Genomic DNA, 144179 nt, shown 5'->3' with positions numbered 1-144179 from the left:
TTAATTATTAGTAGCTCACAAAGTTACTTTAATTTTAACCAACTTAATAGTCTGGTGGAGAAAAAAGCAAAACAAACAAACCAACATGAAGAACAAGCATCCTGAGTGCCCACGTGAGGTAACTCAGACCCCAAAATACAAATACGGTATGGTATGTGTTCTCTAATGCATGCATGGATGTTAGCACTTAAAGATTGATAAACATGCCACATTTCATATAACCACAAGGTTAGGTATAAAGTACCAGTGGGGAAGAAAGGGTCATCCAAGGGATATGTGTGTGTGTATATGTGTGTGTGTGTGTGTGTGTGTGTGTGTGTGTAACATCTAAACACCCATCAAATAATGGGGGACATTTTCACTGCTAATATATATATATGATGTGTTAGTCAAAGGAGCCCCATGAAAACCCCCAAAGAACAGGGGATATTGCCTAGGCTATTTAATGCTCTCCATAACTCCATAACCAACAGTAAGGTCCTATTCCTGTAGACAACTCATTGAACATGGAGACGTCAGGCTGATACCTAAGTACAATATTTAATCCTATTGACTAGTGTTCATGATTGTGAAAGATTCTCTGCATGCTACCAGAGGAGAAAGGAAACTATCAACCCAGCTATATAAATTCTATGATCTATAAAAGTGACCTGCCTACATGATACACTGTTGGAGTAATGGTAGAAATTTTGTGAGAATAACCAACCACTTTCTAATTGGATTTAAGACTCACTTCATAAAATGGAATGTATGCTTGAGACTCCTTAGGTGACCAAGAAACTAAGAGGAGATCGGGCATTGGCCTAGTAAAAAGTCAACTACAATTCATCTACTAAAGGAAGAGATCAATAAAATAACTCCTGAAGACATTTTTTATCCCTTCAACCATCATCAAACGATCTTTCTCTTGAAGTAGATGGGAACTAATATAAAGACTTACAACAGGACACTGTTTAGAGAGTGAAACACTTTGACATACAGTCCTAAATGAGAAGTTTCCATAAAACCCCTTCCCTCAGGGCTCAGGAAGCTATACAGACAGGGAGGTAGAAATACTGTAAAAGCTAAAGGGGATAGATGACAGCAGGAAAACAGTGTCCTTCCGAAGATGAAAGACTGACACGCATATAAGTTCATAGACAAAATGGAAATCTGTATAGTACCTGGACAGTTTCAAGACAGATGGGGTCCCAGGGCTGAACGGAAGAAGGGACATGAACTCTGGTGCCTAACTAAGAAGCTATCTGCCATTAACACCAGCCAGCAAAGGAAAAGTCTGTTTACTTCAATGCCATCTCACCAGAAATACACACACCACATTTACCTGTAGGCATAGAGGAGTACCTGCCTACATAGAGCAGTAGATGGCTAACATAAAACAAATCCAATGGTGTTTGTGTTGAGTTAATAGTTAATGTTGTCGCTGTTGTTGTCTCATATTGATTGATTTGATTGATCTCATGGCTTTTTGCTTGTTTTTTGTTTGTTTGTTTGTTTTGTTTTATATGACAGCTTCTGTTTTTGTGTTGAAGTAGCTTTGTGTGTGTTTGTGTGTGAATATGTGTTTCTCTGTGTTCCTTTTACTTTTACATATTTAAAAATGTTTTGTTCATTTGTTTGCAAGTTGGATGGGTAAGAATGTAAGAAAATCTTGTAAGACAAGTTAGAGAGGAAAATCTCTGATCAGAATACACAGAACGTGTTCAACAAAAAAATGAAAGAGAAGAAACAGTATAGAATTTTCTAGTTCCATTCATTTGCCTAAGAATTTTATGAAGTCATTGATTTTTCCTTAATTAAATTTTAATATCTTGGATATTATATGTATTTACATTTCAAATGTTTTCCCTTTTTCCCACCATACCTCCTCTCTCTCCCCCTGCTTCTATGTAGATGCTCCCATTACCAACCACCCACTCCAAACTCAATGCCCCGACATTACCCTACATTGGGATATGTGAGCTTTCACGGGACCAAGGGTTTTTCCTCCTATTGATGCTAGACCATGTCATCCTCTGCTATATATGTGGCTGAAGTCATGGGTCCCTCCATGTGTACTCATTGGTTGGTGGTTTAGTCCCTGGGAGCTCTGGTGGGGTTTGATTGGTTGATATTGTTGTTCTTCCTATGGTGTTGCAAATTCTTCAGCTCCTTCACTCTTTAACTGCTCCACTGGGTTCCCTTTCTGCAGTTCAATGGTTAGCTTTAACCATCCTCATATGTATCAATAGGGCCCTAGCAAAGCCTCTCAGGAGACATCCATATCAGGCTCCTGTCAGCAAGCATTTCTTGCCATCAGCAATAGTGACTAGATTAGGTGACTGCATGTGAGATGGATCAACAGGTGGGGCAGTCTCTGGATGACCTATTCTTCAGTCCCTGTTCCACTCTTTGTTCCTACACTTCCTCTTGTGACTATTTTATTCTCCCTTCTATGAAGGAATGAAGCATCAACATTTTGGTCTTACTTCCTGGGCTTCATATGATTTCTGAATTTTTTTCTTAGGTATTCCAAGGTTTTGGAATAATAACCAATTATCAGTGCATACAGACAATATGTATTCTTATGAAACTGGGTTACCTCACTCATGATGATATTTTCTAGTTCCTGTCATTTGCCTAAGAATTTCATGTAGTCATTGTTTTTAATAACTGAGTAGTACTCCATCATGGAAGATATACCACATTTTTGTATCCATTCCTCTGTTGAAGGTCATCTGTGTTCTTTCCAGCATCTGGCTATTAAAAATAAGTTGCTATGGACAAAATGGAGCATGAGTCCTTGTTATATGTTGGAGCATATTTGGATGTATTCTAAAGACTGGTACAGCTGGGTCCTCAGGTACTATTATTTTCTAAGGAACCACCAGACTGTTTCGCAGAATGGTTATACCAGCGTGCAATCCCGCCAGCAATGGAGGAGTGTTCCTCTTTCTCCACATCCACACCAGCATCTGCTGTCAACTGAGATTTTGACCTTAGTCATTCTGATTGGTGTGAGGCATATCTCAGGGTTGTTTTAATTTGCATTTCCCTGATGACTAAGGATATTGAACATTTCTTTAGGTGCTTCACAGCCATTTGGAATTCCTCAATTGAGACTTCTTTGTTTAGCTCTATACCATATCGTTAATAGAATTATTTGATTCTCTGAGGTCTAACTTCTTGAGTTCTTTGTATATATTAGATATTAGCCCTCCATTGAATGTAGGGTTGGTAAAGACATTTTCCCAATCTGTTGGTTGCTGTTTTGTCCTATTGATAGTGTCTTTTGCCTTACAGAAACTTTGCAATTTTATAAGGTCCCATTTGTCAATTCTTGATCGTATAATATAAGCCATTGGTGTTCTGTTGAGGAAAATTTCCCCTGTGCCTGTGTGTTCCAGGCTCTTCCCTACTTTCTGTTCTATTAGTTTCAGTGTATCTGGTTTTATGTGAGGTTTTGGATACACTTGGACTTGAGCTTTGTACAAGGATATAAGAATGAGTCAATTTGCATTCTTCAACATTGCTGAACTCCAGTTCAACCAGTAGCATTTGTTGAAAATGATGTCTCTTTTCCATTGGATAGTTTTTATTCCCTTGTCAAAGATAAGTGACCATAGATTTGTGGGTTCAATTCTGCATCTTCAATTCTTTTCCATTCATATACCTACCTGTTTTTGTACCAATACCATGCAGTTTTTCTCAAGATTGCTCTGTAATACAGCTTGAAGTCAGGGATGGTGTTCCCCAAAAAATTCTTTTATTATTGAGAATAGTTTATGCTATCCTGGGTTTTTTTGCTTTTCCAAATGAATTTGCAGATTGCTCTTTCTAATTCTATGAAGAAATCATTTGCAATTTTGGTGAGCATTGCATTGAATCTGTAGATTGCTTTCAGCAATGTTACCAATTTTACTAAATTAATCCTTTCTTTCCATGAGCATGGAAGTTCTTTCCATTTTCTGGCATTGTCAATTTGTTTTTTGAAAGACTTGAAGTTCTGTTTTTTATTGGACTTTTTTATTTACATTTCAAATGTTTTCCCCCCATCGTCTGCTAGCTACATATGCATCAGAAGCCATGGTTCTGTCCATGTATACTCTTTGGTTGGTGGTTTAGTTCCTGGGACCTAGGTTGGTTGGTATTGTTCTTATGGGGTTGCAAACCCCTTCAGCTCCTTCAGTCCTTTCTCTAAGTCCTCCAATGGGGACCCAGTTCTCAGTTCAATGGTTGGCTGTTAGCATTCGCTTCTGTATTTGTCATGATTTGGCAGAGTCTCTCAAGAGACAGCTATATCAGGCTCCTGTCAGCATGCACTCCTGGCATCAGCAATATTGTCTGGGTTTGGTGGTTGTATGTATATGGGCTGGTTCCCCAGGTGGGGCAATCCCTGGATGGCTATTTCTTCAGTCTCTGCTCCAAACTTTGTCTGTGTACTTCCTCCTATTAATATTTTTGTTCCCCCTTCTAAGAAGGACTGAAGCATCCTCACTTTGGTTATCCTTCTTCCTGAGTTTCATGTGGTTTGTGAATTGTATCTTGGATATTCCAAGCTTTTGCTTAATATCCATTAATCAGTAAGTACATCCCATGTCTTGTGTTTTTCTTTGTTTGTGGGTTTTGGTTTTTTGTGATTGTATAACCTCACTCAGGATAATATTTTTAGTTCTATCCATTGGCCTATGAATTTCATGGTGTCATTGTTTTTAATATCTGAGTAGTACTCGATTGTGTAAATGTACCGCAATTTCTGTATTTCTCTGTTGAAGGACATCTGGGTTCTTTCCAAAGAAAGAATATCTTCTGGCTATTTTAAATAAGGCTGCTACAAGCACAGTGGGACATGTGTCCTTATTATATGTTGGAACATCTTTTGGTTAAATGCCCAGGAGTGGTACAGCTGGGTCCTCAGGTAGTATAATAGCCAATTTTCTGAAGAACTGCCAGACTGATTGATTTATAGAGTTGTTGTACCAGTTTGCAATCCCATATCCTTGCCAGCATCTCTTGTCCCCTGAGTTTTGATCTTAGCCATTCTGACTGATGTGAGATGGAATCTCAGAGTTGTTTTGATTTGCATTTCCCTGATGAATAAGGAAGTTAAACATTTCTTTAGATGCTTCTCAGACAATCGGATTTACTCAGTTAATTTTTTGTTTAACTCCGTACCCCATTTTTAATAGGGTTATTTGATTCTCTTGGATCTAACTTCTTGAGTTCTTAGTTTATATTGGAGATTAGCATTCTATTGGACAGACAAATGGTAAAGATCTTTTCCCAATCTGTTCATTGCCATTTTTTCCTAATGACAATGTCCATTGCCTAACAGAAGCTTGGAAATTTTATGAAGTCCCATTTTTTGACTCGATCTTAGAGCATAAGACATTTGTGTTCTGTTCACGAATTTTCCCCAGTGCACATATATTCAAGGATCTTCCCCATATTTCTTCTATTAATTTGAGTGTATGGTTTTAGGTGGAGGTCGTTGATCCACTTGGACTTGAGGTTTGTACAGGCAATAAGAATGGATCGATTTATATTCTTCTACATGCTGACCACCAATTGAACTAGCACCATTTGTTGAAAATGCTATCTTTTTTCCACTGGATGGTTTTAGCTCCTTTGTCAAAGATCAAGTGACCATAGGTGTATGAGTTCATTTCTGGGTCTTCAATTCTATTCCATTAATCTACCTACTTGTGTCTGTACAATGCCATACAGTTTTTATCACTATTGCAGGTCAGGAATCATGTTTCCACCAGAAGTTCTTTTATTGCTGAGGATAGTGTTTGCTATCCTGGGAATTTTGTTGTTCCAAATTAATTTGCAAATTGCTCTTTCTAACTATATGAGCTGGAATTTTGATGGGGATTGCATTGAATATGTAGATTGCTTTTGGTAAGATGGACATTTTTACAATATTAATCCTGCCAATCCATGAGCATGGGAGATCTTTCTGAGATCTTCAACTTCTTTCTTCAGAGACTTGAATGTCTTGTCCTATAGATTTTTCACTTGATTGGTTAGAGTTAAATTGAAGTGTTTTATATTACTTGTGACTATTGTGACATTTCTTTCTCAATCTGTTTATTCTTTGAGTAGAGGAAGGCTACTGAGTTGTTTGAGTTACTTTACATCCAGCCACATTGCTGAAGTTGTTTATCAGGTTTCAGAGTTCTCTGGTAGAATTTTTTTGGTCACTTATATATACTATCATATCGTCTACAAATAGTGATATTTTGAGTTCTTCCTTTTCAATTTGTATCTCTTTGTTCTCCTTTAGTTGTTTGATTGTTCAGGCAAGGATTTTTGAGTACTATATTGAATAGGTAGGAAGAAAGCAGACTTCCTTTTCTAGTCCCTGATTTTAGTGGGATTGTTTCAAGTTTCTTTCCATTTAGTTTGATGTTGGCTACTGGTTTGCTGTACATTGCTTTTACTATATTTAGCTATGGGCCTTGAGTTCCTGATTTTTCCAAAACTTTTACCATGAAGTAAAAGGGTGTTGAATATTCTCAAATGCTTTCCCAGCGTCTAATGAGATAAACGTGTTTTTTTTTCTTTGAGTTTTTTATTTAGTGGATTATGTTGATGGATTTTCAGAGATTGAACCATCCTTGCATTTCTGGGATGAAACCTACTTGATCGTGATGGATGATTGTTTTGATGTGTTCTTGGATTCAGTTTGTGAGAATTTTGTTGAGTATATTTTTGATATTCACAAGAGAAATTGTTCTGAAGTAATCTTTCGTTGTTGGGTCTTCTTGTGGTTTGGGTTGTTTTCTTTCTGTTTCCATTTTGTAGAATAATTTGGTATTAAGTTTTCTATGAAGGTCTGATAGAATTCTGAACTAAACCTATCTGCTCCTTTTGCTTTTTTTTTTTTTCTTTTTTGGTTGGTTGGTACTTTGAAAGTTGGCCCTGAAAAATTGTCCATTTCATCCATATTTTCTAGTTTTGTTAGTATATGTTTTTACTGTAGTAGGATTTGATATTTTTTAATTTCCCTTTCAATCTCTGCTGTTATGTTTCCCTTTTCATTTCTGATTTTGTTAGTTTGGATAATGTCTCTATGCCCTCTGATTATTCCGGCTAAGGGTTTATCTATCTTGTTGATTTTCTCAAATAACAGGTTCCTGGTTTTGTTGATTCTTTGAATACTTCTTTTTGTTTCTACTTGGTTGATTACAGTTCTGAATTTGATTATTTCCTGCCATCTACTCCTCTGGATGAATTTACTTCTTTTTGTTCTAGAACTTTCAGGTGTGCAGTGAAGCTGCTAATTTATGCTCTCTCTAGTTTCTTTTTGAAGGCACTCAGAGCTATGTGTTTTCCTCTTAGTACAGATTTCATTGTATCACATGAGTTTGGGTATGTTGTGCCTTCATTTTCATCAAATTCTAAAACGTCTTTAATTTCTTTATTTCTTCCTTGGCCAAGTTATCATTGAGTAGAGCATTGTTCATCTTTCATACATATGTGGGCTTTCTGTTGTCTTAGTCCACGGTGGTCTGACAGTATGCATGGGATTATTTCAGTCTTCTTGTATATGTTGAGGCCTATTTTGTGACCAATTATATGGTCAATATTCGAGAAGGTACCATGAAGTGCTGAGAAGAAGGTATATTCTTTTGTTTTAGGATAAAATGTTTTATAGATGTCTGTTACATCCATTTGTTTCATAAGTCCTGTTAGTTTCTCTGTGCCTATGTTTAGTTTCTGTTTCCATGATCTGTCCATAATTGAGAGTGCTGTGTTGAAGTCTACTATTATTGTGTGTGGTGCAATATATGCTTTGAGCTGTAGTAAAGTTTCTATTATGAATGCGTGTGGCCTTGCAATTGGAGCTTAAAGTTCAGAATTGAGAGTTCATCTTAGTAGATTTCTTCTTTTATGAGTGTAAAGTGTCCTCCTTATATTTTTGATAGCTTTTGGTTGAAAGCAATTTTATTTAATATCAGAATGGCTACTCCAGCCTGGGACCATTTTCTTGGTAACATTTTTCCCAGGTTGTCATGCTTAGCTAGTGTCCGTCTTTGTCACTGAGGTGTGTTTCCTATATCCAACCATATTCTGTGTCCTGTTTATGTATCTAGTCTGTTAGGGTATACCTTTTTATTGGGGTATTGAGTCTATTGATGTTGAGAGATATTGAGAAATAGTGATTGCTTCCTGGTTGGTTTTTTTTTGTTGTTGTTGTTGTTGTTGGAGGTGGAAGTATGTTTGTGTGGCTATCTCCTTTTGGGTTTGTTGGAGGAAGATTACTTTCTTGCTTTCTCTAGGGTGTAGTTTCTTTCCTTCTGTTGGAGTTTTCCACATACTATCCTTTGTAGGGCTGGATTTGTGGAAGGTATGGTGTAAATTTGGCTTTCTCATGGAATATCTTGGTTTCTCCATCTATGTTTATTGAGAGTTTTGCTGGATATAGTAACCTGAACTGACATTTGTGTTCTCTTAGAGTATGTATGACATCTGTCCAGGATCTTCTAGATTTCTTAGTTTCTGTTGAGAAATCTGGTGCAATTCTGTTAAGACTGTCTTTATTTTACTTGACCTTTTCCCCTTACTGCTTTTAATATTCTTTCTTTATTTTGTGTATTTGGAGTTTTGACTATTATGCAACAGGAGGAATTTCTTTTCTGGTCCAATATGTTTGGATTTCTGTAGGCTTCTTGTCTGTTCATGGGCATCTCTATCTTTTGGTTAGGAAGTTTTCTTCTAGAATTTTGTGAAAATATTTACTGGCATTTTAAGTCAGAATATTCTTTTTCTTCTATACCTACTATCTTTAGATTTCATCTTCTCCTTATGTCCTGGATTTCCTGGATGTTTTATGGTAGGAACTTCTTTACTTTTTGCATCATCTTTAACTATTCTGTCAATGTTTTCTATGGTATCTTCTGCTCCTGAGATCCTGTCTTTAATCTCTTGTATTCTGTTGATAATGTTTGTGTTTACGACTCCTGATCTTTTTCCTAGTTTTTCTATCTCCAGGGCTATCTCCTGTTATGATTTCTTTATTGTTTCTACTTCCATTTTTAGATTCATGATGGTTTTGTTCAAATCCTTCACCTTTTTGTTGTTTTCCTGTAATTCTTCAAGGGATTTTTGTATTTCCTCTTTAAGGGCTTCTACTTTTTTACCTGTGTCCTCCTGTATTTCTTTAAGGGAGTTATTTATGTCTTTCTTAAAGTCTTTCATCGTCATGGGATGTTATTTTAAATCCCAATCTTGCTTTTCCAGTTTGTTGGAATATCCAGTACTTGCTTTGTTGAGAGATTTGGGTTCTAATTGTACCAAGTTGTCTTGGTTTTTCTTGCTTAGGTTCTTGAACTTGCTTCTTGCCATCTGGTAACCTCTGGTGATGTTAGTTGGTCTTGCTGTCTCTTTCTGTCCCTCCTGTGACCCTGTGAGCCTGTGGTCCTGTGATCTTTGCAGTAAGAGCACTTTTGACAGACCAGCTCTCTGCAGGCAAGTTTTGGGTCTGAAAGCTGTGGGACAGCCCAGCCTGGGCAGAGATGGAGGGAGACTAAAAGGGTCCAGTCCCAGCCTGCACTTTGGCTCCCAACCTAGTACACTCTCGGCAGGTCTCTCTTTGGACTATCAGTAGAGAAAAAGTGGGGTCGTACCTGTGGACTTTGGCCTTAGGAAGAGAATGCTTCTGACAGATCATGTCTCATGTTATAGATGGGTCCTCAGGTATCACTATGTCCAATTTCCTGAGGAACTGCCAGAGTGATTTCCAGAGTGGTTGTATAAGCTTGCAATTCCACCATAAATCAAAGAGTTTCCCTATTTCTCCACATCCTTGTCAGCATCTGCTGTCACCTGAATTTTGATCTTAGCTATTCTGACTGGTGTGAGGTGAAATCTCAGGGTTGTTTTGATTTGTATTTCCCTAATGACTAAGGATGTTGGACGTTTCTTTAGATGCTTCGCAGACATTCGATATTCCTCAGTTGAGAACTCTTTGTTTAGCTCTGTACCCAATTGTTAATAGTATTCTTTGGTTTTCTGGAATCTAAGTTTTTGCATTTTTTGTGTATATTAGATAATAGACCTCTATCAGATGTAGCATTGGTAAAAGTCTTTCCTCAATTTGATGGTTGCCGTTTTGTCCTATTGACAGTTTCATTTTTCTTACAGAAGCTTGGTAATTTTATGAGGACCCATTTTTGTATTGTGGATCTTAGATCATAAGCCATTGGTGGTCTATTCAGGAAATTTTCCCTGTGCCTATGTGTTGGAGGCTCTTCCCACTTTCTCTTTTATTAGTTTCGGTGAATCTGGATTTATGTGGGTGTCCTTCATTCACTTGGACTTGAGCTTTATAGAAGGAGATAAAATTGAAGTAGAAAATATCATCCTGAGTGGGGTAATCCAGTCACAAAACAACACACATGGTATGTACTCACTGATAAGTGGATATTAACCTAAAACCTCAGAATACCCAAGATACCATTCACAGATCATATGAAGCTCAAAATGAAGGAAGACCAGAGTATGAATGCTTTCAGACAAACAGCGGAGCAGAGACTGAAGGAGAGGACATACAGAGACTGCCTCACCTGGGGATCCATCCTATATGCAGCCACCAAACCCAGTCACTATTGCCAATACCAAGAAGTACTTGCTGATGTGAACCTGATATGGATGTCTCCTGAGAGGCTCTGCTGGAGCCTTACTGATACAGATGAGGATGCTTGCAGCTAACCATCAGACTGAGCATGGGGGGCCCAATGGAGGTGTTAGAGAAAGGACTAAAGGAACTGAAGGAATTTGCAACCCCATAGGAAGAACAACAATATCAACTAACTGGATCCACCCCTAGAGCTCCCAAGGGCTAAACCACCAACCAAAGAGTACATACAGAAAAACCCATGGCACCAGCTTCATATGTAGCAGAGGATAGTATCATCTGTAATCAATAGGAGGAGAAGTGCTTGGTCCTGTGAAGGTTCATCCCCCACTTTAGAGGAATGCCAGGGTGTTGAGGTGGGAGTGGGTATTTGGGAAGGGAAGCATAGTCATAAAAGCAAGAGGAGGGGAGATGGGAAAGGGGAGAAAAAGAAAGGGAATAACATTTGAAATGTGAATACATAAAATATCCAATTAAAAAGAAACATAGCATTTATTTCATGTTTACATATGATTATTAACACTTTTCATATGTATGCTTATTGCATATATACAGTCTTGAATAAGCCAACAAATCATATATTATTTTTTACTTAGTATTTGAGATTGTAGAATACAAGTCACTTAGCAAACAATAGGTTTCTAAATATTTCCATGGATATATAATATTTCAAAGAATTAAATTATTATTTTTACTTTCTTAGATGTGTCCTTTGAAATGTGGAATATTTAAATTCTGACAAAATTTATTTATAAATCTCATTTTGTAAATTGTTCTTTGTTAACATAAAGTAGAAATACTTCTTGATTTAAGCAAAAAAGATGTTGTATTGTTTTCTTCTAACATTAGCATGTCATGACCCTTGTTTACATCTATGATCCAATTCCAGTAGGTTTTAGGTGTGGCATGAAGTTTTTATGTGTGACATGAAGACATGACCTCCCCTCCTTTTCTTATTCTGACCTTTCCTTGGTTTCTTTTTCTTCTTTCTTGAATATTTATTTATTCATTGTTAAGAACTTCATACAATGACCATATTGACTCCCTTCCCACAATCCTCTCAGATCTATTTCCTTCTCATCCTACCTTTGATATTGCTTCTTTTTTGTTCTCTTTAATAGATCAGGTCCAATTTGTATTGGCCTTATCCTCTTGGATGTGGAGGATAGTTAGCCCAAAGGAACTACATTCTTAAAGAATGCTGACCCTCCCTGACTCAGTATGTAGTAATTGCATATAGCTTGTTATCTAGGGATAGACAGTCATTCATATCTCTTCTCCATACTAGGCTTTTGTCTAGTTCAAGTTTGCACTGGTCTTTTGTAAACTGTCCCACTGACAGGAATTTACATCTTCATTAGTCCTGCTATGTCCAGAAAAACATTATTATGTTTTGTCTCCTAACACAACTGGCCTTTGTTCCCTCTTCTGCAATGACCCTGATGAGCTTGGGAGAAGAGAGTATTATACAGATGTATCAAAGTGATTGGAGCATTCCACACTCTTTCACTGTCTGCACATCATCCAGTTGTTGACCTGTTTAGTATTCACCACATGCTGTAAAATAACGCTTCTCTGATGAGGCCTGTCAGGTGGACTAATCTAAGGAATCAAGTTAAGTCACTGGGAATCAGTGTAAAAATATGTCCATTCCAAAATGGCACCAGATAGGTATATCAACTTGAGAAGGGGCTAAGTATCCAATAATAATATTTTTAAAAAAAATAGTTGGTTATTTTCATGACATTTGTGCCACTCTTGCAGCAGTAGGCATGTTTGCTAGGCTGGTTATTGTTATAGATTAGAGGCTTCACAGCTAGGTAGGATTGATAATTATTTTTCTGTTCCATTAGGATACACATCAACTTCTAGCATAAACTTAATAACAAAGGATGAAGCTTCCAGGTGAGTACGATTTTGATTTGTTCATTTGCTGTGACTTAGGAAATGGTGTCCTCGGCAGCACAATCTTACTGTTAAATTCTTGAATGTAATCAAGAGCATATAAAATGGTCTACTATATGTATGGGTCTATGGGAACTCACTAGCCACCAACTCCAAAACAGATAACCCATTCCTGACACAGGGCTTTTAATGAATTGTGCTATGGTGTCTATTAGCATTATCATTAGCCTATGGCACTGTTATTGCAACATACAGTAATCTCACTTAAACTCTTTTTATATATTTTCACATATATAATTTTACAAGCTATTAGAATGATAGGTTTTTATATGACTTTTTCAAAAATGTCTGTAATATTACTTATACAGACAGTTACCTCTTCTGTCACACTCATATTCCCAGAAAGTTCTCAAAACATGACTCACAAATGGCTAAGAAAAAACTTTTTAAAAGTATTAAATATCACTATCTTTCAACTAGATGCAAATTAAAACTACTTTGATATTTTCTCTTACTGCAATCTAAATGGTTAAGATTTTAAAAAAATGATAGCAAATGCTACCATCAATTTGAGGAAAAAGGAATACTTATTCACTGCTGGTAGGAGTGCAAACTAGGGCAACCATTATGGAAATCAGCATGTCTGCCCTACTTTGAACTCCCACCAGAAATATAAGTATAGCTAGATATTGCGGCAGAGCTCTTTCCAGTTATCCCATTTTTGGGGTATATGTGCAAAGGGCTGTTCTACTAGAGATCGATATGATTACTAATTTTCATTGCTTCTCTGTTCACACTGCCCAGGAACCACAAATGCAGTCGATGTTCATCGAGTGGTGGATGGACAAACAAAATGGGCTACAGTTACATAATGGAATAGTATTTGTGTATTAAGAGGAATTAAACTGGGGCTGGAGAGATGGATCAGCAGTTAAGAGCAGTGTCTTCTGCTCTTTCAGAGGTACTGTGTTTAGTTCCCTGTAACTACATGGTGGCTTACAACAACCTCTGACAAAGTCTGCTACCATCTTCTGGCATGCAGGTGTATATGCAGATAGAGCATGCATGTACAAATAAACAAAAGGTAAATGAATATGTGAGAAAAATATTCTAGCTTAAAAAGAACTAAAGAATAATTAACTTATGCAATTCACATATAGGTAAACAGAACTGGAAACAATATTTAATGAAATAATCTGGACCCAGAAAGTCAAATGTCATACATTTTCTAATGTCTGTACTTTAGCATTGAATTTCAAGATATTTGATTCCATTTAGAATACCCACACAGGTCAGGTAAAAAAAACAAAGAACCTTGAAGGAGAGAGAGACTGTCAATGGAGTGGTGGAACACAGTGCTTTAAAGTCTAAAGGGACTGATGAGACAGGAAAGATTTTCTTCTTAATATCTGAGCCATATATTAATCAATCCAATTCTTCTAACATCTATTGCAATAGATATTGTAATTTTTAAAAAAATCAACAATATGCATGTTTTTATTTCAGTAATGTTTAACATGTCTCATGCTTACTTTAGCCAGTAAGATATTCTCTTGAGAACTGGAAAGTTTTATAGAATTTTGAAATCAGGTGGAATTATTAGTTTAATTACAGATATTGAAGAAACAAAAATACTCTAACTAATCCATTTCCTCATTGTGGTGTATATCTTTGCAGGATGGATACTGTTTTTGAAGACATATTTTTTGTTTTCTTATGCATCTCTTCTTTATGCTTTTAAACTTTGGGTTATGACAAAGGTTACTTTGTAATAACTCTGCCCTTTTAAATTTGCAATGAATTTTTGTCAACTTTAGAAGCACGCTGAGTCTGGAAGTGATGTGCCCTAGTACCTATGCAATATTCATTCTGTGCATTACACACAATGCCATCATGTCTAGGGAAGACTTCCCCAGTGGAAACTCTGTGAATTCAAATTCTTCTTATGACTTTTTTGAACACTCTCCCAACCTTGCAATTCTTTCCCTGGCCTGGAGCATATTTCTCATGCATATTTACATGTGCACACATACAAGGTTCCAAAGAATGATGCTCATATTGCCAGAGTACTTTCTGCCTTTGTCATTCAGAGTGCTGTTCTATACAGATGGCTTTCTAATGCCCATTGTTTTACACATGTACCCCTTTCCTTTGCTAGTTAAGGATAGGGAAACATTTTATTGTACAACATCATTAACATCTGTATCATGCATCATCTCTATTATCTCTACTAAGACAATTAAGTACATCGAAAGATAAATTCTTTAAAAGTACAGTTTTGTACATATTCTCTTATTCGACTCATTCTATCACCCCATGAATAAAGAGGTAAGGAGGAAGTTATTACCTCTAAGAGGCATTGAGTTCCATTATATTGTTACTATACTCCAGACTTCATGATTCTAAGCAAGACTTCATTGACAGTCATGTATTCTGATTATAGATTAGTTGGTTAAATCTGTTTGTTAATAAAGATTTTTCAATTAGAAACATTAAATACAATGCTTCAGAATGATAATTATAATTACCCAGTATAATTCACAATGTTTTCATGTATATTATTTGATTTAAATGTCACAACAATCACACTAATCAAAAGACAGAGGATCTTGATTTCTTTTACACATTGAGTATAGAATAAAAATCTACAGAGTATGAGAAAATTCTCCCAGCAAATATCAGCATAACACAAAGAAAAGAACTGCATAGGTTTCTCACTTCACATTTTGATCTCTTTCTACTTGCTTGAATTTTGTATGATGATTTTTGTGGTTAAGTCTACTGAATAAAAAGTTGAAGCTTAATGTCACCAAATTGTCGGTCACAGGAGGTTGAATAAGCACATACACACATACACACACATGCACCCCCTCATATATATATATATATATATGACAGTTGGCTCCTATAACACATCCTTGTTTTCTATTTCCATACAACAAATTCTCTTAGTTTCTCTGGTTACTTGTGTTTATGAAATTTAAACAAAATTTCATGCTACTTTAGTTTATGTGTTTTCAAAATAAGTGTGACGCCCTCTGGTTTATTTTGTTTAAAGATGAGCTTCTTCTTGGGGCTGGGGAGATAGCTAGGTGGCTAAAAGCACTGGGAAAAGCATCCGGAGGACTCAGACTCATTTTCAAGCACTCCTAAGATCATCTCATCTTTGACTCAACTCTGACGCTTTTCCTGACCACCACTGGTACTGACACATGAAGCACAGGCATCTGGAGAGGCAAAATCACAATCCATAAAATTATATCTGGTAAATAAATACCACAAGTTTATTAGAAAGAACTTCATATGTTTTCATGATATGGGGTTGATTAGTGATTAATGACAACAGGCATACAGTAGCAACAGGATCTTTCTTTGGTGTCACAGGCAGGCTGAATCGTTCCCCGCATAGAAAATAACCATTCAGTTGCTTCCATACACACTAGCTGCTATTTGGAAGGTTTCAATTTGTTCACAACGGTGTATGTTCTGCATACAATATGGCTTTGTAAATAACAGAATTCTGTTAACTCCTTAAATATCGCACAGTATATATTGTAAAAATAATAATTTGAAAACTTATACTTTAAATTCTTTGAATATACAATTAAAAGTTTTTAACATGGGATCTCTTCTAGGACATTTTAACCCCTCAACTTGTCAAAGATAAATAATAAATATAACAACAAAGCATTATGTTTTTTCAGTAATATAAACACAAATTTTATGTAATTTCTGGAATAGCACAACAGAGTTAGACAAACATTATAAGTCATATTCTGTGAGGATATTGCTGGTTGGCTAGAAACTCATGCACAGATTATCTCTATACCCTTGTGAATGTGAACTCAATGAGTCTACTACATGTGTGTCTCAAATGTTCTTGAAGCAAACTTTGTTAGCTCAGTTCACTTAGAGAAAAGTCAACGTAAAACTGAGGATGCTTATAAACACCAAAGAATCACTATATCTCTGCTTCCATTTTCCATCTCTTTCTCATGCCTTCATAGTTTCACTTGCTGTAATTCTCTTGTTGTTCAGTGTCTCTGACACTGTGCTATTTATTGTAATTGAATATGATTTTGTAAACAATGTCTCAGATTTTCTCATGCCATTATATTAATGAGCCAAAACCATATTAGAAGAATATATGCCAATGTATGTAAAAACGATTGTTCATATATGTCTGCATTACTCTCTCAGAGAGATCATTCAGGTCATTTCTTAACAATCTTGTATCTAGGGTTTAGAAGAAAACTAAACTATAAATTTCAAAAGAATTACCATGTCACTCAGTTGTCACCAAAATATAGAGTATTCAATGTGATATCATGAAAATATAGCAGTTGATTTAAATCATTTTATCTATGTTTAATATGTACTGATTATTAAAAATTAGATTACTAGTAAGACAGTTTTCTGACACAATAACTTTGACTACAGAATATAATTTTCTAGTATGATATGTATTCCAACTACATGGACATGTTATCTACATTAATTTGAATTTAAACTTCTAAAATGGTATAATTTCTATCAAGAGTGTTTTATTTCTGGGTATTTAAGATAGAAACGTATTATTGCCTTCTAGATACTTTAGCATTTGCAATTGTCCTCTTGCACAAGTAAAACTTATGATCTAGCAAGCTTATTTCATGCATATCTATTTATTAGAGTTCACAGAACAAACCCAAATGCTCTCCTATCAAATTTCTCAGCTAGATTGGGAGAACACTTTAATATCCTCCAAGTGCAATTACCACGTCATAATTATGACATGCCAAATGAAGTAAGACCTAGATGGAAGTAGGTTTACAGAAACTCAAATTTCTCAATGGTATACAAGTACAAAGACACTGCTGCGAGAGAAATTAAAGTTCAATCACATGTCTTCTGCTTTGGGCAGATTTATGAAAACGTGACTTTTCTCAATAGTTACTAATATTATATCTTGTATTTGTTAGACCATGAAATTTATCATGGGATTTTCAAATTCTCCATCAAGACATGAGGTCTAACAGTTGATTTTTCAATATTCTTTGAACTAAGTGATATTACCTGCCTTGTTTTCGCTAAAGAAATATGAAAGAACTTGTATGTCTACCTCTCCCCAGATAAGAATCTGGGTTTCTGTGGAACCACTTTACATTTCAATGAGTTGATCAAAATCTCTGTGGAGATTAAACCCTTTGCCATTCACACCTTGGAAGAACTATGATAAAAAATATCACCAATTAATTGGTTACATTAAAGTGTTTGATAATGTTATTAAATGAATAGTGTAATTGAGAGAACTACTGAGAATTTAAGATCGGAGCTTGTTGTTCAATAGCATTTTTTTAGTCTATTAGATTATACACCATACACTAGCATCTACCTATTGAGTACCTATACCAGAAAAAGAAAATAAATGTAGAATTATATCATATTTCAAGTATGTAATTAAATTAAAATGTTAAATGGACATCCTTACTTAGTAGATTAATCTTTGTACTTTCAAAACACTCACAGTCCTCCTCCTCCTCCTCCTCCTCTCTTTCTCCCCCAATATGGTGGGTCCCTCCCTGCTTTTCTCTCTCTCTCTGTCTCTGTCTCTCTCTCTCTCTCTGTCTCTCTCTCTCTCTTTCTCTCTCTCTCTCTCTCTGTCTCTCTCTCTGTCTGTCTGTCTCTCTCTCTCTCTCTCTCTCTGTCTCTCTCTCTCTCTCTCTCTCTCTCTCTCTCTGTGTGTGTGTGTGTGTGTGTGTGTGTGTGTGTGTGTGTTATGTGTCTGTGTGTTCCCACTAGGGGAATTAGGGAGAAACATGTGCTTTCCTGCTCTATGTCTTTTCAATTACTTTTCCTGGGACTTGGTCTCGTTCACAGATAGGAAGCTTTCATTTCTGGTTAGAGTGTTCTGGCATCTGCCAGTCTCTACTGTTATTGCTGGGTTATACATATTGATGGTCACTCCTGTCTCTTTGCTTGTTCTTTATAAATAGATGGGGACTTGAACTTGAGTCATGCTTGCACAAGCACCTTAATCAGTGAGTTATCTCTTCAGCCCTTAACATCATTCTTAAATTTTCAAAAATAAGTTGAGTTTTTCTTCCTCTTATTTCATTGTCTATGAGCGTCTGTTTCTTTCATAGATATTTAATTTTTAAATACTAAATGTTGGAAATACTTCATGCCTCTGACAGATATTATTTAATTTAATTTAAATGAAGAATCATATTTTAAAACAAGTTAGCAATTCCATAAATGTGTAAACAAACAGAAAGATTATAAAGTAGCATTCAAGTATTTCTCTGTGATGACTAGGAACACATGAAATATTCACTTACCTACTATGCTACTTTTACCTATTATAATAATACCCTGGGATCTCCTCCACAATATGTCATAGCCCACATCCAGCTAACCAAATCAAGTTAGATGTCAGCGTTGCAAGGCCCTAACCCAGCGCTTCTTTACTACGTAAGAATGTAGGCCATTTTTGGACTCTGAAAATAGTAATGCTCCATTACTTGAAAATTAAATACAAATTTCAGTGCATCATGGCCAATTTTATAAGAAAATTAGTCACTCTGCAATAGATTAGACTTCTTGAACATAAAATTAGATAGATTAAAAGAGTAGTAAGAAGTCTATTGTGAAAGCATAATAAATTCTGAGTATATCATCTTCAGAATATATAGTTTAATATATATTAAACTATACTTTTTGATTTGTGTGAAGAAAAAATAAAATATTTTACATGACTGAGTGAAGACATGATTGCCTCCTCTTTGCTAATGAAATGCAAAGGACTGAGTATTTATACCTCTCCAAATCTACACTATGAGCATTATTGCTGAAGTGGTGATTGTAGCTGGTATGGTTTTAAGTTATGACTAGATCTATTTGTCAGGGCCTCATGAATAAGACAGATCCTTTCTCAAAGAGCAATAGACATTAGTTCATCTCTTCAGCATATTCCGATCCAGCAAGAAGTAGGAGACTCATAAGAATCTGATTCTCTTGGTATTTTAATCTTAGATTTTGCAGTGTCCAGAGGAACAAAATTCAATACTTTGTAAGACATTCAATTCTTTGATAGACCAAGGGAATATTGGCAATAAATTCTAATAATCACCAGCAAATGGGATTCAAATGGAACATTTGTCTGGTCCCCTTATTGTCTCATATGTACATCAGAAGGGTACAAAGCCCATTATAATGATTAGAAATGGCAGTCCACGAAGTTTCTTTTGCTCATTTAGGAGGAAAATAATGTTATTTATTTTTGAGTTGCTTTAAGTAATTTTTCTCCATACATAGTCTTTTATAAACAAGTCTTTCTTCTATACCCTTACAGCTAAAACTGGAGCAAGGACGTTTTATGGTATATTCTTATTATTTGCCAGGTAATCAGTGATTTACTTTGTAGCAGCATTAAGCAATTGCAGAAGTATATTGCTAAAATTAGTTTGAAAATCCCAAGAATGCTTTAATAATTTATGTCAAGAAAAACAATACAAGCCCGAATCTGTAAGCATTTTTACATGTACTATACTTAACTCTAAAGAGATTGTTACTTTTAATGAAATGCAAAGAAATCATGATATAGAATATAGTTATAAAACTCTGAGAACTCAAAGTCTTATTTGTAAATCAAGAGTTGAATTTGATTATTATATCTTTGCCAAATATCTTAGATTTGGTAAAAAGCCCTATCTTATTTTAATTTCCTTTAATGTGATTTCTAATAATTTAAACAGTGTAACATCATACATAATACATGTCAGTGCACTGTGCCAATATAGGACGCGCTATAGCTATACTCCTCTGTTATATTTAAGATGTATGAACTCAATACATCCTGTTACCCAAAGCAGCCAGGAAGACATTTGTGAAGAAAGTTAACTCAGTACTCCATCTCCAAATTAACTGTTTTTTCTTAGCTTTTGAGACTATTTCTAAACCCTGATTAGGTTATTTTTAATATATCCACCTAAGGTGCAAATTCCCATTAATTAAAAGAGACATAAGAGTTTTATAATAACCAATGCATTAAATGAAATACTGAAAAAAAAAACAAGTAGTTAGCTATGACAGAGAAAAGGACTTAGATAAAGGAATATTAGTATACATCTTCATCCACTCTGAAGTAGAACAATGAGAAATACGTAACAGTGATACTAATTGAAGGCAGCATGCAGCTTAACAGTTTCTTGTGCTTTTGGGAAAGAACCTCAAAGTATACTAAAAATTTTCATGCTATTTGAAACTCGAAGATGCTTTCAGGAGGTGATCCTTCTCTTCCATTATTTAAGAAGCATTTGAGGAATTTGAAAGCTCTGGAGAAAGAAAATATAGGCTGGCAGGAAGAAATTCCATCGTGTTGGGTCTCTGAAAGAGCGGAGGACTGAACACTTGTAAACACGGTACCTTGAGCAATAGTTGCCTTATGGCTTGTAGTTTGAGGCCAAGAATAGCATGATAAACTTAGAATGTGTTTATCTCTTGGCAGCTTCATTTTACTTGCAAGCTGGAAGGGACAAAGACCAACAATTTTCCACCTACAAAGTGCATCTAAGCTGGCAGGAAGCTCAGCGAGTAAGTCAACTTGAGGCTTCATATCACAGCCATTCTCAAAGCCAGATGGACAGCTTTAGAACAGGAGTGATTCAGCCAATATCTCAAGGCATTTCTGGTTGTAATGTCCTGGATTGGGATGTGGGGGTGGGAGGAAGCTTTAGTTTGAAGTCTTCACATACGTCTAGTGCTATTTTAAGAGACAGGCAGTATGTGTGCAAATTTTTATAATTCCTGGTTTCTTAGTAGTTGAAAACAGGTATGAAGGTTTTAGCATTTTGGAAAATCTATATTTTCTTCATATATATGTATATATATATATATATATATATGGATTTTTGCATACTGTTTATTGTTTGGCATTTCTATACAACATCTTTTATAATAGTAAAAGCATTGTGTCTGGTTTATTCACTGACATAATATTGGCTATTTAATGATGAAAGGCCAAGGTAGACTTCTGAGCTTTATTTTAAAAGTGCTTAATTTAGGAACAAGATTAATTATATGAGGTGTAGTTGAGAAAAGAAGAGCTTGGATGCTGTAATTTTTAAGACTGAGCAACGAAATTCTTGTTACAAGGTTTGAGACATCTGCCGATGTTGGGTTATTTGTGCTTTAGGGGTGTTATGTTTCGAATTAAAGAGATATTTTCAGTTCATAAAACAAAATTCTTATTTTAACCCACTGGATACATTTTTTTCTCCTTTAATACAATTCTCTTCTGCAGAGAAGGCAAAACTAATTACTCAGGGTTATTCTAAAATAATGATTTTCAGAAAGTCCAGGTAAACTTTTTGGTGTAAGAATAGTCAATTTTATGCATTCAGAGTGGTTCTGATTTGACAATATATTTAAAACGAATAAGTTATATTGCCATAAAAAAGGAGGAAAAGATTCTATCCCTCTCAATAAGATTGTCAAACAGAAAATATAAAATATTTTTGAAATGAAAATTAAAATTGACTGATGTTTATGTAACTCAAAGGCTTTCTTTATAGTGTGTGTAATGTGGATCAAACCAAAGGCCACTTCACACTTTCAAAAACAACCTTAAACTTTAAAAGTTTTAATAAGGTTATTTGGGAAAAGAAAAAATGCTATCTCTATATCAATACCCACTAGAAATAGATTTTAATACCCAAGCAATATTAATACAACTAAGATCATCACATTCGAATTTGTTTGTCTTGCTACATACCCATAATAGTTAGTTATTTTCTCAAGAAAAAAAGAAGCATATTTCCTGTGTATTTGACCCTACCTGAAGTTATGGTATAAGTCCTCACATATATGGATAACAATGTTTTTAACTTGAAGCCCTGCATCTTTAATTGATTTTAAGGGTTCATTCTAATAAAGGCCTCTGCTACTGCCATTTTCTTGTATGTGTTCCTGAGAACTCTGGTGGCTGTTTTATCTTCCTCTGTTTGGATAACACCAGTATATAAAGGGGCTTTTAAAACTCTAAGCTGGGTTAATAATGGATCATATGATGGAATATATGAAAATTTGCCACTCTTTATCTATGAATCAAAATTGACATAGAGCTTCCTTTCCTACTAAAGGTCTATCAGTTCTATCTAAAAGTAAAGAGTAAAATTTGACGTTCTTATCATCAAATCCTTACTCTTTAGTATGAGTGTTTAATGCCTTACGATCTTATACAGTCGCTGTCATCAGAACTGAATTTTTTTTTTAAAGTCATTTGTGCCGGGTTAGATTTTCAAGGTTCTCTTTGCCTGATATTATGCTTATTTTTTATCAGATTACTGGAAAAGCTACAGCTTCAGTATAAATCATAGTACAACTTCCAACAAATGAGTCAGAACACAGGAGAAAACATGGCAACTAAAATATTAAAATATTTTTCAGCAAAAACAAGGACAAAATTGCCAGAAGTGGAAGAGGAGAGTCAATAGTCAGCAATTCCCTTCCATTCAATGTTTTGAGGGCCAGAAAACTATTCAAAGAAGGGAGGAATGCTACAATGTTGATGAGTGCAGTGGGTTTGGCCTAAAGCTGCGTGTATTCTAATGTTAATTTGGGTAGTTTCAGGGAACCCTGGTTGATTCTGATTCATAAATAAAGATGCAGGCAGCCAATAACTGGGCAGAGCAGACAGAGGCAGGACCTTAGGATTCCCAGGTTGCCCTGCCACCTTGGAGGAAGAAGAAAGAGATCCATTGTGCTGGGAAAGTATGGAGGACAGGAGAAAGGACGTGCCTAAGAACCAAGCAGGACAGAGGCATGGCACAGCCATCCTGTGAAGGAGCCGGGGATAGCTCAGCCCAGAGCGCATGCCGGTTGGGCAGGCCTCCGGGTACAGGGCAACTAAAAGAGAGTATAGAGTTTAGTAGTAATAATTTGGGATTATTAGCAGGAGGTAGATTAACCAAGTGGGGATTGGGCAGTGGTCCAACTATTGAGCTGTTTAAGGAATATCAAAATATAAACACCGTGTGTGTGTGTGTGTGTGTGTGTGTGTGTGTGTGTGTGTGTGTGTGTGTGTGTGTGTCTTTCATTCAGGAACTACAACCACTGAGGCAGGTAGTAAACCTGACTACAGGATTTATTTATATTTTAATTCAACAAGTGATGATTTCTCTTAAACAGTTCTTGGAAAAACACATTTAAAGAGATCTAGGGAAACATTTAAAATCAAGCACAGAAAAAAATGGGAGGCTGGAATAGGATTCAGTGACTTCATCCCTAGAAAGGAGATGCGTCATCGTGTGTTGTCATGTTCACTGTCCACAGAGAAGGAGCAGAAATCTGTGCATGTTCACAGAGCATGTTCTGCTAGCCAGGGGAAAATCACAAGAAGCACAATGAGAAGATATATTATGGAGGCAACACTGCCAAAAACCATTCAAAGCTCTGGAAAATAGTAAGTTTGCTTTTTTACCTGGTGTTTTATGATGAGCTGCTTTTGTCTTTATTCTCTGGTATAAATATAGAAACTTTAAAACTCTGAAATAACGAAAGGTGACCTCAATCCTTGAGACCAATGAAGAGCTCCCAACAGTAACCTTTACCTCATGACAGCAGAGCCCAGTCCCATGAGGCTAAGTAAGGTGGCTGGAATGTAGTCCACTGCCGCCCAGTTCCGGCAGCTGGCAAACACTTTCCAATTAAAAACGTACTCTTCAACACATATCACTAAGTCCTTTGCAGAGTATTTTAGCCTGCACTACATTTGCAGAGAGACTGAGGACATTACTCTGACACAGAGCTTTGGTTTCACTAAGAACAGGTGGTCTCTATTTGAGTATGATAAGAAACTGAACCCACTGATGTAGAGTGTCACTTGGTTTAGACCAGGGCACTGAAAAAGTCCTGATGGTGAAAACGCTTCTCCCTGGCTGTATTTTATGCTCAGAAATTATCTCTGTCCTCAAGAGTATTTAAGATGCTTAAATAAAAAACAAAGAAGCACAGGAGGCAAATCTCAAACTCTCTGCTTGGGCCTGTTTTGTTTGTTTGTATGTTTATTTCTTAGGTTGACCATTTTAACTCAATTTCATATTGTTCCTGTTTTGCATTATTGACTCCTCTACCCACACCTGTTTTAGTATTTTATTTTATAAGATTTTCATAGAGTACCAAATATGAAAAGCAACACAGAATTTCATATAGAAAACACCAAAAATTTAAAATTATTGTAATTTAATACTTATTATATTTAATACAATATTTTGTGGACTTAAAACACATTTGGCCAGAAGCAGAAATTCTAGTCACTACAGACAAATACATTGAATGTTAAATTCTTGAAGGCAAATTTTATTTGTTTATCTTGAAAAAATTACAATAGTTAACAGTGAATAATGGATATTTTCATTTTTCTATTATTTCTATAAAATTATAATGTATCATTTTTCTTTTTCTTCCTTTTTATTAAATATTTTATGTATTTATATTTCAGTGTTTTCCCCTTTCCCGGTTCTCCCCTCTACCATCCACATTCCTCCTGTTTCTATGAAGATGCTTCCCCAACCACCGATCAATTCTCACCTCACCTGGCATTCCCCTATACTGGGGAACCAAGCGTTCACAGGACCAAGGGTTCCTCCCGCTGTTGATGCTGGACGATGCCATCCTCAGCAAAGTACACAGCTGGAGCCATGGGTCCCTCCAGTGTACTTTTCAGTTGGTGCTTTATTCCCTGGGAGCTCTAGGGTTGGTTGGTATTGTTGTTCTTCCAATGAGCTGCAAACCCCTTCAGCTCCTTCATGATTTTCTCTAACTCCTCGATTGGGGTCCCCAAGCTCAGTCTGATTAGCTGCAAGCATCCTTACAAATCATTAAAGCTCTGGCAGAGCCTCTCAGGAGACATCCATATCAGGCTGCTGTCAGCATGTACTACTTGGCATCCACAAGTGTCTCGGTTTGTCGTCTGTATATGGGATGGAGCCTCAGGTGGGGCAGTTTGTGGATGGCCATTACTCTCTCCTCCACATTTCGCCTCCAGTTTCTTCCTGTGAATATATTGTTCCCCCTTCTTTGGTCTTCCTTCTTGAGCTTCATGTAGTCGAAAAAATGTATCTAGGGTATTCCGAGCTTTGGGGTTAATACCCACTTATCAGTGAGTACATGCCACATGTGTTCTTTTGTGACTGGATTACCTTACACAGGATGGTATTTTCTAGTTCCATCCCGTTGCCTAAGAATGTCATAAAGTCATTGTTTTTAATAGCTGAGTAGTACTCCATTGTAGAAATGTACCACATTTTCTGTATCCATCCCTCTGTTGTAGGATATCTGGGTTCTTTCCAGCTTCTGGTTATTATAAATGAGGCTCTTATGAACATAGTGGAGCATGTGTCTTGTTATATGTTGGAGCATTTTTTGGGTATATGCCCAAGAGTTTTATAGCTGTTTCCTCAGGTAGCACTATGTCCAATTTTCTGACAAACCATCAGAATTGTTTTGATTTGCGTATCCCTGATCACTAATAAAGTTAAACATTTCATTATGTCCTTCATGCCATTCGATATTCCTCTGTTGAGAATTCTTTGTTTAGCTCTATACCACATTATTTTTAATAGGGTTATTTGGTTCTCTGGAGTCTAGCTTCTTGAATTCTTTGTACATGTTAAATATTAGCCCTCTATCAGGTATAGGATTGATAAAGATCTTTGCCCAATCTGTTGGTTTCTGTTTTGTCCTATTGACAGCTTCCTTTGCTTACAGAAGCCTTTGCAATTTTATCAGATCCCATTTGTCGATTCTTGATCTTAGAGCATAAACCACTGATGTACTCTTCAGGAAATTCCCCGGCACCTCTGTGTTCACACCTCTTCCCTGCTTACTCTTCTATTAGTTTCAGTGTATCTGGTTTTCTGTGGAAGTTATTGATCCACTTGGACTTAAGCTTTGTAAAAGGAGATAAGAATAGGTCAATTTGCATTCTTCGAACTGCTGACCTCCAGTTCAACCAGAACCATTTGTTGAAAATGCTGTCTTTTTTTCACTGTGTGGTTTTAGCTCATTTGCCAAAGATCAAGTGACCATGGGTGTATGGGTTCATTTCTGGGTCTTCAGTTCTATTCCATTGATTTACCTGCCTGTCTGTACCAATCCCATACGTTTTTTTTCTTTTCTTTTCAGTTTCTATCACTATTGCTCTGTAATGCAGCTTGAGGTCAGGGATGGTGATTCCCCCAGAAATTCTTCTATAGTTGAGATCACTTTTACTATCATGGGTGTTTTGTTATTCCAAATTAATTTGCAAATTGCCATTTCTAACTCTATAAGAATTTAGTTGGAATTTTGATGGGGATTGCATAGAATCTGTAGATTGGTTTCAGCAAGAGGGCCATTGTAACTATATCAATCCTGCTAATCCATGAGCATGGGAGATCTTTCTATCTTCTGGGATCTTTGATTTCTTTCTTCAAATATTTGATGTTCTTGTCCTACAGATCTTTCTCTTGCTTGGTTATAGTCACAACAAGGTATTTTATACTATTTGTGACTATAGTGAACGGTGCCATTTCCTTAATTTCTTTCTCAGACTGTTGATCCTTTGTGTAGAGGAAGGCTACTGATTTGTTTGAGTTAATTTTATACCCAGCCACTTTGCTGAAGTGTTTAACAGGCTTAGGTGTTCTCTGGTGGAATTTTTGGGGTCACTTAAGTACACTATTGTATCAGCCACAAATAGTGATATTTTTGTCTTCTTCCTTTCCAATTTGTATCCCTTTGACCTCTATTGTCTGGTTGCTCTGATTAGGACTTTAAATACTATATTGAATAGGTAGGGAGAGTGTGGGCAGCCTTCTCTAGTCCCTGATGATAGTGGGATTGCTTCAAGTTTCTCTCCATTTAGTTTGATGTTACCTACTGGTTTGCTGTATATTGCTTTTACTATGGTTAGGTATGGACCTAGAATTCCTGAACTTTCTAAGATTTTTACCATGAAGGATTGTTGAAGTTTGACAAATGCTTTCTCAACATCTAACAAGATGATCAGGTGGGTTTGTTTTTTGTTTTGTTTTTTTTTTTTTTTGAGTTTGTTTATAAAGTGGATTATGTTAATATATTTCCATATTGAACCGTTCCTGCATCCCTGGCATGATGCCTACTTGACCAGAATAGATGATCATTTTGATGTGTTCTTAGATTTGATTTGCAATAATTCTATTGAATATTTCTTCATCAATATTCTTAAGGGAAATTGTTCTGAAGTTCTCTTTCTTTCTTGGGTATTGTGTGGGTTAGGTATTAGCATATTTGTAACCTCATAGAATGCATTGGGTAGGGTTCCTTCTGTATCTATTTTGTATAACAGTTTGAAGACTATTGGTATTAAGTCTTCTTTGAAGGTCTGAAACAATTCTTCACTAAATGCATCTGATCCTAACCATTTTTGGTTGGGAGATGTTATTTATTTATTTATTTATTTATTTATTTATTTATTTATTTAACTTCATTCCCAGAAAACCCACAAAAATTCACTCTATGTAATTCCTATGTAAATATAGAATAAGATACACTTAAAAATTATCTCTTTATTTCATCTATACATATAACCATTTTATTTTTTAAATATATTTTTATATTGAATATTTTTTATTCACATTTCAAACATTATTCCCTTTCCTGGTTTCCTCTCAATAAGCCCTCTATCTCAATCTCCCTCCCCCTTCTTCTGTAAGTGTGTTCCCTTCCCAACCACTCCATTCCTGCCTCCCTGCCCTGACATTCCCCTACACTGGGGACTTTTAATGACAGCTACTTTTTCTTTACAGTTTATGGAAATGTTTGGATGGTTTATCTGATCAGGATTTAACTTTGGTACCTAATATCTATCTAGAAAATTGTCCGTTTCATCCAGATATTCCAGTTTTGTTGAATTTTTTTTTGTAATAGGATCTGATAATTTTTGAAATTCCTCCATTTCTGTTGTTATATCTCTCATTTCTTTACTGATTTTGTTAATTTGGATACTGTCTCTATGCCATCCTGTTAGTCTGATTATAGATCTATCAATCTTGTTGATATTTTTTTCAAATAACCAGATCTTGGTTTTGTTGATTATTTATATAGTTCTTTGTGTTTCTACTTGATTGATTTTAGCTCTGAGTTTGATTATTTCCTGTTTGATTATTTCTACTCTTCTTGGGTGTATTTGCTTCTTTTTATTCTAGAACTTTCAGGTGTGTTATCAAGTAGTTGATGTATGCTCTCTCCAGTTTCTTTTTGGAGGCACTCAGAGCTATGAGTTCTCTTCTTAGCGCTGCTTTCATTTTGTCCCATAAGTTTGGGTGCCTTCATTTTCACTAAATTCTAAAAAGTCTTTAATTTCTTTCTTTATTTCTTTCTTGACCAGGTTATCATTGAGTAGAGTGTTGTTCAGCTTCCATATGTATGTGGGATTTCTGTTTTACTTATTGTTATTGAAGACCAGCCTTAGTCCATGGTGGTCTAATAGTATGCATGGGATTGTTTCAATCATCTTGTATCTGCTGAGGCCTGTTTTGTGACCAATTATATGGTCAATTTTGGAGAAGGTACCATGAGGTGCTGAGAAGAAAGTATATTCTTTTGTTTTAGAATGAAATGTTCTATAGGTATTGGTTAAATCCATTTGTTTCATTACTTCTGTTAGTTTCACCATGTCTCTGTTTTGTTTCTGTTTCCATTATCTGTCCACTGATGAGAGAGGGGTGTTAAGTCTCCCACTATTATTGCATGGGGTGCAATGTATGATGTGAGATTTAGTCAAGCTTCTTTTATGAATGTAGGGGCCCTTGCATTTGAAGCATAGATGTTAAGAATTGAGAGTTCATCTTGGTACATTTTGTCTTTGATGAGTATGAAGTGTCCATCCTTATCTTTTTTGATAGCTTTGGGTTGAAAGTCAATTTTACGTGATATTGGAAAGGCTACTACAGCTTGCTTCTTGGGACCATTTTCTTGGAAAATTGTTTTCCAGCCTTTTACTCTGAGGTAGTATCTATCTTTGTCATTGAGGTGCATTTTCTGTAAGCAACAAAATGCTACATCCTATTTAAGTATCTAGTCCATTAGTCTATGTCTTTTTATTGGGGAAATGAGTCCATTGATGTTAAGAGATATTAAGGAATAGTGATTGATAGTTCCTATTTTTTGTGTTGTTAGAAGTATGTTTGTGTGGCTATCTTCTTTTGGGTTTGTTGAATGAAGATTTTTTCTTGCTTTTTATAGTGTGTAGTTTCCCTTCTTGTAGAGTTTTCCATCTATTATCCTTTGTAGAGCTGGATTTTTGGAAGTTATTGTGTAAATTTGGTTTTTTTATGGAATATCTTGGTTTCTCCATATATGGTAATTGAGAGTTTTGCTGAGAATATATAGTAGCATAGGCTGACATTCGTGTTCTCTTAGAGTACATATGACATTTGCCCAGGATCTTCTAGCTTTCATATTTTCTGTTTAGAAGACTGGTGTAATTCTAATAGGTCTGTCTTTATATTTACTTTACCTTTTTCCCTTACAGCATTTAATATTCTTTTTTTGTTTTGAGCATTTGGTGTTTTGAATATTTTTTGATGGGGGAAATTTCTTTTTTGGTCCAATCTATTTGAGTCTGTAGGCTAAGAAGCCTATATGTTTATGAGCATCTCTTTTTTTAGGTTAGGGAAGTTTTCTTCTATAATTTTGTTGAAGACATTTACTGAACCTTTAAGTTGGGAATCTTCACTTTCTTCTGTACCTATTATCCTTAAGTTTGGTCTTCTCATTTTGCCCTGGATTTCCTGGATGTTTGGGGTTAGAACCTTTTTACTTTTTGCATTTGTTTTGATGGTTGTGTAAATATTTTCTATAATATCTTCTGCCCCTGTATCTTCTATCTCTTGTATTCTGTTGGTGATGCTTGCATCTATGACTCTTGATCACTTTCCTAGTTTTTTTATCCAGGGTTGCCTCTCCCTGTGTTTTATTTATTGTTTGTATTTCCATTTTTAGATCCTGCATGGTTTTCTTCAATTTCTTCACCTGTCTGTGTTTTTCTATAATTCTGCAAGGGTATTTTGTGTTTCCTCTTTAATGGCCTCTTCTTGTTTACTTGTGTTGTCCTGTATTTCTTTAAGGAAGATATTCGTGTTCTTCTTAAAGTCCTCTATTATTATCACGAGATGTGATTATGAATTCAAATCTTGCTTTTCCGACATGTTGGGGTATCCAGGACTTGCTAGGCTGGGAGAACTGGCTTCTGATGATGCCAAGTAGCCTTGGTTTCTGTTCTCAGGTTCTTGTGTTTGCCTCTTGCCATCTGGTTATCTCTGGTGTTGTTTGGTATTGCTGTATCTGACTGGAGATTATCCCTTCTCTGTGCCTATGAGCCTGTGATATTAGGAATGCTTCCACTCGTAGGAGACCACCTTTCTCCAGGCTGGATTTGGGTATGGTGGTCTGTGGGACAGCTTTACCTATGGACACAGAGGGAGACTGGAAGTCACCATTTCTTTAAAACTTCATTTCAAATATTTAATTTTCTGTATTACAATGGAAAAATATACCCCCAAATACATGTATATAAGAAAATCAATTTAGTAACTAGTTCATTTTATTCATAAATTATAAATTACCTCTTAAAATTAGTTTATTCTTATATCCAAATATATTTGTTAACTTTCTATTGATTCTTTGTGAGTAGCACATCATGCACCCCAAACTCACTCATCTCCCAGTCCTTTCATATCTGCCCTTCACCTTTGTAAGCCTCCTAAAGAAAACAAAAAACAAAACAAAAAATAGACAAAACCAAAGATAAAATCATCTTGCTGTGGAGGCTGTAGTCTGTCACAGTATGTCCCACAATATTTACATTTTGTCCACATTTTTACTTGCAGATGTTTATTGTAAGTCATTGGTCTGGTTTGGGGATCTGGTTTCTGCTCTACTATCAATACTAGATTCTCATCTAGACGCCTCTTGAATATCCTATTGTTACCCTGTGTCACCGAGACTGTGCAGCTTTACAATTTCAGGACAGGACCTTTCTCATGCAGGTCTTAGTTGAGGTAGATGATGGTGTTGGCCAACTCAATTACTTGAGTCTTGCCTGGGTGGTTGCTAAATTGGTCATCACACCAGCTCTCAAACACCCATGAACATAGAACAACCTCTCTAGCACTTTCTTAGCTAACTCACTCAGTGCGAGTAAGGGGTAGGGACAGTTCTCTAGCTCAGACGACCTTGGAACCAGATTTCCTTCCTGCCTTAGGTAGAGATCTTCCTTGCCCATGTCATCACACAGTAGAAAAGTGCCAGGGCCACCTGTTCGCTCACGTTTATGCCCTGAAGACCAGCTCTACTGTAGTGCACCAACAAGGTGTGGGTTCTACTCTCCTGAATGCTGAAGCCTGTGAGGGACAGGACCAGCTCTCCTACTCTTATGACCCAGAAACAGCTCTTCTGACTGCTGCAGGTGGCAAGGCTTTGGGAGATCCATCTCCCATGAGTCCATATCACCTCACAGATGAGTGTCCAGGCCAGCTCTCTCAGAAGCATGGCTTCAGGTCTATCCTACCTGCACTCCTACCATCACAGGCCTACTTACTGTGCTGCCCAGGCAAGGATCAGGGCTTACTCTGTAGTGCTACAGTGGGTCAGAGTGGGGCAAGCTATCCAGAGTACAATAGCCAGTGAGAAGTGTGGCCAGCTCTATACAGTGTTTGGAACTACATGGTCCCAGGTAGGACTCTAGGTCTTCACTGGTAAAGTGAGCTATGGATATCAACATAGACCCTACTGTAGCACAGCCAAGGACCCAGATTCGAAGTTCATTGTGATCTCAAATGGTAGAGCAGGCTACTCCCTCCACATTGGCATCTCTAGTTTGACCTTACTTCATGATATTCAAACTGTTTCAATTCTCTTTCTGTATCTCTCCACCACTTAATTGCATATTATAGTGGTTCCCACTGTGGGTAGGCCACAATGCCAGCAGGCCTCTGGGCTTTTTCTACTTGCCTGACCTGTGAGGCATGGTGGTGGGCAAGCACGAAAGCATATTTTTTAAGTCTATAAGAGTATTTGGAACCTTTCAGATTTTGCATCTCTGCTTTCATATTTTCTTTCCATGATATCATTTCTCTCCTGTATTTTCATTCTTATTGATCTCATTCTACATGCCTCACAGCTCCCTCTAGTTTTTTCTTAAGTACGATGAACAGACATGCTCACCAGCACAGTGCTGGGTTTACAACTGCAGTACATAAAATAATTTGTTCTGTATATCTGAGTTAATGTCTTCTGTTTTACAGTCCTTCTAAAATAATTTAATGTTTAACATGTTCCTTCTTCCTGTTTTAAGCCATCCATTTGAAACTACTCTATGATTCATGTATGATAACATATGAAATCATGTATGATAACAAATGCAAACTCTTCACTTTATATTCCATGTGCTCCCATTTACATTAACAAATAATTAAGATGGGACAGAGTAAAGTCACCAAAATTATTTTGAGAAATAATACTGATCAAATAACTTTTTGCAGGAAACTAATGATTAATACATTTTACATGTAGTAAAAGTTGGCATGAGGTTGTTGGAAAAGGGGTATGGTCAGAATTTATACCTATTTTTCATTGTGAAATAATCTTTCATAAGAGTGTCTAGTTATTGATAACAAGAAGAATTGCAATAAAAATGAGAGACTACACAGTACTCTCTTTGTATCTCTAAAGAGGTCGATCACTGCTCTATCACTATTAACAGCTCTGGGGTAGGTATGGAGTAAGTATTCAATCTGAGAAATCCTGTGCACCACACGGTGAATCCTTAATGCATGTATACAGTTATCTTATTTAAACCTAAAATACCTTTGAAGTTAGATACTGAACCGTTATATAGAAGATGATGTTTAAAGTCCTGGGGCTTGTACACAGTAATAACTATATCTAGTTTGTACATAGTAATAACTATATCTAGTTTGTGTTGAAGGAACAGGAGAATGAATGCTGGGTTACAAAACTCCTGGACACTATCTCTAAATATCATTCAAAAATAATCTTGCAGAACTTGAAATGATATAAGATAGATATTAGATCACATGGTATGAGGAATAGTTGATGTATGAGCTTTAATACGGAGCAAATTTTCAGAGAAATTTAAGTCATGGAGCTTTATGGGAGAAAAGGGAATTATTCCTGGAAGGTTGATCTTTTGGTACTTGGAAAGTAGAGAAGCAGAATATTTCTTCATGACTATGAGGCTAATTAAAAGACTTTAAGCACTTTCCACATTAGTGAGTATAGTTAGGCCATTAAAATATATAATTACTTAAATGATGTTATAATATTAATGCCTATTATTACTATATGCTATTATGTTTAGAGAAGAAAAAATTTATTGCTCTGCAACATAGATATTTTTCAGCCTGAATCAGGTACATACTTAAAGTAGTTAAAAATTATGAAATCAAAGTAGCTTCCCAAAGATCTGTCAGCATAGTTTGACGGGTTATACCTCTTCATTTATGTAGGCATGGAATTGGCTGAATATTTTTAAGCTATTCCAGATGTGAAGAGGTTCAGTTGATAGTAAGTGTTGTGAAAAATACTTTCCCATGTGATTCCCATGTTTTCATACTCATACAGCACGTAATATGTTTGTAGATGCATGCTCATGAAAGTGTTAGAAACATGGTTGATTTCCTTCATATTTAGCTTACCCAGTGACAAAGGGAAGGTGTGCATTACTTTTCATTTATAATCACACTAAGGAAGGAGAGAAAAGAGACAGATGAACAGAGAACGGGAGAGAGAGCAAGAACGGAGGAAGGGAGAGAAAGAGAGAAAAAGAGAGCAGAAATCAGCTAGACCATCAAAATAAAAAACACCAAAGCCTTAAATATGGATAATAATTCTTACAATTTATTTTTACAATGATTCAATAATTAGAACTAGTGCAGTGCCTCATGTGATATGTGCAAAATGTAAAAATATTTGCCAATATTCTCAAAATACTTTTCACAAAAATTATGACTGCAATAAATTGGTTTTTTTATGCAGTTAAGGGATACATACATTGATATTCAAAACTTCTGCCAACACTGCATTGTATGGCACTTTACACCAACCATTTTATGTTGTTTAAATTTACACTTTTATACTACTTTTTGCTTCTTTGCTTTTTTTATTGGATTTTTTTGTATTTCATATGTTATGTGATTTCCCAGTTTCCCTTCTATAAACCACCTATCCCATCCCTGCGCCCCCTTTTTTATGAGGGTGTTCCCCTCCCATCCACCTATCCTTTACCACCTCCCAGCCCTGACATTCCCTTATATTGAGGGATCAAGACTTGACAGGACCAAGAGATTCTCCTCCCATTGGTGCCCAACAAGGCCATCCTGTGCTACATATGCAGCTGGAGCCATGGGTCTGTCCGTGTGTACTCTTTGGGTAGTGGTTTAGTCCCTGGGAGCTCTGGTTGGATGGTATTGTTGATCTTATGGGGTTGCAAACCCCTTCAGCTCCTTCAATCTTTTCTCTAACTCCTGCAACAGGGGCCTCGTTCTCAGTTCAGTGTTCGGCTGCAAGCATCCAACTCTGTATTTGTCGTGCTCTGGCAGAGCCTCTCAGGAGATAGCTATATCTGGCTCCTGTCAGCATGCACTTCCTGGCTTCAGAAATTTTGTCTAAGTTTTGTGACTGTATCTGTATGTGCTAGATCCCCAGGTAGGGCAGTTTCTGAATAGCATTTCATTCAGTCTCTGCTCCAAATTTTGTCTCCATATTTCTTCCTATAAATATTTTTGTCTCACCTTCTAAGAAAGACTACAGAATCTGCATTTTGGTGAGCATTCTTGAGCTTCATGTCGTCTGTGGATTTTATCATTTGGTACTTGGAGCTTTTGGCTGATACCCACTTATCAATGAGAGCATATCATGTGTGTTTTTGGGGGATTTGTGTGTGTGTGTGTGTGTGTGTGTGTGTGTGTGTGTGTGTGTGTGTAGAGAGAGAGAGAGAGAGAGAGAGAGAGAGAGAGAGAGAGAGAGATTGGGTTACGTCACTCAGGATGATGTTTTCTAGTTCCATCCATTTGCCAGTGAAATTCATGAAGTCGTTGTTTTTGATAGCTGAGTAGTACTTTATTTTGCAAATGTAGCATATTTTCTGTATTCATTCCTCTGTTGAAAGATGTCTGGGTTCTTTCCACCTTCCAGCTATTATAGATAAGACTGCTATGAACAAAGTGGAGTATATGTCCCTGTTATATGTTGGAGCAACTTTTGGGTGCATGCCCATGAGTGGTATAGCTGTGTTGTCAGGTAGTACTACACCAAATTTTCTGAACAACCTCCAGATTGATTTCCAAAGTGGGCAGTCAGTCCCTGATTTTAATGGGATCGCTTCAAGTTTCTCTCTACTTAGTTTGATGTTGGCTACTGTTTGTTGTAAATTGCTTTTACTATGTTAAGTATAGGCCTTGAATTCCCGATCTTTCTAAGACTTTTACGTGAAGGGATGTTGAATTTTTTCAAATGCTTTCTAAGCATCTAATGAGATGATCACATGTTTTTTTCTTTGAGTTTGTTTATATAGTGGATTATGTTGATAGATTTTTGTATATTGAACACACCCTGAATCCCTGGGATGAAGCCTACTTGATCATGATAGATGATTGTTTTGATGTGTTCTTGGATTTGGTTCGCGAGAATTTTGTGGAATATTTTTGTGTCAATGTGCATAAGGGAAATTGGTCTGAAGTTTTCTTACTTTGTTGGGTATTTGTGTGGTTTAGGTATAAGCATAGCTGTTGCTTCATAGAAGAAATTGGGTAGTGTTCCTTCTGTTTCTGAGGAACCACCAGACTTATTTCCAGAGTGCTTGTACCAACTTGCAATCCCACCAACAATGGAGAAGTATTCTTCTTTCTCTACAACCTGCCAGCATCTGCTGTTACCTGAGTTTTTAATCTTAGTCATTCTGACTGGTGTGAAGTGGAATCTCAGGGTTGTTTGGATTTGTATTTCCCTAATGACTAAAGATGTTGAACATTTCTTTAAGTGGTTCATGGCCAATTCTATATTCCTCAGTTGAGAATTCTTTTTTAGCTCTATAACCCCCTTTTTAATAGGGTTGTTTTATTGTCTGGAGTCTAACTTCTTGAGTTCTTTGTATATATTGGATAGTAACTTTCTATCGATGTAAGATTGATAAAGATTATTTCCCAATCTATTGGTTTCCTTTTTGTCCTATTGGTAGTGTCTTTTCCTTCACAGAAGGTTTGCAATTTTATGAACTCCCATTTGTCTATTGTTGATCTTAGAGCATAAGCCATTGGTGTTCTTTTCAGGAAATGCCTTCCTCTACTTAAAGGATAAACATGCTGAGAAAGAAATTAGGAAAACAACATCCTTCACAATAGTCACAAATAATATAAAATACCTTGGTGTAACTCTAACCAAGCAAGTGAAAGAACCAAGCAAGTATGGCAGGAACTTCAAGTCTCTGAACAAAGAAATCAAAGGAGATTTCAGAAGATTGAAAGATATCCCATGCTCATGGATTGGTGAGATAAATAAAAGTAAAAATGGCAATCTTGCCAAAAGCAATCTACAAATTTAATGCAATCCCCCCATGGAGGAGGTCTTTCCACCTTATGAGATCTTCTTTGATTTCTTTCTTCAGAGACTTAAAGTTCTTTTCCTACAGATCTTACACTTGCTTGGTTAGAGTCAAACCAATGTATTTTATATTATTTGTGACTATTGTGAAGAGTATCATTTCCCTAGTTGCTTTCTCAGCCTGTTTATCCTTTGAGTAGAGGAAGACTACTGATTTGTTTGAGTTAATTTTATATCCAGCCACTTTGCTGAAGTTGTTTATAAGCTGTAGGAGTTCTCTTGGAATTTTTGGGGTCACTTGAGTATACTATCATATTATCTGCAAACAATGATATGTTGAATTTTTCTTTTCCCATTTGTATCCCTTTAGTTGCTTTTTGTTGTCTAATTGCTCTAGCTAGGACTTCAAGTACTACACTGAATAGATAGAAAAAGAGTGGGAAGCCTTGTCTAGTCCCTGATTTTAGTGGGATTGATTTAGTTTCTCTCCATTTAGCTTGATGTTGGCTACTGGTTTGTGGTATATTGCTTTACTACGTTAAAAGAACACACATGATATGCACTCACTGATAAGCAGATGCTAACCCAAAAGCACAGAATACCCAAGATACAATTCACAAACCACATGAAGCTCAAGAAGAAGGAAGACGAAAGTGTAGATTCTTCAGACCTTCTTAGAAAAGAGAACAAAAATACTCACAGGAGGAAATACTGAGACAAAGTGTAGAATAGAGACAGAAAGGCCATCCAGAGAGTCCCCCACATGGGGATCCAGCCCATATATAGCCACCAAACCCAGTCAATATTGCAGATGTCAAGATGAGCATGCTGACAGGAGCCTGATATGGATACCTCCTAAGAGGTTCTGCCAGAACATGACAAATACACAGACAGATGCTCACATCCAACCATTAAACTGAGAACGGGGTCCCCAATAGAAAAATTAGAGAAATGATCGAAAGAGCTGAAGGGGTTTGCCACCCCATAAGAAGAATACCAACCAGACACCCCAGAGCTCCCAGTGACTAAACCACCATCCCAAGAGAACACAGGGAGGGACCTATGGCTCCATCCACATATGTAGCAGAGGATTGCCTTGTTGGGCATCAATGAGAAGAGAGGCTCTTGGTTTTGTGAATGCTTGATGCTCCAGTGAAGAGGAATGTCACAGATGAGTGGGAGGGAGTGGGTGAATGGGTGAGGGAGCACCCTCATTGAAGCACAGTTGTGTGGGATAGAGGCTTGTAGGGGAATCCGGAAAATGAGAAAACATTTAAAATGTAAATAAAAATGCCATTAAAATGCAAAAAGTTAACTATTATAACATGCACAACACAAAATAGTAAATATATTGACAGTATATACTAATTTGAATAGAAAAATAATATGTTTATATATGATATTTTATTACAAGACATAAATAAACTAAGCAAAAAACTACCAAAACCAAGAGTGTAAGTTTTCAAGATAGAAAGTAAAGTTTTATGGATCACAAACAAATTAAACTGCCATACCTGATTGACTAGAACAAACTTGTTTGTGTACTTTTTCTATATTCATCCACTTTTACAATAAAAGTAATATTCATTATTTGATTTACAATAAAGTTCTCACATACATGTCCAATCTTACCAAACAAACATGAAATAACCCACTTAAATATATATGTATGCGTGTATGTTTGTGTGTCTCTGTGTGAAGAATATAATTTTCGTTATGTAGGTATAAAATTTCAATTTTTTAAGCCACTACTATGAATTTGGTAAATAGTATGAAATTCTTCAGTCTTAAGAACTATAGTTCCAGGACTCAAACTAGGCTTTACTCCTATCCCTAACATCTTCCTTCTTTTGCGGGTGGAGAAAATGTTGTAGTGCACCTGGGAAGGCAGGTATGCAATAGATTTTAAAGGCTTGATTAACACCTGCTTAAATATTTTCTTCCAATCTTTAATTAAACAGTTAAGGTAGGACTTCATTTTCTAGATATACAATCACACTGATTCTGAATAATTCTCTACAGCTGCTAATTTCCCTTTCCAAAGAGAGTTACGCACCAGTTTTTACTTTCTAAAATAGAAAGCTGCAGGAGACAGATCTTCACTTTCTGAGAGAATGGGCACCTCGTCATCCTACCTTTTCATTTTTTTTAAGTAATAGCACAGATATATTTTATTTCATGTTTTTATTATTAAACAGATGGGCAGAAAAAGGCAACATCAATCAGTGGAAGGGAATTCAACACAAAATCTACTGGGAATCTTTTCATCTAAATTAAACTGGAGAGAAAAAGCTACAATTTTAGTTAGAAAGGCAATTGAAGTCAGGTGTGTTGTGCTGGTTCCAGAATAGTTGAAAATTGTGTCTAAATCCTTTTAATTGTGAGAACAAACCTTGTTTATCAAGGTCAGGGGAGAGAGAGTTAATTTTCTGAATGGAGCTGTGCATTTTCCCAATCCAATCTGTTAATAGCACCAAATAAAAGGACAGTAGCCCATGAGATAATTGCACCCAGAGGAATGGAAAAAAGAATATGAATTTGTCTATTAGAAAATAATTCGGGAATGACAGGAAAAAGTAGGTATGGAGACTGGGGAAAGCACCAATAGTATCTGATACCTTTTTCTATTCGGTCTAGGGATGCGTGGAAGTGAAAACATCAGGGAATCCTCAGTTTGAGTAAAGAGAAATCTAAAATGCAGAATTGTGAATTGAGCTCAGCTCATAGCAAATGACCGACACAACTGATGCAAACTATTTAGGCTTGAATCTGAGATATTCTTCCACTCCCAAAAAGCAAATAATGAAATGTTTTTCTACAAGACAGAAGATGTCTTTGGCCAGCATCTGATTTTGTAAGTCAATTCAAACCATTGTCTTACTTCTTCTTTTTTATGCAATGTTCCAAGCATTAGGTGTAGGGATTGTATTGAAAATAAATTGACTAAAACTGGGAAACCCAAGATCTGTTCTCTGAATTTTGACTACCCACCTGCAACAGAAAAAGATTCTTTGATGAGAAGAGAAAGATTTATATGCAGATATAAGGATACTGTTTTAGAATTCAGGTAGGAATGATACTGGATTAAGAAAATGGCAGTAGTAGATTCTCCTCTAGGGTCAAAAAACTCATGAATAGTTACATAGGTTTCCAGTTCCAGGCATGTATTTCCTCATATCCATCATCTTGAACTTCAATTATACAATTGTTTGTTACCCTTCAAAATATAAATGCCACCATTTTACTCCAAAGAATATCATGTCATGTTGATTGTTGCTACGGTTCACAGTTTTTACAGATGAGTAGGACTCTTGATTGCCTTTTTTCCTAGACAACTTATGTAGCAATTTTAGGTACTTTGAAAGGTAGTCTTCAGAAAAGACTTTCAGATCAAAATCATATCAATCCCCCAAGTTCTGTGTCCAAACTGTGTGATACCTTCAACAATAGGGTCTATATTCAAGGGCAATCAAGGGCAAAAACAATAGTCTCCATTGTTTGGGAAGTCTCTAGGGAGAGTGCTCATGTTGGCATGGGGTTTTCATGGAGTCTCTGAAGAGGAGCATTAATAGTCTATGGGACATACATCCAAACTATAAATAAGTAAATAATTGTATAAATGTATGCATAGATATATTTTCATGTATTTTATATGTACTTTGCACATTTAAGCATCTGCCTCTCCCAGTTAATAGTCAATTATCATCCTTTAAAATGCCCACTTTAAGGAAAAATGGTCTCTCTCTCTCTCTCTCTCTCTCTCTCTCTCTCTCTGTCTCTCTATGTGTGTGTCACACACACACACACACACGCACACTATTGTACTTACATATACAGAGAATAAGTTTCTTTTGTTTTTTAATTCTTTGAGATTATAACTACAACTTCTCCTTTTCCTCTCCTTCCTTCAAGCCCTCCTACATATTCCTCACCATTCTCTTTCAAATTCATGGACGTTTTTTCAAACTATAGGAAACAGTAAAGGTGGGAACATTGATAAATGTATATATATATATTTTCATGCAATAACAATTTGTGAAAATACAGTGGATAATTTTAACATTTCTTTTAATTATGATAATTGTATTTTAATTTTTTCTTCATTTTAGGAAAATTGACCAAAGATTTTAAAACAAAACTTAACTATATTAATAAAATGATGAAAAACCCTCATTTTAATGATTAATTATACTTTAGAATGTCATTCAAATCCTAAAATCAGTACTGTTAGTAAACTAAGCAGCAAATTATCACAAAAGTAAATTTTAAATATTAAGGAGATATTTGCATTTTAAGTTTATAATGCCTGAGTTACTATTTCTACAATATTTTGAACAACACTTGTTTCGTGTAGATACTATCATATTCTTGGTCTTCTTATTTCAATAATTATAAAACTTGTTATAACCTTATGGCCAATTGCTTTGCTATTTGGATACTGTGATTCACTCTTTAACATAGGAAAGTGAAGACATGAGAGCGGGAGGAATACAAGGATGGAAGGTGAGTCCACCTATGGCATAAATACATGGTAATTCCATGGCTCTTTTAAAGCTAATGGATATGACCAAGAGACAAATGATTGGCAATAGGCTAATTACTTCTATGATTTCAAATTAGAGCTTTCAAATTAATTCACACATTTGTTCTCTTTAGGCCATGATAGGTTTCTGAGATACCTTTTAGGCATCTTCCACATTTCCCCAGTCCAAAATACTGAGCTTCTCTTTGGTAGTACTACTCTACAGAAAATCTACATCCTCTTTGACATCAGCTGTAAATGCTTTCCTCATCCAGCCACACTTCAAGTTTTTCAAAACATTACATGATAAATTTCACTCATAATTCTCATAGAGAACTTTACTGAAAGCAAATAATAATTCCTGCAACCACAAGCTAACTGTTGTCAAACTTTCAAATCTTTCCCTCCAGCTTATTCAGTTTTCTCTAAATTCAACATTCTATACTCTCAGGGTATGGACAAAATGTAGGAAAATTCTTTGCCAGATGATGACACAAAGAGCCGACTTCTGGGACTCTTCACATTTTTTCTTTTTATTAGATATTTGTTCTGTTTACATTTCAAATATTATCCCCTTTCCCAGTTTCCCCCCTAGAAATCTGCTATTTCATTCTTCACTCCCCATGCTTCTGTGAGGGTGCTCCTCCACCCACCCACCTAATACTTCCCACCTCCTTTCCCTAACATCGCACTACACTGAGGCATTCAGGCTTGACAGGACCAAGGGCTCTCCTCCCATGATGCTTGACAAGACCACACTCTGCTATACATGCAGCTGGAGCTGTAAGTCCATCTCTGTGTACTCTATGGATGAACCTACACATAAACCAGATACACTGAAACTAATAGAAGAGAAAGTGGGGAAGAACCTTTAAATGTTTGAGCACAGACGAATTTTTCCTGAACAGAACACCAGTGGCTTATGCTCTAAGATCAAGAATCAACAAATGGGACCTCATAAAACTACAAAGCTTCTTATTGTTGTAAGGCAAAAGACACTGTCATTAGGACAAAATGGCAACCAATACATTGAGAAAAGATATTTACCAATCCTACCTTCGATAGATGACTAATATCTGCTATATACAAACAACTCAAGAAGTTAGAGTTCAGATCAAAGAATCCTATTTAAAAATGAAGTACAGAGCTAAACAAAGAATTCTCAACAAAGAATATTGAATGGCCATGAATCACCTAAAGAAATCTTCAATATCCTTAGTCATAGGGGAAATGCAAATAAAAACAACCATTAGATTCTACCACACACCAATCAGGATGACTTAGATAAAAAAAAAAACTCCAGTGAGAGAAGATGCTAGCAAAGATGGGGAGAAAGGGGAATGCTTCTTCATTGTTGGTAGGATTGTAAACTGGTACAACCACTTTAGAAATCACTCTGGTGGTTCCTCAGAAAAGAGGACATAGTGCTACCTGGGAACATAGCTATACCACTCCTGGGCATATACCAAAAAGATGCTCCAACAAGAATGTTATAACAAGGACACACACTCCACTATGTCCATAGCAGCCATATTTATAATAGCCAGAAGATGGAAAGAACCCAGACATCTTTCAACAGAGAAGTAGAATCTGAAAATGTGGTACATCTACACAATGGCATACTATTCAGCTATTAAAAACAATGGCTTCATGAAATTCTTAGGCTAATGGATGGAAGTAGAAAATATCAACCTGAGTGAAGTAACACAATCACAAAAGTACACATATGGTATGCACTCACTGATAAGTGGATATTAGCCCAAAGCTCAGCTTACCCAAGATACTATTCACAGACCACATGAAGCTCAAGAAGGATGACCAAAGTGTGGATGCTTCAGTACTTCTTAGAAGGGGGATATATTTATTAACAGGAGGAGATATGGCTATAAAGTGTGGAAGAGACCGAAGGAAAGGCCATCCAGAGACTGCCCCACCAGGGGATCCACCACATATACAGCCACCAAACCCAGATAATATTGCAGATGCCAAGACGTGTATATTGACAGAACCCTGATATGGATATCTCCTGAGAGGTTCTGCCAAAACATGACAAATACAGAGGCAGATGCTCACAGCCAACCATTGAACTGAGAACAGGGTCCCCAATGGAAGAATTAGAGAAGTGATTAAAAGAGGGGTTTGCAACCCCATAAGAAGAACCACAATATCCACCAACCAGAACCCCCAGACTTCCAGGGATTCTTCACACTTTTTTTCTTTCGTGCAGATTTTATTTTTTCTTCCATTTTTATTAAATTGGGTATTTCTTGTTTACATTTCAAATGTTATTCCCTTTCCTGGTTTCCTATTCATCAACCCCCTAACCCCTACCCTTCCCCTTATATATAGGTGGTTCCCCTCCCCATCTACCCCCATTACCGCCTCCCCAGCAATCCTTTATACTGGGGGTCCAACTTTGGCAGAACCAAGGGCTTCCCCTTCCTCTGGTGCCCCAACAAGGCTATTCACTGCTACATATGCAGTTGGAGCCCAGGGTCAGTCCATGTATAGTCTTTGGGTAGTGGTTTAGTCCCTGGAAGCTCTGGTTGGTGGGCATTGTTGTTCTTATGTGGTCACAAGCCCCTTCAGCTCCTTCAGTGCTTCTGTAAGGCAAAGGACACATTTCTGATGAAATCTTATAGAGACAGTATTTACTGCCTTCATTCCTATCAGAATTTTGTTATCTATGCTCTCATCTAATCACCCAAGACAATCTGTTCACAATCACAAGCTTTTTGTAATCCAGTTCTCTAAACTCTTCCAAATTCCTCCTGAAAACCAGATTCCAAGGTTCTGAAACACATGGGCAGTGTGTATAAGTCCCAGTAAAAATCGCTGCTTGTGAGACCAATCATATTGGCTTATCATGGCTTCTCTCTCTAGAAATATACCTCAGAAAGTCAACTAATGAAGAGAATGTTTATTGTGGCTTAAAGTTTCCAAGGGTTCTGTCTAGTCAACTGTCTCCATTGTTTTAAGACTCTTGAGAGATAAAATTACAACTTGTATATGATGGCGGAAGTCTGTCCTTCATTTTGACAGGAAGCAGAGATGAGAATTGTGAATAAGAGTATCTGGAGACTCGTTATTTCACCATGACTCTATTATTTCTTCACTATTCAATACTAGGCATGTCATCTGTTTGCTAGTTGCCTCATTTTTCTTGTAAAATTATATAAGAATAATCTTAAATACCTCATGTGATGGTGAAAGAAACATGCACATATATTTAAGGTATCTATGCTAACTAGTTTTCTGTCAACATGGCAAATGCTTGAATAATGTTAGAAGAGATAACCTCGGTGAAGAAATATCTTCACCGGACATTACTGTAGGGAGCCTATGGTGCATTTTCTTAATTGATAATGTGGGAGGCGTCATCTATTATGAGTGGTGCAACACAAGACTGGAGAGTCCTTGGGATATTGAAGAAATCAGACTTAGTAAGACATGAAGAAAAGCCAGTAAGTGACATTTTTACCAGTGTATCAGCCTCTAACTCCATGGCCTCTGTATCACCTTTTACCTCTATGGCCTCTGCATCAGCCCCTAACTCCAGGTTCCTTTCATGCATGTGCTGTTGCCCTGACTTCACTCAGTGATGGAGTTTTGCCTAGAAGTGTAGGCGAGCAAACTGTTTCCACAACTTTCTTTGAGCAATTGTGTTTTATCACAGCAATAGTAACCTTAATTAAAATACATTCCAATATATTACTTGGCACACATTCTCTTTGTAAGTGTATAATATAGATAATAGTTAATTTACAACAATGCACAGTATGATTTCTTTCAATAGTATTACTAGTATGCATCTCATTTTTTGTTCCTTGTTTAGATATAAAATTTGATTTAAAAGCTACAGGTTTATTTCAAATTCCTATTTCTATGATTTTATAATGTTCATCATTTTAACTGTGACAGTTGAATTCTTATATGATAGCATGAAGTTGTATTATAATATGTAGCTTATAATAAAATTCTCCCAAGGAATAATGATTTATTCAATTCTAGTGCCATAAATACTTGCATGAATCCAGATCTAAAAATTCATTGAAATAATATCATAGTATTTTCAAACTGCCTATGAAAATTCTTATACTATGCTGATTTAAATCCATTCAAGTGGATTATAGAAGACTTTATAGACTTATCAAATCTTTCATCAAAAATCCTTTCTAAAATAAACTCTCATTCCAGTATAAAAACTATTGCCACAAAATTTAATTAATTTCAAATCACATAAAAGTAATTTAATTCAACGTGACATACTAGTAAATGTTATCAATTACTATGATCATAGCAGTCATTTGAAAATATTATAAAATACTTATGTATTTCTTACTCTGTAAGAAACGTGGCTAATGGTGATATAATCCTGGATCTCTCAAGTGGATGGAGAACTATCTAGTGGCTGTTCATTCATATTGGTCTCAGTGTTACTCTCCAACAGTCTATGGGCCATAACTCGAGGAAGTCTTATATTTTAGTAAATGATGAGTATGAATAACTAAAATATTAAATTAAATAGGTAACTGGTGAATGGAAGAAAACTATTGATCCAAAGGAATGTGATCCCTACATGAAGTGTGTGTATACATATAATAGATATTATTTATGTTTCACTGCGACTGCATGGTGATAGGTGCTTCATCTTAGTATTGTAAACAATAAGCACCTACTTATTGCCATGGCTTCCCTCTCTTCTCAGTACTAACCCCAGCACAGACAAAATACTCTACAATGAAACATGCCTTTCACACTTCACAACTGATAATACCTACAAATCATTATAACCTTGAATTTTTTCAATTCTTTGTAAAAATGCTACTCTAAAAGACCCATCATTTTTCTTTCTCCTAAAATATGACAATGGGAAATATATTTTTAATTTTAGTAAGCTGCAGGAAGCATCATTTACTTTTGGTCACTGATAAAATATTGAAACTCAGTTCCTATTATTTTAACAGAAGAATAATGATCTTTTTAGTGTATAAGAACACATAAATTGTGCTGTATTCTACACAGTGAAGCCTGATCATGTATTTATTCTGTGTATGTGGTATGAATTTGAAATCAGAATTAATAATCAAATTCCCATGGCACACTCTCTCAACACTGTGAAGTTACTCCTATAAAGGAAATCAGAACTGCCAAAGTCCAAACAGAATGGAAGATAGATTCCAAGAACTGTACCAGTTTCTTTCCTTTTTCATTAATTTTTTTTGAATTTTGAGTTAATATATTTACAAAAATTCTTCCCCTACCTTCCAAGGACATCAATAGACATGGTAACATGGGTAGGCAGAAGCCTAGAAGGCATCAGTCCTATACGAAGAACTATAAGCCACTAAGGAAGGCTGAGAATGTCAGTCAATATCATTTTAATCACTTTATGTCAAATAATTAGTGTACTATAAGTGTTCTTCTTGATAGATCAAGAATTCTATGCATTATATAAAAGAATTTAAGATATGTTTGTGTCACTTGACAACTATGCCTGAATGAATGTGAACTCATAGCCAAAAATGACAATCCATTTAGATCATTTATGAGGAGAACACTTAAACTTGTCTAGCTCTTTGTGTAGAGAATGCAATAACTAGGAAAGGTTATTTTAAACTGAAATAAGAAAATACTCAAATTCTACAACAGAGTGAGTTTTACTCAGTTCTTATTGGTATTAATTTAAGTTGCACTCCTTCTCTAGACTAAATACATGTTTTAAAGGTAAAATAGACATATTTCAGGTTGGAAGATGTTTCTCTGGATAAAGGTGTTTGCTCCCAAGCCTGATGAGCCCGGTTCAATCTCGGGACCCCACATCACAGAAGGAGAAAATCTACTCTTACAATCTGTCCTCTGACATAAACCAAGTACCCCACCAATGCCACACCCACACAAAGACATGCACATTCACCCACAAACACACACTCAACACACAATCACACACACACAGCCATGCCCCTAACCCCATATATACATACTGATATATATACCACATACATACCCCCAAACATACAATAGATAAACAAAAAATAAATCTTAAAATGCAAAATGAAATACATATTTTAAAGCTAAATATACATATATTTTAGCACATTCCTTGCTGAAATGTGTTTAATAACACTTTCACTATAAAATTTTAATTCTTACAGTGCCTTTATTGGGTTCATATAATAGGTAAATTCAGTACTAATTCCTCTCTTGGTAAATTAACAGGTATTAAAGTTAGAAGAATTCACTGTAACACAGAATAAACTGTAACATAGGATATGCTATAACAAATGAAAATGCTGATCATATCTTTTGGTCTCTTCTTTTGACTCATTACAAGACAAAAAAAAATTGTCATGTTTTCAGGCATATAACACCTTCCTTATCGGCCCCTTTTCCTCTCCTTCCACATGAGATTTTACTGAATTTAACATTTTGACTGACAGAATTTCTTGCCAGGGCCTATATAGATCATGAGAGAAAAAAGTAAAGAGAACACTGAGACTCTCTGTTTTATTCAATGAGTAAGTACTATGCCCATGCCTTTTTCATACAATTTTCAAAATTGTATTATAAAAGAACACTGTATTATTGCATATTAATGTGAAGACATTTTTAGCTAGCCTGTAAGTTCTAATCATATATACATATGGTCACACACACACACACACACACACACACACACACACACACACGCACACACACACTCACAGTAGGGACACATGCTCCACTCTGTGCCTATTAACTGCCGAGCAATTTCTAGCAGAGTCCTCCTCACCAGGAAAGGCCTACAGGGAACTTGCCTTTCCTGGATTTAATCACAATTAAAGAAACTAAGACAAGAGGGAGAGAGACCCACATTGCATTTAGATTTCAGAAAGAAGAGAGTAAAAAAAATATGAAAATAGGATAATTTTATAATTCAAAGTTAATCTTTGCTTCACTTCATTGCTTGGGTTGATATATTCAAACTGAATATACATTTTAAAAAAGATATGTTGCAGGATTGTCTGTTTTAGATTAGCTGTAACCTAGCATGTTAGAAGCAAAGCACATGGTGGGAGAAGACAGACAATGGCATTGTTACCATTTCTCTTTTTGAATATTCATTAAATTATTTATTTACATTCCAAAAATTGGCCCCTTCCCAGTCCCCAGCCCCTGAAGTCTTCACACCCTGCCTCCCATCTCCTCTGAGAGGCTGGCTGCTCCCCCACTCACTCACTGCCCCTCCCCCTCCCCCCTACCAGCGTCCCTCTTCCCTGGGGCATCAGGTTTCCAAGGATTAAGTCATCCTCTTCCACTGAGGCCATACAAAGGCAGTCCTCAGCTGCACATATGCCCTGGCCATCAAAACACCCATGCATCCTCCTTGATTTTTGGCTTAGTATCTGGGAGCTCTGAGGGGTCTGGGTAGGTGACACTGTTGTTCTTCCCATGAGGTTTCAATCCCCTTCAGCTCCTTCAGACCTTCTTCTATCTCTGCTATATTGGTCTCGAAACTCAATCCAATGGTTGGCTGTAAGTATTTGCATTTGTCTCAATCAGTTGCTGGTAGAGCCTCTCTGATGACGGCCACGCCAGACTCCTGTCTTCATGGACAATTTTGCCTTAGTAATAGTGTCAGGGTTTGGTGTGTATGTATGGCATCACTCTCAAGTACGTCAGTCACTGAGTGGCATTTTTTCAGTTTCTGCTCCATTTTTGTCCCTGCACTTCCTTTAGACATGAACATTTCTGGATTAAAAATTTTGAAGGTGGGTGGATGGCCTCCTGCCTCAACTGAGGACCATGACTGTCTACTGAATTTGTTCTCTTAGGGTCCCATCTCTAAACTATTTGGCATTTGGGCTAAAGCCATCCCCATTGAGTCCTGAGAGCCTCTCGCTAGCAGTCTCTGGCACTATCTAGAGATTCCCTCTGCCCTCTAACCACCACTACTGCATACTTCAATTCATTTTCCTGTCCATCTGGGCGTCCCTCCTGTCTGTCCCTATACCTGATCCTGGCCCTCCTAGTCTCCTTCCCGCTCTCACATCTAGTTTCTCCCCTTTGTCATCCCCCCATGATTATTTTGTTCCCCTTCTATGTAGCTTTCAGGCATTCCCACTTGAGCCTTCTTGTTAAGCCTTCTGTGGTCTGTGAGTTGTATCATGTGTGTTCTGATGTATTGACTTATATCCACTTGTCAGTGAATACACCATGCCTGCTCTTATGTTAATTAAGTTTTACTTTGAGACAGGTTCGTATTACATGTGTAGCCTAGGCTGGCATGGAACTTACTAGCCTCAATTCCTGATCCTTATTTTTCACCCTCCAGAGTATTGAAACAATAGATATACATTAACATGCCCAAGTGTGCTTATTAAAAAGAAATCTATATTACTATGAGCTGGCAAAGAAAACTAGTCACATAACAACATTAGCATACTCACTAAAACAAGCATTTGCAAAGCCCCAACGTCTACACATATCAATGAAGACATTGGCAAACCCAGTCTGACATCATGGAGCTTCACTTCAGATGTTAAACCTTCGGTAACAATTACATTTTTTATGCTTGTATCCACCACAAAAATACACCTAATTCTTATATTCTGACCAAACAGTCACTCAAGGACTCACATTGTCTTTTCAGATGCTTTCTCAACCGAACCTTTTCATCACCTGCACTGCTGCTCTAACTGCTGTAATTCCTTTAGGCAGACAGCCAGGTATTCGATGTATAACATATAATAGGGAAGGATGTCTCATTGGTAGTACTATCTTCAGGCTTCATCTGAAAGCACAGTCCATTACTTCTGATAACTAGAAAGAAAAAGTCACATAAGGAAGATGCTGAAATGAAAACTAGGAAGCTATGTGTATGTCTTTATTACTATAAAGAAAAAGGAGAACAGCTTTAAGTGAATATATGAATGCACACATTGGGAATATAATTTTAGTAATATAATTAGCAGGTCAAAGTATGCATTGGAGATGCAAATATCCTGCTGTTTGCCCTAACCATTAACACTGATGCAGAATTTACCACATTCTCTATTCACCACACATAATGTTAATTTTATATGTCAAGCTGACTAACTAAGGGATACCCTGATAACTGGTCAAATTATAACTTTATGTTTGTCTATGAAATGCTTGTGGAAGAGTCCAATGTTTGAATCAGTATGATGATATAAGAATAAATACCTTTACCCTTGTGGGGTGGACACCATACTTTGGCTCTAATAGAACCAAAGATGCATGGACTCTGGATTCTGACAGTCACGTTGCTTGGATGTTTGTATACTTTGATGCTGAATATCAAACATCTGATCTTCTGGTCTTAAGGAGCACACATTGACCAATTTCCAAAACAGAGCCTATCTTTTCTCTATCTTCTATCATGCACCATCTATTATCTTCTGACTTCTGTTGTCTAGTATATTAAAAGTTTTTTCTCAAGTTCATGTATTTTTCTTTAATTATTAGTGGTGTGTGTGTGTGTGTGTGTGTGTGTGTGTGTGTGCGCATGTACACATGTGTATGTGTTAAGGATAATTCTCATGTCATTCAGAAATTTCTCTCAATATTTTTAATAGTTTGGGTTTAGTCTTATTTTTTTGTCAGTTTTACCTATAAGTCAACTTATTACCAATCCAATTGTGTGTGTCTCAATTCAGGTTACTGAAATTAAATAACTTTCCAATTTATCATGATACACATACACACACACACACACACACACACACACACACACTCACACACACACCACTACTAGTTAAAGTAAAAGTTATAAACTTAAGAGGAAATCTCAGCATAGGCTAGACCAAAGAAGCTAATCCAATATATGACTAGCTTTGTCTTAAAAATTGGTCTATTTGTATATGTATACAACCAGTTTGTTTAAGTTGAAATTTTGTAGATGCTAAGAAAATAATCATTCCTCAAGGTCAGTTTTTCCTCATTTGCATCAAAGAGAATTCCATCAATGTCTCATGTTGCCTGTAGAAGCTTATCTGTCCTGGCACCAAAGAGAAAGGCCCAGGAACTTCAACAGGTGAAGAAATAAACATTGAGCTTAGGAAGCTAATACAGCCAAAAATACATAGTACACATGCCTGCATCGTGTTCCAAATGAAAGAAATATTTCTATCTGTTGCCACAGCAACATCCTTATCCTTCAAAGGAGAGTTCTTAATATTAATTATTCAAGGAAATTCAGAGGACTGAAGTAGCTGAAGAGGACTGCAACTCCATAGGTAGAACAAAATTACCAACTAACCCGGACCCCTGAGAGCTCCCAGAGACCAAACCAAGAGCATATATGGGCCGGTCTTTGGCCCCCAGAAAGTAGCAGAGGACTGCCATATCTGGCCTCAGTGGAAGAGGGTGCTCTTAAACTTGTAGAAATGTGATGCCCTGGGGAAGGGGCATGCTGGTGGGAGTAAGGTAGGGGTGAGTGGGAGCACTGTCCCAGAAGCTAAGGATGGGGAAGAACTCAGCAAGGGAAACCAGGAAGAGTGACATTTGGGATGTGAATAAATAAAATAATTTAATAAAAATGTTATTCAAGGAAATAGAAATTTTCATGTGCCTTATGTTTAAGGTATAAACCTCATGTGAGGCATAGTTTTGTTTCTCTTATAAATAATATCACTTTTCTATCATGCTCTACTGGGATTATTCTAAGTACTACATATTTAACCACCCTATATCTGATTATTAATAACCTAATTGATTTAACTTATATTCTAAATTCATCTAATTAAATTATTATTTTTCTTTTCTGAGTAATTTTCTTAGTGCCTAGAATTTCTTCCTGTTTTGAAAAATATTTTTTGCACTATATTCTCTATCTTTTGAGTCTTCCTAATTCTTTTCTCTTATTCATTTTCCCACTTGTTTCCATGTTATGAAAAAGTTTTTACATTTTGCTTCTGTTATTGTTATGCTTACTTGCAAAATCTCTGCGGTTCATATTGTCTAATTACATAGTTGCTATAAATAAAATTTGCACTACCAAAATTTAACTGCTTAAAACTTGTCATGCAGAGTTTTGGTGACACATACTGTAAGGGTAAAGGAAGGTGAAGCAGGAGAATGTGGAATTTAAGGACAGTGTGGTCTATAACTATGCCTAGCCTGATGGCTCAGCAGTTAAATGTGCTTGCCACGCCTGACAACTGAAACTATCACCAGCACCCACAGAGTAAGGAGAAAAGGGATCTCCTCAAGTTGTTTCTGACCTCCAATTTACCATCTTTGGATACCCACATGTACAAACCAACACTTGTGTGCCTGCACACACAGAATAAAGGTGAAACAAGCCTTTAAACTTGCCATGCAAAACTATTACTAATTTGTTTTTAAACATTATTGACTATCAGGGGTAAAGGAACACAAACATATTTCTACCTACTCAAAGTGAATTTTGAGTTGATTTTCAATGACCTTTACATCTCTTTGATGATCAACATTCTATCCTTTTCCCATGGAAAAAATTAAAACTTTAATTCCAGTTCTATTCCCCTAAACTTCTTGTGTCATTAAGTATATTTCTGTATTTTCACCATTGTAAAATATATAGATCTCATTCAATGAATAACATATTAGAGAAATTTTGTAGGCAACATTAATACATAATTTACAAAGTAAAAAATTAATAATAATAGAAAAACAAATGAAAGCTCCGAATGGCATCAAGATTCCAAGTAATTCTCAGTGGCAGAAAGAGTGACACTGTTGATGTTGCTGTGGTTGGAGAATGGGCTCTGTGATTGGACTCAGGCCATCAACTTATAATTACTAGTTTTAGGAGCCTTGACAAATGACATTTTTTTGTAGGTAACATCATCTACAAATTAGTGGCATCAAATTTCTTAGAAGGCAGTAGTTTAAAAGGAACTGAGTCCATAAACCACATAGCCTAGTACAGCATGAATGCAGGTGCAATTAAATATAAGACATCAAAATTTTTAAAAAAAGCATTATTTTACCTAATGTTTGTAAACTGGTCAGAGACTGCTATTAAATGCTGATGTTATGCCTCAGTGACAATCTCAACTGACCATCCATCACATCTACTTCCTGTCTTGTTTGTAATTAATTTCAATACACCAGAACTTTTAGCAATTCCACAAACTTTTAATATCATTCCATTGAACATAAATAGAACATATCTGTTCACATATTTCTGTTATAAATAATAGAGTTTGTTTCAATACTCCAGGACTTTTTTCTTTAATATAAAGCATGTTGTTTCAATATTGTAAAAAATAAAGAATTATAACAGAAGTAAGAGCATTGATATTAAATTTATGGCCCTCGTCTTTTATCTATATTTTTCTTATATTCAATGTGTGTGGGTTCAATGGTTGGTTTATTATATGAATTGGAAAATGTCTGGCATAATATAATCTGCAATACATATAGGTACTCTAAATGATAAACATTTGCATGAGTAACAAAAATGGCAGAACTGTGCTGAGTCAAAGTGACTGTATGAAACTATGTTAGGTTTCATCAAAATTTCAAAAATGCTAGAATAGATACTATATATATAATCTAAAACTGATGAATCACACTAAGGACATAATTTAATCTAAACTAGGTGTACACAATACAACTTAAATTAAATGGATAGAATTTATTACATAAATGAAGAACTGGATATGATCAAGATGAACTGTCTTCTTGTAAACCTTTTTCAAAGACTAAATGAAAATAAAATTTAAAATGTGTTCTGGAGGAAAAACTTACTGTCAGAGGAAGGTAGAATATAAGGCATTTGTTAAAGCAGTGAAATAGTTTTTTGTGCTTAATGTGGACACATGGGATTATACATTTGTAAAAGTAACAAATAAAAAACATAAACTTTACAATATAAGTGATAAGAACAAAACACATTAGGAGCAGAATATCCCAGAAGAAAGACAGTTATAAGAGAATCAAGTTGTATTACAAATGTATGACCTCTTCTTACTAAACAGCTTAGGAGTAACTGAGAAAAAATGAAATTTACAGAATTAACACAGAGGACCCATGAAAAGTTGCTCTGGTTTCTACTTGTTCCAACTTCTGATATCAGTTCACAGTTCTGATGTTGTTTTCTGTGTGTATTGAGATTGAGAGACTACACTAATGGAAGGGAGCTGATGGTGGGATGGTGGGAGCTGAGTTTCTCCCTGTAGAAATTGAGAAAAGAACAAGACATGACAGCTAAATCAATCCACACATAAATACATGCATAGGTTGTAGAGAGATGCATGGTTCTTGGCTTAGAGTTAGATGTAGAAATGATGAAGCTGGGACTTGTTGCAATCCCATTGTATAAAGAAGTTGTAACTGACAAATGATAAATTGATGGAGTTGAGATAGAATAGAAGAATTCACTGAAAGATTTCCCAATGGACAGGCCTAAGACAGGACTAATGAGTAAAACAAGTAACTAATGTGGTATTGAATTTTCATATGAGGTTAGAGAAAATGTTTGTGAACCCATACTGGGAGAGGCACATGCTCAATGACAAGGCATTTTTACAAGCTCAACTTTCTCCTTTATATTCAAATATTTTTTGCACATAAATTGTCTTAAATGAAAAAAATTATAAGAAATATCTTAAATTAAAACATGGATCTCTATTCCTTAATAATGGACTATGTATAATAAAAGAACAACCTTATGAGAACTTTAAAAATGTGTGACCAAGACCAACACAAATGACAGATCATGTTTAGACAGCATGAGTTTCGTTGTCAGTTTTACTGAGAAGGGAGAGAATATGATATCCAGTTACGCAATTGAATATTAATTTAAGCATTACCTATTAGATATTGAGGAATGATGACAGTTGCCAGTCAGTTGACTTTATTTAAAGGGGATGAACCTCAGGGATGGAATTTGGTGTCTCCAAATAAACAGAAAGCCTTGAGATGATGCACAGTATAAATTTTATCGAAAGGCAGCATCAATTCCTTGCAGACTATCTGGACTGTGATCTATGAATTTGAGATACACCAGACTCCACAACAGTAAGGCCATTTCTTAAAAATAAATCTCATTATATAGAGTAAAATCATGTATTTTTTTTAATTTATTTTCAGTCTCGACTACATCTGCTCCATTGTATTTGTGAGCTAGAAATTGAAATGCATAAACATTGACTATCTTATTATATTTAAGTTATGCTTTCAAATGTATCTTAGGCATATGCTAATAAAGTAGCTATTAAAATTTAATGATGCAGCATTTGAAATGTCTCAGTAAGTAAAGACATTTGCTGTCAAGTCTGTCGATCTGTGTTTGCTTCCTGGAACTCGCATAGTAAAAGGATAGACTGACTCGCACAAGTTGTCCAGTGACTTCTACCCAAGCACTGTGGTACATATGCATGCTACTCAAACACAAACACAGAACATATTAAGATATGTAACCTAAGAATGTACATAATTGGGACACTTCCGGTGTTTGGCCAGACTCCCGGACCAGCGGAGGATCCCTGCCTTCAGCAGCTCTCTGCTCCCAGGCCCCCTGGAGGGGAGTTCTTGCCGCCTGGTCGGGCGGGCTCTCCTGAGGCAGCAGAGCGGAGGAGACCACCAACGCTGCCCACCTCTGCCCACATCCCGGGCCCAGGAGGAAACTGTATACGCCCTCTGGGTACCCAGAGAGGGGCCCAGGAGCAGCAGATCCACTGCGCCTGAGACACCGCACCTGAAGGGACCGACGGATAAACAGTTCTCTGCACCCAAATCCCGTGGGAGGGAGAGCTAAACCTTCAGAGAGGCGGACACGCCTGGGAAACCAGAAGAGACTGCACGCTGCACACAGTACTGACCCCAGAGGAAAACAAAAGCTATCTGGAACCCTGGTGCACGGAACCTCCCGGAAGGGGCGGCGCAGATCTTCCTGGCTGCTGAGGCCGAGGAGAGCTCATAGGCAACACCCCGCGAGCAAACTTGAGCCTGGGGACCACAGGTAAGACAAACTTTTCTGCTACAAACGACTTGCCTGGTGAACTCAAGACACAGGCTCACAGGAACAGCTGAAGACCTGTAGAGAAGAAAAACTACACGCCCGAAAACAGAACACTCTGTCCCCATAACTGGCTGAAAGAAAACAGGAAAACAGGTCTACAGCACTCCTGACACACAGGCTTATAAGACAGTCTAGCCACTGTCAGAAATAGCAGAACAAAGTAACACTCGAGATAATCTGATGGCGAGAGGCAAGCGCAGGAACCCAAGCAACAGAAACCAAGACTACATGGCATCATCGGAGCCCAATTCTCCCACCAAAGCAAACACAGAATATCCAAACACACCAGAAAAGCAAGATCTAGTCTCAAAATCATATTTGATCATGATGTTGGAGGACTTCAAGAAAGACATGAAGAACTCCCTTAGAAAACAAGTAGAAGCCTACAGAGAGGAATCACAAAAATCCCTAAAAGAATTCCAGGAAAACATAAATAAACAAGTAGAAGCCCATAGAGAGGAGTCACAAAAATCCCTGAAAGAATTCCAGGAAAACACAATCAAACAGTTGAAGGAATTAAAAATGGAAATAGAAGCAATCAAGAAAGAACACATGGAAACAACCCTGGATATAGAAAACCAAAAGAAGAGACAAGGAGCTGTAGATACAAGCATCACCAACAGAATACAAGAGATGGAAGAGAGAATCTCAGGAGCAGAAGATTCCATAGAAATCATTGACTCAACTGTCAAAGATAATGTAAAGCGGAAAAAGCTACTGGTCCAAAACATACAGGAAATGCAGGACTCAATGAGAAGATCAAACCTAAGGATAATAGGTATAGAAGAGAGTGAAGACTCCCAGCTCAAAGGACCAGTAAATATCTTCAACAAAATCATAGAAGAAAACTTCCCTAACCTAAAAAAGAGATACCCATAGGCATACAAGAAGCCTACAGAACTCCAAATAGATTGGACCAGAAAAGAAACACCTCCCCGTACATAATAGTCAAAACACCAAACGACAAAATAAAGAAAGAATATTAAAAGCAGTAAGGAAAAAGGTCAAGTAACATATAAAGGCAGACCTATCAGAATCACACCAGACTTTTCGCCAGAAACTATGAAGGCCAGAAGATCCTGGACTGATGTCATACAGACCCTAAGAGAACACAAATGCCAGACCAGGTTACTGTATCCTGCAAAACTCTCAATCAACATAGATGGAGAAACCAAGATATTCCATGACAAAACCAAATTTACACAATATCTTTCTACAAATCCAGCACTACAAAGGATAATAAATGGAAAAGCCCAACATAAGGAGGCAAGCTATACCCAAGAAGAAGCAAGAAACTAATCGTCTTGGCAACAAAACAAAGAGAAGAAAAGCACACGAACATAACCTCACATCCAAATATGAATACAACAGGAAGCAATAATCACTATTCCTTAATATCTCTCAACATCAATGGCCTCAACTCCCCAATAAAAAGACATAGATTAACAAACTGGATACGCAACGAGGACCCTGCATTCTGCTGCCTACAGGAAACACACCTCAGTGACAAAGACAGACACTACCTCAGAGTGAAAGGCTGGGAAACAACTTTCCAAGCAAATGGTCGGAAGAAGCAAGCTGGAGTAGCCATTCTAATATCAAATAAAGTCAATTTTCAACTAAAAGTCATCAAAAAAGATAAGGAAGGACACTTCATATTCATCAAAGGAAAAATCCACCAAGATGAACTCACAAACCTAAATATCTAAGCCCCAAATACAAGGGCACCTACATACGAAAAGAAACCTTAAAAGCTCAAAACACACATTACACCACACAATAATAGTAGGAGATTTCAACACCCCACTCTCATCAATAGACAGATCATGGAAACAAATTAAACAGAGACGTAGACAGACTAAGAGAAGTCATGAGCCAAATGCACTTAACAGATATTTATACAACATTCTATCCTAAAGCAAAAGGATATACCTTCTTCTCAGCTTCTCATGGTACTTTCTCCAAAATTGACCATATAATTGGTCAAAAAATGGGCCTCAACAGGTACAGAAAGATAGAAATAATCCCATGCGTGCTATCAGACCACCAAGGCCCAAAGCTGGTCTTCAATAACAATAAGGGAAGAATGCCCACATATACGCGGAAATTGAACAATGCTCTACTCAATGATAACCTGGTCAAGGAAGAAATAAAGAAAGAAATTAAAAACTTTTAGAATTTAATGAAAATGAAGATACAACATACCCAAACTTATGGGACACAATGAAAGCTGTGCAAGAGGAAAACTCATAGCGCTGCGTGCCTGCAGAAAGAAACAGGAAAGAGCATATGTCAGCAGCTTGACAGCACACCTAAAAGCTCTAGAACAAAAAGAAGCAAATACACCCAGGAGGAGTAGAAGGCAGGAAATAATCAAACTCAGAGCTGAAATCAACCAAGTAGAAACAAAAAGGACCATAGAAAGAATCAACAGAACCAAAAGTTGGTTCTTTGAGAAAATCAACAAGATAGATAAACCCTTAGCCAGACTAACGAGAGGACACAGAGAGTGTGTCCAAATTAACAAAATCAGAAATGAAAAGGGAGACATAACTACAGATTCAGAGGAAATTCAAAAATCATCAGATCTTACTATAAAAGCCTATATTCAACAAAACTTGAAAATCTGCAGGAAATGGACAATTTCCTAGACAGATACCAGGTACCAAGTTAAATCAGGAACAGATAAACCAGTTAAACAACCCCATAACTCCTAAGGAAATAGAAGAAGTCATTAAAGGTCTCCCAACCAAAAAGAGCCCAGGTCCAGACGGGTTTAGTGCAGAATTCTATCAGACCTTCATAGAAGACCTCGTACCAATATTATCCAAACTATTCCACAAAATTGAAACAGATGGAGCACTACCGAATTCCTTCTATGAAGCCACAATTACTCTTATACCTAAACCACACAAAGACCCAACAAAGAAAGAGAACATCAGACCAATTTCCCTTATGAACATCGACGCAAAAATACTCAAAAAAATTCTGGCAAACCGAATCCAAGAGCACATCAAAACAATCATCCACCATGATCAAGTAGGCTTCATCCCAGGCATGCAGGGATGGTTTAATATACGGAAAACCATCAACGGATCCATTATATAAACAAACTGAAAGAACAAAAAACCACATGATCATTTCATTAGATGCTGAGAAAGCATTTGACAAAATTCAACACCCCTTCATGATAAAAGTCCTGGAAAGAATAGGAATTCAAGGCCCATACCTAAACATAGTAAAGCTATATACAGCAAAACCAGTTGCTAACATTAAACTAAATGGAGAGAAACTTGAAGCAATCCCACTAAAATCAGGGACTAGACAAGGCTGCCCACTCTCTCCCTACTTATTCAATATAGTTCTTGAAGTTCTAGCCAGAGCAATCAGACAACAAAAGGAGGTCAAGGGATACAGATCGAAAAAGAAGAAGTCAAAATATCACTATTTGCAGATGATATGATAGTATATTTAAGATCCCAAAAGTTCCACCAGAGAACTACTAAAGCTGATAGACAACTTCAGCAAAGTAGCTGGGTATAAAATTAACTCAAATAAATCAGTAGCCTTCCTCTACACAAAAGAGAAACAAGCCGAGAAAGAAATTAGGGAAACGACACCCTTCATAATAGACCCAAATAATATAAAGTACCTCGGTGTGACTTTAACCAAGCAAGTAAAAGATTTGTACAACAAGAACTTCAAGACTCTGAAGAAAGAAATTGAAGAAGAACTCAGAAGATGGAAAGCTCTCCCATGCTCATGGATTGGAAGGATTAATATAGTAAAAATGGCCATTCTGCAAAAAGCGATCTACAGATTCAATGCAATCCCCATCAAAATACCAATCCAATTCTTCAAAGAGTTAGACAGAACAATCTGCAAATTCATCTGAATAACAAAAAACCCAGGATAGCTAAAACTATCCTCAACAATAAAAGGACTTCAGGGGAATCACTATCCCAGATCTCAAGCAGTATTACAGAGCAATAGTGATAAAAACTGCATGGTATTGGTACAGAGACAGACAGATAGACCAATGGAACCGAATTGAAGACCCAGAAATGAACCCACACACCTATGGGCACTTGATTTTTGACAAAGGAGCCAAAACCATCCAATGGAAAAAGATAGCATTTTCAGCAAATGGTGCTGGTTCAACTGGAGGTCAACATGTAGAAGAATGCAGATCGATCCATGCTTATCACCCTGTACAAAGCTTAAGTCCAAGTGGATCAAGGACCTCCACATCAAACCAGATACACTCAAACTAATAGAAGAAAAACTAGGGAAGCATTTGGAACACATGGGCACTGGAAAAAATTTCCTGAACAAAACACCCATGGCTTATGCTCTAAGATCAAGAATCGACAAATGGGATCTCATAAAACTGCAAAGCTTCTGTAAGGCAAAGGACACTGTGGTTAGGACAAAATGGCAACCAACAGATTGGGAAAAGATCTTTACCAATCCTACAACAGATAGAGGGCTTATATCCAAAATATACAAAGAACTGAAGAAGTTAGACAGCAGGGAGACAAATAACCCTATTAAAAAATGGGGTTCAGAGCTAAACAGAGAATTCACAGCTGAGGAATGCAGAATGGCTGAGAAACACCTAAAGAAATGTTCAACATCGTTAGTCATAAGGGAAATGCAAATCAAAACAACCCTGAGATTTCACCTCACACCAGTGAGAATGGCTAAGATCAAAACTCAGGTGACAGCAAATGCTGGCGAGGATGTGGAGAAAGGGGAACACTCTCCATTGTTGGTGGGGTTGCAGACTGCTACAACCATTCTGGAAATCAGTCTGAGGTTCCTCAGAAAATTGGACATTGAACTGCCTGAGGATCCAGCTATACCTCTCTTGGGCATATACCCAAAAGATGCCCCAACATATAAAAAAGACACGTGCTCCACTATGTTCATCGTGAGCCTTATTCATAATAGCCAGAAGCTGGAAAGAACCCAGATGCCCTTCACCAGAGGAATGGATACAGAAAATGTGGTACATCTACACAATGGAATATTACTCAGCCATCAAAAACAATGACTTTGTGAAATTCAGAGGCAAATGGTTGAACTGAAACTATCATCCTGAGTGAGCTAACCTAATCACAGAAAGACATACATGGTATGTACTCATTGATAAGTGGCTATTAGCCCAAATGCTTGAATTACCCTAGATGCCTAGAACAAATGAAACTCAAGACGGATGATCAAAATGTGAATGCAGATCGCCCTGAGAGACACAGCCAGAATACAGCAAATACAGAGGCGTATGCCAGCAGGAAACCACTGAACTGAGAACAGGACCCTGTTGAAGGAATCAGAGAAAGAACTGGAAGAGCTTGAAGGAGCTCAAGACCCCATATGTACAGCAATGTCAACCAACCAGAGCTTCCAGGACTAAGCCACTACCCAAAGACTATACATGGACTGACCCTGGACTCTGACCTCGTGAGGGTTGCAAATGAATATCCTAGTAAGAGCACCAGTGGAAGGGGAAGCCCTGGGTCCTGCTAAGACTGAACCCCTAGTGAACTAGACTGTTGGGGAGAGGGCAGCAATGGGGGAGGGGTTGGGAGGGGAACACCCATAAGGAAGGGGAGGTGGGAGGGGGATGTTTGCCCGGAAACCGGGAAGGGAATAACACTCGAAATGTATATAAGAAATACTCAAGTTAATAATAATAATAAAAAAAAAAAGAATGTACATAATTCCAGCTCTAAGAAAAAAATAACAATAAACAACAGTCATTATTCCTTAATATCTCTTAACATAAATGGACTCAATTCTCCAATAAAAAGACTTAGACTAACAGAATGAATACATAAAGAGCACCCAGTATTTTGCTGCATAAAGAAAACATACCTCAGTAACAAAGAAGAAACTACCTCAGAGTAAATGGATGGAAAACAATTTTCCAAGCAAATGTTCTCAAGCTGGAATAGCCATTCTAATATTGAAGAAAATCAACTATCGGCTAAAAAGTTATAAGAAAGATAAGGAAGGGCACTTCATATTCATCAAAGGAAAAATCCACAAGATGAACTCGCAATCCTAAATATTTGTGCTCCTAATGCAAGGACACCTACATTCCTAAAAGAAATGTTACTAAAGCTCAAAGCACACATTGCACCTCACACAATAATAGTAGATTTCAATATTCCACTATCATCAGTGGACAGATCATGGAAACAGAAACTAGAGACATAGAGAAACTAGCAGAAGTCATGAAGCAAATGGATTTAACAGATATTTATAGAACATTTTATCCTAAAGCAAAAGAATATAACTTCTCAGCACCTCCTAGTGCCTTCTTTAAAATTGACCATATAATCAGTCACAAAACAGTCATCAACATACACAAGAAGATAGAAATAATCCCATGCATCCTATCAGATCACCAGAGACTAAGGCTGGTCTTCAATAACAATGATGACAGAAAGCACACATATATATGGAAGTTGAACAATGCTCTACTCAATGATAACTAGGTCAAGGAAGAAATAAAGAAGACATTAAAGACTTTTTCTAATTCAATGAAAATGAAGTCACAACATACCCAAACTTATGGAATACAATGAAAGCAGTGCTAAGAGGAAAACACATAGCTCTGAGTGCTTCCAATAAGAAACTGTAGAGAGCATACATTAGCAGCTTAACAGCACACATAAAAGCTCTAGAATAAAAAGAAGCAAATACACCCAAGATGAGTAGAAGGTAGGAAATAATCAATCAAAGGGCTGAAATCAAACAAGTAGAAACAAAAAGGACCATAGAAAGAATCAACAGAACCAAAACCAGGATCTGGTACTTTGAGAAAATCAACAAGATAGAAAACCCTTAGCTAGACTAACCAGAGGTCACAGAGAGTGTGTCCAAATTAACAATATCAGAAATGAAAAGGGAGACATAACTACAGAATCTGAGGACATTAGAAAAAAAATCATCAGATCCTACTACAAAAGCCTATATTCAACAAAACTGGAAAATCTGAAGGAAATGGATAATTTTCTAGACAGACACCAGGTACCAAAGTTATATCATGAACAGGTAAACCTCCTAAACAGTCCCATAACTCCTGAAGAAATAGAAACAGTTATCGAAAGTCTCCCAATCAAAAAAAAAAAAAAAAAAAAAAAAAACGACCAAATGGGTTCAGTGCAGAATTCTATCAGACCTTCATAGAAGACTTCATACCAATACTGTCCAAAGTATTCCACAAGATAGAAACAGAAGGAGAACCACCAAATCCCGTCTGTGAAGTCACAATTACTCTTACACCTAAACAACATAAAGACCCAACAAAGAAAGAGAAAATCAGGCCAATTTCCCTTATGGATATCAATGGAAATACTCCATATAATTCTTAGAAACTGAATTCAAGAACACAACCAAACAATCATCCATCATGATCAAGTAGGCTTCATCCCAGGGATGTAGGGATGGTTCAATATACAGAAATCAATCAACATAATCCACTATTTAAGAAAACTCGAAAAAATAGCACATGATCATTGCTTTAGTTGCTCAACGCCCATTCACGATAAAATTCCTGGAAAGACCAGAAAATCAAGGCCCATAACTAAACATATTGAAAGCAGTATACAGCAAACCCGTAGCCAATATTAAATTAAGTGGAGAGAAACTTGAAGCAATCCCACTAAAATCAGGGACTAGACAAAACTGACCTCTCTCTCCCTACTTATTCAATATAGTACTCAAAGCCTTAGCCAGAGCAACTGAAAGAATACACATTGGAAAGGAAGAAGTTGAAATATCACTATTTGCAGATGTTATAATAGTATAGTTAAGTGACCCCAAAAGTTCCACCAGAGAACTACTAAGCTTGATAAACAACTTCAGCAAAGTGTCTTGGTATAAAATTAACACAAACATGTCAGTAGCCTTCCTCTACTCAAAGGATAAACAGGCTGAGAAGAAATTAAGGAAATGACACCTTCACAATAGCCATAAATAACATAAAATACCTCGGTGTGACTCGAACCAAGCAAGTGAAAGATCTCTATGAAAAGAACTTCAAGTCTCTGAAGAAAGAAATTGAAGATCTCAGAAGATGGAAAGACCTCCCATGCTCATGGATTGGCATGATTAACGTAGTAAAAATGGCCAATTTTCCTAAGGAATCTACAGATTCAACACAATCCCCATCTAAATTTCAACTCGATTTTTTAGTAAGTAAAACCAATTTGCAAACTCATTTGGAATAATAAAAAGCCAAGGAAAGCAAAAACTATAAGCAACAGTAAAACAACTTCTGGAGGAATCACCATCTCTGACCTCAAACAATATTAAGGAATAATAGTGATAAAAATTGTATGATGATCAAACAGAGACAGGCGGGTAGATCAGTAGAATAAAATTGAAGACCACAAACCTATCTTCTCTTGATCTTTGTCAAAGGAGCTAAAACCATCCAGGGAGAAAAAGATAGCATTTTCAACAAATAGTGCTGGTTCAATTGGAGGTCAGCATGTAGAAGAATGCAAATCCATCTATTCTTATCACCCAGTACAAAGCTATGTGCAAGTGGACCAAGGACCTCCACATCAAACCAGATACATGCAAACTAATAGAAGAAAAGGTGGGGAGGAGTCTTGATGATCTGGACACTTGGGAAAATTTCCTAAACAAAAATCAACGGCTTATGTTCTAAGATCAGGCAATGACAAATGGGACCTCATAAAACTGCAAGGCTTCTGTAAGGCAAAGGATGAAGGATGCTGTCATTTGGACAAAACTGCAGCCAATATATTGGGAAAAGATCTTTGCCAATCCTACATGTGATAGGGGGATAATACCCAAAGTATACAAAGAACTCAAGAAGTTAGACTTCACAGAATCAAATAACCCTATTAAAAATGGGGTACAGAGCTAAACAGAGAATTATCAGCTGAAGAATATGGAATGGTGATAAGCACATAATGAAATATTCAACATCCTTAGTCATCAGGGAAAAGCAAATCAAAACAACCCTGAAATTCTGCCTCATGCCAGTCAGAATGGCTAAGATCAAAAATTCAGGGGACAACAGATATTGGTGAGGATGTAGAAAAAGATGAACACTCCTCCATTGTTGGTGAGGTTGCAAATTGGTACAACTACTCTGGAAATCAGTCTGGAGGTTCCTCAGAAAATTGGGTATCGAATTTCCTGAGGACCCAGCTATACATCTCCTGGGAATACACCAAAGGATGCTCCAACAGAGAACAAGACACATGCTCCACTATGTTCATAGCAGCCTTATTTATAATAGCCAGAAGCTGGAAAGAACCCAGATGCCCTTCAATAGACGAATGGATATGGAAATTGTGGTACATCTACACAATGGAGTACTACTCAGCTATCAAAAACAATGACTTAATGAAATTCATAGACTAGAAAATATCATCCTGAATGAGGTGACCCAATCACAGAAAACCACACGAGGTATGCATTCACTGATAAGTGGATAGTAGCCCTAAAGCTTGAATTACGCAAGATAAAATCCACAGATCACATGAAGCTCAATAAGAAGGATGACCAAAATGTGGATGCTTCAGTCAGTCCTTCTTTAAACAGGGAACAAAAATATTCACTGGAGGGGATATGGAAGCAAAGTTTAGAGCAGAGACTAAAGGAACAGCCATGTAGAGCCTGCCCCACATATGATCCATATCTAGCCACCAAAACTAGATAAGATTGATGAAGCTATGAAGTGCACGCTGACAGGAACCGGATGTAGATCTCTCCTGAGAGATACAGCCAGAACATGTCAAATACAGAGGCAAATGCTAGCAGCAAAGCACTGAACTAAGAACAAGACCACTGTTGGAGGAATTAGAGAAAGGATTGATAGAGCTAAAGGGGCTTGCAACCCGATAAGAACAACTGTGCAAACCAACCAGAGATTCTTTGGGACTAAGCCACTACCCAAAGACTATACATGTACTGACTCATAGCTCCAACTGCACATGTAGCAGAGGATGGCCTTTCTGGGCAACAATGGAACTCTAACTTCTTGAGTTCTTTATATATTTTGGATCATAGCCCTCTATGGGATGTAGTATTGGTAAAGATCTTTTCCCAATCTGTTGGTTGCCATATTGTCCTAATGACAGTGTCCTTGGCCTTACAGAAGCTTTGCAGGTTTATGAGGTCTCATTTGTAATCCTTGATCTTAGAAAATAAGCCATTGGTGTTTTATTAAGGAATTTTTTCCTGATGTCCATGTGTTCAAGGCTCTTCCCCACTTTTTCTTCTATTAATTTGAGTGTATCTGGTTTTATGTAGAGGTCCTTGATCCACTTGGACTTGAGCTTTATACAAGGTTAAAAGAATGGATCGATTTGCATTCTTCAATTAATCTATTTCTTCACAAAAGAACTAAGATTCCCCAGGTCAGATATGCCCTATTGAGACTGTGCTGAAGTGAATATATAGGAATAACGCACATTTCAACATGAAATGGTCACGCGAAGTGAGCAGCATTGCATCTGTTTCCTCCTATGTAAGCAATCCTTGATAGTTATTATTACTAAATAAAAGAATAATCTGTGCTTCGACCTCTCTTATTTTAAAGGTAGAAAATAAAATTTTTAATTTTATGGATGAAGTTATAATCCTGTTTAAATCTATAGAACTATATCTCAGGCAAATAGATTTGATCTCAGAAAAAAATATAATGTATTGATATAAAAGCTATAGAGTTGAAATCAGAACATGTAAATGTTAAAATAGTTTCAAATCCTCCCCTGTCTATGGTCCAGACTGTTTCTCACAGTCTCTAGCTCCTTGTTATCTTACTTCAAACCTAACACGGTGTTAACAAGTCCAGTTGCTTATTGTGAGCATTCCATGATGACATATTGTTCCTTAATAATTTCTGAGTAGCTATTACTACTTTTAGAAAGAAAAAAATGTAATGTTCAATTATCAGAGTAAAACTATCATAGGGACAGATGTGTATAAAAGTTGGTGGAAAAACAAAATAGGAAAAAAGAAACATGCAAATAAGATTCTTACCTTCTTAATTATAAGGTGAGCAAGGATCACAACTACATTTGGAAAAATGAAACAGAGCCGAATTAAATTGATCTATGCACATGGTCACTTTGGCAATACATTTCTGTACTATGTAAATACTTTTAAAGTCAGTGAGCTAGAATGGACTGATGAATACTATGGTCAGCTCTCCTTGAGCAAGCAATACAGAGTAAGATGAGCATGAAAAAGTCTGTGCTACATGCAACATGAGAATAAAGGAAAGCAATGTGCTCAAGGCTCAGAAGATCTATGATATCGCTCAGTGACTTTCTGGTCAAAGACTAGATGACAAACTGATTGTATGTCTCTGTTTCCTGGTTCATCTACAAGCATCACAAACACATAAATGAGTTCAAATGAGAATAAAAAAATGAAAAGATGGTACTGATTTCATTCATTTTATCACTTAACTTAGTATTTGTATTACTATTAAAAATATTAAGTTTTTTTTGATCCATGGAAAAGATTTTCCTAAATCAGAGTTGAAGGTAATAAAAAGAGTGTGCTGTTTCCACTTAAAGGTGTAATTGGTAGTGCACCGTGATTCTTCATATCACTGCTGGCAATAATTCTTCTTCTAGCATGCCACTTGCCCCGTTCTATGAATATCAGTCCTTAAATGTCCCAGTGGGAAACATTCACTTTCTGTTCCTCCTACTCAGAACACAAATGAATAAAGTGATCTGGGTTAGGAAGATGACTTATCCATTGAAGTACTTGACACACAAGCATGAAGATCTGAGTTCAGTCCTCACAAGACTCATAAAACAAACAAACAAACAAACAAACAAAAAAACAGCTAGAGCCTGTAATTGAAGCGTTAGGAGGATGGAATCAGAAAGAAAAATAGAGTTGAGTCAAATTGTGAACTATAGGTTTAATGAAAGACCTTGTTTAAAAAAAAATAAGATCACAGAAGATACCCATGGTTGGTCTTAACATGAATACACACAGCATAAAATAATATGATCTGCAACTCCATCAGCACAATTATATAAAGATATGGCCAGATCACCAGAGCAATGCATCTTTTAATATTTTTTCTCCAGTTTCACAACAGGTACGTAGTGGCAATGACCAACGGGTCAGAGTCCATTCTACCCAAGAATACCATCTGAGTATATAGAAGAATGATGTAAATCTAGACTAAAGCTTGCTTTCATACAATGATGACAATCCAGTCTCTCATTCCATATATATGAAGATACTTCATTACATATTCTCCATATTAATTGAATTGAACTGATGTATATAGTTAAATGTCCCTCTTAGTTGCTCGGAAATGCCATTAAAGGTTGTTTGTGTCCCATAAAAACCTTTTGCTAAAATTCTTTCCCGGGGGAAGATGTAAGTAATGTTCACCCCTCATCCTAGGGATTGAATGACAAACCCAGGTAAACACTGTGTCTTAGAAGTCATGTTTCCTATTCGGCTGTGTTTGACTGGGACAAACCTAGATTCAGCTTTCATAACGATTCAAACCCCACTGTGTGGGTATATATTATGACCTTTTATTTCTTCAAGAACTAAGACACTTTAAGCTTATCATTTTTATTTCAAAAATTGGCTTAAAGAGCACCAATAATACAATCAACATTTCACTACTGAACCTTACCTGTTAGTTTATTTGTGGTACAGGCTAGAAAGCTAGCTAGCTAATCTTAGTTAACAGTGTTATAGATGTTGGTACGTTTGACAGTAGAACAGGACCCATGCTACCTTGTAATCTTTTGGTATTTGTTTTCTTACAGCTTGCAAGCTTACTCTTAAGTTCATCAACATTAATTACACTTTTAGCTACGGCACTAAATAACTTCCTGTGCTCACTGCTGTGAGAAATGGATTTATATTTCTCAATGACAAAAGGCAATGCAAATTTATTTCCCATCTACATCATGGCAGTCGGCAAATTAACAATAGCCTCAGTCATTTAGAGATTCTTACCCCTTGTGCATTATTTCATTTTCCATGTTCTGAAGTCATTTATATATGTGAATATTGGAAGGAATCTTAGACAGGGAGAGAATTTGAGAAATATATATATATATATATATATATATATATATATATATATATATTTCTTTAGCACAAATTAAGTCATCTGGCCATATACTCCTTCATTGATTTTGAAATACAGACCAGTTTTGTGCTTCATAAGAAGAAATGTGAATATAGGTTATGACAGGCAGTCCCTCCATAGAACCCTTGGGCCATCTAGAAATATAGTGTTGTTCAGGATGTGTTTCTTTTATTTAAGGTAATATAGTACATGTACAAATCTGAGAATCTATAATGACAAAAAGTCTTTTATTTCTAAAAACAATGGCGTGATCTGCTATTTTGCTCAGAATGCCAGGCACAGACAAAACAGTTACCATGGATAGAAGAGGGAAGTCTGAGTAGCATTGCTATAATTTAAGGAGCTGGGGAGTTTTTGTTTTGTTTCTATTTCAGGCACCTATGGAAGCGCAGCTCTAAATGATCCCTAAGATTCTCACCTGTGGTATGGCTTGTGTAGCCTCCTCCACAGAAAAGGTACACAAAACTGAGTAGTTACTTTCAGTAGTCCCAGTGGGCAGGCAACAAAAGTATAGAGCCTGACTCCACGGCCTAGGGGAATGAAATTATGCTCCTACTTATAAGATTGTTCACATTTGGGACACCAAGTCACACAAGAAATGGAAGCCAGACACTGATGTCTATCCTAGAGAAAGAAGGGAGAACTGCCATGGTGCGTAAGTTGCTAAAATCTGTATTTACCATTGATTTTATGTGTAGCATGTGTGCGTGCGTGCGTGCGTGCGTGCGTGCGTGTGTGTGTGTGTGTGTGTGTGATAGAGAGAGAGAGACAAACAGACAGACAGACAGACATGGGTATTCTATATGAGAAGATTAGAAGAAACCTTCTGAAGTTGGTATTTCTTTCTTGTTTAACTAATTAATTAGTTAAATAATTAATGTTAAATCCTGAGCATAGTTTCCCCTTAGTTCTCTCCATCCAGTCCTTCTCCCTCACCTGCCACCTTTACTTCTCCCTTTCTCTTTAGAAAAGGGGAGGTCACCAATGAATATCAACCTGCCTTGGCATATCAAATTGCTGTAATACTCGGTGCATCTTCTCCTATTTAGACGAGAATACACACCCCAGTATGTTGTGGTTTGCCCTGAAGTTATCTGTATTTTGATGCTAATTCCACTGCCCCAAGGACAGCTGCCTACTCTTGTACTCAGAGCTCAGGTGACTTCACCAGAACCACCTCCCCATTGAATTGTAAAGTAAAGGTGAGGGGCAGGTACAGGATAGAAGGAGGCCTGTCATTGGAGGAGAAGGAAGGATGGGCGGGAGAGAAGTTTGAAGGAAGAGGAGGAGACTAGGACAGAGAGGGAGAGAAAGAAAGACGGAGGGGAGAAGCCATGGCAGGTGATGTTAAGATTCTGCTCTGTGTATTTACAGGTTGTTATCAATGTTCCTTTTTTTTTTTTTTTTTTTTTTTCTTTTTTCTTTTTTTCGGAGCTGGGGACCGAACCCAGGGCCTTGCGCTTGCTAGGCAAGCGCTCTACCACTGAGCTAAATCCCCAACCCCATCAATGTTCCTAAGGGAGATGGTATCGGGCTTTGTATGTTTAACTGGGCAATTATATCTTATCAATTGGGTCAAGGATTATTGTGTTGTGTGTTCTTTTATGTGAGGGTTTGAGTGAAGGAAAGTGTGCAGCTGGGATGTGCTTCCACCAAGATATCTAGCAGATATCCTGGGGCACCACGGTACAGGACCCAGCGAGGTAAAAGACATCAATACTTTTTTATTTTTATATTTTTACAACAACACCAGTAGATGGAAAAAATCCCAAAGGCAGACAACAGAGTCAGAGACAGCCTTTTATCCAGCTATTAGGAGTCCTACATGAAGATCAAGTTGAACAACTGTTATATGTGTGTAAAATGACTAGAGATTCCTATGTATGGACTCTGGTTATCAGTTTACTTTCTGTGAGCCCCTATGGGGCCAAGTTAGCTGATTCTGTAGGTTTTCTTGTCTTGTGGTGTCTTTAACCCCTCTGTCTCTTACAGTCCTCTCTACCCGCTTCCACAGCATCCCCCAAGCTGTTTTTCACGTTTGGCTATAGGTCTATGCATGTGTTTCCATCAGTTTCTGATGAAGTCTCTCTGATGAGGGTTACTCTAGTCTGTAAGAATAGCAGAATATCATTAACAGTGTCAGGGATGGGTTCCCTCCCATGGCATGATTCTCAAACTGTGTCAGTCATTACTTGGCCACTCCCTCAATTTCTTTTTCACCTTTACCCTGTGTATCTTGGAGGCAGAAAAAATGGTAGGTCAAAGGTTTCGTAGGTGGGTTGGTGTCCCAGTCGCTCCGTTTGAAGTGTTGCCTGGTTAAAGGAGATGGCTGGTTCAAGTTCCATATTTCACATTGTTTTGGGACTTGATCACCTCATAGATTCCTGGGATTTCCCATTGCCCTAGGTTTCTACCTAATACCAGAGATATGAATCCCCTGTTCCAGTTGGCTCTGCCAGCACTCTTTTCCTCTGTTCTCTCTCCACCTGCTATCTCATGTTCCATCCCCATCCCTACCTCTGACCAGTCCCACCGACCCTTATCTATTCATAATATCTATCCTATTTCCCCTTCTCCCTGAGATCTGTGCATCCCATCTGGAGCACTTCTTGCAATCTAGCACCTTTGGGTCTGCGGATTATTGCATTGTCCTTTATATCTAATACCTACTGTAAGTGAGTACATACTGTGTCCTTTTTGGTCTGGATTACCTGACTCTGAATGATCTCTTCTAGTTCCACTTATTTGCTTGCACATTTCATGATGTCACTGCTTTTAATTAATTGCTGGTTAATATGACATTGTGTAAATGTAGCCCATTTTCTTCATCCATTCTTTTTGTTGAAAGACATCTATGTTCTTTCCTGTCTCTGCCAATGACCAAACATTCTATTGTGAACACATTTGAGCAAGTGTTCTTCTGGTGGTGGAGCATCATTTGTGTGTGTGCCCTGGAGTGGTATAGTTGTGTCTTGAGGTAGTTCTATTCCCAATTTTGTGAGAAATCACCAAATTGATTTCCAAATACTTGTACAAATTTGCACTGACACCTTAATGATGAAACGTGTTCCTCTCGTTCCACATATCTACCACCTGAGCTATTGGTTGAGTTTTGGTCTTACCCATTATGACTGGTGTAAGAAGGATTCTCAGAGTCATTTTAATTTGAATTTTTCTAATGACCTAAAATGGCGAACATTATGTTAAGTGCTTCTTGACTATTAGATACTGCTGTGTTTAGAATTCTGTTTAGCTTTGTACCCCATTTTTAATTGAGTTATGTGATTTGCTGGTGTCTAGTTTCTTTATATGTTTTGGAAGTCAGCCCTCTCTGATCGGCTTCTTGAAATGCAGCTCTGTTTATGGTAAAGCTTTTGCTACAAGTGTTTGCCTGGTGAACTATCTTAGTGCTTTAAAAACTGTTTTGCAAGGATCTACAACAAGTACTATACACCATCAAATAAAATACCTCATTGTGAGCTTTGGGGACTCCTAGTGATAGAGTATTAGAGTGGTTATAATGAGTTTAACGGTCTTGTAGGTGACAGAACTGAGGATTACAGAACACCTAAATTTCTGCCCACTGTGATATTGAGCAACAGGGCACAGAGCTTGTTAGCAGGCAGTAGAAAGGGTTAAAACTGTGACGAAATCTAACTAATCAAACTACCCTTTCATTTTTTTAAAGGATTAGCTCAAGTGTTGACTAGCTCACCAAGTAGACTTAAATATTAGAAAACCACAACTTGAAGAAGTGTTTTAGGATCTATCATATCTGCTCATAAATGAAAGCATACTAGGCCACTTTTATTCATTATGAGTACTTTACTTTCATTTGTTAAGGATTGTCTTGAAAAAACATCCCCAGAGCTATTCTTGGATTTAACCATTAAATTTCTTTTTTTAAATGAGAGTTCCATTTCCATATTTGTTCATCTAACATCGTTTATGCAAACATAGAGAGAATAATCATAACATGGAACAATACAAGCCTCTCCATTGCACTGATTAACACTCTCTAATGATGTGGAGATGAATCATGTGTTCAATCATGTGTTGAATTCTGCTAGTGAGTTACGGTTAATAATATTACAAGGCCTGAGATAATATGGATTTAAATCCCATTCCTAGTAAGTGCTGCAGCCTAGCCAAATGCACTGTCAACCATGCTGTCAATTAATTGTCAATTACCAGAGCCAAGGTAAAGGCAGACTCTTTGTTTTCTGAGCAAACAATTCATTCAGAAGATTGTTTTAATTATAAATCTCTCACGTTCTTCCACACTAAGTGTCTCACAAAAGGTTGAATAGTCATTAATATCGTACAAAGCTGAGCTTTTGGAACAATTGTTTAACAGCTATTTTACAATTATAAGCAGTACACTAGCTGAACAAAAGTGGAGTCCACAATTATTCCTATAATGAATTAGAAATATAACAATACATGCAACTCTGTCCAAGTCAAACCATACTCCATTCTCTACCACTTCCCATGGGGTGAAGGGTTAATTTAAGGTATATGTCATGATTGTTGTATTTGTGTGCATTGGTTCACGATAAGGGAGACACAGGAAGTGTCCCTCTGTACTTTTCTCAAGCCTCAAAAATGTGGTCTCTTAGTTACTTAGCTATTACAATACATATACCTGATAAGGTTTTTTTTTAATTAAATGCTCTTAATTTTATAACTAATGAATAATAGGTAAATGTTGCACTCAAAATATTATCTCTAAATAAATGTTTAAAGTATTTTTCCTTCTTTTTTAGTTAGTTATTTCATGGTAGCTACAGCTGTCTAAGTATAAAATCAAATAATAAATTTGAAATACGTTATGATTGTGGCATGTGTTTAAATTCATGAAGCTGTTAATCAGTTCCAAACTGATGATGCAATTGTTCCTATCTTGGTAACACAACAATAGCAAGTTTTCACGAATTTTGGATTTTTGCATAGTAACTAATTAGGAAATATTGCCGAATACAGAAATATAAAGAATCAAGACCCAAAATAGAAAAGGACGCCATTTTAATTTTAGGTTAAATTTAATAACCTATATCCTTTCTCTTAGTGATCTTTTCCAGACTAATTTTGACTACTCTGCAAATTATTGTGGCAAGTCTCATTCTGTCACATCAACCCATTTTCTACTTTTATATAGCATATAATATAATGTAGTAAATAGATAAAAACATTTATTATATGAACATAATATGACATGAAATATATATATATATATAATCATTGAAAATAAAATTATATCCATGTTTATTTTCTGACTGTCCCTGGAAAAGAAAAGCAGCCAAGGCTGACCATGTCATCCTTCCCACATTCAGACTGACACATGCCGTAATACATTAATGTTGAAAGGATAAGCTGAATGCATGAATACAGACGCTTGTGAACCCAGTTCCTGTAGTGCACCATCTGTCTGCAGAAAGAGCAAAGATGCTATCATGAATCTTCTGAATTCCAGGCCTCCTGGAGTTCTACACATCAGCATTCACCATGAGACATGCCCAAGAGCACATAGGTCAAAGGAGAGGTGGACATCACTCATGAAGCACACATCAAAGGCTGGATGGCTGGAATAGTTTTCAATAACACATTGTGACACTTATTACTGGTTGAAGTAGAGGCACAGGGCATCACAAGACTAAACTTGGTCACCAAGGGTGCAATGTTCTCACACACAGAGACTATCAGAGAACTGCAAACCATGACCCTTTTTCTTTACGTTTTTCCTTGCACAAATGAAAAATACAAAGACAAGCTGTAAGCCTGACTCAATTTATGGGTACATTTTCAAGAGTAAGCCCATGATATAAATAAAAATTGGTTTAATTTAGTTATTATTTTCTATCCATGCGAATCAATTTTCACAGACCCTTTCTAATCTGTGAGAGAGAATTTGCAGGGGAAGATTAAGAGACAAGGAAAGAGCAGGACCTCAGATGCAGAGAGGGGAACTCTAAGATTTGCGTTGAACAATACTATCAAATGATAAAGAGACATCAATGTGATTCACTGCCAGTGTCATACTTCCTGCCTGGATCCTGAACAGCTTGCTCCATTCTGATGACCCTGACGCACTATTGTCCATTGAGAAATCTTTAAATTTACTTATTCATGATTCTCTTGTCCCAAAATGCAGTCCTTTGCCTGGTACACAAAGGTGCCGTTGTGCAAAGCCTTATGCTAAGGACACAAAGTAGCTGATGCATTTTTTGTTGTTATTGTTGTTTAAAACACCTTTGTAATTTGATCTTCACACACAGATACAGAAAATTAACTTTGATATGGAAATGATTGCCTGGTAAATTATATCACAAATGAGTCCTCGAGTTTCAGTGAAGTTTTCCCTGTCTTTCACAATAGCCATAGAAAAATTACAACGTAAAGATGGCTTTGATACAAAACAAAGCCAGTCTAGATAGGATAATTAGACGGCTAACACCAAAGCTAACCCGACATACTCATCCTGTATCCTGTGCAGCTGAACAGTATGTAGAATTTTATAGTTTTATCAGGATTATTATGTATACTGTGTGAATAAGAAATATATTTCATATGATCTTATACTATATAATGTATAAGGTGAATTTTAACCAAAATAAATGTAACATATGTCTATTGAAAGTACATATTTATTTAGTGAAAGACAGATTTTAAAAGCTCAAAAATAGAAATGTATTTGAGAAAGCAAAGACTGGTATATACAATTATACAATTTACAATTATACATAAGTTCTTTGGTCCAGGAGATATAATTAACAAGTCCCCACTGCCATTTGAATACCAAGATGAACTGAACTAGGGAAATAGAAAAGAAAGAGTTGAACTCATTATAGGAAGAATTAGAAAAGCTAGAATTTTAAAGTTTTCTTCAGCAACTAGTCTGCAGTAACTCACAGATTACTAACAACTTATGCAAGTTTTATATGCCGATTCCATCTGCTCTTCATTAAAAAAAAAGCTCATTGCCATAGCAACTGCCACATGCCATGGTATTTATGCTGCATCTGATGTACAAAGCATAGTTTGTGTAGGAAGGAGTGTGTGTGTATATGATGTGGCAGCTGTCGTCTCTGCCATTTTGTTGCTGCTCTAGAATAAAACAAGTAGTGGTTATGAATACTCATTTGAGTAGTTATACTAGTGCTCATTTAACTAAATCTTCACCCGAAAAATCCATGTCTAATCAGCACATTGGTCTGACACAAGGTTCATAAAGGGATTCTGTTAAAAGGCTGTTTAAAGAGAAAACCCTACTTTTCACCTTATCTGGGGTTTTTTATTTGTTTTAGTAGACTCAAGGAATGGCTTTTTATTTCTGAAAGAGGTTGTGGCATGTTCAAACTGACATTTTAATGTCTTCCTAGATAATGCCATTTATCCTTCAAGAAAACCCTGTGAAATAAACGGAAAGTATCTCTGGGTCCCTTTGTTGTCCTGCAGTTTTCTTTTCAATTGTTAGACTCCGACTGAGCATCAAGTGGAATTTGGAACCATTTCCTTGTAGATCCTGCTCGTTCATTCTTCACTGTATAACCTCTGTCTGCCTTCTGCTGTAAAGATTGGAAATATTCTAGACTTTCTTCCTACCGCCTTGCAAAAGCTAATAGCTTAGGATTCTAAGTTCCCTTGCAGCTGAGTTCTGCAACAATAAGATGTAATTAGAAGTTGCTTGGGGTATATTAGTGGCTTGAATGAGAAATATCCTCTTGGATGGCTTCTGGTATCTGAAGACTTCGCTCTCATTGCCAGTAGTGTTTGGGAAGGTTTCAGGGGTACAGCCTTACTGAAGGAGCCATGGAACATAACTGGAGGAGGGCTTTGAGAATTCACCGCCTCACCACACTTCTAGTTCATTCTATCTGCTCTGTGACTAAGATCAAAGATGTCCCTCAGCTTCCTGCTTACGGAGCCATGCCTGGCATTCAATACTATTTTCCCTTCAAGTTGGTACTCTATCCATTGGGAACCATAAGCCAAAATAAACTTTCTCTAATAGGAATCAGTGAGGTCATAGTATTTTGTTGCAGCAACAGAATAGTATCTAATTCAGGATATATCTAAGAAAGGCTTCCATATTGGGGAAAACAAAAAAGGGTAAAACAAAAAGAAAAGACATCAAAGTGGCTACCAGCACTTCTTGCTGCTCTTCAAGTTCAAAGGTCACTCAGCAATGGAGTAGCAAGCATGGCAGTAAAAGATTGAAGAAGCAGATGCTGTGAAGGAATAGGGATACAACTTTAATTCCAGTACTTGGGAGGCAAAGGCAGGAGGATCTCTATGAGTTTGAGGCCAGTAAGGTTACATATAAAGACCCTTTCTTGAAAAGTAAAGTAGTAAGTGTAAAAACACAGAAGTTCATTCACTAATGGAGATAGCACATAAACCTCATCTCACTACCTCTCTCTCTCTCTCTCTCTCTCTCTCTCTCTCTCTCTCTCTCTCTCTCTCTGGTCAGTCTTACTTTCTGTTAGTTGCTGGTGACACATTGGGGTTCTTAATCTCCAAATTGTGTATGATTTTTCTTTTCACCTTAGCCATACAGAAACTGTTCCATAATAAAGGTGAACTCATTATTAAAATAAGAGATGTATGAGAAAGACACGGTGTATTTTGTTCTACTTTTGTAACTTTGGTCTTTAAATCCTAGTTTCAGTAGAAAGCAATCTCGGATTAGAAACAAAAAGAAGTGAATTTGTCTGTTCTTACAAATGATAAAAAAATATTAACTCCCAAAATACCTAAACTCCTGGACTCCTTGTCTTGAGGTATTTTGATATTTTAAGAATTTCTGGAGAGCTTTCAATATTTTCCGACTCATTATGACAATTTATTGTAAAACTTTGCTTTGATAATGTGAGGTTTATTATGCCTCACTTAACTGGATCAAATATTAAGGTGCAATTTCATAGTCGTGTAGATTCATAACAGAAAAGCAGCACACGCCAGCAACCAGACAGAAATTTCATGGCATCAAAATCACCCAAGCTAAAATTTTCTAAAAATTAATGTAACACATTGCTTAACCACATTATATTATATGAGAGGGGGTTCAAATTGTTTGATATGCACTTAATTCACAAGAAGCTAATCAGCAGAGCCTCACAGCATTTGGCACATAAGCTAAGCAATGGCTCGACCACATTTGGCTCCCCCATCTATGCTCTTGCTTGGAACGACTACACTAGGTTTTCTCCCCAAGGTCTTTGCACATCCATCCTGCAAGCCTGAAATGCTTGCTGCCTGTTACCACTGAGGGAAACAATGAGGAAGAACCCTAGAACAGGGAGAAAACTGGGAGCTCACAGGTGTAGCCTGAACCACTCCCCTTCACTTTTTCACATTTAAGTTTCAAAAAGAGGTGAATGAGGACTAAGAAATAGATCAATATCATGAGAACCAAACCCAAAAGCATGGATTTTAGGGGATGCTTATTTTCTCAAGTGTCTACTTAAAATGTATTTATAGCCCAGATTAAATAAAACCATATACATGAATATACATACATAGATATGTATGTATAATAAAACATTATGAATGACAGTTCATAAATGGCTATGTATATTAGTTTAGTCCATTTGTTATCCCCATGGAATTATTCATTTATTCATTCAATAAAGTTACTGATAATTTTACAAAAGAATTTATCCTTCTTTCAAAGTACTAATCCCTCTGAAAACTGTCATCTACTTTACAATAAATACTTTGAAATCTTTAAATTCTGGTGTACATTTTTATAAAAGTAGCATTTAGTTTTGCTTTATTTCAGAGCCATAGCTCCAGCTAGACTAAGCTACTGATGCAAATTATTTTTCCTTTCTATATTTGTATAATTTTATTCTAACCTAAATTTGAATGTTAAAACAAAAATTCAGGAGTTAGTATGAAACAGGTTATAATTTGTCAAAGCATTTATCAACTTATAATTCAGTATGAATTCAATGTTAAAACTATTGCCAAATTTTTCAAATGTCCAAGCCACAGCATGCAGTATCCATATGCCAGTAGAAAAACACTAGTTGTGTCTATAAAAGAGGAGAGAGAGAGAGAGAGAGAGAGAGAGAGAGAGAGAGAGAGAGAGAGAGAGAGGAGTGAAATGTATTTTTGCACTATATACTAGCAGATGGGATTTCAGGTGCCTACATCATCACAGCTATTATTAAATTATCTTTTGTGATGATACCTCAGGTAGTCATGACTTATGCAATAGGGAGTTAGGGAGACATCTTCAGTTTCAAAAGCTATTAAAATTTCTTGCAGGTGTGTTTGAGAGAAGCACAGCACAAATTCACTTGCACACTATGAGGATAAGAGACATGCAGCCCAGTCACAGAGGGCAATTAACACAAACAGTGTGAGGGAAGAAACAAGCGGAGTTGCAAACTAAACAGAACTCACATTGCACTTGCATTTCCCAATTAGATTACAAAGCACAGATGTTTATTCCACAAAATAAATGATTTTGGCAGTTTTGGGCTATGATAAAATCCTATAGGATCTGCTTTCCAAAATATCCACTTTTGACTTATTTTGTCTTTCTCCTAACTATCAGGCCTCTGGTTGGTTGGTTTGTATGTTTCCACTGTGATGGAAGCCTATTAAAACAATGAGGAGTTTCACTCACTTCCTGCTGCAGCTAGCCTAAGCTTCAATATGGCACAGCTGGAGGTCTTCTTCCTTCAGTCACCCTGGTTAGAAGCTTATCAGATTGTATTATTAAAACTTGTAAGGCTCATTCCAACCCAGGTGTGACATAAGTATAATATGCTAGTTTGCATGATCAATACAATTTCAAGTTTATTCCAATGATCTTCAATATCAGCAACCCAAAGAAGATAAAGTTGGCTGTCCCTTAATGCCCCTGGTCTCTCCGTTTTGACAGGAAATCTTGACATCTTTATCTAATATTTCCATTTCAGAATATCCATAAGGACTTCAGAAGAAAAAACAGCATAGAGAATATATATTTGGCTGCTACATCAACTTGTCGTTTAAGAAAACGACATTAATCAATAACATCTGAACAGTTCAATTACTGAATAAGAAAGGCAAAGAAATGGAAAAAAGATTAATAGGTCTACCCCCAAATTAGAGCCCTAAAATCAAAGAGGACCTATAACCTGGATGCTTGGAAAAGAATGTTACTGTTGAGTTAATATATAATTATCAAAACCCTTTATTTATTTTTCCACACACAGCAGCCGTTTTCCGTGACAACTTTCCTGCTCTAAGAATTTTTCACCTTTGATTAATGACACTTAGTAAAAGTTCTAGTGAGTTGCAAGGAGAGAGAAAGGAGTCACTTGAACCAACAGTGAAGTACTTTGCACAGTTAGGGTACGAAAGGTTAATGGCATCATTACCAGGTTCTTTTGAGTACATCTCTCTCTAGGAGTATGTTAGACACCTCTACAGTATATTAACTCCTTCCGAACTGTAGGTTCATTGAAAAATGCTCATTTAATAAAACAATTAGTCAATGTTTCAAGTCCATTTCATCTTTGTTTTTAATTTCTACATAGTGTAATGACATAATGTAGCTCAATCAATGATATTCAAGAGAATAACTTTTTAAATGCTTTTAGATACTCTGAGGAACAAGTTTTAGACCTGCAAGACAACGCTAAGCAAATTCATAGAAAGTTTTGACTATTTATTTACTGTCTCTTGATCCTGAGAGTCTTTGTTGAAGATTCCCATGAATAAATGGAGACATGCTGCTGGGGCTTTGAAGTTTCCAGAGCTTTCCTTGTGCCATTTTTATGGGACCATGCCACTACTCAGAAGAGTGGGTCTCTAGCACTGGTAGCTAGCCGCTTCATTCAACACCAACAATTGTGTGCCTTCTTCATTAATTTGGATTAGAGTTGGAGAGACAAAACTTATTCTTAGGAATATCTAAGATGCTCTTTCTACCAGCTGATCAAGAAGGCTCCCTCTGTGGAGGCTACCATAAGCCTTTATCTCCCCTAATTATGATTCTTTGGAGTAGTCAGGAAGGACGTTTGTTAATCATTAATCTCAGTGCATCCAAGTCTTCCTAAACTAACCAATCACTGAAGCAATTCTAGCCTTCTTACCTTCACAGATAAGAGCTTCTTTTTTTTTTCCGGAGCTGAGGACCAAACCCAGGGCCTTGCGCTTGCTAGGCAAGTGCTCTACCACTGAGCTAAATCCCCAACCTGATAAGAGCTTTTTTTTAAAAAAAAATTTTATTATGTATTTCTTTATTTACATTTCAAAGGTTATTCCCCTTCCCGGCTTCCTGTCCATAAGCACCCATTCCCTCCCCTCCCCCTCCCCCTACAGGTATTTCTCCTATACATCCTCCTTATTGAGCCCCCTCCCCCATATTCCTCTGCACTGGAGGGTCCAACTATGGCAAAACCAAGGGCTTTCCCTTCCGCGATAAGAGCTTTTTAAGCACTTCTCCTCTACTTGAGGAGACACTTTTTGCCAGCCTGTATGGTTTAGGCACATACAGAATTTGAAGGATTTAAATTTATCCCTATCATTCTAAAAGCAATGTATTCAGCTTCATTTTAGGTCTTCAAATCCTTAGGACAATTTAGGGGCTTAGGTTTTCATAGTATTCAGTGTTGATTAGACTTATTCTATTGTTAGTGCTTGAGAATCAGTGCAAAACTATTCTCTTGTAATGAAAATTTTTCTAAGAACTTCCATAAATGCCTTCTAAATTTCTTAGCTCGCATGAGCCTAACAGCCTACTTGAAGGCTTTTAATTGCTTCTAGATTACTTTTAATTGCCCAGACTCTTATTGCCCAGGTGCTAGAACTGATGCAAAGGCCATCATGTTCTTCCTTCTATTTATACCTTATGCTAATTCATCCTGTGACAATCTAAAAACTGTATGATGCTATCCACGTTAAGTTCATAAATCTACTTAATATCTTGTTTAGTTTGGTTGTGGAAATAAATATCCTGACCAAAATCAAAGTATGGGAGGATGAGTTTAGTTTGGCTTATTTGGGTTTATAGTCCCGGGAGTGGGGGATGTGCATAATGTAGGAGAGTCATGACAGCAGACAACTGGAGCAAAAGCTGAGAAATCACATCTTCAATCACAAACACAAAACAGAGTAAACTGGAAATGGGCCATGGCTACAAACTCCAAAAGCTCATCTCTAGTGATGTGTTTCCTCCAGTAAGTCTGCATATATCCATAATTTCTCTAAACAATGGCCCCAAGGGAGCAAGTGTTTGAGTATCTAAGCCCATACAGGTCCTTTCTTATGCAAAACATGATGATACACTCTATGGAGCCAATAGATAACCATATCATCAAGCAAAACAATTTACTCAAAATTTATAACTCCCCCATAGTCTGTAAAAGTCTGAAACTCAAGATAATCTCTTAACTTTAGACTGTGTAAAAATCAAAAGACAAAGTACACACTTCCAACATACAGTGGCACAGAATGTACATTTCTATTCCAAAAGGGAACAGTGAAAGCATAGTGAGGAAATATTGGACCAGAGCTAGACCAAAGTCCATCAGGACAAATGCCAAATCCTGCTCTCTGTGTCTGGCCCTGTAATCTCAAAGAGCTTAGATGACTCTATCCTTCCAGCTTTCATGCCTGCAACACACATTTCTCTTAGGCTGGTCCCTTTCTAGGTGAGGAGACTTATCACAGTCTGTAGGGTTTGGCAGGCATCACTGAAAGCCGGGGTGCACTTTATGCAAAAGCTTCTCACAACTTCTTTTCAGGTCCTCTCCTGACACTTGTTTCTTGACTTCAGCAGCTTTCTAGAACCAGAGAGAAAGAAAATATGACATCCTGATACTTCAGTATTCATGCCTCCAAACCCAATCTACAAACTATGGATTTCTATATACATGTTATTGTGTCCCATTCATCCTTTTTCACTCTAAGGCTGTGCAAGAGTCATTAGTAATGACCATTCCACATACACAATATTATTTTAAATATATTTTAGGTAAGTCTTAAAACATAGAACACAGCCATATTCTTTACCAAAATATCAAAAGAATTGTTTCTAGTCTAGTTGCTAATATTGTCACCCTCTTAAAGCTCTTGATCCAGGTTTCCAGAATCCACATTATTCTCAATACTATTGTTTTCCAAATCCCCACTAGGATGAACAATTAAGGTCTGCTTACAGCATTCTACTCTTTCTATTCCAAAGCTTCAAGGTCTTCCACATCCCTCCTCAAACCAACATGAATTGGTTTTTCAGAGCAACAGCACACCCTCTGGCACCAGCTTTGGTATTCATTACTTTTTGTTGCTGTAATAAAACTCTGTGACCAAAAGCAACTTACAGAAGAAAGACCTCATTTTTGTTCACAAATCCCAGAGGGGATTTCATAATAGCAGTGCAGGCACAGCAGCAGGCAGCCAGAGCAGAAAGTTGAGAGATCACATCTTCAACCACAAACACAAAATCAAGAACAAATTAGAACGGCCACGCAATTCCTATGGTGACTTATTCCCTCTACTAATTCTTCACTCCCTTATTACCATCCCAACAGTACCATCAACTCTTGACCAAGTGTTCAAAAACCTGAATCTCTTGGGTTATTTGTAATTCAAAGTTTCAAAACTACTTACAGTTTACCATCATGACCTTGCCTCTGAAAGGTGATGATGATCCTGGTACACATCCCGAAGATGTTCTCTCTAGCGTTAACAGTGGTTCAGTTGTCTTAGTTTATTTCTCAGTCACACACTATGATAAAGATTTACATTCCAGAAATTGACATGGAAGGGACCATAAGAAGTTTGAAGATAATAGAATAAGAAACACAGAAGTAAGAGATTCCAATAATGAGTATGTTAATGATTAAGGAATACTTCTTATTATCTGGGCATTTAACATACTTATGCCCTGTGAGAATGTGAAAAATACTGAAAAATCATACCTCTAAATTTAGGACTGAATGACTAGGCCACACTTCACATGATTTTACCCTTATTGGTTGAAAAGTATCTCCAGGTAAGAGTATTTTACACAGACTGTATTGTATCTGCTGTAATGAAATGTTTCATGGTGCTTTAGAATTCTTTGAGGTAGAGGAAGAGAGAGCTAGGCACGTCAGTGGAATCAGCTGCATACTCTGTTACACTCTCACCAACATCATTGGGCCAGTTGACTATGACTTTAGGGAACACAAGCATCTATAACCTGGCCTGTGCCCTAAATTTAAACCCATGCTCCTAATTATTATACCTTAGTAATTTTAAATTCCTTTACACTTTTTCCAGGACAATAAAGATTTGGAAAATCTTAAAGACATCCAATTCCTAATTAGTGAGCTAATGATGCTACATACTTCAATGATAATCAGCTTTTAAGTCCATCAAGTATTATTAATGTTTTATTCAATAAATATCGATTAGAGATAGTATCAGTTTAGCGAATTCTTTTCCACATTTCTGATCACTCATCTGATACTATATTCCTTCAACCTAAATTATATTATGTAGGCTTCTCCTTTTAGTGAATAGTTCTGTTATTGTATTTGATGCCTATTTACATATATAATTTTGTATTTATTGGATGTAGTCAAAACGTTTAAAGCACTAGTTTTGTTAGATATATCATTCTGTCTTTTTGTATCTATTGTTATACACGGGAAATTTCAGTGGTTTGAGGAGATAGCTCAGTACATAAAGTGCTGCTGTAGAAAAATGAAGACATGAGTTTAGATCCTAGTACCTACCATTCAAGTATGGTTGGATAAGTCAATAAACTGAGAACTTGAAGGAAGCTGGGTAGGGTATCCTTGGAGAGGCATTTCTAGGGCTTGATGTTCAGTTAATTGAGCCTAGCTGAAAGGTCAACCCCATATTCTCCTTGAGAGATCCTATTTCAAAACATAATAATAGAAATAATAGTAAGATAATTAAATTAAAATATTGAACACCATAGCTACTTGGAGAAGTCATATGAAGAGTGAAAATAAAATAAAGACACTTATGTTGACCTCCTCCTTCCACATATATACACTTGGGTGAGTTCATATAAGGACACATATGTATAACACACATGTTCTTATTGTAACAGTGTATCTTTTAAAACTTATATGTTCTAGTGGCTGTAAAATTGTCTCTGGTTTTATGGATATGTCCTAATAATTCTCATAGAAAGAAAAAAATTATTGTTTATAATTTCTGCATTTATGAATTCTGAAGACTGGCATCTTCCAGGTAAAGACTGAAGGCATGTGCTCAAAACACTCAACTGTGCTCAACTTTCCTTATTTCTGAAATGCAAATAAAACTGACATTTACCTTACCTTATTTATTCTTGAAGCCCATTATTTTTCACTTGTAGATTTCGTTGTGTATGTCTTGTTCAGGGTGTTTCTTCTGATTTGTTTTCATTTCAACAATACCTCTTTAGCCATGTATAATTTCTTTTCAACAAATTAAATAAGTCTCTAAGTTATTTTATAGCTATATCATGTAGGTAATTTTCATTTGTATCATTTTTAATGTTTCATAAAATATATTTTTAGTTTCCTGACAAATTATCATCTCTGTATTTAGAAATTTCACTTAGTTAATTATTAGATGGGTTATTTTCATATCTGAGATAATGATAATTCTCTTCAGTGACATCTGTGAGAATTATTAAAACTCTTGGAATTTTCATGGCCTTAAATTATAAAATATTTGGCTACTAGTGCCTATAATAGCTGATTTACTACTGGCCCATACTTAACCAGGATTACAACTCTTTTATATCTAGTTTCAATTGTCAGTGAAAGTCTCTGCCCTTAGTACAACTTGGGTCAGCCAAATGTACAACAACCATTCTTTGTAAATGCTCACCCAGGTTAGCAAAATATCCCAAAGCAAAAGTAATTATGAATGGCTACTCTGGGTTCTACCAAATAGTGCCTGCCCTATCTATTGCTCATTGTTTTAAGACTTTCAAAACTATGTTTCCAAAAGTAGGTAATTTCTTAACTCTTCCTGAGAGGGACAATCAGTTGGTATAAATTAGTCTTTTTATATAAAAAGTAAAATTTTCCACCTCACATATATTACATTTGATTAAATAAATTCAATTACTGAGACAATATCCCCTAATACAGAAAAATTAGTAAAATTTTAAAATTGACTTGCTATATTCAAAGAATTTCAGCGATTCATGACCATGGTGAAACTAATGTTAAAGAATAGCAGACAGAATTACTATTCATTTTAAGTGCTGAATCAAAGTAATTAATAAATTTTTCACTTTCATCTATGCTTTAAGTTGTATCTTTTCAATTTTAGAAATAACCATTCATTTTTTAAAATAAAAGATAAGGATCTCTTGGTGTCTATAGAATACATAATTATCTCAATTATGAATGGGGCTTTAAGTAATAGGATCATGACAGAATATTCTTCATATAAAATATAGACTATACTCATGAACAATACATAAATAAGCAAGTTTGATTCCTTTTAAGTCTTCAGGGTTACTATTGTGTATGACTGTTCTCAAAGCTAAGCGACTGCCATCTTATGGTGTTCATCAGAATGATAGCAAAAGGATTGTCCCAGCTAGGTTTGCTGTTTACATCCTCTTGTGGGAAATTGGGATGGTTCCAGGACCCTCATCTGAGTACTCAGGAATGAATAGCTTACATATTCAACTGTTGGGTATAGTCTTAACAAGTATAACCATTTAGGCGAAGAACATTCATAACTCCACTAAGCAGCCATTCACCTGTGCTCTGGAAGTAAGCCTAATAAATTCATTGTTTTCACAGAGTAAACTTCAGTGGCATCATGCCACAGTTCATCGTTAAAACCTTAGAAAGAGGGGAAAATAATGTTTGTGTCTCCTCCAAGGAAGGCATTTTAGCAGCACCACTCTTCTCCTTTAAAATAACTTGTAACCATTATTTTTGCTGGACATATAGATCCTGGGCATTGATATTCAGAGACAATGTGTAGTGTGAATACAACATACATTAGGGCCAGCTTAATTCAGTGTTCCCGCTGAGCTCATCCTCAGTGTTCTCTACTGTCATTCCATGGGTCACTTTCTGTTACTTAAAGATCCTGGGTAAGGTATGAAACCTGAGGGTTGGGGAAAAAACAAACAAACAAAAAACAAGTTTTGTGTATTGTCTTAAAGTGATAATGATTCATTGTCTTTTTCTGCTAATTGTATTCAACACTTATTTTTTTTTTAATTTCTGCTAGCCTGTGACAAAAAAATAGAAAATGCTCAGTAGGAAGAGTCAAAATAAAGAGTAAAGTCTAAGAGAAGTAAGGGACAGCTAACAACATTAGATTAAAAAACAAAACTAATGAAAGTACAATCCTTGACTTTGTCAATTATTCTCTATTCAAATGGGTAGAATAACTCTGAGGGCCAGCAGGAAGAATGGAAACAGGCAAACTCGAGAGGAAGGAGGTTGGGAAGACCCTCTAGAATGTACCAGAGACCACAAAAGTGAGAGACTCTCAGGACTCAAAGGGGGTCCCTAGATGTAAGGCCCTATAGTGGGAACTTATTGAGCCAACCTCCAGCAGAAAGACAGGGCATCAAGTGAGGGATAGGTTTGCAATCCCACAGTCAAAGCTCTGACCCATAATTCTTCCTGTCTGAAAGAACTGCAGGAATGGAAATGGAGACGAACCTGAGGCAAAGAAGGTCCAGCGTCAGGCCCAAGGTAGGATCCAGCTTAAGGGGAGGCCCTAAGACCTGACACCATTATTGAGACAATGGGGCATTCACAAAAATACCCTACCATAACTGCCCTCCAAAAGACTGAACAAGCAGCTGAAAGAGTCAGATGCAGATATGTGCACCCAACCAATGAACAGAAGCTTCTGACCCCTCAGGTTTAATTAGAAGAAAGCTGGAGGAAACTGAGGAGGAGGGCAACCCTGTAAGAGAACCAACAGTCACAATTAACCTGGACTCCCGAGATCTCTCAGACACTGAATTACCAACCAGGCAGCATAAACCATCTAAGATGAGGTGTCCAATACATACACAGCAGACGACTCCCAGGTCAGGGTTCAGTCAGAGGCGATGCACCTAACCCTCAAGAAGCTGGAGGCCCCAGGAAGTTTAGAGGTCTGGTGGGGTGGAATGGGTGGGGTAGGTACATCCAAACACACACACACACACACACACACACACACACACACACACACACACGCACGCACGCACGCACGCACACACACACACACACACACACACACACACACACACACACACACACACATATATATATATCATGGGCATAGACTGTTTGTAGAGGTAAGTTTTGCTAAACTTGTGTTCCCTGCAGGTCTTGCTCCAAACCACCAGCCAGAGCCCTCTGGATTCATGAAAGAAACATAAACACACACACACACACACACACACACACACACACACCAGTTAATTTTATTATGCCTTGACTAGCACAAAGGCTGGGCAGTTCTAATCCTTCTCACTGCTAGCAAACACTTCCCTCTGGTACTCCTGAATCAACATCTTTTAAAATCTGTATATATGTTCAGCCCTTCCCCAGTTTCCTGTCCATAAGCCCCCTAACCCATCCCCCTCTTCTATAAGGGTGGTCCCCCTCCCCAACCTCTCCCTCTTCCTGCCTCCCCGCCCTGACATTCCCCTACACTGGGGGGGTCCAGTCTATATTTCACCTATGTTACCACAAGCACTATTCAGGAAGTAATCTATATGTACACTTTCTTACACGTCAGCCAGCCTTTAGGTCTGGTCTTTCTTCTTTCCAGTCACGGCAATCTCCTTTTCCCCTCTTCAAGTGCAAGCTCATGCAAATCTATAGGTGCTGACTAAGTCTATCTGCCCAGCCATTGTCTGTTGGCTCTTTATTGATGGATCAGATATCAATTGGGGAAAAGGAACTTCGGCATTTGAATATGCAGATTCCCAATATGGGGGGGCAGATTAATTCAAAGCATTAGAACCAATACCCAACACAAGAAAAAATCAAGATAAAGGGATGAATGGATAGGGAGTACAAAATAAAGCAGAAAGGACAACAGAAGATAGACAGTTTTAAATATTATTTAAATATTATTTAAATAAATAATAAGACAATTAGCCAATGTAACAAAGTCTGGATGTGAAGAGAAATTAGAAACCAGTGATTATAGATTTGAAAATGATGTTGTTGAAGGATAGTCAATCTGTAGTAAGTTAAAAGATGGAGATCATCAATTCGTATAGGATCTTGGTGATACTTGTATTTGCAATGAATATTTATTGAGTATGAAACATACTATTTTGAGGAAAACATGTCAAGAAGAAAGACAACATAGCTAAATATATTACAGATATATTTTATGATATAGGCTATCCATCTTCAAACTGATGTGATTATAGCAAGAGTACTGGTATCAAAGTCTAGCCAACTTGTCTCACATAGAAATAATAGGGCAATTTGTTCCCAAGATCAATTAATAGCATAAGACTAAAGTCAATTATAGCTGAAGTCATATTCTTTTTGTCTTGAGCCTATCTTCTTTCCACATTCTACTCTTGAATACTCTCTAATACATCATTATAGCAATAGTACAAACTCTAGGTCTATGGAGCAAGACCTGGAACAGATGCTATTTCAAGGGCACAAAAGCCAGAGTTAAAGAAACAAAAGTGTCAGATTGCTATAGCTGTGTCTAGAACATTATCAGTGAAGAGGGTCTTGAGGGAAGAAAAAAACAGTTACTGGTGCTAAATTGGTCATAAAATATGAAAAATCAGAAGTTAATTTGAAAATGAGGATAGTGTCTATATATTCTCAAGAATTAAGGTCTGCAGGGTAATAAATAAATTTCATTTGTAAATATATAGAAAATGATTTTGAATAATCTTTTGATAAATTATAGTGCCTAAATACATTCATTCAATTTTGATATGTATTTAGAGAATGTGAAAGGACAAAACATGGGTACTCTGGTTAAGGATACTGGGACAGTTCTGTAACATCTGTTTCTTAAAGATTTTACTTTCTTTTTCACTGTTGAAGTGTATAGGCATTCTGGAACACCCACCCTAAGAAGCTACTATTAGTTTAAATTGTAATCCATTATTTTACATAACTAGTGAGCAATAAGAATGAATTCCAAAGTTAATAATGACAAAGTTCATTACAAAAGAATCAAAGCATCACCTGTATTGGGTGAGCTCATAATATAGTTGCTCACTTAAGATCCAGTGGAACAGAATTGAAGACCCAGAAATGAACCCACACACCTATGGTCACTTGATTTTTGACAAAGGAGCCAAATCCATCCAATGGAAAAAAGATAGCATTTTCAGCAAATGGTGCTGGTTCAACTGGAGGTCAACATGTAGAAGAATGCAGATCGATCCATGCTTATCACCCTGTACAAAGCTTAAGTCCAAGTGGATCAAGGACCTCCACATCAAACCAGACACACTCAAACTAATAGAAGAAAAACTAGGAAGCATCTGGAACACATGGGCACTGGAAAAATTTCCCTGAACAAAACACCAATGGCTTATGCTCTAAGATCAAGAATCGACAAATGGGATCTCATAAAACTACAAAGCTTCTGTAAGGCAAAGGACACTGTGGTTAGGACAAAGCGGCAACCAACAGATTGGGAAAAGATCTTTACCAATCCTACAACAGATAGAGGCCTTATATCCAAAATATACAAAGAACTCAAAAAAAGTTAGACCGCAGGGAGACAAATAACCCTATTAAAAAATGGGGTTCAGAGCTAAACAAAGAATTCACAGCTGAGGAATGCCGAATGGCTGAGAAACACCTAAAGAAATGTTCAACATCTTTAGTCATCAGGGAAATGCAAATCAAAACAACCCTGAGATTTCACCTCACACCAGTGAGAATGGCTAAGATCAAAAACTCAGGTGACAGCAAATGCTGGCGAGGATGTGGAGAAAGAGGAACACTCCTCCATTGTTGGTGGGATTGCAGACTGGTACAACCATTCTGGAAATCAGTCTGAGGTTCCTCAGAAAATTGGACATTGAACTGCCTGAGGATCCAGCTATACCTCTCTTGGGCATATACCCAAAGATGCCCCAACATATAAAAAAAAAAGACACGTGCTCCACTATGTTCATCGCAGCCTTATTTATAATAGCCAGAAGCTGGAAAGAACCCAGATGCCCTTCAACAGAGGAATGGATACAGAAAATGTGGTACATCTACACAATGGAATATTACTCAGCTATAAAAAACAACGACTTTACGAAATTCGTAGGCAAATGGTTGGAACTGGAAAATATCATCCTGAGTGAGCTAACCCAATCACAGAAAGACATACATGGTATGCACTCATTGATAAGTGGCTATTAGCCCAAATGCCTGAATTACCCTAGATGCCTAGAACAAATGAAACTCAAGACGGATGATCAAAATGTGAATGATTCACTCCTTCTTTAAAAGGGGAACAAGAATACCCTTGCAGGGAAGAGAGAGGCAAAGATTAAAACAGAGACTGAAGGGACACCCATTCAGAGCCTGCCCCACATGTGGCCCATATATATACAGCCACCCAATTAGATAAGATGGATGAAGCAAAGAAGTGCAGAAGTGTAGATCGCTCCTGATAGACACAGCCAGAATACAGCAAATACAGAGGCGAATGTTAGCAGCAAACCACTGAACTGAGAATAGGACCCCTGTTGAAGGAATCAGAGAAAGAACTGGAAGAGCTTGAAGGGGCTCGAGACCCCATATGTACAACAATGCCAAGCAACCAGAGCTTCCAGGGACTAAGCCACTACCTAAAGACTATACATGGACTGACCCTGGACTCTGACCTCATAGGTAGCAATGAATATCCTAGTAAGAGCACCAGTGGAAGGGGAAGCCCTGGGTCCTGCTAAGACTAAACCCCAGTGAACTAGACAGTTGGGGGAGGGCGGCAATAGGGGGAGGGGTGGGGAGGGGAACACCCATAAGGAAGGGGAGGGGGGGGATGTTGCCCGAAACCGGAAAGGGAATAACACTTTCGAAATGTATATAAGAAATATTCAAGTTAATAAAAAAAAAAAAAAAGATCCAGTGCTATAAAGTTTCTTATTAAATTGTCCCATTAATCAGGACACAGTGGCTTTGGGGGTTGATGTAGGATATCTTCCGCTTGTATCCACATTCATATATATATATATATATATATATATATATATATATATATTTCTTTTTAAAAAATTATTTTTATTGGATATTTTATGTATTTACATTTCAAATGTTATCCATTTCTTCCCTCTCCCATACTCCTTCCCCTTCCCCCTGCTTCTGTGAGGATACTCCCACTCCTACCCACCCACTCCAACCTCAACACCCTGGCAATACCCCACACTGAGGAGACATTCACAGTATCAAGGGCTGGTATCATGGGTCCTTCCATGTGTACTCATTGGTTGGTGGTTTAGTCTCGGGGAGCTCTGGTGGGGTCTGGTGGTTGATATTGTTCTTCTTCCTAAGGTGTTGCAAACCCCTTCAGCTCCTTCAGTCTTTTCTCTAACTCTTCCATTGGAGTCCCCTTGTTCAGTCCAATGGTTAGCTGCAAGCATCCTCATCTGTATGAGTAGGGCTCTGTCAGAGCCTCTACAGAGACACACATATCTGACTCCTGTCATCAAGCACTTGTTGGCATCAGCAATAGTGATTGGGTTTGGTGGGTGCATGTGGGATGGATCCCCAGGTAGGGCAGTCTCTGGATGACGTTTTGTTCAGTCCCTGCTCAATTCTTTGTCCCTGTATTTCCTCTCGTGAGTATTTTGTTCTCTCTTCTAAGAAGAAATGAAGCATCCACATTTTTGTCTTCCTTCTTCTTGAGTTTCATATAATCTGTGAATTTTTTCTTAGGTACTCCAAGCTTTTGGGATAATATCTATTTATCAGTAAGTGCATACCATGTTTGTTCTTTTTATGACTGGGATACCTCATTCACAATGATATTTTCTATCATTCTATTCATTGCCTATGAATTTCATGTAGTCATTGTTTTTAATAGCTGAGTAGTACTCCATTGTGTAAGTGAAACACATTGTCTGTATCCATTCCTAAATCATTTATAAGAGTATCTAAAACAGAAAAGCAGATCAGAAAGGAAGGCCTATGGTGGTTCCATGTGTATTAGCAAGTCTGTGACAGGATCAAGCATACCTTTCTTACTGAGGAGCAGAAAAACATTGTGAAAGTACTGAAATTCAGTGTCATAAAAAGAGAAAAACATCAATCTTTTTAAATATTGAAAATCAAGGGTTATCCTATAAAATGAAGAGAAATTCTGTAAGTGAAAGCAATCACATATATCCTACGTCCACAGGTACTTGGCTTGGATTAGACCATTTGTTGTTATCATTAGAGTTTCACATTCTAAGAACTTACCTAGAAGAGTATGCAGTTCACAGAGTTGAAGACAAGTCATGGGGCATTTTCCTTAGTGATTTTTTTCATTCTTTTTAAGAAATAGAAAATATTTTTGAAAGCAACAAATCATTAGCACATTTAATTCTTCTTACACAAATCCTCCCTAGGACTTGGAGGCCATGTCTTGACCACCATCACAGTGAGCCATTCCAGTACTTCTTTAGAAAACAGAGGGAAGGTTAAGGGCAGAAGCTTCTGAACTCACCAAGGTGAACTCATTTTTTCAGCTGAACATTTTTCTCCTGCTTCTAGCACAGAACATGGGGCAGGAGGAGTCAAGGCATCCATGGCCTCCCTTTGTGACCTCAGCCCTGCAACCAAACATGCGAGAGAGTAATGAAATTGACACAAAGCATCCTTTGTTCTTAGCCCTGGAACAAAAATGCATATGGGGAGACAGAGATAGCAATGCCTGAAACAACTGGAAATGCAATGTCTAGCAGAGTACAATCTGAACATGAACAAGCCTAATGATTGGAAAGGCTTTTATTATTAAGTCCCAGAAACACATTGTAACTTATCAAAATATTATTTAATATTTAAAGTAATTGATTTTACATTTTATCTAGTCAAGTAGTGTAATTCTCCTAGAGAACCTCTCTGATAAATTTTAAAAGAAATAGCCTTCTTACTGTGACCAGACATCCCCTTAATGGATCTTTACCATTGATAATAAGTAGAACATCCTTTTGCTGATGTTGCAACTCAGACATGATGCACTGAAGAAGGAAGACTTCCCATTTCTACTTGCAATATGCTTATATCACCAATGGTCACCAGTGACCAGTTTGTAATTCAAGTTAGGTAGTAAGAAACGATAGAAACCTAGGGTCATTGTCCTTTGGCCTCCCAACGGCTCAGGCAATGGATTAAAAATAGCCCGGTAATTAGAACATTGCTTGGTACTTCTGTTCACTTCTCTTTCCTTGTAATGTGGCATTCATTGCATATTCTACAAGTATCAGTGAGGACTGCAACCAAAATAAAATATAGACTCTTGGATCTCCCAAAGTCACACAGAAAAATGGTCTTTGACTTGTCCTAATCAGACTATGTAGCCAGTAGAGCAAACCATATTTCTGGATAAAAAGTGTGGAAACAGAGATGAGTAAGTGTAGCTTTGCCCCTGTCTATCCTTCTCTATTAGGATTCAGCCTGCTTTTGCACAGGGTCAGGTCAATGACTACCTATAAAAGTTTGCTCTTTGGAAGCAATCTTAGTCTTCTGTGCAGTTTCTGGATTGAGAAATTGGATAGAGAATCCAGTCTGCCTAATGTTCATTATGTATTAAATGCTTGAAACTTATTCTCAAAAATGGCTGTAAGTATTAAAAATCGTATTTTTATTTCTCGTTACCTAACTATTGATATCTGTTTCATTTTGTTTTAAATCAAGTGTCCAATTCCCAGAGGATTCTTACACATTGAGGAGAATGCATTTTCCCAACCACTGTGTTAAAACTGGCACTGCCTCACAAGTACCCAGTTACTGACCCTGCTCATTATAGAAAAATTATGGCAGGATAACAAGTGTGGCCAGAGGAGAAATCATTACTTTAAAAATCGGATGCCTTATTGCTGAAATGGGGACTTTTTAAGGTTATTAAACACATTACAACTAGTAAGAGGTGTAAATTGAAATAGGAGCATCCTGGATCCTTCACAATACATTCCAATTTATGCATCTCAAATTTTAATTCTTTTACATTTTAATTTTACATTTTAATTCCTTTTTTGGGGTAAAATAATATGCTCTACTCTCAGTAGAAAGATACCTTGAATAGCACATGGGTGAAGTAATGTTCTTGGAAACTAGGATGATGCCTTTCAGAAGACATGGGAGGCAAGATGATCAAACCAAGAAAACCAACAACTTCGCATCTTACAGTCCAAACAACCACAAATTAAAATTACTTCATTTCTTCCAACCCTTTTCCTTCCCATGTATTTGCTTTTCTGAAAATTTATACCCTCTGTTTCCTGAAATGTGTGTGTGTTTATGTGTGTGAATGTTCATGACAGTGTGTGTGTGTGTGTGTGTGTGTGTGTGTGTCTGAATTTTCATGTGCAGGTGTGTGTATGTATGTGAGTGTGCCTGCATATGTGTGAGTACATGTGTGTGAAAGTGCATGTGAGTGTATATATGTGTGTTAATGTCCATGACAGTGTGTGTGTGTGTATGTGTGTGTGAACCAGGATGATACTAATAGCTAACACGGAAAGAGAACATCTCATAGGACCCTACTTCTAATCAAAGAACTGTAGACCATTAAGGAATGATGAGAGTAGGAGAAATAGTCTTCCCCAGTGAAAATTCCCATTCACTGGTGTTTTGTTTTTGTTTTTGTTTTTGTTTTACCTGTACTGTCAACCACTGTTAGGATATTTTAAAGATCCCTGTTTTCAGAATGCTAAGCATATCCTATGAAGAATGAGGGAGCTCCTCTTCCAACAGTAAATGAAAGACAGAAATTGTATGAAAAGAATAACCCAAATGAATTTGAAGCAGTATATAGTGGCAGACAGTGAGAACAGGTAGTATTTGGAAGTTCTTGACCCTCACAAGGGTTATCTTCTAAAAATCTATGATCTCTAGTGATGGAGAAATATTATGCATAACAGTCAGAGAGTAATATTTACATTTATATGAAAAATCTATGAAAGAAATTTCATTTTGACATTTCCCCAAAACACTGACCATTTTGCATACAAACTGTATTTGTGCTGTTACTGCTGGTTGGTTTCAGCGAGAACTGCGATAAATTCTCTCTAGGAAGAGCAAGATTTGGTCGCTCTTGATCTCATTTTTCCAAATGATGGATCCACAATTCTGTGACCATAGAATGAGATCCTACTGATGAACTCCTCTGGAACAGAGCTCTGCACAGCACTGACTGAATATTTACAATCATCATGGCTGTATATCTCATGGATGTGGATTAAAAGACCACGAGCCATTTCACACAACTAGCTACTTTCACCATCTCTCTGTCTCTCCGAAACATTTCATTTAGATCAGCAAATGAAGTCCAATTTTTCCTGAGAACTGTCAGTTAACTGACATTGGTTTTTTTCTGTCTTTTCATATCATAATGCATATGCTCGTGTTAATTTTTTACTAAATTTCTTTGATCTAAAACGCAGTAAATCCAGGTACTAAAATACACAGGAAAAGATTCTGACTTCAAATAGTGGTTTATCAAATCTGTCTCCTACTTTGCAGTCAACTTTCAATGCATATGTTGAGGTGTATGAGAGAAACAAACCAACAAACACAGGGTTCTTTCTTTTTACCAGCCATACTCATTTTCGTCTGGTTGTGCTTCATAATAATCCTTAAATATGCCTTGAAAACCTGTGTTTTTGAAACAATCAAATGTATTGTAAGTACACGCACCATAATTCCCATTCCAGAATGTGCTCAAAGAGATACAATTTTGTTTGCCAGAAATACTGGCAATTCCCTGGTATATCAAAATCACCATGCTCCCTGGCTTTTAGCAGTAGTAATGAGTGATTCTGAGTGTTTAAATAAAAGGGCACTCTTGGTGGCGGTGAGATAGACTGTGTATTCTGAAGTAACTGCAGCCACTGGTACTGTATTACTTAGCTATTCTATGATTACAATACAAACTCTTTCACTGATGAATTAAAAATACAGAAAATTAAAACGATAATTAATACATTATTTAGCAGTCTCCACTAGGTAAAAGTTGGTCAAATTCTAGCCTTATCATTTTTCATGATTTTCACAAGACTAAATTCAAGTGCCGATTGCATTTCTGATCTGGGATCTCAGTAGAGAAACATTCCTTTGCAAGTTCCCTCCTGTCATGAGATAAGTACACTACCTATCTTCTTGTTAGTTGTTATCCAAGAGCCCTGTTTGAAAAGGCCATGTGAGTCATAGCCATAGGGTCTCCTCTGTAGCAACCTCCCAGTATGGCTTTTTAGTCCCTTATGTCCCATTGACAATTCACACCAATTTCTAATAAGCTATTTTTAATATCTTACCTGATAAAAAATTGTGTCTATTCAGAGTAATCTCTTAGGAATATCAAAGTCGACTGATAAGTAGCCTAAGTCTTATTGGCAAAATCTTTTACCCTTTGTCATGTAACATATAGTAGTAAGTGCCATGGCACATGCCATGGTATAAGATTTCATGTATGCAGATTATACTTTTCCTTTTACGGCAAAGGAAGAATTGAAGCAACAAAATACAATGAGTTAAAAGTTCACTCTCATCCCAGAACCCTTCCCTCCTGTCTAAGTTCCACAAGGCTTTTACCATATTCATAGTCTTCATAAGCAAACAAAGTAATATGCTACATGTGACTACATACAAAGCCAAATGACATCCGTACAATGTATTCTAGCACCATCAGCATCACATTCTATGACTTTCTAACTTATATAAGATGAAACAGACAAGATCCAAGTGAAGATGAAAACTGAAAATTAAGTTTATGGATAGTGAGGATTGCTAGAAATACAGAGGGCTCTCCCATCTCCTTAGGGACATTTGCCTAAAATACAGCAGGCACTACAACCTCCATAGTGAGGATTGCTGGGAATAAAGCAGGCACTTTTAGCTCCCTTATTGATAACGATTTAGTGTACCTAGTGTGTTTTAGTAGAAGAGTTGGAAAATGATTGAACAACTAAAGATAATTTACTCATTCCTGGATTTTTTTAAATCAAATTTGAAATCAGATACTGCTATGTATCCCAGGCTATATGAACTGATGCTCTACCTTGATCTCTTTTTATACAGAAAGTATAGGCTTGTGTTGACACTTAGCTTTTAAAGATCATTGTTTTCTATATGAAGGAATCTTTTCATTTGTTTGTTTCGTTTTTCTTTATTGGATTTTTTTATTTACATTTCAAATGTTATGTCTGTTCTCTGTTTCCCGCCCATAAGCCCCCTATCCTATCTCCTTCCCCTTCTTCTGCAAGGGTGTTCCCCCTACCCAACCACTTCCCCTTCCCACCTCCTGCCCTGACATTCCTCCACACTGAGGGGTCCAACTTTGTCAGGACTTAGGAATTCTCCTCTCATTGGTGCCCAACAAGGCCAACCTCTGCTACATATGCAGCTGGAGCCACGGCTGGGTCCATGTGTAGTCTTTAGGTAGCGGTTTAGTCCCTGGGAGCTCTGGTTGATTGGGATTGCTGTTCTTTTGGGGTTGCAACCCCTTCAGCTCCTTCAATCCTTTCTTTAACTCCTTCAATGAGGAACCTGTTCTCAGTTCAATGATTTGCTACTAGCGTTCGCCTCAGTATTTGTCATGCTCTGGCCAAGCCTCTCAGGAAACAGCTATATCAAGCTCCTGTTATTATTCACTTGCTGCCTTCAGCAATATTGTCTAGTTTTGGTGGATGTATATATATATATATATGGGCTGGATCCCCAGGTGGGATAGGCTCTGAATGGCCATTACTTCAATCTCTGCTTGAAACTTTGTCAACATATCTCCTCCTATGAATATTCTTATTCCCCCTTTTAAGAAGGACTGAAGCATCCACATTTTGGTCGTCCTTTTTCTTGGTCTATGGATTGTATCCTGGGTAATTTGAGCTTTTAGGCTATTGTCCACTTGTAAGTAAGTCCATACCATATGTGGGTTTTTTTTTTTTTTTTGATTGGATTGCTCCACTCAGATATTTTCTAGTTCCATCCATTTGTTTATGAATTATATGTAGCCTTTGTTTTTCATAGCTGAGGAATATTCCATTGTGTAGATGTGCCAACTTTTCTGTATTCCTCTGTTGAAGGGCATGGAAGTTCTTTCCAGCTTTGGGCTACTATATATGGTGAAGCATGTGTCTTTGTTGTTTGTTGGAGCATCATTTGGGTATATGTCCAGGAGTGGTATAGCTGAGTCGTCAGGTAGTACAATATACAATTTTCTGAGGAACCTCCAGACTGATTTCCAGAGTGGTTATACCATCTTGCAATGCCACCAACAATGCAGAAATATTCCTCTTTCTCCACACACTTGCCAGCATCTGTTGTCACCTGAACTTTTGATCTTAGCCATTCTGATTGCTGTGATGTGCAATCTCCGGGTTGTTTTGATTTGCATTTCCCTGATGACTAAGAATTTTGAACATTTCTTTAGGTACTTCTCAACCATTCAATATTCCTCAGCTAAGAGTTCTTTGTTTAGCTCTGTACCTCATTTTAATAGAGTTATTTGGCTCTGTGGAGTCTAACTTCTTGAGTTCCTCTTATATATTTGATATTAGCCCTCTATCAGATGTAGGATTGATAAAGATGTTTTCCCAATCTGTAGGTTACCATTTTGTCCTAGTGACAGTGTCCTTTGCCTTATAGAAGCTTTGCAATTTTATGAGGTCTCATTTGTGGACTCTTGATATTAGAGGATAAGCCATTGGTGTTCTGTTTAGGACATTTTTCCCAGGCCCATATGTTCGAGGCTCTTCCCCCACTTTTTTTTTATTAGTTTGAGTGTATCTGGTTTTACGTGGAAGTCCTTGATTCACTTGGACTTAGAGCAAACAAGTAGCCAACGTCAAACCAAATGGACAGAAACTTAAAGCTACCACACTAAAATCAGGGACTAAAGTTGCCCAGTCTCTCCCTATTTTTTCAATATAATACTAAAATACCAGAGTAGTCAGATGAGAATAGGAGGTCAAAGGGATACAAATTGGAAAGGAAGAAGTCAAAATATCACTATTTGCATATGATAGGATAGTATACTTAAGTGACCCCAAAAGTTTCACCAGAGAACTATTAAGCCTGATAAACAACTTGAGCAAAGTGGCTGGGTATAAAATTAACTCAAACAAATCAGTAACCTTCTTCTACTCAAAGGACAAACAAGCTGATGAAGGAATTAGGGAAATGACACCTTTCACAGTAGTTACAAATAATGTAAAATACCTCCCTGTAACTCTGACTTTGCAAGTGAAAGAGCTGTATGAGAAGAACTTCAAGTCTCTGAAGAAAGAAATCAAAGAAGATTTCAGAAGATGTAAAGATCTCCCATGCTCATGGATTGGTAGAATTAATATAGTAGAAAAGGCCACTTTGCCAAAAGCAATCTACAGATTCAGTACAATCCCCTTCAAAATTCCAACTCAATTCTTCAAAGAGTTAGAAAGAGCAATTTGCAAATTCATTTGGAATAACAAAAACCTCAGGATAGGGAAGACTATTCTCAACAATCACCATCACTGACCTCAAGCAGTTTTACAAAACAATAGTGATTAAACTTGTATGGTATTGGTAGAGAGACAGGCAGGTAGATCAATGGAATGGAATTGAAGCCCTAGAAATGAACCCACACACCTAGGGTCACTTGTTCTTTGACAAATGGTGCTGGTTCAACTAGAGGTTTGCATGTAAAAGAATGCAAATTGACCCATTCTTATTGCCCTGTTTGTTTTGTTTTTAATCAGAATGATTTTTAAATTTATTTGAAATATGATTTTTCCTCCTTGTACTATGAATATCTTTTTTCCTTCGCTTTTATTGGGTATTTTCTTTATTTACATTTTAAATGTTATCTCTTTTCCAGGTTTCTTCTCCAGAAAGCCCCTCTTTCATCCCCCCCTTCCCCTATTTCAATTAGGTTGCTCCCCCATCAACCTACCTACTCCTTCCCACCTCCCTGTCCTTACATTTCCCTATACTGGGGCATCAAGCCTTCACAGGTCCATGGGCCTCACCTCCAGTTGATGCCTTACAAGGTCATCCTCTGCTATAGATGTGCCTGGAGCCATTGGTAGCTCCATGTGTACTCTTTGGTTAGTGATTTAGTCCCTGAGAACTCTGAGGGGCAGAGGGCAGACGAGACTGGTTGGTTGATATTTTTGTTCTTCCTATGGGTTGCAAACCCCTTGAGGTGCTTCAGTCTTTTCTCTAACTCCTCCATTGAAGATCCCATTCTCGAGCCAATGATTGGCTTTGAGCATTTCCTTTTCTATTTGTAAGACTCTGGCAGAGTCTTTCAGAAGATAACTATATCAGGCTCCTGTCACCAAGCACTTCTTGGCATCCTCAATAGTGTCTGGGTTTGGTGACTGTTTATGGGCTGGATCCCTAGGAGGGGCAGCATCTTCTTTAATTATCTGATGACTACAAGAACAAGTGAGACAGAGAAGACATGGATCTCTTTGTGCTCTGCTTGCTCCCAATAGCATTCCTGTAGTTTTGATACAATATTGAACAACTCTCAGCTTAGTAGCCAACACACAAACAAGAAGTTCTTGCCTAGAGTTCAGTTATAACACTAGTGTAAAATGTTCCTCTGTCTTCAGAGTCCTTCAGTGGCTACATCAGAGTTGGTACTGCTCTCATCACTATAGCAACAAGAGGAGAGTGTTCAGTCACACCTGCCCCAGTCTAGAGTGACTCATGTCACTTTTTCTCAATTTAAATCAACTTATTTGGGTACACAAGGAAGAAGTATAGTGCTCTAATGTACCTTACAAAGGGAAATAGCCACAAATATTTAGTAGACATGATTCAGAGTTACCATCCAGGGCTTAGTGAATATCACTTTTCTCCATTCAAATTGAAGTACCCAAAGGAAAAAGGCCCCAAACGTGTTACTATAACACTGTCACCTCCACAAGTACAAAATGTATGATTGCTAATTGCCACTGTCATAGACAAAGTAAATAATTTCCTTTTATCAGTATGTGGAAAATATTGAAATCATTTGAGAACCAGTCCTGTAGCTCAAAGCCCCACATTGGCAGAAACTGTTTCAGGGAATTGTAGTGAAGCAGATTCTGCTGTGTGGGTAGCGGAGACCACTTCTAGCCCCTCAAAGAGGCTCCACACAAGAAAATGAAGACAGTGACTGCCACGTTTTAGGAGGCCGCCTCCAAATCAAGCTGTGTGTCTGGAGTTGCTGTGCAGAACAGGATCTGTGAGCTGGCTCTGTTCTGGGTGAGAAGTGTGAAGTCAGAATGAGCACACATCATAATCCTGGCACAGCCTTTCCTCAGAAATGGACAGAAGACCAAGTGCAGCATACGGCTCATTCTCCTCACGTCATAAAGGGAGAGGCATTCATCACTGGGAGGCCGCCCAGAAATTAAAGTTCATCTACTGGTTATGGAGTGTCAAAAGGCAAATGTGGAGCATTCGAAATGTGCTTAGTTTTCCTGTGATATAAAATACAGGTTTCCAACACTGGCTTTATCATCAAAACAGGCTCCTGCCCTGCCAAAGCTAACACTGAGAACCCAGAACTCCACACAGGTTTCTCTTTTATGGCATGAGTTCCTTCAAAGATGCCTGCTTTAAAATGTAGATTAACCCTTAGTGTTGGAATTTTCCACATGGAAACTTTGAAACAATAAGGTCCCATCTGCCAAGAAGGAATGCCAAGTAGCAAATGAGTTGCCCGTAGTTTCCTACTGGGAAGAAGACAGTGGAAGGAATCTTTCGATTTGATGGTAGCAGACATCATGCTGCACCCTAAGAATTAAATCTCAGGTCAGTCATGACACAGAGACAATGTCTCTGCAATTGTAGTCTGATGATACAGGGATTTATTGTGTGGTTTCTTTTCTTCCTTGAGAAAGCCTCAGCTCATTGATACTATGGCTGCCAAGAAAAACAGTTGAACCGAAGTGAACAGTCTGTGTAAGTGATTGTCATGCGCTAATGCAACCACCCTTATGGGTCTAAATATGAATGCAAGCAATCCAACTACTTCACATCCATTTATTCTACATCTTAACTTGCACTTAAGAGGGGACAGGGCAATTTCGGAGGCTGCGGATGACCGCATTGCACGCACCCACCATCAGTATCCACATGTGCTTACCTGCACACTGTCCTTATAAATGAATAGCCTCATGGGAGGCACAGCCCCTCAACTTCATAATAACCACTCTTTCTAAATACTGCACATCCTGATTTACTCATTATCTTAACTCTTCTGATAATATGAACATTTCGATGTTTGCTTTAAAGATCTTTTGAAACAAAAACAATGGCACATCCTCTAGAACTCAGTCTATCTTAACGTGTCACTGTCTTTTGATTATAATGGCTTATTCTATAGCACACAGATATATATATGTGAATTCGCATTGAAAGATACACTTGAAAATTAGCATAGCATCTAAGAAAGATCTAAAGCAAGCACCTGGTATGGAGGACCAATATATTACAATTGGTTTATGTGACATAATAAGGAAGAAGAGGAGGAGAAAGAAGAGGATGATGGTGATGATTATGATGATGATGATTATAATGATAATGAAACTTAAATTATAAATTTAGTTTAGGGAAAAATGATACTTTAGTTACAATGTTTATTTTGACCAAAGAAATGTTTAAGGACCTGATATTTGGTGTTTATAGGTCTGGATTAAAATTTCAATGTTCCATTTATAACTTCTTGTGACTTCTTGGGAAAAAATAGATCCAAGACAAAGATACACATCTGAGAATTGTGAGTTGATGCTTCTTTTTAAAGGAGAGGATTGGATTAAATATGCCTTATGACTATGAGAAAGAAAAGGAGCACAGAGGAGGTAGAATATTCTAGTACTGTAGGATACAACAAGGATTATAAAAAAATCCAAGATAGGATAAAATATAAAGAGTACAAAAATATATCAAAATTGATAAGTTCTACTATATTCTATAATATAGAATACTATAATAAATTATTATCAATAGATAAGTTGGAAATAAAGACTTTAAACTTCAATGCTTCTACACTACCAAACCCTTGAATGGTCTACTTGGAGCTTCTGAAACAACACTGAGTGGCACAGGTTCTCACGAATCCTGCATATTGCTTGAGTACAGATACTTTAGTCTAAGGGCAGAGAAGCATAAGTAAAAGGGCTCATCCAGCAATTGAAAGGGCTTCACTTCTCTGAATTGTACAAAGCAGGTTTCCCTAGACAAACTGTTCCACAGGACATTTTGAAAAACTTTAAACTTACTGATAGTCAACACATCAGAAAACACTTTCCCTCTGCACTGACTCTGCTGAATGAAAACTATTTAATACAGTAAATAATGAAATGTAAATACTAAAAAGAATACATCTCAGCAAGAGATTCTTATTTTTTTTGTCCCTTGACCAAAAGTTTATTCCTGATCTTTATGCGTCTTTCTGCAGTCCATTCAAATGTTTAGGTGACTATCCATCACAGGATTAAATTTAAGTCTTGAGACAATAGCGACTACTGTCCCATATATTTCTTCACACACAGTGAATTGGAAATTTTGACCTTATTTAGTTTTGGAATCCAATGGGGAGTAAGCTATTTTAAATAAAAGAAGCAGCAACTTACACTTAAACTCAGAGGTTAATCTCTACATAAGCCATCTTTGCATATTAATTAGTATGGAAAATTTCATTTGAATAACTTCATTGCTTTCACAAAATATCGTTAGAGAGCATTCTTGAAATTCAAAAAAAAAATCTTCAGATTTCCTCACCAAAATAAATGTTCAAGCAAAGCTCTCTCTTCATTTTTTTTTTTCTTGTAGATATGGATGATGATAGTGTAGAGAAATAGATGGACTTAACTTCTTGAGATAAAGTACATTTTTCAGTGAATAAATTCATACCAAATAGTAATTTCACACAACTGTCTTAATAAGTAGCTACTGAAATCTTGTCCTGAGCACTGCAGACAGTATACAGATATCAAATATTAGCAGTATTAGCTCTTTGTTTAAAGGGAAATAAAAAACTCTCACCTATCTCAAAGATTTTAGCCCAGAAATGTTCAAAGGAAAGACAGGGATGAAAAATGGAACAGACCGAAGGCAGGGCCATCCGGGAACCACCCAACATGGGGATCCATCCTGTCTGCAGCTGTGGCCAAGAGGCTCTCATTGACAGGAACCTGATGTGGCTGCTCCTTGGGAGGTTCTGCCAGCAACTGACAAGTGCATATGTGGATGCCTGGAGTCAACCATCAGACTGAGCTATGGAACCCTGACGGGAAAGCTAGCGGAAAAACTGGAAGAACAGAGGAGAATTGTAACCCCATAAGAACAATGTCAGCTAGCCGGATCACCCAGTGCACCCAGGTACTGGACCACCAACCAAGGAGTGTACAGGGAGGGATCCGTGGTTCCAGATATTTATGTAGCAGAGGATCTGACATCAATGGAAGGGGAGGGCCTTGGTCCTGTGGAGGTGGGATGCCCCAGTGTAGAGGGATGCTGTAGCGGTAGGGCGGAACAGGGTGGGCCTCATAGAAGAAGCAAAGAGGAAGGAGAGAGGGCAGATGTGGGCAGGGGGTTTGAGGACGAGTACCCGTGAACTGGGATATAATTTGAGATGAAAACAAATGGAATGCTAAATAAAACAAAAGAAAAATGGGAAATCACCGTTTTGAAAGCTAATAGTACACTTTACTATTGGATAAACCAGTTCAACGTGCGAGCATAGACAGTATAAGTGTGTATAACCATGTCATGTAAACTATAAAACTTAAGCATGATATGAGTTCAAAGGAGTGTAAACAATTTCTAGTTGGCTATAAGAGGCTTCATGTAGGAGCCTTCCACTTAGAAAATCTTAAGTAATCACTAAGATAGGCACATCTAGATATGTTTTAAAAGAAATATAAGCTAAGGTTCCTAGAATAAGAGAAACTTCCCCCATATGGAACAATGAAAGAGCCAAGGTTGGAGGCATACAGTAAAATTCTTAATTCAACAGTGAGGCACTGTGGTAAATAGAGAGCTGGATGCTGCTAGAGATTTTTTGACTCTGTTTTGCCACCAATTTTCTGTCAAGCTATGCATCATGAAAGATTGGGGTAACGGCAGTTTATGTATAATATCTCCACTTACACTATTAACAATAGTACATATAGTAAAAGTACATATAGTAAAAATAAAGGGTAGAGGATCTCACTATGATGCTGTGCCTTATGTTTTGATATCAGGGAGCATAAACCATCTGAAACAAAAGCAGATTTGAAGGGCATGGTGAGTTCAGTTTGAAGAAACTTATGTAGGAAGCTATTTTCAAACATAAATAAGAAAATATCAAGTAAGCAGGCACACATACTTATTTCAAGGCCTGAGCCATGTATGTTTTGGAAATCAGATGTCCTGGGGTTTTAGAAAGGTCACGCATAGCATAAAGCATATTTTAACATCCCTTGCATATCCGAGGCATTTCTTAAATGTTAAAGACAATATAGTTGTGCTAAGTAAGGTGACTATAGCTTGTATAGAGCTTTACATTAGGTAGGGTCAAGTTATGCCTTCGTGACTTGATTTACAGCATATTTTGCTATTAAAATATTCAGAGAAAGCACTGGATGTTTACCCAGCTGTTGGATTTCTCACTTGTTAATCAAAAACCTTAGAATTGAGAATGTTAGGGATGAACTTGGAACCTAATCTATCTCTGACTGTTAACCTACTCCCACTACCCTTTGAAACTTGAGCTTAATCCATGACTTACATTAAAATCATTCATCAGTCCACGCCCTTCCAAGTTCTGAGAAATAAATATGAGTTTCACCTAACATTATGGTAGTCCAAGGGCCATGTTCCCTACTCCACTCAGAAAAAAAATAATAGGAAAATAGAGTTACCCATAATACCACTGTTCCAAAACAAACTTATTAATATATTTGAGTGTTTATTCCAAGTGTTTTCCTTTCTTTGCATATAACTAACAGTTCCTTTTTTTTAAATCAAGCCATTATACCAAAGTGATAGACAGTATCTTGGAGCAAACATACCCATGACTCAGGGCATTCACTTCTTCATGAAGAAGGCACTTGTGTTATTCCCTAACATATATCATTCATATGTTTGTATGTATGTATGTATGTGTATAAATATATATATATGAAGAATTAATAGTACTATTCATATATATGGGTATATATATGAATAATATATCACTGGGGATATCACAATTTCTTAGCAAATAATTGAGACAGAAACGATTGAGTAAAATAATACTTGCAAAATTACAGTCCCTCAGGGCCATTTGTTATATTCATTTATGGCAACTCAAAGAAAGGACTCAGCTATGTTCTGCAGATAATTGCCATGGTCATTCTCAGTTAAAAACTGATCAATAAGTTAAGTTACACTTTTATGGATCATCAGAGTTTTGTTTGTCACTTTGTAAAATTGCTATTTATTCAAGTATGCTCATAGGTATTATCCATTAATTCTTTTTTCCTTTTTTAACTTTATTTTTCTTAGATATTTTATGTATCTACACTTCAAATGTTATCCCCTTTCCCCCTTTTCCGATATTCCTCCCCCTATTTCTATGACGATGCTCCCACTCCTACCCACCTACTCCCACCTCAATGCTCTGGCAATCCCCTACATTGGGGAAAAGAGCCTTCACAGGACCAAGGGTTTTTCCTTCTATTGATGCTGGACAGTGCCATCCTCTGTTACAAATGTGGCTGGCATCATGGGTCCCTCCTTTGCTCATGCTAGGTAGTAAGAGACATGTCAGAGGGAAAGTTGCTGAAACTTTTAAACTGGGATGTAATTTCTTAACAAGGCATGCACCATATGGCATGACCACAACCAATTAATAGTATAAATTTTTACAATCACTACATCCAGCAATCTTCCCCATTTAATGGTGATGATCTGGAATATTTCTTAGTGAAAATAAAATGTGAAAGGGAAAAGCTAGTCAAACATCAGCAAATTCTTGGATAAAATTATGAGTATTTGCTACTGCAGGAGTAAGCAGCAGTTGGTTTCATACTTTCCAGAAATACACAAAAGAAATAAATAGGAAACCACAAGTCTCCTTGATTTGTTATTGTTCAGGAAAAAAGAAACTGTAATTATTTCATCTAGTTAAAATAAGAGAACTAGTCTGGGGCTCTACTGAACAAACTAAATTTAGACAAACTGTCCCAGTGAATGGAGACACAATGCTGTAAGTTAAAATGTTATACATCCAAGTCAAATATTCAAAAAACACTTTTTTTCTTTGAGTTCAAAAAGCATCCAGATGTTGGGTAGAAAGGCACCCGCTGTAATCTCTCCTTCTTGCACTTTCTGCCTTCATGCTGCCTTTGTCCCGGACAAGTATCTTGATACAAGCCACATTTAGTCATATTGATATAATAGAAATACTTCAAACCTTAAGGAGAATTTTGTTCTCATATCTGCCGCTATCGAAATTGCAATACATAATAGGATCAATTAATGTTTTCTTGATTAACCACTAGATCTAGCACATAAAAAAGTGTTTTAACATTTTTAAACAACAAAAACATGAGTTCATTGAACCTAACGATTATAGAGTACTTTATTACATTTATTCATATAAGTATCATTAAAGTAACAAGTCCATGGAGATTAACCAACATAAAATAAAGATATAATTTAATGAACTACATAACAAATGAAAAATTGCCGAGTTCTCTGTCAAAACAAACATACAAATTAAAGTCACATGAACAAGTGCAATAAGACAAGTATTTCATGGACTGGCCTATTTCAGCGCCATTTTTAGAAGTAGTTATGACATTTCATGATGAGAGAGTACTATCTTCCTTATTTTATTATTTTTGTAATGTTCTTCATAATTAAAACCATGTGGACTTTCCAATTTTTTTCTTATAACATTGTGAATAATAACTATGGTCAAGAAAGATGAAATTCGACCTTACACCAATCAGAAATCTAAGTTCAAACACTCAAGAGACAGCCTATACTAGAGAAGATATGGAGAAATAGTAATACTCATTCATTGCTGGTGGGAGTGCATACATTTATAACTACTCTGAAAATTAATTGGGCAGTGTCTCAAATAATTAGGAATAGTTCTTCCTCAAAACCCAGCTACATCACTCCTGGACAAATACCCAAAAGATGTTCCACCATACCACAAGGACATGTACTCTAGTATGTTCATAACAGCTTTATTTGTAATAGCCAGAAACTGGAATTAACCCAGATGTCCCTGAACCAAATATTGGATACAGAAAATATGGCTCATTTATACAATAAAATACTATATAACTATTAAACACAAGGACATCATAAATTTTGCAAGCAAATGGATGGAACTAGAAAATATGATCCTGAGTGAGGTGACACAGAACCAGAATGACAGAAACAGTATGTACTCACTGATAAGTGGATATTAGCCATAAAGTACAAAATACCCCTGATACACCCCAAAGACACAAAGAAGTTAAACATTAAGGAGCCCATGAAAGGAGGCTTGAATCACACTTAGGAAAACAAAATAGTCATAGGAGACAGAGGGAAAGAGGGAACTGCATAGGAGAGAGAAGAAGAAGGGGAATGAAAGGAAGGGATTGGGTACAAGAAAGACAGGAGAGAGGCCGAGAGGACCAAGAGAATGAACGAAAATCTGAAGCTGCCTGGGGTGTGGGTAAAGAGAAAATCTCTACAAAGTCCTACAGATTTGGGATCAGGAGACTCACAGGAGTCAATGCAGGTGATCTTAACAGTGGAGACAGGGAACCTGAAGAGGCCCCCTCCTTTAGCCAGACAGGGTTCCCAGTGGAAGGATAGAGACATTAACCCACCCAGGAAACTTTGATACAAAATTTGTCCTGTCTTAAAGAAATGGGGAGATGGAGCAGAGATGGAAGGAAGGAAAGGCTGGTCAATAACTGGTCTAACTCAAACCTGATCCCATGGGCAAGCATAACTGTCCTCTGAGAGGCTCTACCCCAGTAGTAGACTGAAACAGAAACAAACACCCACGTCCAAGCATTAGATGGAAATCAGAAACACTTATGGAAATGTTGGGGAAGGATTAAGGTTCCAGAAATAGATAGGAACCCTATAGGAAAACTAACAAAGTCAACAAAGCTGGACTTCTGGGAGCTCTCAGAATCTGAGGCACCAATCAAAAACATACATGGGCTGGAATGAGGTCCCCTGGCACATATGTAGCAAACAAGGAGGTGAGTCTTTAAGGTTGCCTTGCCTGTTCTCAGTGGAACAGGATGTGCTTATTCTGGTAAAATATTTGATGTACCAGGGAGGGAAGATGGTGGGGGGGGTAGAGGTAGTAGAAGAAATACCACCCTCTCAGAGGAGAAGGGGACTCAGGATGAGGGGAGGAGCTTGGTGATGAAGAGACCGGGGGGGGGGCAGCATTTAGGATATAAATAAATAAACAAACTAAAAAGGAAAAAAAATGTAAAAAGAAAGATGGCCTAACCACTACCTTTTCTAGTCTAAAACTGCAAGGGATAGATGAGACATATTTATCAAAATATTATGTATACAGGAATTCTGTCTTCTTTTTAAAATCTTCCACCAAAGTTTGCCTCTTAAATTTCCCAATTTGGCTAAGATGTAGTCTTCACTCTGAGTAAAGTTTGTAAACGTAATCTAATCTAATACAAAGAATGTCCAATGTTTTTCTACCCATCTCGTCAGCCCCACTCTAATGAAGACTTTATCAATGTATTCATAGGATCACCCCCTGTTTGATCTGATTACCCCAGGTTTTCTTATAGATATTTGCCAAGTTATTTTTTTCAGAGCCTGAAATAAACTTGGGCATATAGTATGGCAAAATATGTAGTCCTCAACAGTTTGCTATGTCTCTGTCTTGTCCCCACTTGGATCGTTTAGTTTACAAAGGCTTGTCATTCTGTCTTCTACTCCAGTAAGATTAGCTCCAGCCATTGACCCCTTTCATCATGTGAGCTCCTCAGCTCCTTTGCCAGACAGATAACCACTGCCTTCAGTTCCATTTCAAAGACAGCGCTTCCCCAAACATTTATTTCCTTTATAGACTGCACTAACTTTTTCTTTTACTTTAATTTCCAAAGTTATTGTACAATTTGAATGTGGGATAAAGATCTCCTACAGGAAGTCAAATAACTTCATAGGACAAGCATATTGCAGCATGTGTCTGATATAACTGTCATCCTGTGAAAAGTAACTTTTACTCAACAAATGTAATTGTTGTCTTGGAGGCTTACTACGTAATAAGCTCACCCCTTTCAGTTCCTCTGAACTCTAGCTTGCTGGTTTATCTCAGCTGTTCTGGACCAAGCTCCTCTCTAAGCTGACTGAATCAAACTGGCCAATCTCAGCTTCTCACTGACTGTTCTGCTTGGCCTCAAACTAACTCTAGCAATTTGTTCTAATATTTTGGTTCCTTATTATTCTCTGACTTTAACTGCCTCAGAATGTACTGAACTGCACTGATTATATACTGACTGTACTAACTGAATGGAACTCAGCAGAACCCAATGGAACTCAACTAAACTGCGCCAAATTACATTGAACTGAACTTAACACCACTGCATTGCCTGAACTCAACTGAACAATATTCACAGAAGTAGTCCTGACTCACTCTGCTGCTCTGTTAAGTTTGTTTTATTTCTTGGGATGTTCTCTTATGTAGTTGGGTATATCCTATCTCTGACTCCTGTCGAATATTTCTCTCATTTGTCGCTTTGTTTGCCCCTTAATTAGATATCACTTTGAAACATAACTGCTTCCTTCTACAAACTAACTTCATCTTCATTGTTTGGAATTAAAGGCATATGATAATGACATGTCAGTATTCTAGCCAAAGGGATCACACAGATCTAAAATGTCTTTAGGTGTGATCCCTTGGCTGAGCAGCCATGTTGCTATAATAAAATTCCTCTGTATCATCCAAATCATTAAATAAATAATTTTGATTAGTTTTCATTTATTGTGTTCATTATTTTTCTAATCTTCTAAATACTTGTAGTTGATACCCTTTATTTGCTTTTTTAGAGATCATTTTTTATTTTCATTTTTTAAATTTTTATTAGATATATTTCTTTACTTATATTTCAAATGTTTTCCTTTTCTCGGTTTTCTGCCCATAAGCTCCCAACCCAACACCCTCTCCCATATGGTTATTTCCCCCATCCATCCCCCTTACTGCTCTCCCCATATTTCCCTGCACTGGGCGTCCAACCTTGGCAGAACCAAGGGCTTCCCCTTCCACTAGTGCCCCAACAAGGCTATCTTCTGCTACATATGCAGTTGGAGCCGTGTGTCAGTCCATGTATAGTCTTTCGGTAGTGGTTTAGTCCCTAGAAGCTCTGGTTGATTGGCATTGTTGTTCTTATGGGGTTGCAAGCTCCATCAACTCTTTCAATCCTTCCTCTAATTCCCCCCAAAGGGGGTCCTATTCTCAGTTCAGTGGTTTGCTGCTAGCATTGACCGCTGTATTGGACATGCTCTGGATATGTCTCTCAGGAGAGATCTATATCCAGTCCCTTTCAGCATGCACTTTTTTAGCTTCATCAATCTTATCTAGTTTTGGTGGGGAGATATATATATATCAATATCACATGTAGGGCAGGCTCTGAATGGCCATTCCTTCAGTCGCTGCTCTAAACTTTGCTTTCATATCCCCTCCTATGGATATTTTTTCCCCTTTTGAGAAGGAGTGGGAGCATCTGCATTTTGATCATCCTTCTTCTTGAGTTTCCTGTGGTCTGTGGATTGCATCTTGGGTAATTCGAGCTTTTGGGCTAGTATCCACTTATCAGTGAGTGCCTACTAATGTGTGTTTTTCTGTGATTGGCTTACCCTCACTCCGGATATTTTCTCGTTCCATCCATCTGCCTATGAATTTGAAGAAGTCATTGTTTTTGATAGCCGAGAAATAATCCACTGTGTAAATGTACCACATTTTTGTATCTATTTCTCTGTCAAAGGGCATCTGGGTTCTTTCTAGCTTCTGACTATTATAAATAAGGCTGCTATGAACATAGTGGAGCATGTGTCTTTGTTGTATGTTGGAGCATCTTTTGGGTATATGCCCAGGAGAGGTATAGCTGGGCCCTCAGGTAGTTCAATGTCCAATTTTCTTAGGAACCTCCAGACTGATTTCCAGAGTGGTTGTATCAGTTTGCAATCCCACCAACAATGGAGGAGTGTTCCTCTTTCTCCAAATCCTTGCCAGTATCTGTTGTCATCTGAGTTTTTTATCTTAGCCATTCTGACTTGTGTGAGGTGGATTCTCAGGGTTGTTTTGATTTGTATTTCCCTGATGACTAAGGATGTTGAACATTTCTTTAGGTGCTTTTTGGTCATTCAATATTCGTCAGCTGAGAATGTTTTGTTTAGCTCTGTACCCCATTTTTAATAGGGTTATTTGGCTCTCTGGAGTTTAACTTCTTGAGTTCTTTGTATATTTTGGATATTATCCCTCTATCAGATGTAGGATTGATAAAGATCTTTTCCCAATATGTTGGTTTCCATTTTGTCCTAATGACAGTGTCTTTTGCCTTACAGAAGCTTTGCAGTTTTATGAGGTCTCATTTGTCAATTCTTGATCTTAGAGCATAAGCCATTAGTGTTTTGTTCGGGAAATTTTCCCCAGTGCCCATGTGTAAGACTCTTCCCCACTTTTTCTTCTATTAGTTTGAGTGTATCTGGTTTTATGTGGAGGTCCTTGATCCACTCGATGTTAGCTTTGTGCACAACAATAAGAATGGATCAATTTGAATTCTTATACATACTGATCTCCAGTTGAAACACTTTTTCCCCCACTGGATTTTTTTAGCTTTTGTCAAAGATCGAGTCACCATAAGTGTGTGGTGTCATTTCTGGGTCTTCAGTCTATTCCATTCCTTTACCTGCTTGTCTCTGTACCAATACAATACAGTTTTTATAACTATTGCTCTGTAATTCAGCTTGAGGTCAGGGGTAGTAATTCCCCAAGAAGTTCTTTTATTGCTGAGAATATTTTTTGCTATCCTGGGTTTTTGTTATTCAAAATGAATTTACAAATTGCTATTTCTAACTCTATGAAGAATTGAGTTGGGATTTTGATGGGGATTGCATAGAACCTGTAGTTTACTTTTGGCAAAATGGCCATTTTTATTAAATTAATCTTGCCAACCCATGAGCATTGGGAGGTCTTTCTATCTTCTCAGATCTTCTTCAGTTTCTTTCTTTAGAGACTTGAAGTTCTTGTCATACAGATTTTTCACTTGCATTGTTAGAGACACACCTTGGTATTTTACATTATTTGTGACTATTGTGAACGGTGATGTTTCCTTAATTTCTTCCTCAGCCTGTTTGTCATCTGAGTAGAGAAAGGATACTGATTTGTTTGAAATAATTTTATACCCAGCCACTTTGCTGAAGTTGGTTATCAGGATTAGGAGTTCTCTGGTGGAACTTTAAGCATCACTTAAAAACAATATACTATCATATCATCTGCAAATTGTGATATTTTGAGTTCTTCCTTTCCAATTTGTATCCCTTTGACCTTCTTCTCATCTAACTGCTCTGGCTAGGACTTTGTATATTATATTGAATAAGTAGAGAGAGACTTGGCATCTTTGTCTACTCCCTGATTTTAGTGGGATTGCTTCAAGTTTCTGACCATTTAGTTTGATGTTAGCTACTCGTTTGGTGTATATTGCTTTTGCTATATTTAAGTATGGGCCTTGAATTCATGATCTTTCCAAGACTTTTAACATGAAGGGTTATTGAGTTGTTTCAAATGCTTTCTCAGCATGTAATGAGATGATCCTGTGGTTTTGTATTAGAGTTTATTGATATAGTGGATAACGTTGATGGATTTCAATATATTGAATCATCCCAGCATCCCTGGTATGAAGACTACCTGATCATGAGACATGATCATTTTGATGTGTACTTAGATTTGGTTTGCAAGAATTTTATTGAGTATTTTTGTGTCCGTATTCATAAAGGAAATTGATTTGAGGTACCCTTTTTTAGTTGGGTCTTTGTGTAGTTTAGTTCTAAGCATAATTGTGGCTTCATAGAAGGAAATGGGTAGTCCACTTTCTGCTTCTGTCTTGTGGAATGGTTTAGACAGTATTGGTATGAGGTCCTCTATAAATGTCTAATAGAATTCTCCACTAAACCCATCTGGTCCTGGGCTTTTTTTTTTTTTTTTTTTTTTTTTTGGAGACTTTTAATAGCTGCTTCTATTTCTTGAAAAGTTAACGGACTGTCTAGTTGGTTTATCTGATCATGATTTAACTTTGATGCCTTGTATCTGTCTAGAAAATTGTCCATTTCATTCAGATTTTCCAGTTTCTTGAATATAAGGTTTTGTAGTAGGATCTTATGATTTTTTTTTTAATTTCCTCAGATTCTGTTGTCATATCTCTGTTTTCATTTCTGATTTTGTTAATTTGGATATTCTTTCTGTGACCACTGGTTAGTCTGGCTAAGTGTTTATGTATCTTATTGATTTTTCTCAAATAACCAGCTCCTGATTTTGTTAAATTTTTTTACAGTTCTTTTGTTCTTACTTGGTTCATAGTTCTTACTTGGTTGAGTTCAACCCTGAGTTTGATTATTTCCTGACATCTACTCCTCTTGGGTTATTTGCTTCTTTATATTCTAGAGATCTTAGATGTGCTGTCAAGCTGCTAATGTGATGGTTTTAAGACAAATTCATCCCCAGATGTTCAAGTACTGAAAACTGGTCCCAGGTTAGTAAGAGATGCAGCCTGGCTGGAGGAGACATGTCACTAGGGGTAAGTTTTGAGGTTTTATAATCTCTAGCCATTTCTTGCTGTCTTTCCATTTCTCTGTGTATGTGAAAGGTTATCAGCCAGTTTCCGGCTCCTATCACCATGTCAAAGTAAAGGAGGCAGTATCCATTTAACTTGTGCATTTTAATATTTACGGCATGTGAGATGGAAATGCCACACTGTATTCTAGATCGAGCTGTGCAATGGATTATCACCACCTTTGATCTCCTGTAGCCTTTCTCAGCTTTGCCCAAATTTTCTTTGTTAATTTACATGGCTGTGTTTACGGGGTGTTCTCTCTCAGCTCCATCTTCCTCATCTCTGTTAATAAACCTGGTTAGAGCTTCCATGTGTTAATAGTCAATTTCATTTGCCTACAGACGATTTTCTGGCACTCTAACTCCTTCATTCTGAACTTATTTTTTCAACATATAGTACACAGCACTTAGCTTAGGTATTCCTTGCTACTTAATCTTCCATGATTAATTGTTTGTCCTCAAATCTCACCTCCATTACCACTTCTACCTCAGGGTTGTTTCTGAGAGTTTTTCTGCTCATCCAGAGAAGGTCTGTTTTCTTAGTTTCTACTTTACCGACAATTGTGCTCAAAATTCTCCTTTGAACATGTAGTTGTAAATTTTTATTAAAAATATATTTAGTGTAAATCTATTTTTTGTCTCTCTGCATAGACTCAAAAATTGACTTCAACAAGGAAAATGTTTCATTGTGCTTTTCAAAAAGAAAATTATATTTTATCTTCTCAAGCTTCTTTTACATTACTTGTGGAATTACTACTTTGTATATATTGGATCTACTAGAATAAAACTTAGAATTTCTGAACCTTCTTTTTAAGTTTTCAATTTTATTGACATTCTGTGGTATATTCAAATTTATCTTCAATTTATCTTAATTTTTCTTTCATGTTAAATGATTTTTATTATGTATACAACTAAGATTAGTGTTCTTGTTTTCTAAGAAGTATGTTTTAATTATTTTTTAATTTCACTTGTTTTATTCTTATGCATTATATTCTTGAGTTCTATATCAGAGGCTAACCTGATATTTTCATGTTGTCTGCAGTACTGCTTATATATTTAAATCCTTTCAGTTTCTTAGCATCTAGCTGAATTTTTAAATGGTAAGGGTAAAGCTTTTAACAACTTAAATTTCTTATATAAAAATGGAAAGAAAAATATATTTATATATCATAAATAAATTTTATATTTGAGAATTTTAAAGGCTGCAGATTAATAATTAATAATAAATAAGACGGGGTTGCTATCCCACAGTCAAAACTTTGACCCATAATTGTTCCTGTTTGAAAGAACTGCAGGGATGGAAATGGAGAAGAACCTGAGGAAAAGGAAGTCCAGTGACAGGCCTAAAGTGGGATCCAGCTCAAGGGAAGGCCCCAATACCTGACCAAAACTGTGGCTATGGGGTGCTCTCAAAAAGGACCTGTCATGTCTGCCCTCCGAAAGACCCAACAAGAAGGTGAAAGAGTCAGATGTAAATATCTGCACCCAACCAATGAACAGAAGCTGCTGACCCCTGTGGTTGAATAAGGGAAAAACTGGAAGAAGCTGAGTTGGAGGGCAACTTGGTAAGAGGAGAAGCATTCTCAGTTTACTTAGACTCCTGAGATCTCTCAGACACTGGATCATGAACCAGCAGCATACAGCAGCTAATAGGAGGCCCCAACACATAAACAGCAGAGGACTGCTGGGTCTGGGTTCAGTCAGAGAAGATGCACCTAACTCTCAAGAGACTGGAGGTCCCAGGGAGTTTAGAAGTCTGGAGGGTGGGTGAAGTGGGGCCATCCTCATGATGACAAGGGGACGGGTAGGAGGTATGGGATGTAGAACAGTCAGGGGGTGGACAATGATGGAAATAAAACCTGGAGTACAAACAGAAAAAGAAAAATTAACAACAACAACAATAATAATAATAATAGATATTTTGCTGCAAATTCTTGTTGAAACAAGGAACTCTTTCTGTGGCACCAGCTAACTCTCTCAGCCTCTATAGGAAATGTTATTTGAAGAAAAGTCATTTTGATTCTGAAGAAAGATCAGAAAAATGAAACAGGGTCTTTATTAGTTTATACAAATTGGTTGGGCTAATTATCTAGGTACATTCTACAGGAAACTAAGCTTGGCATTCAGATATATTAAAATGAAAAGGAACTTCAAGAGAAATCTGTTGTCTGGCCTCAAAATAGTTTGCCAGAGAAAGAAAGTAGAAAAAATTGGCTCATAGAATGTTTATTTTCAGACCAAATGAGATTTGTACTTTTCTCCAAATGTTGTGTTGAAATTTAGATTAAAGTTAAAAGTGTGAATTCCTTATTAATGGCAGAGGAATGTTTTACAGAATGGATTAGTGGCTAGCATTCATAGATTCTACCATAGATGGGTGATTGTATAATGGAGAGGCAGGTAGGAAGGTAGTTTGAAGACCTGTAGGTAGATGAATCCAAACGTTTCATCATAAAAGTCATTTACCACATGTTCACCAAATAAATAAAAATAGCAACATAACTAAGGATTCTCATATAAGTAGTCAAATAATCACTTTAAAATAATTTTAAGATGAAGTATAAATTTTAAATTAGGAGTAAATTAATACTCCCCAACTTAATATTCATTTGAATAAAAACTTTTAGTAAAATATATAAAATATCTATAAATTAAAATTTAGGAAGACTTTACTTATAAAGCCATGCACAGGGCCTTTTCATTGTGATAACCCTGTGAACCAGTTTTAAAATCCTTCTCATATACACAAAATCATCACAGCATATAAGTAATAATGGAAATTACCAAAAAAGCCATTGAATTATACAAAGGCAATAGCATTAGAGTATATCATCTAATGACAAAGACTAACATGCAACGGATTGGCTAAAATAAGTGACTTTGTTCCTTAGATGTCCTCTCTGAGTCATAAGCACATGTGAAAATATTAACAAGCACATCTGGGTCAATACTAACAGGCCATTTCATATTAAAGAGCAAAATGCAGCACTTTAGAGGATAGCTTAGAATAGAATCCTATGATATGTATGAATTTTCACTTTGAATTTGCATTTACTTACAAGATTGTCAACAAAATTGATGAAATGCAAAATAGTCAAATTTTTACTACCTAAAATTTTAATACACTGAGAAAACATTTCTTTTTTTTTTTTTTTTATCTTTATTAACTTGAGTATTTCTTATTTACATTTCGAATGTTATTCCCTTTCCCGGTTTCTGGGCCAACATCCCCCTAATCCCTCCCCCTCCCCTTCTATATGGGTGTTCCCCTCCCCATCCTCCCCCATTACCCCACTCCCCCCAACAATCACGTTCACTGGGGGTTCAGTCTTAGCAGGATCAAAGGCTTCCCCTTCCACTGGTGCTCTTACTAGGATATTCATTGCTACCTATGAGGTCAGAGTCCAGGGTCAGTCCATGTATAGTCTTTAGGTAGTGGCTTAGTCCTGGAAGCTCTGGTTGTTGGCATTTTGTTCATATGGAGTCTTAAGCCCCTTCAAGCTCTGAGAAAACATTTCACTGAGCAAGTTTGCAATATTTTATAAAAAGCAACAAACTTGGATATGATAAAATAATTTGGTGAAATTGGATGGATTATAAAACAAAAGAATTAAATAAGTCTCACTAGATCACCAGCACACACTTCATTGTCTGAACTATGGGCAAAAGTCAATATCCTGCCTTTTTTTATTCAATGATAATATGATTGCATACTTTAAATGGTTAGGAAAAAAAGATTAAAAGATGTTGGAAGTAAAACTTAGGAAAAAACAGATTCAAAAAAAGACATAAACAAACCTTTCCGTAGCCTAACCTATATTCTACAAAAGGCATTTCCACTTTGGAAGCTCCATGACCTATCAAATAATTCTTCAAGATTTTACACTAAAATTCTAACAATTTTAGTAGCATATGTGTTTTGAATCATAATTTTTATACTGGTATATCTTAGTTTTCTGCTGCCTATTATTTTGAAATGAGATAGACTATATGGCCAGTGCTTTTTTATAAGAATACACTCTTTAGTAATGTTCTAATGATTTACCTTCATATAAGATATTTAAAGGAACAACCCTAGATATTCTTTTAAAACATTCTTTAATTCTATGTGCAGTTTCCTGCTCCCCCTTTCCCTTAATGGTCATCAGGAAAAAAAATCACTATATTACTGGAGGCATTAATCAATTCAGTAGATTATTCTGTTTTCTTTCTTTGAGGTTAACCAACTTGTTTTTTAACTCAACATTTGTTAGACTTTCTTATTCCAAGATTAATTTTTGTTACTCTAGTTTAATGTTGCATATTCATTTGCAAAACAAAGACACATGGGCAAAAACTTCTGCAATATTGTCTGTCTAGGGACAGCCCTGAGGATTACAATATGTTCAGCTCTCAATTTTTTGTAACAACTTAAGGATGCAGTCTTTAGTTGAATTTCAAGATGGATCCTAATTTTTACATGGATCCTTCTGGCAAGAAAATTCTGGATACCTTAAGTAACTGAAATAAAAATTATAAGGCATGGATTCTTAAAATCCACACCCCCCCTTCGTCTAGATGAAAATGAGCAGAGGAAAACATACTGCGATAATCCAAAACATTCATTATGAAAATCATGTACGATTTGAAACTCTCTCTGCAAGCTGCATTTGATTACAAACTTCTCTTGGGACTATGCCTAGGTATTCTTGGGCTTGAAACCAGACTACATTGCTTAGCCTACCAACCACTGAGCATGGTTTAACATCACTCAACTCCATAAGACCTACACTATGCAAGAGTTCACATTTGACATACTTTCTAAACAGTTCCTGGATTTTTTGCAAAATGCAATCATTAAACAGTAGCAATTTTGAAAATTCACACTACTCATATTTACTGTAATATCATTGCTCTTTTTAGTTGTCTGAAAGCAATGCATTAGCAATATATCTTTAATCAATACAGAGCCCCATGTATTTTATAGCAAACATGTTTTTTCTCATAATGGCCAGGAGAGTATTACCACTTTATGCTATCTACAGAAATAGAATATCACTAGGTTCAGAAAGGAGTTGAGACTTACAGAAGAGACTGTTTATTCTTACACAAATATCAGTCAGAGAATATGGTTAATTTCTATCACCGTTCATATATACCAGCAATATTATATTATCAGAAAAAATGTCTGGGTCAAGGAACTTTCCACAAACAAAGCACCTTTTAGAAACAACATATAGAAGCACCCATTCACAAGGAAATTTGTAGAGGCCCTTATATTAATATACCAAAAGAGGGATGAGTCTTAGATAACTCATTCTATTAAGAAAACTTTCGTATAACTATTACTCCTTTTCAATATTTGTTTATAGTTCTTGAAGGCAATGCAAAACATTTTAGTTTTGTACTTGAGATACTCTTTCAATTCAACTCCAATTGACTTTACCAGTTTTATATCTGAATATAAAGAAACCATACAATTCTCTCCCACTTTAAATATCTATGGTACTTTTTTCTCTACCTAAAACTTACTCTGAAGGCTTATGTTTTTATAAAATCTTAACTAGTCTGTTAAAATATTTTTTTAAATTCTCTATTATGTTTTCCCATTCAACTCAACTTTAAAGAAGAATACATTGATCTTTGGTAACCTCACTTCCTCTCACAATTGTATAATTCTGTATACTGTTTACATTTGACAAATGCAACAAACACGTCTCAGTTCCCATCTGCACAAGAGTCATACTTATACAGGGAGGTAAGGTACAGATTGTCAAGGTTACAAGCCAGGGAAAGAAATTAGCCTTAAACAACTACATTAAAAGTTAGGTTGTAGAGGGCAGAGGGAATGTATGTCTAAGTTGATACAGACTGTGAGAAGGAACGCTGAAATCCAAACAAGCAATAAATAAAATATTAGTAGAACAAAAACTCAAACAATTTCTTTGAGCTCATTTACTGTTTGAGAAATCGTTCATATGAGGTATGCTATGAAACTACAATTACACTTGTACACCACCACTGTTTTCTAAGATCTTTATGTATGTAGATATTTTTTAATTAGCTTACCTCTAGATTCAGGTAACAGGGACTCCTGTATAAACTGACTTACACACACACACACACACACACACACACACACACACACACACACACACACTTCTTATAAGTGATGCAGTATTTAGTGGTTGGTTAAAAGACTGAGTGATTCAGTTCAAGTGAATAGCTATGTTCTTTGATCGTTGAAGCTGAGATTCTCCATTCTATCTTTAGAGACCCCTTCTTATAGTCAAAGGATGGCTGTCATAAGGGAAGAATTTTCATCTAAATGATGCTATATGTAGAAGGACGAGGACCTATTTTTTTCATCATGGAAACAGTATTGGTCAATTTGATTGTCAATTTGCCAACGTCTAGTCACTGGGAAAACAGACTTCTGTGTATGATTTAAGGAATTATCTCAACTAAATTAATTGAGGCAAGAAAAATCCTAACTGAGAGTGGCAGCATTTCATGGCTGGGTCATAGTCTGCATAAAAACAGTGAAATCTGGGTAGACACACTCCCCCATCTCTGCCTTCTCATTCAGAAGATGATGTAACTGGCTTCCTGAAGCTCCTACCACCAGAGCCTTCTTGGCACGACAGACTGTAGCCACCATAGGAAAATTAAAATAAACTCCTTTGCATTTTTATTATCAGACATGTTGTGGCATCAAATTTTTCATTTCTTCCACTACCAATAAAGTGAAATAGAGTTATGAGGATAGTGTCAAAAATGACTTCCATGTGCATCATCGTGTTCCACATCAATAGGGTGATTTCCTGAAATTTAACATGATAGATGGCATCTGCATGGTGTACATGGTTCTACAGTTGTCAAGAATGCAATGGGAAATCACTGATGATACCGAAAATTATGGAAATCACAACCTAAGTGAGGTAATCAACCAATGAAAATGCCAAGTCAATGAATAGGCTGGGCTTATTTGCAAAGTCTTTAAAACAGCTATCTTAAAATTGCTTCAGTAAATAATAGCACACCGTCATGTCATGTTTTGAATGAGAACGACCCCTATGTCTCATGTTTGAAAATGGCTTGACTGAGAATGGTCACTATAGTCTCATACATTTAAATGTTTGGTCCCAGTTAATAAGTGTTTGGGAAAGGTGGGTTAGTAAATTGTTGTTAGAGATGTGTGACTAGGGTGGACTTTGAGATTTCAAAATCCCATGCCAACAGATACCGTGTAGCAGATATAAGGTCTCAGCTACAGCCACGGTACCATGCCTGTCTCCACACCTCCCATCACGATGATCATGAACTCATCCTCTGACACTGTAAACAACCTCCACATAAATTATTCTTTTAAAAACTTGCCTTTGTCATAGTGGTTTTCACAGCAGTAGAACAGTAACTTATACCATAATAAAGCCCCCAAACCATAAACAAATAGAAAATATTAATATAAAGAAATCTACACCTCCTAGAATTTAAAAATTACAGTAGTCACTGACAGAATGCTCAATAGGAAAAAAAATATGGGAATAAAGAATATCAGTAACTTGAAGATATAAGCATAGAAACTGTTCAACTTGAATAAACAGACAACTTAACACCAGAAAACTAATGTAACATAATAGAACTCCAGCATGTCTAGCTCCAAGGTTTAAAAAAAAAGTGTACAAAATGCGTGGCTAAGAAAAGACTTGCTAAAGCAATGGGTGAAAGACAAATATTTAATGTATTTAGGAAGTTAAGTGAAACAAAGACAAGATACATCCCCCAAATTTATATCATCCCAACCAATCACCTTGAGAACAGATAAAGAAAAACAACACATTTTCAGTATACATGGAAGGATATGAATGACAATAGAGTCAACGTAACCTCAGAAACAGAAAGAAGAGACTGGATGTCTTTCAACTGACAAAAGGAAAGCAAAAGAGAAATCTCTGATGCAGAAACTTAAATGCACAAACAAAAAGTCAGTCGTTATGAGATCTATATAATGAAAACAGCCTTTAGATATGAAAATAAATAATGCATGAAACAAATGATTCCAATAAGAATTTGTCCCCATGCTTACCTTAAGATAATGATAAACATGTAGTGACACGGAAGAAGAGTGAATGTTAATGTTAGAAATGAAAAAATTATAAAAGCAAAATGTTGGGGAGTTAAGAACAATGAATTTATGATTTTGTACTTTGCAATAGCTGTTTAGCATGAAAACTTGACAGTGCTGTCTGACATAGATTTTACCATGACAGAAGAAGTTTACTATGAAGAGGGGAGAGGGTAGTGGGCCCTACATTATATCTATGGTTACTTGAGTTAGTGAAATGCCACTATTAGCATTTGATCGAAACATAAATCCTATCAGTTTCCTGTTTAATCTCTTGAATTCTGATATCTCAAGTTTTTTGTTTACATCCAGCATTTACAAGATTATTATCATAGGGGTTTTACTATTCTAAATCTAATGAACTTATGATAGCTATCCATTGTTTTCTAAATTATTTTTATGTGTTTGTGAGTTATATGTATGTGATATATGTATGCACATGTGTGTGAAGGCACACATGTGATATCAGATCTCTCTCTCTCTCTCTCTCTCTCTCTCTCTCTCTCTCTGTGTGTGTGTGTGTGTGTGTGTGTGTGTGTGTGTATCTCGAGACCCAGTTTTTCACCCTCACTAGGCCAAGTCCATTCCTGCCCTGTCACATGTGTGCTGGAATCTATGCCATTGCACAAGTAGCACTTTTAACCACTATGACAGCTACCCTGTCCTAATAATTTTATTTTTCCAGAATCTTCCTATGTTGTGTCAGCTGACGGCAAACACATAATTCTTCTGCTTTCGCATCTTAAGAAGCTAGGATCACAAGCACACAGCACCACAGCTGGGTCCATGGTGTTTGAAAATAGACTCAGTTTATGTATATAACCTAACATGACAAGGTGGCTATGAGATAACCTCCATATTGTTCACTCTAACTCTGGGACACAGCCCTCAGGCCACGCTACCCTTGTTAGCTGACCTTTCCAACTGATTTTAGTTTACTGTACTTGTCTGGCTTTTGACTTTGAAACCACTATGACAGTCTTGGCATAACCAGTTTCTCTGTGACCAGATCACCTCTCAAGACATCTCTCTTACTGCCTAAGCATGTGGATTTTTTCACAGTGCTGCCACCTTTAAAATCATCCTGTCCCTCTCTCTGTATATTCTTTTTCCTACCTCCAGCTTCTATATCATAAGCTTTCTGACCTCAGGAACCACATTTACATCGCAGAATAGACACCATGCAAGTATTTACCAAATACGTAAATATCTACTATGTTATTTTCACTGAAAACCTATGTAAATGAGGATGAGAGATGAGATTCCAAAGCTGTTGAACAGAAAATATGAATTTTCTTCCAACATAAATTTTCAAATACATCTTAGTCAATATTATACTTATTAATTTCTATAATATATCTGCTTAGAAATAACAAAAACCATTTTAAAGTGATCATATCTTTAAAATCTAGAAAATATATTTAATTTCAGCAATAGTTTACCATTAGAACTTATAGGACTTATGTACAGTAGTGTTTATTGCAGGGCTTTTATTAAATACAATCCTGTTATTTTATAAAAGAGGAAAGGAGACTCTTTGTAAACCCATATGTGTTGTTCTTTCTATCTTCATGAATTTCTATGTACCATAGAACATGAAATTCTAGAAAACCAATATGGACTGAGAAGGAAAAAGACCAGTTTATATCTATCGCTTCCCTAATCTTCAGCCCCATAAATCTATGAGGACAAAGAATGTTTCATTCGGTCAAAATTTTCTTGACCATGAATGATTCTGTATGTTCCTGAGTACTGTCTGGGTTGGCCATGTCTTAATCTAAAATCTTCAGAGAGCTGAGCCTAGCATAGAACTGTTTTATAAGCATGAAAATCTAGGGGATCATGCGAGAGATGTGTAAAGCAAGAGAAATTAAAGAAATAATGTGTTTCACAGAGCTGGTATTGAGCAATACTGACGACTGAACCTTTTAGGTCCTACATCTTCACTACAAAGATTGAAATGAGGAAAACAATTCTCCAGACAGCATGCAGTTGCTGATTCCTCTGTGCTCTCCTCTATGTTTCTTGGCTATCCTTTCCTAAATGCCAAGTCAGTCTCTTACGGTCTGCTGAACAGTCAACAAGGAAGCCCTAAGACAGTAGAAAGTCATTGTGAGCAAATGTGAATTAGGGTCAGCTTCACAAGATCTGCCAAATTCTGACCAGTAGTGGACATGCCAGTAGTACCTGAGATAAGACAATGGACTTGCACAATAGCAAGCAATCTTAAATGTACCTGAATTATCCACCCACAGCTTGCTTTAGTCCCAAATATATGAATTTAGAGAATTCCCTGTTATGGGCAAACTAAAGTTGAAGGCAATACAGTGGGAATCTGTACTTAGGAGAAGAGAACTCCTTCTCATGACTCTTTGGATCTCTCAAGCACATCTCTTGTATTAACTACAGTAGAATGTACAGCCCAGCTCTCAGGCAGTGGCTTCTCCGTTAAACAGTGTTGTGAAAACTGCTAGGGATCAGGAAGGCTTTGTGATTTAGTAATCAGAGACAGCAATGAAAAAGATAAAGAACAGTACAGAAGAGAAAAGAACAGGACGAAGGAAGCCGTAGCTAATTTCATGGGGTTGTATTTTGACTAGTTACTGAGAAACTCCCCAGAGACAACTGTAAAACCAATATTCAGGCTTTGGGTCAGAGAAAACAAAACTATTCATTGGTTAGGATGCAGAATATTGTAATCAGATACAGATTTCCGACACAAAGATACAAATGAAACTTTATAAATAATAAATTTAAAAGCTTGGTACTACTGGTTGAATAGATTTTGAACATGTGCTCCAAGGTTTATACATCATGATTTAATCTTATTGTCAGAGAGTAGGAAAGCAGAGGGGATGTAACTACATGGTTTAGAGGAGGGCCTTGGGGAGAGAGATTAAGATTGAAGTCATCAGGACAGAGTCCCCATGGAGGGATTTTGCTGGCTTTATAGGAAGGAAGAAACTCAAAAGGCATGAGTAGCAGCCATCTATTTTGTCCATATTATGTTCTATATACCTCAAACCTTGAACAGCAAGAAAGCTAGTACTACACAAACATTTGAAACTTTGAACTAGAATCCAAAATATTCCTGTTTTCATTAGAACTGACCCAGTTTTTTTTTTTCTTGGAGCTGAGGACCGAACCCAGGGCCTTGAGCTTGCTAGGCAAGCGCTCTACCACTGAGCTAAATTCCCAACCCCCAGTTTGTTTTATGGTAATGTTTGCAACAAAATTATTTACAACACAACTCCTGTACCCAATGCCCACAGAATATTCTACAAAAAGGAGAGGAAAGTGTGTAAGAGCAAAAGAACTAGGAAGTTTCCCATGACATTGTGTCTCCTAGACCATACCGATAGACATGTTAATATGGAAGGGGAAAATTTTTCCTAGATCGTACTCAGAGATAAAAACTGCAGACAGTTAATGACTGCTAAGAAATGATTTGTCTTATCTTATCCCAGAGATGAGCATCCTATTTGTTATATAATAAAAAGTACTCACTACTTTTATGTAGTTATGTACATGCAATCTACAAAAAAGGACACATCATGTATGTATATTTGTATGTATATATGTGTATATCTGGGTGCATGTATGTGTAACAATAATAAGAAATTAAAAACATCATGAGTTTGAGAGAAAGGGAGCAGACCTGGACAGTTTAAAGATAAGAAAATGAAGAGAGAAAGTGATGTAATTATATATTAATATAAAATTTATATTAAAAATGATCAATGAAGATGCTTGATTAAAATCAAATAGTATAAACTGTAAAGTAATGTTAAACAGCTCTGAGTGTCTTATACAACCAGCTCAAGCTAGCAAAATACTATTATTATCAAAATGTTGGTTTGTTATTATTTTTCATAATATCTCAGAATCAAAAAAAACTTGGTGATCATGGGTCCTGTAATGCTACAAATTGTTGAGGTTAAAACTTTTTGAAAATTAAGTAAAATGAGAGTTATCACATAACTACCAGGCTACAAATCTCAACAGCAATATGTTTTCAACAAATATGCAGGATGAAAATAGAATTCTTGATAGTTTCCATGGGTTATTCAACTATAGGATTAACAGTGTCTAGACAAACATCCATTTTTGAGGAAAGCCATAAAGATTCTGATGTCTGAGCACATATCTTGTAGTTCTAACAGAAGAATAACTGATGCCGTGTGAGAAAGCTAAGGAAAATCAAGTCCAGGAAGAGCCGGCTGCTACTCCTTGCTTCATCCACTTCACAGCCTCCCATAAATGCTAAATCTATATCTATTCATAGAACAGTGAACTGCCAGCCTGTGATCTAATGCAGCACATTATCTGCATTGACCAGATCCCTGCAGAATCTTGGCAAGGTTTCCTTCACCTGTTAGGAAACAAATTCATTGCAGTCAGACATATATTTATGCTTTATTTATATCTATTGGACAAAAGATTATTAAAAAGAATGGATGTTAAGAGTACATTAAAAGGGCTGACAGGAGGCACAACTTCACAGTTAAGACTCTGTTCTCCCTTTACCTCAGCTTCTTATAGTGCCTGACCAGCCCTGAAAGGCAATGGCTGCTCCCATAGCTATTGTGTTTGTTGAGCAGAAATACAGGTTTAATGACTGAGAGAAAGAGGTCACACTCCTGCTGAACATGACAGCAGACCATCAGTGTTGGGTTTCAACACATTGGGAGAATTTTAAGTTTCACACAGTTGCTGTTCTAAAATCCACACCCCTGTGCTATAAGGGTCCTGAAGGAAACTGAGGCCACTGACCCAATTTGCACTGAACTCCTGGTGACCTCTCTGAAGGCAGATCTCTACAGATGCCCTCCAGGAAATACAGGTAGACATTCAAACGCAGGGTCTACTGGTATGATATTTTTAAATTGTCAGAGTTAGGAGAAAGAGAATCAGCAATTGTGACTCAATGGTCATTTTCTTCCAAAATTCCTTAAGAGCCTCCAGAAATATTTATCGATATTCCCACTGCATTTGTAGTATTTAAGTTTATTTTCCTTGGAACACAGTTATTTCTTTCCAACCCACACATCTAAGGCATTCTCATTAGCCTCAGAGCAGTCACATGACAGATGGTAATCGCTGTGTCTATGTGAGAGAGTGGCAACTGTCATACTGTAATTTTACACTGTGCTTGCAACATGCTGAAGAGAAACATGCCAGTCTTTAAACATGACAAAAATTTCCTTTAAAAGATCCAGTAACCCAGCCTTATCTTTCTTACTATATAACCATGTGACTGTTCCTAAGGTACCTGAGAGGCTTCTGATCTCATCCATTATAATTGTGCCACTACATGCTGTCCACAGCACTGGGGAAATATTGTTCAGTAGCTACAGTCGTCACTGTATTTATATTTTATTGGGTAGATGCTTATTTTTTCCTACATTATAAGCGAACTCGTATCTATGTGTACAATGCATTTCACATGAGAATTGTTTTGACAAATAAACTCAACTCCTTTTTCATTCCTTACCTACTGCGGAAAGCTAGTCTCTGACAAGAACTTCAGTAAGTGTAGTTAGAAGAGAGAGAAGCCAAAGTGCAGTTTTATTTTACAGAGAGTATGATCACAGTCGACTGAAGGGAATGACGAATGTGAATCTAGTGTTTTCCTATATTTTCAGTAGAAAGTGGACACAGCCTTGTGGCCTGCCATCGGTTCAGGATATTATCATTCTCAGCTTTAACATCTCTCCAACCTATTAAACACCATCTCATAATTTAAGTTCAATAATTTTGTTTTATGAGAGTTCCTTGAGCACCTACTCGGTGCTAATGTTCAAGAATACTATCACATGGGTATGAAAATACTTTTTAATATAAATTTAATAGAATAAGCAAAATGGTTTGAAAGAGTTTCAATAAAGTTTTCATATATAAACCGAGGTTTCTGTATGTCACGGTTTGTCCAGGAGGAATTATTAGATATAGAAGAACTTTTAAGACACCAGTAACAGTATGAAGCTGAAGTTTCATGGTAAACATGGAAGACTCAAGTTGTTGCTAACCTAGCCTAGCCTAAGAGACGTAACAGAGCTAAGCAGCCAGGGAAGTTGGCTAAGCAACTATCAAATATGTTTATTTCCATCTAAAAGCCCAGAGGAGAAAGCAAAGGCATTTGCTCATGTAGTCACGGTGATTTACTTAAAATGAAGGTGTCACAGTGCCTAACCCATCTGTGTAGTATTGTAACAATCTCAGAAGTATGGAAGAATGTTACAATAGAGGGACAGAAGGGCGGGCTGGAAAACCAGTGAAAAGAGTATTGGTAAAGTACTCCAGAGTGGATATGGGACTGGTAAACAGAAAGACAGAATTGAAATACAGAATAGAGACATTTAAACCATAACAAGCCACAGGTGCAAATTAGAGGAAAGGAAAGACTGATAAACTTAAAAGCACTTCTGTACCATAAATAACTTTAATCTGGAGTCAGCCGGAGAACCTTTGAATTGGAGAGACATGAGACAGAAATCTGTGACAATTGTGACTGCAGAATAGTTTTGTTTCTAGAGGTGACTTTGGAGAAGCAGATCTGTAGTTACAAAATAAAGGCAATGAAGGCATTGGGCGGGCTGCACTGGATGGCGGTGGAGGAGGCCTGCAGACAGAGGTGGATGTCAGCACCTGCAAGGTCCATGGATAGAGCTGCTGTTTCCCCACTCACCAGCAGGCCGACCAGCATCCCCTGGCAATGGTTGGCCTATTCCTCTCTCCTCAGGCTGCTGCTGCTTCCCTGTCCTGTTCTCAGACAAACCCCAGAAGACTGGATGACACATGGTCTTTTACAAAAACCACCAGACCTTACTGAAGTTCAACATCAATAAACTGAGACTAAGAATAGAATATAGAACTTTCTTTGAAATTTGATTCTACTTTAACCCTGCAATTTATACTTCAGTTTTCTCTAAGTGTTTAAATAAGTATATAACCATGTTGGTTGTTTTTTGAAATATAACTTTTGTTGCCAAATTATTCACCTTTTTCTATTTAAATCAACAAAAATTTCCGGAACTTTTACATTAAAAGAGCAATCTTCAAGTTTTGCACAACTTCTTTTATCAATATGTGTGGATAGTCTTCAAAACTCGGGCACAATCTTCCTGCACTTTTTTCTCCCCAGCATTATTGTCATATTGACGACTTTCTCTGGAATTTGGTTTAGCACACTGCTTACAAAAAAGGCGCTCTTTTGTTTGCATTTGAGAACATTTCTTGTCTTCAGAATCAGTTAGGATAAAGCTCAAAATTCACTCTACCAGGTATCTGAATGAGTTGGGGGACTCTCCATGGCCTCATGCCTGTGCATGACTGAGCAAAGTTTCCTGTAGTGTTTACTAGTGTGAAAAAGACCCATTCAGAATGGAGACCTCACTGTACCATGGCCTTGGTTCTCAGGCTGAATAAAAAGGAAAACACGGAGTACCCATATTCATTTCTTTCCTTCATAACTATCACGCAATATGACCGCTGCTTACTCTGGGGACACCACACTATCACTACCGGAATGAACTGTCTCCTCCTGGAACTGTAAGGAACTGAAACTTTTTGTTCCTTAAGTGGCTTCTGATGGGTGTTTGAACACATCGATGAGTTAAAAACAATAAATTTCAGCTTAAGATGTAGTCATACTGATACTCCTCATTGTGTCTGACATCTTCTTATGTTGACCTCGCACAATATGCTGACCACCCTGGCTATGTCTGACATCGTGCTATGTTGACCTCTCCAGCTTTATGTCTAACACCTTGCCAGCACTGTGTCTGACACCACGATTTAAATGCCGCTTTACTTTTGCAGATGACAAAGGGGAGGGAGTAGAACAGTTAGGGATGCTTGTGCAGATACCTTTGAAAGAATAAAGCCTTTGTGCTTCATGATGTGTTATAAAGAGGCAGGAACAAATTTCCACATCCACAGCCCAAAGCAAAGTCAGCAAAATTTACTGCCAGAACAATGAGCTATAATTTCAACCTAACTGCTTTTCTCTTTTTGGTTTATGATCTCTAATTTTTATTCATGTATGAAGCACATAAAACTCTAAATGTATTATGTTTGAATATTCTGAAAACGGTCATATGAATATATCCAGTAGCTGCAGTACTGACAGAAAACGAGATATTACTCTGATCCCTTTTGGATTTTACTCACAGCTTCTGCAAAAATAGCAGTCCTAAATTCAAAGCATTAGCTTAATTTTATCTATTCTAGTATCATATGAAAAATTTTCTATGCTAAAGAGTATTCCATTGTATAAATAACTGCTTCATCAGCATTGATATTGAGACTTAATATTTTTCATTAATTCATTTACTTTACATCCATAGCAGTTTTTTCTTCTCTTCCAGTCTTCTTCCTCCCCCTTTACCTCTGCCCATTTTCCTCCTCCATTTCTCCTCAGAGCAAAGGAGGCCTCACAAGGATCGTGGCCCTACTTGGCGTATCAAGTTGCAGTAGGTCAAGGCACATCTGTTAAGGCTAAACAATGGCACAGTTAGGGATACAAAGGAAGCAGAGTCAGAGACAGCCTCTGCTCCAGTTGTTAGGGGTCCCAAATGAAGACCAAGCTGCACATCTGTTATAAATGTGTGGGAGGTCTGTCCCATGCATGCTTTTTGGTTGGTTATTCAGTATCTGGCAGGCCCTATGAGCTGAAGTTAATGGATTTCGTAGGTTTTCTTGTGGTGTTCTTGACCCCTGTGGCTTCTTCAACCCTTCATTTCCCTTTTCCACAAGATTCCCCAAGCTCTGCCAACATTTGGCTGTGGGTTTCTGAATCTGTTTGCATCTGTTGCTTGGTGAAGTCTCTCTGATGACAGTTATGCTAGGCTCCTGTCTGCAAGTATAGCAGAATTTCATTAATAGTATCAGAAATTGGCTCTCTCCTGCAAGACCAGTCTAAATTTGGGCCAGTCTTTGGTTGGCCATTCCCTCAATTTCTGCTCCATTTTATTCCTGCATAACTTGTAGTCAAGAAAAACTTTGGGTCGAAGGTTCTATGAGTGGTTTGGTGACCCCATTCCTTTATTGAAAGCCTTCCTAGTTATAGAAGATAGCCATGTCAGTTTCCATAGCACCTGTTGCTATGTCTTAGCTAAGGTCACCTTATAGATTCCTAAGAATTTCCCTTGTTCTAGGTTTCTAGCTAATCCCAGAGATGTTCACACCTCTGATTTCAGATCCCTCTCCATTCTTACTTCCTCCATTCCTGCCCGTCTCATTCCTCCTCATCATTAAAACTTGCCCACTCAATCTCCTCCCTCCATCACTCCCCCAATATCTAATCTATTTCCTCTTCTCAGTGAGATTCAGTCATCCTCCCCTGGTCTTGCATTGTTTAGCTTCTTTGGGTCTGTGGCTTATAGCATGGTTATCCTGTACTTTATGGCTAGTATCTACTTGGAAGTGAGAACACACCATGTGTGTCTCTGTGTGTCTTGATTACCTCACTCAACATGCTATTTTCCAGCTACATCTCTTTACCTGCAAGTGTCATGATGTCTTCATTTTAATAGCTGAATAATATCACATTCTGTAGATGTACCACATTTTCTTTATCTATTGTTCAGTTGAGGAACATCTGGGTTGTTTGCATTTTGTCTATTACAAATGAAGCTGATACAAACATAGTTGAGCCAATATCCTGTGGTGTGGAAGCACCTTTTGGGTATATGCCCAGGAGTGGTATAGCTCAGTATTGAGGTAGAACTATTTCTTTTTTTTTTTTTTTTTTTGGTTCTTTTTTTGAGCTGGGGACCAACCCAGGGCCTTGGCTTCCTAGGTAAGCGCTCTACCACTGAGCTAAATCCCAGCCCGAGGTAGAACTATTTCTAATTTTCTGAGAAATAGACAAACGAATTTCCAAAGTGATTGTGCAAGTTTGCACTCCCACCATCAATTGATGAGTGTTCCCTCTACTCACCAGAGAGTGTGGACTCTGGTGAGTCCACCTACTCACCAGAATGAGCTGTAGTCTACAGTTTTAATCGTAGCTACTCTGACACGTGTAAAATGAAAGTTCAGAGTCATTGGATTTGTATTCCCTGATGACGAACAACATTGTACATTTTAAGCCGGTCAAGATTGCTCTGTTAAGAATTCTCTTTAGCTCTGTACCCCAATTTTAATTGGGTTATTTTGTTAGTTCCTTGGTGTTTAATTTCTTGATTATATATTTTGTATATCAGCCCTCTGCAAATGTAGGGTTAGTGAAGATCTTTTCCCATTGTGTAGGCTGTAGTTTTGTCCTATTGATGGTGTCTTTAGCCTTATAGAAGCTTGTCAGTTTCATGAAGACCCATTTCTCAGTTGTTGATCTTAGTGCCTAAGATGTTGATGTTCTGTTCAAGAAGTTGTCTCATTTGCAAATGTGTTCAAGGCTATTTCCCACCTTCTCTTCTATTAGAAACATCCCCTCCCCCTCCCCTTCCTTATGGGTGTTCCTCCCAACCCTCCCCCCTTTGCTGCCCTCTCCCCAACAGTCTAGTTCACTGGGGGTTCAGTCTTAGCAGGACCCAGGGCTTCCCCTTCCACTGGTGCTCTTACTAGGATATTCATTGCTACCTATGAGGTCAGAGTCCAGGGTCAGTCCATGTATAGTCTTTGGGTAATGGCTTAGTCCCTGGAAGCTCTGTTTGGTTGGCATTGCTGTACATATGGGGTCTCGAGCTCCTTCAAGCTCTTCCAGTTCTTTCTCTGATTCCTTCAACGGGGGTCCTGGTCTCAGTTCAGTGGTTTCCTGCTGGCATACGCCTCTGTATTTGCTGTATTCTGGCTGTGTCTCTCAGGAGCGATCTGCATTCACATTTTGATCATCCGTCTTGAGTTTCATTTGTTCTAGGCATCTAGGGTAATTCAAGCATTTTTCCCTTGCAGTCTTAATATTCATTTTTGTCCTGTACATTTAATGTTTTAGTTATTATATGGCTGGAGAATTTTCTTTTCTGGGTCAATCTATTGATGTTCTTCAAGTGCCTTGTAATGTTTATAGGCAACTCTCTTTAGATTGGAATTTTTTTCTTCTATGATTTTGTTGAAAAAAATTTCTGGACCTTGGAGCCAAGAATCTTCTGTTTCTTTCTTCTATTTCTATTATTCTTTAAGTTTCTTTTCATAGCATCCTAAATTTCCTGGATATTTCATGTCAGAAACTTTTTAAATTTACCTTATTTTAATGAATATTGATGTCTTCAATCATATCTCCTATGATTCTGTCTTCCATAGCTTATATTATGTTGATGATACTTGTGTCCATAGTTCCTGTTTTCTTACCTATGTTTTTTACCTCCAGAATTCCCTCAGAATGTATTTTCTTTGTATTTTCTTTTTCTTTTCAATTCTTGAACAGTTTTATTCATTTTCTTCACTGTTTTTAATTTATTATATTTATTTAAATGTATTATTTTCCACTTTAAAGGCCTCTATCATCTTTATAAGATTGGATTTAAGACCATTTATTTGTACTTCAGCCATATTAGGTTATTCGGGGCTTGCTGTAATAGGATAACTGGGCTCTGGTTATACCATATTGCATAAATGTAATTGTGTCTATTCTGTCTCTGACAGGATACTAAATTTTGCCAAAACTGAATGTGGCTATGCAACTTTCTTTTCTTCAGAAACATGAATCAAAACACAAGGGGGAACTCAAAAGGATGAAGAAAACTGGTGTTTGACCCAATGAAGAAGTGATAATAAACTATGTAAAAAAAAGTGGGGAGCTAGTAAAATTGGCTGCTATGAAGTCAGATGACTTGAATTCAATGACCAGGACTCATTTGGTGAAATCACAGAACAAACATCTAAAGATTGTTCTGATGCCCATAAACAGTTTTGCTATGTCCAAACTTTCACATATACTCAGATATACTATATCCACTCATTAAATATATTTTATGTGTATGAGGAGATTTGTTTAGGAACTGAAATTTGATCATCAGGAGAGAATTTATCTAGAAGATGAAGTAGAATTGCCCTAGATATCAAATCATGTGTGTAACAAACTCTGTGTGTGTGTGTGTGTGTGTGTGTGTGTGTGTTGTGTGTGTGTGTAGAATATTCATAGGGTCTTTCAATTGCAGGGCTAATCCCAAGTTGGAAAACTAAACAAAACTGAAAGGTGTTTTTCTAATGGACTTTATGAGTACTATGTCAACAGAAAACTATCCTGAGGTAGTTTCATGATAGATAGTAAAGGTAAAAATGCAAAAATAAAAGTGTAAGAGCAACAAATATTTTAAAATAAGAAATAAACTAATGTGAATACTTCTATATATTAAGATATATTTAACTACAATTACTATCCCATTTATATAAAATATTTACAGTGAAATTCATTGTATAATATATAAGTAACATATATCCACTAATCAGAATTCACACATTGAAAAACAGAACTCACTTTTGTCTTCTATGATATTATTATGGTAGATGTCAGATATTGACAATCAAAAGTCACTTATTGACTGGTATGGACCAAGAGAATGTCAAGAACATACCTAAAGGGCATATAAAATGAACAGTCAGAATGATTCACTAAGGGTAAGATACCTCTCTTTAATAATATGGTTATTCTAGTCAATTTTTGATAACACAGAATATGGCTTATATATTCTTATCTAAGAAAGCAAGTCATATAAAGTGTGACAAGTATATGACAGGGATGTAGGTGCTTTGAGCTGATAGTCTAAAAGGGTCTGTAGTTTTTTAATCTTGGCACTAACCTGGCAGCGTAATCATTATTGATTGGGAGGGCCACCATGCAAATTCCACTATTGTTGCATTGAATCATCATGGTGAGTACTCGATATTTGCTCACCAAATAAATTAATGATTAAATGAATCTATATGAAAATCTGCTTCAAGAATTGCACTATGAGGGATCTTGTACTATGACACAGAGAGGTCCAGTCTATTGTGTCTGCATGTATCTGATTTTTCTTTGACCAGTTCAGTGAACATAAGGCCTTCTTATACTTTTGAGATGAATTTTCTCTTTCAGTCTTCTGATCTAGCAGGTATTAGACCCTAAATAAATGACCCAGAACATATTGTGTAATGGTAATTTGTTTGTAATGTGCTAATGGAGTCCTGAGTGATTAATCTGTATTTCCTTACTGTTTCTCAAATTTCTGTTACACTGCAAAGCATTTACACTCCTGATTCAGAATCTCCAGTTCTACTCTAACTGTGAAGAAAAAAAAAGTGTATACGCTAACTTGAGATCTTTCAAACACCGTGTAAACTCTTGTACCTGTTCAAATTATAACATTTAGTCTGCATCTTATGACTCTTACATCAAAAAACATGAGTAATTTTGTCCAAGTTTTCAACACACCTGTTGGAGAGGAAACTTCCCCCCCCCAAAAAAAATTATTGGAGTTTTCTAATCTGCACACTTGCCTAAACGTGGCTCTTGATTGCCCCATGAAGTGTTTGCTTTTCTGATATGAATATTGTGTGTTGGCTTTATCAAAGCTCAGAAAAGTCTAATTTGACTTTGTAAAGGTTTGCGCTGCTTCAAACAGGAGTGCCTGCATTGAAGTATAGGTTTAAAAATATTTATGTTGATGTGGCTCAAATCCATGGACTATTTTTCTTCCTTTGCTCTCATCATGCCTTTCAAAATAGTGTAGATCTTCCTGAAAGCCAAAGGCCTTTTTGGCAATGTCTTGGAAGTCTCTCCAATCAATATGCCAACTTGTCAGTGAATTATACTGCTGGAGGCTCATAGGTAGCCATTTGAATATCAGGTGTATGAGCAGGTATATCAAAGTACCTGTCTCCAAACACACAGGTCTACAGTAGGACACAGTGAGCATGTCCTTTGTGGAAGTGTTGTTACCTTGCTGTTCGATTAAAATAGAAAAATTTAAAACAGAAAGGTTTAGAAATTTAGACTATATTTGGGGAGGAGAAGTAATAAAATTCAACAAAGTGCCTTTATGTTCCCAACTGGAAATTTTTAAAGTTTTCAAGAATTTGCTCACAGACAAAAGTGTTGCTCTGGGTTTCCAGCATAACAGAGTATCCACTAATAGTGTCAGGGACTGGTTCTCTGCTCCATCTTTGTTCCTGCACTTGTAGGTAGGACAAATTTGGGGTCAAAGGTTTTATGGGTGGGTTGGTATCCTTATGCCTCTACTGGGAGTCCTTCCTGGCTACAGAAGGTGACCATTTCAGACACTGTTTTTCCCACTGCTAAGAGGCTCAGCTAGAGTCACCCTCTTAGGCTTCATGGAGTCTCTCCCATCTTAGACGTCTGGCACATTTTAGAGATCCCCTCCCAATCTCCATTCATTCTCCGAGTCCATGTCCCTCAACTTCAGAATGGATAAAGAAAAGATAGTTCATTTACACAGTGGAATACTACTCAGCTATTAAAAACAAAACATCATAAAATTTAGAGGCAAATGGATGGAATTAGAAAATATCCTGATTGAGGTAACCCAGGCCCATGCATGTTATGTACTCACTTATATAGCCATAAAATACAGGATACCCATGTTATAATTTACAGATTCAAAGAAGTTAAACAATAAGGAAGGCCCAAAGGAGATTGCTTGAATCTCACTCAGAAGGGGGAATAATAGAGTTATGAGAGGTAGATGGGTGGAGGGACCTGGGTGGGAGAGGAGATGGAGAGAGGAAAAGGGGAAGATCGGGCCTTTGTGTTTTAATGCTTTATTTTCATCTAGACGTGCTGCCCTAGGAACTTGTGGAACATGATAGAGTGTAGCCTGTGTGGAAAAGTGGGTCTCTAAGGTGTAGGCATTGAGGATTGTAGGCTAGACCCAGCTCTAACTTGCAAATACTCTTTGCTACCATGATGTCTTTGCCAGATGGACTGTGAACCAAAACAAACTCTTTGTCTTTCAAACTGATTTTGTCAGCTGTTATATGTGGTCACAGTCATGAAAAGTATCACTAATACATAAATTATCAGATTACTATGGTGATAAATCTAGCTGTATGACAAAGCCTTCAAACTTAATTTGTAGAAGAAATATGGAAAAGTTTGAAGTTGGTGCCTAAAATACTTTATATTGTTATAATCAAAGGGTATTAAGTTTTCTAAAGACAAGAATGGCAAATACATGCATATAGGAAATACTTGACCCAATAATTCTCAGAGGATCACAAGGCCTCTGTTGAGCACATAGCTAGAGACTACCGGGCTTAGCGTTCATTTGCTATGTTAACACATTAACCAAAATCAGCTTGTGGGAGAAATGGGTTTGTTTCATCCAGGTTCTAGTCCACCACTGAAAAAAGTTAGGAGAGTAACTTTAAGCAGCGACCCAAAAGAATGAACTGAAGCAGAAACCATGGCAGAATGCTGCTGCTTCCTGGCTCGCCACCTGTGGCAGGTTCAGCTTGCTTTCTGCTATAATTTAGGACCAACTGTGTAGGGTGGCATCACCCACAGCAGTCTGGAAAATTAAATTAACCATTAATTAAGAAAAAGTCCCAGAAGACCTGGCTACAGGTCAATCTGGTAGAAACAATTCTTCAGCTGAGATTCCTTCTTTCCAGATGAGTGTTGTCAAGGTAACAAAAACTTAGCAGCACAATACCATGGTGTGTTCTGTCAAAAAAAATCTTTAGAATATTGTCTATATCTTTAAAACTAGATTGAAGCTGAACTTAAAGTTATGGATTAATTTGTTTAGTAAAGGAAATTCCAAGACCATATAACATTCAAGCCCTGGAATAGTCATTGTTCTCTATGTTTAATGATATTTAATGCTGAGAATTCAAAGTAGAAAATTAAGCAGAAAGATGAAGCCTGATCTTAGTCAAAACTACCGATAAGGTATATAAGGAAAATGTAGCTGCAATTCCTAAAGAGACTTCTTCTATTACATTTGAATATCATACTCTGTGTTGAGGCCACGTGAAAGGTGACTGTAGGCTGGTTTCTACTCATCAGCCTCAAGGGTGTGACAATTAAAAGACAACAGAAAATCTTGCAGTTGATCCTAAATAAATCCCATTCCAACAGAAATACCTAAGAAAGTGTTCTGCCAACTTTTCCCAGGATGTTTGCTTCCCAAGATGCTTTGCTGTGGTCCAAGAGGATCAGGGTACATCTTTAATTCCAACAGCACTTTATGGTGTTTTTATGCTGCTTCTTTTGTAGACATGCAGAAAGTCAGATGCATGAGTCACAAAGGCATGCATAAGAGTCCTAGAAAGTAACTGAGGACATACGATGTCTCATAGGTCTGTTTTCTCTGAATGAAGTTACTGAGTGGGTTGTACATAAAGTTTTGAAAGTGAATGCTGAGATCAGAATGCCCTGCTTTAACTTACTTCACACTTTGTAAAATAGTAATTTTCAGGCTGGGTGTCTCAATCTAAAACATATGACTTAACTCCATTTTTTATGTAAATACGAAGACAAATGGCTTTGTATCTTCCTGTGCATGCAAGCGCCACTACTTGTCCAACATTTTATAGGAGACACAGATTGATAAAATGAAATTTATTTCTAAATATAAAAGGAGTCACTGTGAAAATTGTCAAAGAAGATTGGTATCATATGAGAATATTGTCATATTGAAATCATATCAATGAAACCTGGCCTGAGAACTTATCAGATACTCTGGACCAAGAGCACAACATTCCCATGTGGACTATATAAAGAAGAGGAAATCTAAAATAATGACAGTTGAACCTGCTGACCTATATTCTGAACATTCAGTGCGTGTATCAAGAGACCAAGAGGCAGTCATGAGAATTTTAGTTCATTGTGGTCTCCACTACTATTTGTTTTACTCTCTGTCTGCCTGGACCAGGTTCCATAATTTTCCTCCAGGGTCCTGAAGTTCTATTCTTCATCTGTATCACCTTCATGGTCCTATCTCTTACTTAAGTACCTTAACACTGTCACCCCATTGCCTGACTGTCAGTATCTCCAGCAGCAACCCTACAGTACCTGTCCTTATGTCTGTCTGTTTCAGCCTTCTTTGCTTCTGTTAAAGGCTCCTTGAACCCCTTACCTCTCCTTTAGTGTCTTTAAGTCTTCTGTAGCCATTCTGTATCCTACATATGTACATAAATAAATGGGTTAATAGATAGACAGACAGATATAGATAGAAGATAAGTGAGTGATAAATGTAATCACAATGTATTGAGTCATGTGTGATCTAGGTGTCAGTATTAGTAATTAGTATTGTGATAAAAACATGTGTTTAATAATGGTCAGCTATTGATGGAAATTGGGACTGCATTATCCTTACAGCCAATGAAACAGATGCTACTTTTGGATTTATTATTAGTTAATAACATGTGGAAAGACACGTGTCTTTCTTGTTCTGACTTAGCAACTCATGATTGTAAAATTGGATGAGATCTCAGATATAGATGATGTCAGCAGTTTGGTTTGTTCAAAGACCATCTTCACAGAGGACAGATAGTTCAGTTGAGAGACTGCATATGCTTCAAGCTGTCTAAACTCCCTGGAACTAGACATAGAGCTTCAGGTTTTAGTGTTTGCTCTGCTGGTTTTTATCTTACTCTGTCCTGAAGTTTATTTGCTGTGTCCATTCTAGCCCTGCTCTGTTCCTAACCTCATGCCATCCTGTCGCTCATTGCCTGTGGCAGGCAGGAGAGCTGAGCCAGATCCCTTGCCTGGCCAGTGTAGGAAAACTAGCCTTGGCAGCATGGGTGCAGTAGACCATAGGAATGCTGACCCATGGGGTGAATGCAAGAGAGCCCCTTCCAAGACATGCCTGATGCCAGAAGCAGGAAAACGGACTCACATCAGTAATGTGGGAGCCTGATGGTATGGGTAAGAGAGAAAGAAGAGGTAAAGCTGTTTGGTAAAAAAGGGTCTACCCTGTAATACCCCAAGACACAGCGCAGCTTCCGCTGGGAGAGGTTTTTAAAGTAATTTTCTCTCTTTCTCTATTTTTATTCTTTGTTTCCTTGGTGGGGAGTTTGCAAGGTCAGAGGGTAGATAAATATTGAGGAACAGGGATATGAGTGGAATTATGGCACGTGATGTGAAATTCACAGAGAATCAATAAAAAGTAAAAAGAAAAAAGAAATAGAAGGTGTATGTTACTGTATATTGGGATTGCATAACCACAATTCAGTATTTTTTTTTGTTTTTTTATAGTTTATTTTTTTTTGTTTTTTTTTATTAACTTGAATATTTCTTATATGCATTTCGAGTGTTATTCCTTTCCCGGTTTCCGGCAAACATCCCCTTCCTCCCCCCTTCCTTATGGGTGTTCCCCCCTCCCCCATTGCTGCCTCCCCCCGACAGTCTAGTTCACGGGGGTTCATTCTTAGCAGGACCCAGGGCTTCCCCTTCCACTGGTGCTCTTACTAGGATATTCATTGCTACCTATGAGGTCAGAGTCCAGGGTCAGTCCATGTATAGTCTTTAGGTAGTGGCTTAGTCCCTGGAAACTCTGGTGGCTTGGCATTGTTGTACATATAGGGTCTCGAGCCCCTTCAAGCTCTTCCAGTTCTTTCTCTGATTCCTTCAACGGGGGTCCTATTCTCAGTTCAGAGGTTTGCTGCTGGCATTCGCCTCTGTATTTGCTGTATTCTGGCTGTGTCTCTCAGGAGCGATCTACACTTCTGCACTTCTTTGCTTCATCCATCTTGTCTAATTGGGTGGCTGTATATATATGGGCCACATGTGGGGCAGGCTCTGAATGGATGTTCCTTCAGTCTCTGTTTTAATCTTTGCCTCTCTCTTCCCTGCCAAGGGTATTCTTGTTCCCCTTTTAAAGAAGGAGTGAAGCATTCACATTTTGATCATCCGTCTTGAGTTTCATTTGTTCTAGGCATCTAGGGTAATTCAGGCATTTGGGCTAATAACCACTTATCAATGAGTGCATACCATGTATGTCTTTCTGTGATTGGGTTAGCTCACTCAGGATGATATTTTCCAGTTCCAACCATTTGCCTACAAATTTCATAAACTCGTTGTTTTTGATAGCTGAGTAATATTCCATTGTGTAGATATACCACATTTTCTGTATCCATTCCTCTGTTGAAGGGCATCTGGGTTCTTTCCAGCTTCTGGCTATTATAAATAAGGCTGCGATGAACATAGTGGAGCACGTGTCTTTTTTATATGTTGGGGCATCTTTTGGGTATATGCCCAAGAGAGGGATAGCTGGATCCTCAGGCAGTTTAATGTCCAATTTTCTGAGGAACCTCCAGACTGATTTCCAGAATGGTTGTACCAGTCTGCAATCCCACCAACAATGGAGGAGTGTTCCTCTTTCTCCACATCCTCGCCAGCATTTGCTGTCACCTGAGTTTTGA

The sequence above is a fragment of the Rattus rattus genome, chromosome 3 (assembly GCF_011064425.1).
Source record: "Rattus rattus isolate New Zealand chromosome 3, Rrattus_CSIRO_v1, whole genome shotgun sequence".
Taxonomy (NCBI): Eukaryota; Metazoa; Chordata; class Mammalia; order Rodentia; family Muridae; genus Rattus; species Rattus rattus.
This window is presented reverse-complemented; position numbering follows the sequence as displayed.